At 38.1% G+C, this 144,179-nt stretch overlaps 1 protein-coding gene across 4 annotated transcripts; it reads left to right on the forward strand.

Annotated features, from left to right (window-relative positions):
- Positions 1-5,247: 5,247 nt before the first annotated feature.
- On the forward strand, positions 5,248-114,861 carry AUH (AU RNA binding methylglutaconyl-CoA hydratase). Of its 4 annotated transcripts, XM_065045740.1 has the most exons (10): positions 5,271-6,127; positions 13,011-13,078; positions 13,175-13,262; positions 39,114-39,200; positions 52,639-52,731; positions 53,648-53,704; positions 109,145-109,332; positions 111,021-111,071; positions 112,791-112,838; positions 113,664-114,861. In XM_065045740.1, the coding sequence occupies exons 1-10, from the start codon at positions 5,914-5,916 to the stop codon at positions 113,739-113,741; spliced, it is 972 nt and encodes a 323-aa protein (XP_064901812.1). In that variant the 5' UTR covers positions 5,271-5,913; the 3' UTR covers positions 113,742-114,861. The 4 variants fall into 4 exon arrangements, 3 of the variants coding, with proteins under 3 accessions (XP_064901814.1, XP_064901813.1, XP_064901812.1); XR_010468912.1 differs by lacking the exons at positions 111,021-111,071; positions 112,791-112,838; positions 113,664-114,861 and adding exons at positions 62,506-62,558; positions 63,646-63,735 and having other exon boundaries at positions 5,248-6,127; positions 109,145-109,266; XM_065045741.1 differs by lacking the exon at positions 53,648-53,704 and having other exon boundaries at positions 5,259-6,127; positions 113,664-114,397.
- Positions 114,862-144,179: the final 29,318 nt, after the last annotated feature.

Here is a 144,179-nt window from a genome sequence, read left to right on the forward strand (position 1 = left end):
AACAGCTGCTTACTAGTATTGGTGAATAACTCTGCATTCAGTCTGTGTCTAGGCACATAAAATACTTGCCACGTGGTATATATTTTTCTTTTTTCCACATACCAATCGCTAGGTTTGTTGTTCTTGATCTTAAGGATCTTGCTTTCTTACACAGACCAATGACTTAGGCTGGGGTGTTTAAGTAGAAAAAGAAGTTATGATGAAACCATTTTGACAAAACATGGACTTCTTAGCTTATGTAGAACACAATACACCTATTCTTGTACCCATGAGAGATACAGAGACAGATCATTTAACCTTTTGCTCTGTCCACAAAATTCAGGTTATGAAGTAATTCATATTCTTTGACATAAGAAGAATTCTTATATATGATAGAATAAGCTTTCACTGAAAATTCTTCTTCAGCTTATCAGACTGTCTTAACTGCACTGGTATGTACAGAGTAAAGAATGCAGGAAAATATATTTAAGGTTAGAACATTAAAAGATCACCTGTTCTAATTAAACTGAATAGAAGACCAAAAAAGCATCCAATATTTTCCCCACATGGCATAAATACCAATGTGAGGCATTTCTTAGAAAGAATTAAATATATTCAGTAGATCTCTGTACTACATACTGTTAATCATAAAAGATTAAAAAGGAAAAACAGTGAAGATAAATACGTTTTTCATCATAATAACTTAAAATGTATCTTCAGAGTGATTTTTGCATAATGTGTCATGTTTTTCAAGCAGTAACTATGCAACTGATTTTCTTAAAAAATGCTGCAGCTTTTAGCAAAAAGGTAAACAATATCTTAAATTTCACACATTATCTACAGTACACCCCACTGTAAGCTCAGTTATTGTGTTGAGACATAAACTACCTCAAAAACAGAAACAAAACAAAAAAAAGGAAAAGAAATTAGCTGAAAAGAAGGAATATGCAACCAGAAACATAATATACTTCTTAACTCCTGGCTTGCTCATGCACAATAACAAAGAATTACATCTGACAAAAACAGTCTATGAAGTGCTGTTGATTTTTATATAACATTTTATAACTTGAGCATAAAATACCAGGTTTCTCTTAGCTCTTTTTAGGGAGCTGGATTTCATACCTTTACACAGTGCAGACTTTCTCGGTAGGTCCTTCCCACTAGAAATCACACTGCACCAGGGCAGAAGCATTAAAATATTTTTAATGTCCTGATTGTAATCATGATAGCATTTTTTGTTTCATTGAGAGTTCTGCTGAAATGCCCTTTACTAATTTAAATTAATTCAAAAACTTCTAAACAAAATGTTATTCAGATGAATTACCCCTTTATTTCACCAAATGTTTGTTTGGATGGAAACCCCACTCTCCGCATTTAGATATTGTTTTTATTAAGTTAGTAATTTATTTTTTTTCGAAAAAGCTTCCTTCTCTGGGCTAATACCTACTTCTGTTTCAATCTTCTAGATAGCACAGATTCCACAGGGTTGTTTACTGCCTCTGGAGTAGCAGCCCAGATAGTTTTTTGCCACACATAAAGACACCCTGATAAAACCGGGAAATCAATTTTCTACTAGAATTTCATATCAACTATCTTAAATCTAATGCCAATTACATCAGCAGTGAAAAGGGTACATTCACTGTAAGAAAGGCATTCAATGATGTTGCAGTTTGGTTGCAACTTGCCTGAATGCATAGTTATTTAACGGAGTAGGTGAATGTCTGTTCTGCTCAGGTATTTTGAAAACTAAAGAAAGCTTTTTAAAAGCTTTGGTAAAGGAGACATAACAGCATGCAAAGACTTGGGAGTTGTAATTAGATAGAAATATCTCAAATTTTAGGAATATCCACTCTTGGTCAATTCTTTTTATTGGCTTTATTTCATGAGGTTTTGGGATAAACTGTGTGCCCTGCCCCAGAAGAAAACATTCTGCATATTTTCTTTACTAAATATCTGCCCAGTTCTTGTTACAAGTACCTAAGGCACTTCTTAGGTATTCTGATCTTCCAGTATTACATGGTTGTAGCTCTGTGGCAACCACTGCCAATTTACTCATGCAAAACACCTTGCTCAGCATGTTTATGTTCCTGTAATTGTTCTACCCTTCTGTGTTGTTTGTGACTTGCAGAGAATGAGCAGACAATTTGTTTGCTTCAACCTTCCATGTTTGGGGAGCAGGATTTTAAGAAGTCCCGTGTGTAATTGGCTCACACATGCCAGGTGCTTGTCCACAAAATCAATCCAATACAGTTGTCTCAGTTTTCAAGATGGAAAAGTATGCACGCAAATAAGTAGGGCTGGCATGAATGCAGATACAAAAATCTCTCCCGTGCTCCAAAGCACAAGTGACACACGGGCACATTTTGCAACAACATGTGCTGGAACCAGGTAACAAATGCCACATGAACAAACTTGTAAGCATACCGAAGTAGACTGAGTTTATTAAAAATTATTTCTGAAGATAAAATGTAAGCTGCAAAAGCACCATATATCTTAGCATTATAATCTCAAAGTTGCACTGAGCAGAAAGAAAACAGACAATCTAAGGAAACAGCTGCCTGCAAAACATATTGAATAGGCATGGTGCCAGAAAGGGAACATGCTGTGTGTGTTACATGCTTATTAATAATACATAACAATGAGGGACTTTTCTTAAGCAGTATCAGTGTTGAAAGAAGATCAAAAAGGCTTTAAAAATGTTAAAAATCAAGATTGGAAATGGAAGTGTGCTAACTGGATAACATAACAATCAGTAAAATTCTGCCCCTAATAAAAAAGAAATATGTGAAAATTAGAAGAGACAAAAGCTCTTGGTGGGTGGTGTGTAATTGAAACAACATTTATAAATCAACTTAGAAAACAGATAACTAATGGACCTCACTCTCAAATATCAACATTCACTTTAAGTTAATTTCCAACTTGCAAGAAAGGCAAGTGATTTAAGTCAAGAAGCCAAAATTGAGTGCTCTATTTTTCCCGTAAAACATGTTCCCTTTTCACTTTAGTTTGGCACTGCCACTGACTTGCCTGTCCAGGGAAAAAGAAACTATTACACCTCATCTTCATGCACAATGTAAGAAAATCAAAGCAACTCAGAACTAGGTGAGATTCCTTCTTGTCCTTATTCCCACTTCATCATATATACTGCCTGCACCTTTTCATTGTTACCTGTAAAATTGCACATTGGTGTATATACACATGGAATTATTTTTCTGTCTCACTTAAAATGTTCTATTAGTATTTTTAAATAATACTAGATACCTAACAGAACATCCACACGTACTTTCACACTCCCTGGTTTTAGGCATACAATTCAGATCTTAAGTTGAGAGGCCACGTTCCTCCATTATATTCAATGAAGAGACTGTTCCTCTACAGAACAAACCATGGCAGGTGCACTGCACTGAAGCATGTTGAATATTGTTCTGAAGAAACCTCTCTTCACTAACCATGTAAAAACAAAAAAACCAAAATCTGTGAGCAAAGCTAAAATAGGGGCTGCACATTTCCCTTCTCAGTCTCAGTCCTGTACACTGTGAGAACCTGCAGCCTGATGTGAATGGTCTTTTCAGAGTGATCCCAAATGTAAAATTAATTAGGGTGAAGGACCTTCAAGTTTTTTCACTTGGATTAGATTATGATTGAGTGACCATATTAAAAGTAACAGCTGAGTGCAGAGAATTGCTGAGCTATTCTCTGTCTACACTGATTCTATTTTCATTCACACTAATGGTGCTTCTCGGGGCATAATGGAGGCTGAGTCAAGATTTATACAGTTGTGCTAAATCAATTTATTTTACCCATCACCAAATATCAATATTTGGATTTCTGTGTGCAGGAGTAATCAGGTTACCAAGCAATGTCATATGTTATTTAGGTAGTTACTTAACAGTTTTGTTCCAGTTGCTGCAATTTTTTTGTTGTTAGGATATATGTTTAAATAACAATCTGCATGTCAATATACCTTCTCTCTGTAACTAAATATGTTGACTTAAAAGCTGTGTTGTTAGAACTAAACCACAGTGAAAAAAAAAAAGGGAACAAGAGAATGTGGAAAACTTTGCTTTCATCGAAGAGATCTGATTCGTGTTTGAATACCAGTGCAATGGGAGGAACCGAATATACAGTATTACATAATGCACTGTAGTATTAAATTACCCAAATTAACCACACTTGTATGACAATCATGCAGTTTTAAGGATTAATACAGAGAGACACAGTCCGAAGAACAGAATGACCTAATATAGTAGGCATATTTATTGCAAAAAAACCCCACATTTATTTAAAAACCATTTATTTTGTAGACTGCAAAAAAATCTTCAAGAACTTTAACTTTGTTATGTTACAATGATAGTTATATTACAGCTCTTCACAACCACTCTGTTTTCAAAAAACACTAAGGAGGTCATTTGAAGTTAAACTTTTTATCTGGACGTAAACATGTGTTAGCAATGTAGATGTGGGAAACTGCAGAGTAAATTGCATTGAAATTAAATCTTGTTTTCACATCTTACACTGAGAAAGTAAAATCAAGCAGTCACGGTGTAAAAGAAAATTGTACTTCTAGAATTCTTCCGGCTTTAATCATGTTTGTGGGTGTTTGTACAACAGGTATGAAATTAGCCTTGATTCCATACACTGACCCTGCTCAGGAAGAGTTCGCTAGTCCTTAAGTGTGGGAAACACTGCAAATGACAGCTGCACAGGGGCGACACGGCCGCCCTCAGCTTCAAGGCGACATCAGTGGTACTTCATTGAATTTAGTTTTGCTTTTAATGTATTTTTTTTTATCTTAACCCGTGTCTTTTAGGATAGTGCTGTCTCCCTGTTTCTATAGACATAATTGGGTATGAGCTTTCAAAATCCGTTCTCATAAAATAAAATGTTCTTTGGCTAGGAACAAAGTATCTGGAACACACATTATTTATTCCTTTCTGCTGGAAAAGTATTTAGTGTACTGTGGGCACTGCTGGAACAGGCTGTTAATCAGAAGCTATAGTCCTGTTTAAATAGTAAAACATAACAAATGCAAGGCGATAGTCTGCCAGTTCCTCCCCCCAACATTTGCCCTTCATGGTGCTCTACAAGAACAAATAAGGTGTTATTTTTAGACTTTTACTTCTCCAGAAGGGAGGCAGTGGAGGAGCTCCTGAGCAACTGCGCGAAGGAGACGAATGCAGCGGCTGGTCTTCCTAAATGACAACCAAACCAGCCCCACCTGAGCCTCTGTGCAGAAGGGGTACAGCTCCACCCCTCTCATTAACTCAACACAGAGTTTTGAGAATGTTAGAGGGTGGCTCAAAGGTACGTTTTCAATTCTCACGGCCTAATTCTTCAAAATAAATAAACTCGAAGAAGACAAACTTCACAGCTTTAGGAGCCCATTTAAGCGTCTGGGATTAACCGCAGGTATAGCAACGTTTCTCAAGTCCTATGGGACGACTCAAGTTGTCGTCTTGGTTTGTATCTAATATAAACACACACTCTGGCCCAACGCACAAGCCAGCTCTCAGTATCATAACTTGATCTTCGCTGTCGTGGAGCAGCGGTGCTCCCGGAGCCCCAGAGGAGCGGGCTGGGTGTCGCTTGGCCTTTCCCCGCGGCGCTGCCCGGCTCCCGGCGCTGACGCTGCCCGCTGGGGCCGGCGCTGCTGCCGCCGGTCCCAAGAGGCCGGAGCGGCAGAGGCCGTGCACGTCCGTGCCGGCAGGGCGGGTCCAGGACCCGCGGACCGGCAGCACCGGCAGCCCCGCGGCGCGGCCCCGCACGTCCCGGGGCGGCCCTGCCTCGCCGGGCTCGTCCCCTCGGGGTCCTCGCGCCCCGGCGGCGGCGGCGGCGGCGGGAGGGGGAGGGGGCCGGCGCGCCCCGTGCGTGCCGCAGCCGGTCACGTGGGCGGCGGTAGCGGGGCGGCGAGCGGCGGGGCGGCGCAGCGGCAGCATGGCGGCGGCGCTGGGCGGCCTGGGCCTCCTGCACGGCCGAGTCAGGCTGGCAGCCGCGGCCGCCGCGACCTCCTCCCTTGGCCGGCCCGGCCGCCGGGCGCCCGTGCGAGGAGGCGCCGCCGTCGCTCTCCCCTCGGCCGGGAGGAGCTACGGTTCCGAGGCGAAGGAAGAGGAGGAGCTGCGGGTCCGGTACCTGGATGACGAGCACAAAGGTACCGAGGGAAGGCGGTGGCAGGGCGGCCCTCCCCCGCGGCTCGGGCAGCGCCCGGAGCGGGCTGGCTCAGCCCTGCGCGTCGCTGTGGGGCGGCCGCCGCGGCGGGGCAGGGAGGGGAGGTCCCGGGGGAGCCCCCGGCGGCGAGGGGCGGGCAGAGGCCGCGGCTCCTCCTCCTGCTCGGCACCTCGGCCCGTGGCCTCGCCGCAGGGTGCTGGGCGCTGCCGGCATGGCAGCTGCGGCACCGGGTCAGCTCTCTTGGCTTTTCTTTTTCAGAGCATCGCGCTGAATGTACGAGGTTCACCCTTTTGAGTTGGCACCTGTCGGCCGCTCTAAGGGGAGAAAATGAAATTCGGCAGCAAACTTACACAATTATGCTGCTTCCCACGCATCTTGTGTGCAGGGGCAGACAAGGACACAGAAGTTGTATCGATTTTTTCTCTTCTGGAAAGTGTGGCTTCAGTACTCTTGCTTGTCTCATGCTGCTTTCTTGCTAACCATCTCTCTCTTCCCCTTGCTTTCAGTGCTGTCAACTGCTACTGACTTTGCTCTACTCAACTATACCAAGAGTCTTGTTTCAACCCACCTGGTTAATCAAAAATATAAAATCCATGATCCATAGTGATCTGGAGCTAATGCATCACAACGTGGGTGCTTTGTACTTCCCCTTCTGGTTTGGTGCTCACCAGATTTTGGAGATGTTCTTCCTTTGGAAGTGTTTCACCTCTTTGGTGTTTGTCACCTTCTTCCCAGTGGGGCTGGCTAGGAATAGTGGAGAAACAGTAGATGCAAGCTCTGTTCCTGAGGATTTATTTTTAGACCCTGATGTTATAACCTGATTTTATGGAGAGGGCCATGTTGTGGAGCTCTGTTCTTCTGCAGCGTATGAATCTTTACGTGGATAGTATGTCTTGGGATAACTGTATGTTGAGATGCCCAATTCAGTTTACATCTTTCAGCACATTAGCTCAGTTATTTCATACTTGCTGCTACTTCAGGCAAATGCCTCTCAGTTGAGTATGCTTATATATAGTTTTGAATACATATACAGAGAGGTAACTTTAAAACTTCGAATCTTAGCATGAGATTTAGAAGGTGATTCTTTTGCAGAGGAGAATGGGTTCTTCCAGCAAAGGTCAGGTTTTTCTGTCACTGTTTAGTGTCACTAGAGTTGATGGTGTAATCTGATCCTGAAATCTGCTTCTGTCTTGATGATTGTTCTGTTCCAAACTCTTTCCATTTCCTTTAACACATAATTCTTTAGTACTCAACCAGCTGTGGAACTTGGAATTAATAATCTATTTTAATTTTTTAAGGTTATTTTAAACTGAGGAAGAGGCAAGGCCGAAGCAAAGTAGAGTTCGTAAAATGCTGAAGAAGTGTTTTTGCTTTTTTTGTGGTTTTCCAACAAGTGGTAGAAAATACCCGAGTACTGCTTAAGACTGCTTAAGATCATGATTTTTATTTCTGCTGTTGCAGAACAAGCAGTGGAATTAGGTACTGTGTTCCAGCTGTTGTATCAGCTAGGAATTAACACTTTTGTAATTATACAAAGGTGTTTTGTTCTGTGTATCTATCCTAAGTTCATTGCTGAGTGTTTTTGATGCAGATACTGTGTGTTGGTTTGTGCAGAGAATTGGAGGAGTTTTTTGACAAAAAGGTGCAGAGATGGCTAAAGTTTTGCATGTCACTAGGCCACCTGTTTTCATTTTTTCTGTTGAAAAAATACTTTTGAAGTTTTTTTCTTTCCTCCTCAAAATGTACATTTTTGTTAAATGTGGCATTAAAAATATCCCAAAAGATGGTGATGATATTTGGGGTGTTAAATCAACTATGGCTATCAGTCGTAAGGAAGGATTCAATCAATGTGTTTTTAATTTATTAATTCTTTTCAGGAGAAGGGATTTTCTTTGCCTTTGCCTTTTAGAAGGAGATAGAAACAAATACTGTTTGCTAGTGAAGGATAAGAAGAAGGGTCTAGAAGTAAACCAGGAGACATAAGCTTCATATGCCTCCCTCAGTAGCACGAAGAGCAGATCATGTTTCTGCAAAGGACATACAGCTTTTATGTCTGCTTCCTGTCATCCTGCTACTGCACACCTGCTGCTCACCTTGTGTGTCAAGTTCACCTGTCTGCCTAGAGCATGTAACACCCCTGCTGCATTAGGACGCCAACTCCCTGTGTCCTTTCTTGCTGTTCTCTGACCTACCATTCCTGTTTCCACCAGCTCATCTTTAGACCTTGCCAAGTGGTACCCCCACTGCCATTGCCTCATCATATTCTTCTTCAATTACATACTTGAGCTACACTCAGGGACAGAGCTTGTACCTCTGGCTGCCTTCTATGGCACACACATGCCGGTGTATGCTGTGGTTACGCTTTTGTCCACACCTAGGCTTTCCATGCTATTTGGAGAAGGATGTATTTGTCCCGGAGCTTTTACAGCTGAGGGTGCTGGAGAGGCAAGAAAGCTGCCAGTCACTGCCTCACGTAGAGGCATGTGTCTTGTAGCCCTAGACAAATCTTGCCCCGCAGGCAAAGTATTACAGCAAACTGTCCTGCTTCACAACACTTTCCCGTGACTTGTACACCACAGTTTTGGGGAAGTTGTTAAAAGTAGACTGAAATGAGATTATATTTGAAAGGGCTAGTTATTGAAATTTTAATTCAAGACTTTCCAGCTTCTAAACTTGAACCGAACTAGAATACAGAGGATGTGAGGTTTTTGAAGAATGTGGTTGTAAAATACCTGAACAACATGTTGCAACTTGTGAAACTTTTAGTATCAGTTTTCTATGACTATTGCTGAATGTCAGTGTGCTAGTATTTTTTAATTAAAGACGTATTGTTTGCCTTATCTGAGATTCTGTTTGATTATCACTAGGGCTGAATTATGTTACAACATTTGACATTTCAGAATTTTTAGCCAAATTGCATTAGTGATCTCATTACAAATGTTAATGAGTTTAGGGCTTTGCTCTTTAATTTATAAATGGAATTAGGACAAATATCTCTGAAGTCTTGACTCAAGTGTTGCAGTGTCGCTTGCTGGAATGTGACATAAATACTTGTGAAATTTAGATTTTACACTAGAATGACTCCCTCTGCTTATATTTTCTGGTTGGTTTTAGTTCAGTTAGAGTATGTAAGATAGGTTTTTGTCTTCATCAGTTTGAATTTTAACATACATAGAATGGGGAGAACAAATATGGTCTCAGTTGAAGTTCTTTATTCAGAGGTTGGAAACTGGTAGCTAGTTGATAAATCAGAAAAGCTTTGCCTTCTTTTGCGCTCTTTTTAAATAAAGCAGGGCTGAGCAGATGAGATCTACTAATTGAAGAAGTGCAGGCAAGATTTTTAAGTGGTGCTTAGAGACAAAAAAGGTGCAGATATGGGATTTTGAAAAGCGTTTGGGTGCTTTTTAAAAATACTGCCTAGTACACTTCTATATGATTTTACACTTAAATACTTCTTGATCAATGGAAACCACCAGAATTGTGCATGGTATGCTCACTGTGGATTCTTGTTTTGCATAAGAAACTATTCTAGAGTAAAAAACATCTAAGTCAAATTGTCTACCTTGGTTTATCTGAGTAGTTAGGTGAGACAAGCTTAAAAACTGAGCCCTCTTTGATCATTGCTCATTTCAGTGCATACTTCAGATTTTTTTTTTTTTTTTTTTGATGGTTGTGAAAAAGTACATTTGGGTAAATCGTTTGTGTAAGTGTGGATACTTACAGAAACGAATGTATTACCAGAAGTACTTTTTACACAGATATAGTGAATCTTTCTAACTCAGACAAAATTACTACTATGAGTGTAAAGACAAAATTTATTTGTAAGTAATCACTTAAATGTGTTTCTACCAAACATAGAGGATTAATATTTTTAAAAAACTAAAAAATAGAAGATAAAATAAGTTTTTAAGGTAAGATTTCCTGTATACTGACATAAACTGTAGTTAGACCAGGTCCTCATCACTTCGTTTAAGTTGGTCCACCCTGTTTTGTATTGTTTAGAAAGAAATACGATGTTATCTCTCAGCAGTTTTAAATAATGATGGCATCATATATTTTTGCCATCACTTTTAAAATACAAGAACCTTTCAATATGCGCTACTTACATGCAAATCTCCACTTTAGTGTACACTATGAGATTAGGATGTTTCTGGGAATGTACAGGTATTTTGAAGCTATCTTTTATATATGTATGTATCTTTATCTCACTAGAAGACTTTTTTTTTTTTGCTTTTATTACATATGACTTTCACATAGTTTTCTCTTATGCATTAAGAATTATGTTACAGGCATCTTCCAGGGGTTTAAATCTTGTTGAATGCACACAATAGGAAAGATCTGCCTTAAACAGTTTTTGCTAGGAGATTCTTGGGCTGGGCTGGAGAAGTCTGTTTTTCAACTTCTGTTTTGTGACTTTGGGCAGGTACTTTATCTGTAGTTTGGTAAAAAATTTAGGGAAAGCTTCCAAATCTTACTGCAGTATTAAAAAAACTTAAGAATTTGTTTTGAGGGTGCTCAGGTATTAATAATACGATAGTAATGGCGTGTTAGAACAAAACTGACTCAAATGGGAATTCAAGGAATGTCTTTTTGATGCATCACTGCAATATGTAGTTTTTTTTCTGTAAGCCTTTTATGCTGCTCCTGTTGCAGTTCTTGCTTCATCTTTTTTTTTTTTTCTTTTTCTCCTATTTAAGAAATAGAACAGCTGTGTGGGTGTCATTGCTATTTACCTCTTTCTTTTTCTTTTTTTTTTTTCTTTTCTGGAGAGACAGAAGTGGTAGCTTTATGATTTGATATGACACTGCTAAGAAGAATCAACTTGTATGAGTTGTCTTCGAGAATCACCCCTTCTCAGGAAAAAAATATTAAAAGCGCTCTAATGTTACTTGGCACTTCCTTCTGAATACACTAACATTGGTGGTGGAGCAGCAGTCTTTGGGCTCTGATGGGGAGAAGAATACGAGTGTAATCAAAAAGTGTCATTGGTGTTGACAAGAACAGGCTTCTGAAAAGAACGTTGTTTCCTAACTGAAGAACAGTGTGGGATAACTACATCTTTGATTTATTCGAACATCAGATTTACTGTGTGTCTTAGAGTTTAAAATGAAAGCCAGCTCAAGGGTCGTTTTGTTGCTTTGCTCTTGCCTAATTTACTTGCATTGAACATGTGGAGTATTTGAATTTAGTGTAACTTTATTGAAGAATAAGTTGTGACCATAGAAGAAAAGTGCTACAGTCAGAAGCACTACTTGAATGTTGTCTCATTTGCTTAAAAGAAACCTAACCAGGATCCTTTGCAAGTGCTGAATTAGTACTCTTGCAGGAGGTCCTAGATAAGTACCTCCAACCATGGGGGTGAACAGATGGAAATTTAGGCTTACAGAACAAAGGAGTGAAGGTTATTTGGACTAACCCAGCTCTTCTCCCCTTTTAGAAAGTATCTTTACATAGCAATTGATTGTACCCTGGGGGCAAGCAAGAGGCTTGTATGCTCTGTCACTTGGACTTAACCATTTTTACTTTTGTCTTGAGAGTGGTAGCTGGTGAATGGAGGACTTTGGTTTCAAATTGGTAGCTGCGGAAGGAGCATGAGCTCTTTTTAGTCTTGTGTGTGTGCATGTGCACATACATGCAGGAGGAATAAGAGGAAGGGGAGTGGGCTCAGGCACTGATAGGTCAGTCATTTGAGAGGACAGGTTTCCCTGAAATGAAAGAAATAGTGTGTGCTGAGATGACGAGACAGTCACCCTGTGCAGGCTATGAGAACCAGATTGCATATAGGTGAGTGGTGAAGTAGTAAATACCCAGGCAAATACTGCGTGTCTGGAGTTTCTTTTTTCATCTGGTAGATTGATGGCAATACTGTGGGCATTTTTGTTTGAGATAGAGATCTTCCTTTTTGTCCTTCATTCTTGGTCCCTGTCTTAATCCTTTGTCTTTCTCCCCTTACCACTGCATTCTCCAAGTCATGATAATCTTGATTGGTAAGACCTTACCAGGGCTGAAACAGTTTTACAGTGCTGTGTGCTGGTGTTTAGAACTCAGGGATTATAGTGTGTTCAGGAAGTAATTGTCTAACAGATTGCTGTAAGTTTGGTAGACTTAGACATTACCAAGATAAACTTTTCAGAATTTTCCCCTTTGATAGTTATGACTGTTAAGCTGATGGGGTGTGAAGTAAGGACAAACAAATAGTGTTTCTGCTGCAACATTCAAACCAGTGTGCATGTAGTCAGTCAGTGAGACAACTGATCTCTAAATGGACTAAGGGAGCTGTCAATGTGTGATTGGAGCTGTGCACCAAGAATTTGGCACAGTTTTTGTGTATTGTGGGAGAAATAATTTATGATTTTTTTCTTTTTAAACAGAAGTCCTTGTTTCCCCTTGGTAGCATTCTTTCCATGTTTGTGACTTCCTTTTACCTGTATAAAAATTGCTAGTCTTAGCTGTGGGAGCACTTCTTGCTTTAAGAAGTCTCTGAAGGCAAGCTGTCTAAATATGAAAACATATGCTTTACAATTAAATATGTTTCCTAATTGAATGTCAGCACTTCAACACAAACATGAAATTTGTGCATACAGTTGTGTAATTATATATTCAGCCTTTGTAAGCAATATTTCTGTGTGAAGGTGTTTGGGCCATGTTTTCATTCTTAAGATAAATGTCATTTCTATTTCACGTGGAAATGTTTAATATTGTAAAATGTAAGTAAATTTACTTTTTTTGAAGAACTTAAGTAATTACACTAGCATTTTTGCAGACCTCCATGATGCTTTTCTATAATTTCAAAATAATAATAATTTACACAGATAATATGTATTTTACTACATTGTAACAACGATACCATTTTTCTTCCCCTCTAGGAATTGTGGTGCTTGGATTAAACAGATCTCATGCCAAGAATGCACTTAACAAAAATCTTTTAAAAATGGTAAGTGAAAAGACTTGTTTTTAGTATAAGGTGAAATATTAGAATTAAGCACTTTAAAAAGTGTTTCGTTATTCCCCTTCCTCCTTTTCTCTGTAGATGTCAAAAGCTGTGGATGCTTTGAAATCTGATAAGAAAGTACGAACTGTTATATTCCGGAGTGAAGTCCCAGGGATATTCTGTGCTGGTATGCAAACTTAATTTTCCTGAGAAACTGGAAATCTGTTATCTCATATTGCACAAAAAAAAGCACCCAGATTCCAAGGAAACATGTCTTTTGTATATATTCATCTCAGTAGCAAACAAAACATTTTTTTATGATTTTCCTCAGTTGCTAACAAGAACTGAATATTGGTTATATTCTTTCTGTGTCATAAAGTATTTTAAAAAATCTAATAGATTATTCATGGTAATGGAAAAGAATTTAATTGAGATTCTAGAAAGTCGTGCATGTACTTCAGAATGAGGACCAATAATGCCGTAGGCCGTACAAAGAAGCTGTGTAAAAGGATGTATGAAAACCATACTTTAAAATTGTCAAAATTAACTTTTAATTAAAGAAGCATACTTAAAATGCATTATGAACATGACTGTTACTTCAGACTGAATGTATCCTCAAATTAAAAAGAAACAAAAGTCATGCAGTTCAACCCACAAATCAAGCCATACATGTGTCCTACCAAGTGCTTGGGAAAACAAAAGCTCTCAACTACCAAACACTGGGAAACAGAATTGGTAAACATGTCAAAGTCAGGTAAAGGAACCGTGTCTTTTGTGGGTATCAGTTGAATAATCTCCTTATTTTCAGATGTCCCATCCAGTTTTTACTTGTTAAACTTTAATTTAAATCCATCTGAAACTGAAAACAGACGTCAGTCAGTTTCTTTTTTTCTGATATACAAATAGAACTGTTAGGAAAGAGTAGGAGATCAGTTCTAAAATTTCTCTTTTCTGATCATTTGTGCAGTCATTAAGCTTACTAGCCACACATAGCATAATTCATTCAGTTTTAAATGCAAAACTTTTTTTCCAGTTTCATATGTAGCATACATAAGTACTTTTAGTTAAGTTTGGAATTATTTTTTTCATCCAGATACAGTTTGTCACTTATAAGACTTGTGAAAAGAATTGTCTTGAAAAAAGGGAGTACTCAATTCAGTATTTAGTAATACATATAAATAAGTTAAATCAGTTAAATCACCATATTTATTTTAAAGGTTGTATCTTGTTTTAAAACAATTTTTAAAGATCAATTACTAATATAATATTCAGGAAAAGTTTAAAAGCTGTGTTTTTTGAACTGATGGACAATGCAACATAAGAGCAACACATGAAAATGGGATGTCCAGTTAGGTGTTATGTACTTCTGATGAAAAGATGGCCCTTAGATGAGATTTGTTATCAACTGTGGGTTTTTTCTTTTACTTTTTTCTTTCTTTTTTCTTTATCTTTTTTTGTTTAACATTGATTTATTTTACAGTAGTGCTATATAGGAAATGTGAGAGCAGAAGTACTGTTTTTGAGGCAGAGGATTTCAGGTGTGCTGTTGATATTGTATTTATGTGCTCTGAGTACTTCACCAGTATTCTCTGTTGGTGGACTTTGCAGAGCTGTTTTGGTATTAAGATTTAGTGTGGGCATTGTTGCCTGTTTGTCTGGCTTAAAAAAAGGCACCTTTGAGTATATATGCATGGCTGGCTGTAGACAACATGCAAGAGTGTTTATGTGTGGAGATTACAGAGGGAGATTATACCTGAAAAGAGGAGTGTGAAAGACTAGGGTTGGATAGCTGTATCCAGATCTTAAACCAGGGGGTAGAGATAGGGTGTGGACCAAGTGTCTGTAATTAAAAAAAGAAAATGACAGGTGAAAGGAGGGTCCTAAGAAAGGATGCTCTTGTAGCTGAACCCGTGAAATAAAGGATGTTCCAGCAGTGTTAACTGAAATTCAGGGTGAGGCAGAAGATTTGAGGCAGAGTTTGTCAATGCAAATAGGCAGAAAGAACTCAGTGGCTGGATGGGTTGCTTCTCTACGTGATTTTAACGGGTATCTGTAAGGAGAATGAAACTAGAAGCAGCATAGTGGGGCAGGGACAAAACAGGTAATGGCTTAGGGAAATAGGATGAAGGGGGGGACGTATTGGATGTAAGAAGGCATTTTCTATAGGGGACTTAGAAAATTCAGAAGAACAGAAGAAACGTGTTTTCAAACTCAAAGGACAACGTGTTGTTTCAAGAACACTTTGTCAAAAAATAATCTTGTGAAATATTGTCACATTTTCTTGTGCATTATAGTGCAATTCAATTAGGCTAAGCTTTGAATGTTTGTTGTATTTTTTTGTATTTCCTCAATTAGGCCTTCTTGCTTGCATGTGTGGGAATGTATGTTTTTAAAAGTACATTTTTTGTGATGATTTTTGGACCACCATCTGACATTTTACAGACCACAGATTGAGAAACTTTGTCCTAGAATGTAATTCCATTTTATGTGTGGAATGAAATCCAAGATCCTTAAATCTTGCAATTCCTCAGCTATCAACAAAAATCTGTGAAAGCCACAAGCCAAGTGTCTTGTTTCCTTCTAAGGGCTAGTCCACAAAACATGACATCCAACTGTTTTTCATAAAATGACAGCGTGAGTGATTAAAAGATTTAAGCTCTGTTGATGGCTGATGTAGATTTGAGTATGATTCCAAATTATGGAATTTTTACATGGTGAAATGAGAGAAGGAAAAAAAAGGAATTGTATAAAATAATACAGAGATGTGCCAGCAATTGTATCCTTTCATTTCTCCATGAAGATTTGCTTTGAATCTTTTACTATGGTTTTCTTTCTATCTTCTTTCTTATCCTCGCTACGTGCCTGGGTGCAAGGTGTTCCTCATTGATGTTCTAGTGCTGATCAAAAGGCACACCTAGAAATTAGAGAAGAGCCTGGCTGGTGTTAAGGATGCATTATGTCTTTGAGGCCTTCTTGTGCTTCCATCAAAAGTGCTCTGTCTCTGAGTCACTTCTTGACCCCTTTGTTTCTCTGTCTAAAACATGGCCTTTCTGGAGTGAACGTGTATGGCCAGTCCTGTCACATGTAAGCCTATGCTGTCCTGGCCCCATAATCCATTGATTCAGTTTACAGCTTATACTACTAATAAACCCCCATGCTACTGTTTTACAGTTCAAAGTAATTACAGTTTTATTTTCCTTCCTCTGGTGCCTAGCCAACCAGAACAGTTGCTTAGCCCTGACTGTCCCAATCCAATCAGAGATTGTTTCTTTCCTGAAAGTCCACATGACTTGTTTCCCTGAATCCATCCACCCTCTGTTGATATGCAGAAAAATTCTGCCATTTCATATGGGAGGAGAATGTAATGCTGTGATTCCCTAGAGGAACAGACCACTTTTGGATTTCTTTTTGCATGGGAGAGTTAGAAGGAAATGTTTCAGGGGCAAGAACCTGTAACTTCTCAAGAGTTTTTTGGTGAATATGTTTAGAGTATGATCGTTAAGAGCAGGGTTTTCAGTATTGCTTCTCCAAAGTGAACTACACTAGTTGAAATAGAGGTTTTGAGATTGTGGAGTTCCTTGCTTTGTATATGCGTGCACACGAAGAAAAGAAAGAGAGCTTTGTGGCTATTTTTAGTTGACAGATTTGAAAAAATGTTCTTTGGAGACCTTAATTTGGAAATCTCTGTCATATCAGAATATGGAGAGTTAATTTATTTTTTGTTGTAACTAACTTTCAAGACAATTTGAAAAATGTGGGTATTGATGCTTCTCAACTAAAAGTCACTGCAGCTTGGCCAATAAAGCCCCCACTTGGAAAAGCAGAAGTAATCTTTCTGACAGCAAAAATGCATCGTCTGGATCTGTGGTGCAAGTAAAGCCAACACAAATGCTTTTCCTGTTGGCATAACTTGTCTACATCAGAATTTTGTTTCCAACACAGCTGAACTGGTTGTATGGTGTGTGGTTCCCAGCTGCCATTTCCAGCTGGTGTAGTTTTTCTGTCAGAATTTAACGAAGTAGACAAGCCTGCTGGAGCAGATACTTGAAGACTTCTTTGTTTAGGAGGTTTTGATGTGGAGGAGGAGAGGGGTCCCGTAATAGCTCTCAAATACTTGACCTACTCCTATTTTTGTAGAACTAGCAAGAGTGGTAGGGAAGTATTACTGTGGGTGTAGTCTCTTTTTTCTCTCCAGTTGCTGTTAAGCAAGCAAGGAGAGAGGGTGTATTTTCTCAGGGCATATTTTGATCTTCTAGATTTCAGCTCCTGCACAGGAACAGAGAAGAGAATTCATGTATTACTACACTGTTCCCTTCTGAGGATTCAGATCACACGTGACAATATTTTATTGTCTTCTGAATGTTTTTGTTGCTGTACACACATTCCATTCGCCAAAATGAATACCTTCAGAGGTAGACTGTAGCTGTGTTCTTTTATGTGTTTTTAATTCTGGACTTTCAGGAAGCTTCAGATTCAAACTGATGCTAGCTTTTTGTAGACTACTAGGCTCAATGACAGCTGCATTTCCTCTAGAGCAACATGAATTATGTGAAATCCATCAGGTTGGTCAGCCATGTGATGGCTGTATCTAGTGAGTATGTGTATAGTAACCTGCTGAGCTTGAACTCTGCAGCTTGTATTTGTCTGACATCAGTTATTTTACTTATTAATTTTGTTTCTGGTGGTGTTTTTCTGAAAGAACTAATAAGCTGTTATGGTTCTGTAGAGCATGTGTTGAAAAACTGAGCCAATAAAATGTGCAGTTAGGATTGTGTTTCGATCCCCTAGTCTATACAGAAAAATATCCCAATAAGAAAAACTGGTTTAAATGTCTTTCTTTTGGAGGTACCTCAGTCAAATAACTCCAAATGCTCCTCTACTTTCTGCCTTCAGGAGGCATACTGAATTTCATAAGAAATTGGAATGACTGGATTTTCGAGAGCTAGAAAAGTTCATCCTAAACACAAGTTTGTTCTCAGCCTTAAGTACAGCAGAACTGCTGAGTTCCTGATTGATCACTTACATGATTCTGTGTGGAATGTAGTTCATATTAATTAAGAGTGTTCTTTGATGCATGTTATTCTGCCCGTGTTTACATTAACCTTTTGACCAATTGTAGAAGAAAATACTTGGAAATTGGCAAATATAAATTGCTTGTAGTTAATGCACTACACAATGGCACACTTAGTTTATGCTGCAAAAATAGATAAATATACATACACCTTTTAGCTGCAGAAAAAGTACAAATGAGAGGTTTCCGGTGAGTTTTTCAATAAGAATGTGGGAATAGAACCGTGTTTGTTTTCTGTATCTCCAAAAGAGTGATCTATTTCTTCTGAGGAGGCAGGCACAAAGAATGAGGTAGGAAGTTGGGTGGGACTGTCTACAGCAGTGCAATCTTTAAATGAGCTTTAATCAGGTATGAAACTTTGAGATCACTGGTCTGCCTTCTCATTGGTGATTACAGTGCCTCAGTTCAGAAAATTATGGGAAAGTTGTTTTTTTTTTTTTAAATATATGGGGTGTTTCTAAATGAAGGACCCAATTTGAAATGACTATGTCTCTGCAACTACAAACTATCAGTTACCATCTTGGGGTTGTCTGTACAGCAGGTGGAGGGAACATAGAGCATTTATAAAGAAGTTACTAAAACTTTGTAAGTCATTAAACCTTTTGTAAGTTTTTGTGTAATTTTAACATACTGGGTCCATCTTTTTGAAACACCCTGTGTATTCACCTTCCTTTAAAGTTATTCTGTGACTGGGAATAGAGTTTTTAAAGCAGTGTATTGGGTTTACATGGCAAGGTTTTGGTAGCAGAGAGGTAGCCTCTGCGAGAGGAGACCAGGAGCTGTTCCTGTGTTTGGCACATTGAGCTTCAGCCAGCTCCAAAATGTACCCATGGGTGGCTTCCCGCGGAAGCTGAACACATCAGTGATGCTGCTGGCACCTCTGGGATAATATAGTTAAGAAATGGTAAAAAAAAGCTGCAGCAGCTGTGAGAGGAGTATGAAAAAATGTGAGCGAAACAGCCCTGCAGACATCGAGGTCAGTGAGAAGGAAGAGGAGGTGGTGCTCCAAGTGCCAAAGCAGAAGTTCCCTTGCAGCCTCTGAAGAAGACCATGGCAAGGCAGGCTAACCCCCTGCAGCCCATGGAGAACCACTCTGGAGCAGGTATCCACACTTTAGCTCAAGGAGAACCCCATGCTGGAGCAGGTCGACATGCCCTGTAGGAAGATGCAGCCCATGAAGAGCCCTTTCAGGAGCAGCTTACTGGCAAGAGCCTTTGGAGAACAGCCTGTGCAGGAGCAGGTTTTCTGGCGATGTGGCCTGTGGAGGACCCACACTGGAGCAGTCTTTTTCTGAACAACTGAACCCCATGGGAAGAACCCATGCTGAAGCAGTTCTTGAAGAACTGTTACCCATGGGGAAGATGTTCGAGAACGTCTTGAAGGACTGTCTGCTGTGGGAGGGACCTTATGCTGGAGCAGGGGAAAAGGAGTGGCAGAGATGATGTGCTGTGGTCTTACTGCGACCCCCGTTCCCCATCCCCCCTGCGCTGCAAAGCAGTGGAGAGAGAAAAGTTAGTAATGAAGCTGAGCCAGTAAAGAACGGAGAGTGTGGGGGGGAGATGGTTTTAGTTTTGTTTTGCACAATCTAACCCTATGGTTAATAGGCAATAAATGAAATTGATCTTTCCTAAGTTGAATCGGTTTTGCCCATGATGTTAACTAGTGAGTGATTTCCTTTCCCTTATCTCAATCTGAGCGCTTTTAATTGTATTTTCTCCCCGATCTGACTGAGGAGAAGAAGTGAGAGAGCAGCTTGGTGGGCAGCCAGCCAGAGTGTTAACCCACCACATCTAGATTATCCAAAAAAAGACTGAGGTAAGACCTGTATTCTTGAGGTCCTATGAAACTGGTGATGAACTTGTCATATAAAGCCTCAGAGGAACTTGTATGAAAAATGGGCTAAATAAAGGTAGTCAGGAAACTGTCTCTGCAGTTGACTGAGTAGTGACCAGTGCTGTGTAATGAATACATTACCAAGCTAAATTGGATTAACCTCAACAGAGGAGACTAAACCTGTAGCTGCTTTGTTATTTCTTCAATCCTGTGCTTGAGATGCAAGATTCTTTTTATCAGGCTTGTGTAGGATATCTGTTTAGATGTCACTCTCTTCCTACAATGTGTGCTCTGAACACTTGTCCATAAAATATTGTGCGTCTCTCTCTAGTTTTAAGTTCTCTAATTATGGCTTTAGTTTGGTTACTCCTTGAGTGCTAGCAGCGATTTATAAAAACCATTATATTTGTGTCTAAAAGAAACTATAGTCTTACTCTGATTGAAGGCTATTTGAATTGAAGGTACTTTCAACCACAGTGTACTTTTCTTCTGTATTAAAGTTTATCTTAGGCTCTAGTGGAAGAAGAGACAACTTTATTCATAGCTAATATTGCTACAGCATAAAACTTAAAAATAAAAAAAAGTTTCTGGTAATTGGTTGTATTCAGCCGGGATGCTAGCTGTGGATATTGCCATGCCATTTTTCTTCCTTTTTTGGTCTTGAATGAGCTGTAGACCACAGCTTGCTGTGATTTGTGAGAACAAAGCTGGTGAACAACAAATTTAAGATCAGGCCCTTAGTGAAAGATAAACTATGAAAGCCGGCTAGAGACCCATCTTTTTAGCAGTATTTTTCTGATGTAATTTTGAGATTTGCCTTTTGAAACTCATGAAACAGAACATCTGACCATTCCTCCTCTTGTGTGGTTTGTGACATCTGATTCAAAAATGGAAATGTAAAAAGTAAATTTATCCCAATAATATAAGCATTCTTCTTTCTCCTTCCCTACTAGAATTGAAACCATCTTTGACTTGAGATCCATGCTATTACTTAAGATATACCCCAAAAACCAAATCTGTCTTAATTTGCCCTCTAGTTATGTGGTGATAATGCCAAGCAAAATCAATATTTTCGTGGACAGTGACTTAATAGGCATGATCAAGCTCGTACTTTCTATTGTAAGACTAAGGCTGGACTCTGTAATACAATCACATGGAACTGCAAACCAACACCTACTTCAGTTATTTGGAGTATGGGGTTATTTTATGTCATGGATTTAGAACTAATTTTGAGCAACAGAGGACTATACTATACTTGGTGTAAGTCAGCTGGCTTATGTGTGCTGGAAAGTATAAAGGTGGAATTAAAGTGTATCTTTGGATATTGGAGAACATAGTGAGGTTGTGGTAAGTTTTGATCGTTGATTAAAAAAAAAAAAATTAAATTATTGTGTTTAAGTAGTTCAATGAATTGTCTTAGGCCTGTAACCTTTAGAAGGAATGTACACAACAAACTTGATATTTTTTGGATTTTTTTTTTTTGTGAAAACAACCTAAAAATATTAAATTCTAGGTAAAAGATATATTTCTGAGAGAGTGGAATTTTTTTAGTGCTACAGCTTAACCAGAGTGGGGTGACAGGAGTCAGGAATGACTTTCCCAAAACTCTTAAAAAGATTATTGCAAAAGCATGGGAAATATTGATCAAAATGAATGCCTAAAATAATTAAAGTGAAATATTAGGTACAAAATAATTTGTTTCTGTGTTCTGGAGAAGTACTCACAAAGCATAAATATACTGGTGAAACGAGATTCAGTGTATTCTGTCAGAGTTATTTTTGGGATATCCTCGCTTCTGAGTAGCTGTACAGAAAACCATAAAACAAATATCTGAAGGATACACTTGGTCATTTTGAATTCCCTTCCTACATCTAGTTTGTACTAAGTTGAGTGAAAATTTTGGAAGTGCTGCTTGCTTTTTTTTAAATTGAAAATAAAAGGTTTGAGCCTAACTTTAGAACCAGGAATTTTATAATGAAATGACTGAATGTCATTTCATAAATGAGAATAATTATAGCCCTATGGCTTGCGAACGAGCAAATTAAATAGGATCCTGAACAGCTGGAGAACTTCTGCAGTTTTGTGAGATGTTTGAAACTGACACAATACTCAAGGCCTGTTGGATGGTTACAGAAATGATACAGAAGTGTCCTGAGTAGAATTTTGTGGTGACGTGGTGTGCAAATGTGACATAAGCAGGAGCTGTGGAGAAGCATCTTCAAGTGTGACCTGGAACTTAAGTGAAAGCAACATCTTGTCAAGATGATTATAAAGCAGTGAAAGGCACCTCACTTGAGCACCTAGAGTAGTGAAACATGTATGCAGATCTTACTTAAAGTGCTGTAAAGAATTTTCAAATATTGAAGTCTTTTCTGGAGTGGATTTTACCACAATAGAGTAGATTAAAATGGAAAAAATACCAGGTGAATGCAGAGCATTTTATATTGGGAAAACTGTGCTCTGCAGTGGGTATCCTTAGGTAGCTGGACAGTTTTTTTTCCCAGTTTCTTTTATAAAGAACCTCTGCTTTCTGGGTATAAAATATATCCACATTTGTATTTCACTATCTAGAGAGTAATCAGAAATAGTTTTGCTCTGCATTTGTCATCTTTTTTAGATAACACTTCTCTAAGGTTTAATCCACAGATGACTTTGGTGGTGTAACTGACTTATTTGGGCTTGTATAGGTTGGAAAGGCAAACTACATTATGTATCTACTGCAACTGCAATGCACTGAATTCCGGTTTTAAAAATGTATTCTCTAGCATTTTTACCAGGTTTATACAAACCTACTTTTTCTGTGTTGCTTGTACAGAGGACTTCCGGCATTTCATATGCTTGTTACAGTTGGATTTGACTTTTGGAGTCCTTGTGGCACTGCTTAGGAGCTGTGTTGAACTTAGCGTACAGCTGCTAACTTAAATTTATCGCACCTTTTTTTGCCTTTTTTTTTATCCCGTATTGTCAAAGCTTATAATTAGATGACTATTGGTGTACATGACACCATGTAAGAATTTTTTGTAATGACCTGTGTGTGCAAATGAGATGCCCAGATGAACTTGGCTGTAGTAAAAAGGACTTGATTGGAAACGTGCGTAGCCATCACCAGACCAGTTCTGGTGTGTGTCAGAGTCTGGGGACTGCAAGATTCAGTGCTGCTGAAATCTTTGATTTGTTAGGGTAGACCAGTGGAGGGGATGCTGTGTCTGAATAGTCTTTGTTTTCATGCAAGTGAGCAAAGTCTTGGTATACTCAAGATTCTCCTGTTCAGGAAAATCCTTAATATGGCATAATTTGACATTTTATAAGCTAGCTATAGGCTGGGTAGATACCTGCAGGTGTATGAGAGTTAGATAACTATTGAATTAATATCTAAAGCCACAGGAATATATGTGCAGTCTTTGCTGGTATCTTTAGGCTCTTTGAATTCACAGGACAGTTCTTGTGAATCCGCTGATATTCTTGTATGTATCAGCTTTCTGTCTCTCTTTGTTGGTATTTTGATTGTTTTACCTGTGTCTGACCTATGTGCTAACAAATGCTTAGAGTAGTAGTGGTCTTATTTGATAAGCTGGTACTGGGCATGGCTGGGATGCAGCCAGTTTTCTTTATAGCAGCCATTATGGTGCTGTGTTTTAGATTGGTAACCAAAACAGTGTTGATACCAGTGTTTTAGCTGTCATTGAACAGTGCTTGCCCAGCATCAAGGCCCCCTCTGCTTCTCACTCTGCCAGAGAGTCAGCTGAGGGTGGGCAAGAGGCTGGAAGGGGACAGCAACTGCAACAGCTGACTTGAATTGAGCAAGAGAACATTCCACAACATATGACATCGTGCTCAGCAGTAGAACTAGAGAGTTGTTTTTCCAAAGCAGACCTTGCTTGGGACTGGCAAGGCATTGATCTGCTGGTGGATGTTTGCTTTTGCATTATTTCTGCTGCCCCCCCTGCCTTCCCCTTATTAAACTGCATTTATCTCACTCAACCCATGAGGTGTTTTTTCCTCCCTCGCTTTCTCTCTTCTCCAAGCTGCTGGTGGGGAGTGAGCAAGCATCTGGGTAGGGGCTTAGCTGCCAGCCAGAATCAAACCCAGTACAAAACTATAGTCTTGTATGACAACATGACAACAGCAATGAAATCTGGGGTAGCTCCAAAAATGTCCTGTATGGTAATGAATACCTACATTACTATAAAGTTACCATACTCCTTTTTAACTTTGCTAGTGGGATGCCTGAAGTGACTTTAATCCTGTTCCAACAGGTGTTTCAGCCCTGGAGGGTTATTCTTTCTTCCCATTCTATTTTCAGAGTGCAGTGGTGAACTCTAACCAAGAATTCAGTATGTAGGGAGGTGCTCTTCAGCTATTTTTAATCCTAAAATATCTTCTGTGCTATTGAGGTACAAACCCAGGTTTTGGAAAAAAGATTCTTTCTGTACTTATAGCTCTTCTTGGTTGGCAGTTTGCACAGACTTTGAGAAATGCCTTATGGGGATTGTTATTCTCACTGCTTTACTTATGGACAGTTGCAGTTTTTACTGCAGTATGGAATTGTAGTCTGAGATATATTTCTAAATTACAGAATGTTGTTTGGCTGTCTTCATAGACTTGTATCGGTAATGTGCTTTTGCTTTAAGTTTTTAATTTCACATCTTCGGATGGACAAAAAGTTCTCTATGTAAGAGTGAAAACATTTAATTTTTTTTTTCCAGCTCTCTTGAAAGCTGGGTTAGTATCCTAACCTGCATTAAGAGAATTCAGGAACTTCATCTGTTTCTCAAAGATGCTTGTACATCTCTGTGGTAAATGTATTTTAGATTTCCAAGACAGCTTTGCGTATTTTGAAATGGAATTTTATTTATTGCACAGAAAACATGGAGGATTTTAACAGACTTAAGTCAGTCTTTTAGTAGTATCAAGTTGTTCTTAGCTTGATGATAACAGGTCAGTAAGGGTGTTGAACAATTTGGTTGACTCTGACGTGGTACCAGACCCATTTTAACGTGATTATGATAGAGGGTGGCTGTTTTAGTTCATGTAATTCTCACTCTTTTAATCGTCTGCAAATCATGGTTACAAGAAAGCAATCAAATCTTTATTACGTGTAAATTCCATGTCTGTCATAGTCTCTCCTACATCTTCTCAAAAGCTGCAAAATTAATTCCACTTGTTGGCTAGCTCTTTTGCTGCTTTTTCAGGGCATGCACATGAATCCATTTTTTGTGAGAAGTTACACTCGCTCATCTATGCTCCATATAAAATGGTTGAAACCTGTGTGGCTTTAAAGTGTCTGAAACCAGGTGAAGAATACTTAACAGGAAGATACAGATTATATATTACTTCTACTCGTACTAAGTTGATAAGGGTAACCTTTGGCTTGGCCTCTGCTACCCAGGACACCACTGTTAAATGTGTTTGTGCCTAGGTGAGGAACTTAATTATTTTTAACTGAACATCTGACTTTCCACTATGATGTCTAAGCTCTAGATACCTTGCTTAAGTATTAATATTCAGTCAAGTAGACACCTCAGTTTGAAATACCCATGTCCTGTCTGTCACTATTTGACATCTTGGTTTGCGAAGTCTGCTGTTTTTCTTCATGTTTCTCTGAGGCAGGTTGTCACAGTACACTGTATGAGCTAACTAACCCTTTACCTTGGTGTACTAAGTGCCTATGGCACCTGGTTTCTTTATGGGTGAGGGAACTGAGCCTGCTTTGCCGTTTATATCCTTAGCTGAGAAAACCTGCTTGCAAAAATAATCTGATCTCATGTGCTTGGTGGTAATGTGGGCTGGAAATAGAATACATGGGTGCAACACAGGGCAAAAATAGTCATTGCATGGTAAAGAATTATTTTCTACTTGCCCTTGAAAACAATAAAATGATTGTGTATCAGAGGTATTTAGACATATCTGAGTCTATGACATTTTTATCTTAAGACAATTTACAAGAGTTAGTTTCATATCTGCTTCCATCTATAATGTGGATGAAATAACGCACAATGCAGCTATGTATATGTGTTCTAATTGCCACAAATATGAAGAAAAACTTCCAATAATTAAAATAATTTACTTCATCATCTCTGTTTTTGCCTGGTGCTTACAGTGGTTTCTTATGACAGAGTTGGTCTTCTGTTCACAGCTATAATATGTTCTTGCAGTGACACTGGATAAGGTTGAGACCTGGCCATGGTGAAGATGGTTTGAATCTTGTATGTAGTTCATTTTTTTTCTGTGCAGTCAGTGGACATTTGTTCTGTACCTTTTACAGTGTTTTCCTTTGTAAAAGTAACATAGGAAATATGAAAATGAAGAAATTCTGAAATTTCCCTTATGTTCATTTTTACCTTATAAAATTTTTACTTTTTTCCTATTTAAGTGCTGATCTCATATGCTTTAATAAATAGAAACGTATGTGTGCTTCCATTCATATAGATGAGGCAACTCTTTTATTACCTTACACCAAAATAAATTTAAAAGATAAGTAAAAGAAATGCTGTGTCTCCTGCCTGTTTTACACAAAATACGGTCCTTAAAAAGCTACTTAATGATGAAAGGTGCAGATACAAAGTTGTCTGCGATGTCTCTCTCAGTATTTTCCAACTTCATGTCAGTTTATGTTAATAGTGAAACAGCAGAGTTTTGTAGGATATAAGAAATTTAGGCCTAAAATAATCTCTCATTGATTTTAAGATTTCTTTGTGCATTTTGTGTCACTGGCTGGAACTTACTGACTGTGTGTGGATGGACATGGTTTTTAAGTGATTGAGCTCTGGGATCAAATACCACCAATCTGTATAATTTATTAAGCCCCTCCAGATGGCAAGTAATATTCCAGTGTTGGATCTCCTTTGCTTTGCTTTCTTTCTCTGAAGTAATTTGCTGACACGTCTGTTGGATTTTTTTTTTCAATAGAAGAGATCAAGTGTCTCTGAACTATTTTAAAATAGTCCTTAGAAAATGGAATTGAGTGTTCAACATCAGTGCTAAAAATATATTCAATTGATGGGAAATTTTGCTATTTGCAGGCATTTTCATTTATTTTTCTGAGTCAGTTTGAAGCCTTTGGGGACACTGGGAATACGGGGAAGTATTGCTTGTGAGCTGCTTAACTTGGCGCTCATGAGAAACAGAATTGCAGCTGCTGGTTTTCTGTCCGACTTTTATGTGAACAAAGCATAATTAAAGAGATGTTCCTGCTCACGGCTCAAATGCTTACTAGCCCTTACTTTCACACAGTACTGTGTGGAATGGCAGGACTGTGGCCTTGAGTGCTGGCCCAGTATTAATAGAGCCGGTGATGTTTGTGCAGGAATGCCAGTGATTTTAATGCCGCTTTTTTGGTTTTTTTTCTGAGATCAAGATGTAACTTTCTTAATAGAGTTAAAGTGACCAAGGCTGAGCTCCATATCTTTCACCCAGAAGGCTTTTCTTCTGGTTGAGTTTTCCCACAAAAGTTCTTGTTCTTCTCACCAGCTATAGCCTGAGAAGTCTTGTGGTCAAACTCACTAGTCACCTCATCTGGTCTTTCTAAGGCCGTTACTCCAAATGTTTCCTCACGTTTGTTTCTGGTTTGCTGTATGCAGAGACTGATCATCTTGTAGTTGTGAGGATACAAGTCATGATTATTGCTACAGATATTCTTGACAAAAAATGTCCAGCGGCAGACTATGAAGGTGATTAGGGTTGATAGGCGATCTTATCAATGCTTATAAACATCTCAAGGGTGGGTGTCGAGAGGATGGGACCAGACTCTTTTCAGTGGTGCCCAACAATAGGATGAGGGTAATGGGCACAGACTGAAGCACAGGAGGATCCATCTGAATATGAGGAGAAACTTCTTTACTTTGAGTGTGCCAGAGCACTGGAACAGGCTGCCAAGAGAGGTTGTGGAGTCTCCTTCTCTGGAGACATTCAAGACCCTCCTGGACACATTCCTGTACGATCTGCTCTGGGTGAACCTGCTTTAGCACATGGATTGGACTGGGTGATCTCTAGAGGTCTATTCCAACCCCCAGCATTCCGTGATTCTGTGATATTCTACATGTATTAGTTACCTGCTTCTTTAAGTGTTCCACAAGAAGTATTACTTGCTGTATAGCTGCACAGAATCCAGAGTCATTGAATCTTGGCATGCTGGAAGCTTCCACCTCATATAACAATACGACTAATATTGATAATTGTAAAAAAAGAAAAAAGAAGGCATGTAGAGAGGTACCGAGTGATGCCTTTCAAATCGAGGAATGGGGTAGAGAGTAAAGAAAAAGAAGAAAAACGCTTTCACCAGTGCCTTGATCTACATTCAGGTGATATAACAGTTCAAATGGTGGTTTTTCTCAGGAATAACTCCTTCTTTTTTTAATAGGATTTATGCCTGAGTACTGACTTGGGGACTTCTTCAGAAAAGATTCTGACTTTCTCTTTTTTACCACATAATGCACTTCCTCCTTTTCTCGTTACAGCTCTTAAAACCGGGTGTGCTGTTAGTTAACTATTTTTGTAATTATTACTAATCAAAGCAGATAACCCCAGCAGTATCAATTCCTGTTAACTTTAAAAAACCATGTGCAATGGTTAGATATATAGTATATGCAAAAGATTTGACTCAGTCATGTGTAATAGTGCGATGAAAGTTGTATTTTTTTTATTACTTAATTTACTAGAAATCAAAGTGGAACAAAGAGCAGGTTGCTCAAAATTCTGGCTGTATTCATATTTCTGTAGGTTGAAAGGCTTAGTGCTATTTACCAAGAATGTTCAGTCTGTGTATCATTATTCATTTATGGTTAAAGAAGAAAGATGAAGAATCTTACCACCAGCAAGTTTTAGGAATGCCTGCTTATTAATAGAAAGTAGAAAACTGTGTCACTTATCATTATAGAGATTAAATATTAGGAGACTCACTGAAAAGGTTTTGCGATTGATGAAAATGAAATGCAGTACTACATTAATGCTATTTTTTTCATTAGTGGTGGTGTCAAAATACCCATACACTCTTACTCCACTAAGTAAATTACTTGTAGTTCTTTGTTTAAAAAACAAGAACTCTGGTGCTGATTTCTTCAGAGGATTTTCTTATGGAAGATGTAGAATAAATAAAAATCAGAATTATTCCACTGTTTGTTGGGAACTAAATAGTGGGGTAAAGAAATGCAGCTTTGATGGTTTTCTGATTGGAAATATGTTATTCATTACCAGAAGGTCAGTGCACACCATGTTATGGGCATAATGTAGAAGTTCTGTTAGTGAAGGTTGAATATGAAAATGAAGAGTGTTTTGAGGAAGTTACATGTTTAGACTACCAGAATGACTGGATTAAAGAAGTACCTCTCTAATGGTTATTGTGGAAATAACATAGAAATACAAGTGTTGTAGGAAATAGCTTTACTTTAATTTTTTTTTTTTTTTTTTGGGGGGGTGGAGGGGAGGAAAGCTCTCTGTTGAATGATAATTGCAACATGTATTGGTTTTTATTAAATGCTGATTTTTATCATTAACATGATGTGACATGTAAGCTCATGGCCTTCCCATGTTTAAGTAGCTGGGCTGTTGTATGAGGAATTATATGAAGATTGGGACAAACAGGTTTGTCATGATTTGATCACTCTAGAGGTCTGTATTTGTGGTTCTTAGGCACTTAGTGGGTGACCTTCACTGCTGCCACCAGTGTCTTTTCCTTCTGGCTCTTCTCCAGTAATTCTGTATCTGAGAGTCAGGGATGATGCAGTGTCCCTACCTGTCTTCTGCTAGTCCTGATTTTTTTAGCTTGGCAGAGGTCACTAGAATTAAGGTACAGCACAGCATCAAAGTTAATATTGTGTTAACTTACTGTTTGGAAACAGGTAACTGTCCTGTTCTTGTACCTTTCCACCAGTACTGGTCTCTTTCATGTGCCATGGAGGAAAGTGCAGCAAGTCCTGTTGTGATAGTTATACAATGTTTTGCCTCCATAAGAGTTACTAGAGACTAGGGAGTGACTGAGGGTGTTGTTGGATGGTGGAAGTGTCATGAAGAAAACTGCTCGTTGTTTAGGAAAAAATTTTCTTTGAAGAGGTGAAATGAGGGAAAGGCTGAGGTACTAAATGCCTTCTTTGTCTCAGCCTTTAGCAGTCAGATCAGTTGTGCTCCAGGTTCCCAGCCCCCTAAGCCAGAAAAGAGTGATGGGGAACAGAATGAAGCCCTAATAGTCCAAGGGGAAACAGTGACCTACTACATCACTTGGACACCACAAGTCTATGGGGACAGATGGGATGCACCCAAGGGTTCTGGGGGAGCTGGCAGAGGTGATCACCAAGCCACTTTCAATTATCTGCCAGCAATCCTGGCTAACTGGGAATGTCCTGGTTAACTGGAATTGGCAGATGTGATGACCATCTACAAGAGGGGCTGGAAGGAGGATCGGGGGGACTATAGATCTGTCAGTCTGACCTTGGTGCCAGGGAAGATCATGGAGCAAATCATCCTGAGTGACATCACATGGCACATACAAGACAAACTTATGATCAGGCCCAGGCAGCATGGGTGTATGTATGAAAGGCTTGACCAACCTGATCTCCTTCTATGACAAGGAGAGCCACCTAGTAGATGAGGGAAAGGCTGTGGATGTTGTGTACTTAGACTTCAATAAAGCCTTTGACACTGTATCTCCCAGCATTCTCCTGGAGAAACTGGCTGCTCATGGCCTGGATGGGTGTACTCTTCGATGGGTAAAGAACTGGCTGGAGAGGTGGGCCCAAAGAGCTGTGGTGAATGGAGCCAAATCCAGGTGGCAGCCAGTCACAAGTGGTGACTAGATCGTTGGGCTGAGACCAACTGTATGAGGTTCATCAGGGCCAAGTGCCAGGTCCTACACTTGGGTCACAACAACTCCAGGCAGTACTAGAGGCTTGGGGAAGAGTGGCTGGAAAAGTGCCTGGCAGAGAGGGATCTGGAGGTGTTGATCAACAGTTGGCTGAACATGATCCATCAGTGTGCCCAGGTGGCTAAGAGGGCCAACAGAATCCTGGCTTGTATCAGGAATAGTGTGGCCAGCAGGACTAGAGAAGTGATTGTGTCCCTGTACTCAGTGCTGGTGTAGCCCCACCTCAAATCCTGTGTTCAGTTTTGGGCCACTCACTGCGAGAAAGACATTGAATTGCTGCAGAGGGTTCAGAGAAGGGTGACGAGGCTGGTGAGGGGTCTGGAGCACAAGTCTGAGGGATCTGGGGCTATTTAGCCCGGAGAAAAGGAGGATGAGGGGAGACCTTATTGCTGTCTACAACGACCTGAAAGGAGGTTGTAGCCTGGAGGGTGTTGGTCTCTTCTCCCAAGTAGCAAGTGATAGGACGAGGGGAAATGGGCTCAAATTGCACTAGGGGAGGTTTAGATTGGATATTAGGAAAAAAATCTTCACGCAAAGGGTTGTCAGGCATTGGAACAGGCTGCCCAAGGAAGTGGTGGAGTCACCATCCCTGGAGGTGTTTAAAAGGTGTTTAGACGAAGTTCTTAGGGACATGATTTAGTGCTAGAGTTAGGTTATGGTTGGACTCAATGATTCTGGGGGTCTCTTCCAACTGGAATGATTCTGTGATTAAGATGCTTATAATGATTTTTTTTTTTTTTCTTATGCAAGTGAAGATGAATTCAGGAAAGATGTGAGGTACAAGCTGCCTTTTTTGTGGCAGAAAAGGTTAACAGCAGGAATATTGTTGGGTGCTTCTAAATTTAGAACTGAATAGACAGGATCGAAATAAAGCCAACTGACTTTAATCTATATCTGGTTGAATTCGCATAAGCGTTGTAAAGGGATTGTAGGACTTTTGTATATGAAGTTAGGGCTATTTATATTCACGATTTCTGGATTTGAGGAGGAAACCTGTTTGAATTAGTACCTTGGCCTTTAAGAAAAACTTGTGATTCAAAAGCTTAAAAGAAAAAAGGAAAAGTTAAAAAAACCCAAATGTTATACTTTCTGAAATATCCCATTTATGGGAACTGATTTAGCAGCAAGTGCTTTAAATATGCTGATCTTAATGTAATATATTGCTAGATATGAGATATTCCATATGAGGGGAACTACAAAACTACCATCTTACCAGAGCGAATGCTCAGGACGGGCATCCTGCCAAAGGCTGCAATACAGAAGAGTTACAGGCATTTTGTTTGTTCTTCACAGTTTGATGATTCTCAGGAACCTTTCTGTGACACAGAGGAGATACAGGTGAAAAGATATCCAAGTCATGCTAGTAAATCTTACATGGAAGAATATCAATTTAAGTTTTGACTTCAAAATCAGATATCCACATTTAGAGAACTTCAGGAATATAAAGTCCCGTATAAAAAAGAAATAATTTTACTCCTTGACATTACTTCCTTATGTAGGAAACATACCTATCATCCTTCATGCCAACCTGTTTTTCTCTTGACTAAAATGACTGCAGGCAGCATTCTTCTTATATTGTTTTGAAATTTAGGATACACCTTTTTTTTTTTTGTCGAAGTTACATGTAAATGCATTTTTCTCTGTACTCAGTTCAGCTGGTGTGTGCAAAATTTGTGTCTCTACAGGTGTGCAACAGGATTTGTTGTTGCTGTAAATAAAGCAAATAATTACTAGAGAAAGTAGGTGATTATTCTTAAGTTATGAAAGATGAATTATGAAGTCTGCTGCTTTAAAAAACCTTGTGATAACCATATGTTGTGAACATGTTTCTTACACAAAATGTTATTTAACAGGCAATTATCAAAAATATGTTATAACATCCTTATTATGTTTGTGTAACTGTACCAAAGACTGACCAGTGACTGTTTGATGATAGCTCTTTGGGGTTTCAGAACCAGCTTTTAGGTATATTAATTCACTCTTAAGTTTGGGTCCCATGGAGTATACCGGGTTTCCTTTTTTTGTTAAAATTTCTTCCTAATGATTGTGAGCATATGTACCCTTACTTAGCTAAATTAAAAAAAAAAATATGGATCTTAATAGTGTGCTTTCAAATGATTTTGTGCGTCTGAAAAATAGAATTCCTGATACTTACATGTAACTTTTGGAATTCTTCATTCCATTTTATATGAGATTTTGGACACTGGCTTAATATTTTGTGATATTACTGACTTCTTCATCACTGTGTTTTTTGTTTCCCACCTGATTTGTTTAAATTGCTAAAGTGTGTTTGTTTATTTATTAATTTTTAAAATGCTAGTATGAAGTGCACTAAAATGTAGAGATGCAAGTCATACTTGCCACATGAAAGTGATGATCATGTCTGTTTACTTTCACACATATAAATAAATATCAAGGAAAAATTTAAGTATGAGAAGATGTGAGAGTTTGGGTAAAACTGTGTGGAGACTGAGACTAAATGTCGTGGGATTCCTTCCTCATTGAAAAGTTTTGATGTACTTTGGAGAAAAAGTTGTTGGTAAATCTTTCTGAGTTTGAACTTAGGTTGGCTCTGGTCTTGTCCTCAAATATGCATGTACAGCTCCCTTTTTGCGGTATTCGTAACCTCATAAAAGTTGATTGGGGTTCTGCTAATGATTTCAGCTAAACTTGGATTTTCTGCAGTGACTTCTCTAGGAGATGCACACATTTGTCTTTGAAGAAAGATATTTACATGTATGCTAATGGGTGTTTTTTGTTTGTTTGTTTGTTTGGTTTTTTAACACTAGTTATAGCTTAATCTATAGTGTGTCTCAAAGATGACCATTTGCCTCAGTGTTTTAGTTTGGCATCTTAACTGTCTGTTTTTCTGTGTGGAGAAGGAGGGATATTAACTCACAGACTTCTTAATTACTTTGTGTAGGAGTAAACCCTGGGTGCATAGCAATTCTTAACCTTTTAATTGTTGAGGTAGTGCATGTTTTGCACTCTTAGTTGACAGCATAGTAAGCTTCCTTCATAAATTCCTCAACCTGTCTCATTGCGTTATTAAACATATTATAGGTGGTGCCTCTGTGTTTTGCCGTTTTCAGCGTTCGTAGTTCTTGCCAACAAGATACAGGAAGATTGTACAGAACATGCGAAAGAGTATCTTCTGATGCACACACATGTCACTTCCTGATTCAGATTTTGGTGTGCTGACAGAATTGGTTGATCTGTGTTTATAGCAAGATCAAAGGGCAAGCTCAAAATAACATTGCTGCTGTAAAAATGTAATATAGTATTCTACCTCAAATGCCTGTGCATGTGTCACTTCCTTTCCTCTATTCAGAGAAAAGGCACTGTGGGCGCCTTTCAGCACGTGGTAGAATAACTTCACAGTTTAATTTTTTGTGTGCCAGGTTTCTAAAAGACTTATTTTTAAATAAAATTATTTACCAAGTAAGGTTAACATTTTAAGTATGATGTATAAACCATTAAATTTTATGCCTTTTTAGTTTACAGCTTTTGTGTTGTATTTTGGAAGTACATTTAAAAGCATTGTGTAGAACAGTACTATGCAAGAAAATTTTTGGTATTTATGGTATTTGGAAAGTGAGGCTTATAAAAGATGTTGGAACAGATTTTTTCAAACACACCACTTACCTTTTCAACAGTATATAAATTATATTTAGAAAGTGGGTGAAAATGTCCAAATAAGGCAAGAGGCCTGAAGTCAGAGTAACCACTGTAAAACTTGGGTTGTTTTTGTGTGCTCTCTTGTTAAATAGCCACCGTTGTCATATAGAAGTGTAAGCAGAAAAATTCTGGTGAATAACAGAAATATGCCTATCTTGCTGGACTGCCCTTGATTTCCTCAAACAAACATTGTCTCTGGCGTCATTGTGAAATGCAAGTCAAGCACATGCTGCAAAATCTCTCTAGACTGACAGTGTACAATAGCCGACCATTGAGTAGCCAAATGTTTAAAAGAGTTGGTTACATCAGGGTTTTTATACTTTTTGGAAGTAAGGTAAAAAAATAACTAAGCTTTTTGTGTTCTTCCAGTGTTGGAGTGGGGAAATATGAAAGTGATAGTTTCAAACCAAACAGAGGTTTTCTTTCAGATTGACAAACCTCAGTAGAAGTGTAGGTAGTATTTAAAACAGCATGTATCTTCCTCACAGTAGTTTCACAGGTTGATCTGCAAATACCAGTTTATGTACTTGCTGGTGAGCAGACCTTCAAAAGACTGCCGTTTGTACTGGTGTTTTGCAAACAGGACTGTTCTGCAGGGAATTTCTCTGCTACTGGTTTTCTTTGTAAATTTAGAAGTGATGCTGCTGTGGCTTAAATTGATTCAAGAGGAGTTTGTTTGCAAGTGGAGGAGAGTACCTGTCCTAATCCTAATTAATGTAGCTGTAGGAGGAAGTGGCTGATTGCACTGTCAATGTAGTCTTTCACTGTTTCACTTCTCTCTTGTTCTGTACTAACAGCTGGTAACCTGAAAATGGCATTGCGCAGGCTATAAAAGGGAGTTCATAAAGTGCTGGGAGCAGAGAGGTGAGAATTTGGGAGCATGACCCCTAGAATCACAGCTGGTTTTGGCTAGCTTTTGCTACATTTCTGAGCGGTTGAGAATCAGTTCGTGGGACAAAGCATCAAGACGCCAGAAAGTGTAATGTGGAGAAAAAAATGATTCATGCTTCAGTACAAACAGGATGGATGTGGGGACATAATTACAGTGTAGAAACAAATCTGCAACAGCTAGTTTGCCTGGGCTAGTGTTAGCTCAGGTTCTCCTTCCCTTAGATCTTTGGGAAGAATGGCTTAGAGAGCCCTGTGTCCGGCATGGTGTGGAGTCATGGACCCACAGAACAGCCTCCGGAGTCTGTGGGGAGTGGGTGTGGGGCAGCAGATGGGCCAAATTTGTCTGCAGATTCCAGCTGTGGCCCATGGGAAACTTACAGAGCTTTCTTCTGTTGTAGTTTTTGTGGTTTGAAAAGCTTAGCTACTTTGTTGCTTTCAGCAGTTGAGCAAATAGTATTTTCAGATACTTTGAAGTAGGGAACTTGGGGTGAGAGAAAGGGTCTTTGATTTCAGTAGCTGAGGGAGCAGAAGTCTCTGGTTGAACCTGCGCTCTCCTTCATGGCTGTCTTCAGAAACTTAAACTTTTCTTCTGACCTGAGAACAGATTTTGAAGAAACGTGAATAGTTCTCTGCTATGTGGGTCAAGGGATTCTTCAAGAATTCTTTGATCAGTAGCTGAATCTTGTAACAAGAACAAAAGTATTAAGTTAGTGGCAGTTCCATCTCCTGTGAACCCGGGGATGCCAAGGCATGTGTTCTCTTGGAGTGCACCAAATGGTTTCTGTCTAAAAGTATTTTCCCTGAAAAATCTTCATTTAATACTATTGTGCTTTGGAGGCCTAAAATAAGAAAGGATTAGGAAAAGAACTTTTTCCATTTACTTGGCAGTTACAAGGGAGGTATACTTAAAAAGGGAAATGTAAGATTACAGAAGTTAGTAAGGCACTAAGATCAGCTATTGTACTAGATTTTTTTTTCAGTACTCAAAATCATTCATTTTTAATTGGCAGCTACCTTTTAATCTATTCTCACAAAAGTTTTTGTTGAAAATTTAAATTTCTGTAAATAACTTCAATGACATATTTTAACTGAAGGGAGAAGTTTGCAATCTATATTTTTGTTTTAGATTTTTTAAAATTAAGTCTTTTTTTTTTTTTTTTTTAATGAGTCTGAATATATTAAAACCTAAAAATTTCTTTAGGTTTATTGTTGTCCCAAAACCAGAGTTCTTTACCTGGTATACATACAAATGAGCCAAATTTAACACACAGAGATGAGATATTGTTTGTAACAGAGTTGCGCAAGTCTGGAATAAAGCCAGCATGCCAGCCAGAAAAGTAGAAGGCATTATATAAAAAATCTTATCACTACATTCACACCCTAAAGAGCCAACTGGTTACACATTTGCATGTTGGTTACATAATCCTTTTAGTGTATAATGAGCAATGTTCAGCTAAAGGACACTTTATCCAACAGCCTTGAGATACGTATTAAAGCAAGGCTCAACTGATTGTGTGGGCTTCAAAATGTCTGAAACTGCAAGGCCAGTAGTGTCTGTAGTTTATGACTGGTGTTTTGCAAGTAGTCACTCTTATCTTTGTTGTATAACAGACAGACCTAAAACTGAAAGGATTTACATGTCTTTACGTTAGCAGTTGCAGACAGGATTCATTCTTTTACGAGTTGACAACATTATCTTGACAATGTATTTTCTTAACAGTTATGCTGAAGGTATTTTCTAGGTTCAGTGCCTCTCTTTTGAAGTTTTCTTCGTATACTTTTAAAGTGTATGCCCACTGAGCAGGATTTAAATGTGTGGAAGTTTTGAGTCAGATTGCCCAGCCATACAGTTTTCTTGTTCATAAAACACAGTTTCTTCCTGTTCTTATATAGGCAATGATTTGGGCAGAGTTGTAGAAGCTAGACTCAGACATGAAGTGATAACAGATAAGTGCATTTTTTTCATTTGCACACTTGCTGATACAACTTTTAAAGCAGGTTTTGTCATGAAGTTTCTTCATAGAAAGCTCCTTTTAGCTACACAACTCTATCATAAATGCATTTCTGAAAGTTACCTGCAGTTTTATATGATTTATTATTCTCTCCAGATCAAGGGATGCAAATTTTGTTTGCTTTTCAGGTTACTGGCAAGATTTTCCCATGCATTGATTGTGAACTGCTAAGGGAGCAATTGCAGTTTTGCTGCAGTGCAGACTCAGTTGACCACAGTAAATCATGTTCTATAGTGCCTGCTCAACTGTCCTGTCCCACTGTCTTCAGTTGGGGCATATCCTAGAAGGTTGTTTGGAAGGTTTTGGCAAGGTGTCTGGTAGTATGAATTAAACTTGACCTTATTTAGTGGGAAACATGCAAATGCAGTCCGGACTGTTGTTTCATTGTTTTTATATTGATATGCATAGAAGGAGAACAAAAGTTTTAGTGAAATGAGCAGCTTTGCTATGATGGAAGTAGAAGGGGAGATATAGACCTGCATTATTGGGCATGTTACCTTAACACAGCAGCTGGATGTGTATTAGAAAATGCTGTGACACTGAAGTTGTGAGTTTCAACTGATGCTGTCAACAAAAGTATACCTAAACCTCTGTTTGATGAAGAGTGTCAAGAGGATCTAGCATGAGTTAAGTCCAGAAAGGTAAAAGGGGGAGCCTATGACTGCTTGATTTAAAATTCAGAGTTACAGTCTTAACTTAATCTGAGTCCAATACATTTTCCTGAATGGATAGTATTTTGATTCTTGGGGTGAAGAAACATGAGACTGTTTTTAGCATTGGATATATGCCTTGTTTAGCCTTTTCAGGCATATGCCAAGAAATTAGCTGAATAGGTTCATTTTTACCAAATGGATGACATACACACTAAGTTGAATGGGAGTGTTGCACTTTTTTAGAGAATAAATGTGTATATGCAGATTTTGCCTTTTTCTATAAGAGAAATGGACTTCCTGTCTTAATCTGTATTTAGCTATTATTATTATTATTATTGTTTCTTTCCAGTTCTCCTTTTCTTTACACATTCATAAGATAAAATGTCAGTTTTGCACATCAGTGAATTTTTAAAAACACATTTTGGTAAAAATCTCTACGTACAGTGTGCTTTTAAAACAATTATTTTCATATATTCATGAAGAAATGTATTAAAAATGTCAAGTTTTTGCATGTTTTGGAAGAACAAAAAATATGTAACTTATTAAAAAATATATTTCACTAAAGTGAGTTGAAAAATGGTACTAGGTCCACGGTAGAATTTTTTATTAAGATAAATGTAGTCTGTTAATGTAAAAACATGCACCCTAGGTATTTTATGACCTACCAATCAAAGAATAACAAGAGCACCATATGAAAAACATGTATTTATCAGACTTTGTGACACAGTTAGGAAAATAGAAGTATACGTCAGATAAAATACTCGCGTAAATGCTGTTGTTCATAAATATTTTAATATGAAAGGTCACCAGGAAGAATATACTTGAAAATCTGGTGATGGGAATTTGATTTTTGTGTTTTGTTTTTCCTTGATAAAGAGTCCTTGTTTTCCTTGAAATCTGTGGAAGATGCATGTGACCAGTTTGAACTGTCCTTGTCTCAAAGCAGACTTAATATTTTATTTTGAATACAGGAATATTTTACTTTTGAAAATATATTCACTGTACTATATCCGGCTTGCTAACGTGTGTGAAATGTCACTTACAGGTGCTGACCTTAAAGAAAGAGCAAAAATGCACTCAAGTGAAGTTAGTTCTTTTGTCTCAAAAGCAAGAGCAACTATTAATGAAATGGGTATGTAACCTCTTCCTTTAACAATGCCATTTTATCTGTAACCTGGGAAGGGTTGGATCGGGAGGATGCCATAAATGTGCATGGTTGATTCTTGACAAGTAGTATGATATCCACAACTACTTATGTTGATAAATATGAGTCAAAATCCATTCTTTCTTTTAAAACATCCCTAGTCAAGTTGGACTTTTTTTTAGAATGCTGAGAAAAGCTAAATCTCAACTGAAATAGAGGTGATTTGCTCAGCTGTTTTCATAAAGCCTGGATTATTATGTGACATCCAGGTACTTCAGAATTCAGTTTTTAGTATTACATTCTTGTGGTTGGTATAATTAATGCAGGAAGTTATCTACTAAGGCCTTCCATATTTTTATTTAGTCCGCAGTTGTTCCGGTATAGTAAAACCCGTCAATAATTCAGGATTTTAATTGTACCGATTTTTAAGGATAGTAATTTGTCTGTAAATTTCACATTACTAATTCCCCATCGAATCATTATGTTTTTACGTCTCTGCTGATGAATTTTAATATAATTGTTTCTCAACAGGGCATGCCAATATATTTTGTCAAAAGAGAAGTCAAATGTACCAAGTTTGAAGAAATTGGTTTTATATATTGGATGTTTATATGCAACATGTTTTGTCACTTGAAATTTTGGCATGAAACTCTGAGGAATAAATAATTTCTCAGATCATGTTTTTAGATGCATTTCCTTAATACCGTTGGGTCAGATCTTCATTTGGCAGAATGTTAGGAATGGAAACCAGTATGTTTTTGCAGGTAAATGACAGACTGCTGAAGAATGACTCTTTGATTAGGTATTTATGGAGATACTCATGTCCTTGAATTAATGTCTTGTCTTTGAAGTGAAACATATCCTCAAGGCTCTTTAAATAAATAAAATCAGTAAAATATCTAGAAGTGAATTGATCATTAATTTCCTGCAGCTGATAACTGTATTTCATGCTTGCATTTGTCCTTTTACTGGAAGGCCGTGACAGGCAACAAGTCTTTCCATTTAGTTACTTTGTGAGATTTTTGGTAGGCTTCCTTAGCTCTAAGCATGATAATAATTTTTCAGCCTTTCTGGGACTGAAGTTATTTGAAATACTTTCTGAGCTGCTATTAATATTTAAATAGGAACAGCTGTTTTAAAGGCTTTCCTATCATCAGGAAATATTTTTTAAAAATTTGACTATTTTTATTTTTTTGAGTGGGAGAAATCCTAAAGTCTCAAGAAGTATTTGGATTTGGCATTGTGCACTAATTGACTGGAAAATACATATGGTGGTTGGATGCTTTGTTTTGCTGCAGAGCTGAAAAGACTTTAGACAAATATTTGATTGTCTTCAAGGCCATTAAGGTTCCTACGAGAATGTTTAACTACTGAATATGTAAGCAAAATTTCAGTGTTATCTAAAAGGTTTACAGTGGATCGTGCTTAGACTGAATTACTTGAAGTTTAGGAAATCAGTATGAGTGCTTTCATTCATTGATCTCTCGTTTCTGTCTCAAGAAATAAGCATGAAATTGTAAGTGGAATTAATATGTGAGAATCTAGGTCAGTGAGGTACCTAGATAGGAAGGTTTGTAAGGGGATGTAGTAACAGCAATTAGACGTGCTGCAGGTTGGAAAAGAGGGAGAATTTGAATGTGGCTCTTGCTTGATATTGTAACAAAACTTTTGCTTAGGTTTGGTGAGTCTGTCTCTCCCCTCCTTCTTCTTCCTTTTTATCTCCCCCTTCTGCCTCCTTCCCTCCTTCCCTAGATGCTCCCTTCTATCACTTCTAATGTTATTGGTCAATTTTCATATCAGGTATGTTTGGACACACATGCTATATATAGGTAGCTTTTATTTTTGAGTCACGTGATGTGTTCCAACCATATATATATGTGTATGAGACATTGTTTTTGAGCACATTGTGCAAACAGTAGATGTATTTATAAGATGGATCCAACATTTATCTCAAGGGTCTTTGCAGAGCTATTTAAAATGTGGTTCCCTACATCAGGAACAGGTAGACAATATAAAAAAAGTGGATTGTTAAATGAGGTTAGATTAGATAAGTGCACAAGGCATCATGTTGTGTGATGCCCTTATATGAAGAGAAATGAACATTAACTTTCTAGCAAGTCAGGGGTTCTCAGTTCTTTTTTTTCTTCCGGAGAATTGATTTGGAATTACAGAACTTAATTCATGTAGAACTAGTGGGACATTGTATTTGCATTTGATTACTGCAATCTGTATAATGAATTACTGAGTCTGTATAATGAAAATAATAATGATATTTTTACCACCCAGAAACAACCAGAATGTTGTGAGATGGTTAAAGAGGGGAAACAATTTTCAAATAATTATTTGCAACTACTGAGTGCTAGGTAGCCAGGAAACAATACTTCTAATCTCCCACTTTATTATTTTTCTATCCAAGTTTAATGCTGTAATCTCATTTAAAATGTGTTCTACTTTTTGCTTTGCAGAAATAGGTCATGTTTTGATAATTGCGTTTCTGTTCAGATATGTGACCTAGTAAGGAGTTTCTTTTTCTTAGCAATTTTTTCAGAAAGAAAACCATTAAGTTATCTTAATAGACAAAATACACAAAAGTTTAATTACATCTTGAACAACTGGATTAACTTAGCTTTTTAGAACTGACATGTTTTGGCTTTCTTTAGTTCTTGTCAGTTTTGTTACATTTAAAATTCTTATGCTGGTGGTTTTGTAAAAAGCTGTAGTATCATTTTGGAATACAGCTACAGAAGAGAGTTTTCTGGAAATTAAAAGCATACTGCACTTGTTTTTATGGGATTAATTTATAACTTCTTGCTAAATTTAGGTGAAATATTAAGACTCCAGTAAATGTCACTTGGTATAAAAATAAGCACTCAAAAAAAGAGCTGAAAAAATTGTACTGAGCTGTTAGTTACTGTGCTCAGAACTTTAAGTTGAAGGGGAAAAAAATCAAACCAGCTCTATTTTTAGCAGTGGCTGAGTGTTCTAAAATTATGCCAGAATTGTGGGTATTTTATTTTTTTTTAATAGAAGAAATTATAAGACTAGTTGTCCTTTACTATGTTCTGCCTTGAGTCTCTTCATTACTGATGAAAGGCTGGCTTTACCCTCAAAAAACCAGGAGAGAAGGAGAGAAAAGCATTAATAGATCTCTTGCAACCGTGCACAACAAATCAGCCCTGACTAAACGAAATCAAATGTTCCTGACTCCCAAAAACCTTGGGTTTTGACACTTCGAGAAAATAAAACAAGCAAGCAAACACCACCATCATTGTGGGTCAGATCTTCAGCATATATTTTATGGCATGACTCCCATTAAGTCCAAGGTTTTTCTTTATACTGCCTGTGCGGTCTTTTGGGCTGTGGTATTACCATTGTATACATGTTATCTGTTAGGATTTCAGTTGCAAAACAGAGACTATGTACGGAGCTGAATGCTATAACCACTCATCCTCCAGAAAAACACCTTGTTTAGCAGAAAGAAAAGCCCTGGAGAAAGGATTTGAACTTGGCAAATACTTGTAATTACTCAGAGTGATGTTTGCCCCTGATCTCCAAGAAGTGAGAAACACCTTTGGTTAGCAAAACTCTTCCCAAGAACATAGGCATAAGTACCTAAAGAAGAATTTGTGCTTCTCTCTTGGGGAGGAGCAGAAACAGGCAATAACTTGAAAAATCGTTCTCTGGGAAGCTGAATGAAATATCGTGGGTAGCTATCAGTTTTGAAAAATGACAAATTTACAGCTAGCAGTGCCATGTTTAGCAGCCGTCCTTAGGCATCATAGTCTCCCTAAGTAGCTAACACTGTGAAAGGCAGATTTTGGCACAGTGTTGCTCTTTATGTGTTGTGTTGTTGTCTGTTCAGTTAAACGTGAAGCACAGCTAATACAGTCCAAAACTTCTAGCATTCTGAATGCATTGCTGAGCATTTGGTTGTTTTCCAGTAGTAGATTTACTGCTTCTCTTAATGTTGAATTAATTTAAGATACCCTTTGACTAAGTATTGTCTGTTTCCTAAATAGTACTGTCCTTGCAGAGCTGAAATTACGGACTTTGTCAAGTTGCATCGGATTGTTTTTAATTTAAAAGCATAATGCTAAACTCTGTATCATTATAGAAGCATTGAATGCAACATTAAACTTCTCTACCAAGATGTTTGTTAGTTATTTATGTGACAGCATTGCTTCCACAGTTGCTAATACATGTTTTTCCCCATAATAGTAACTTTCTAAAAACTGTTATAAAAAAGGATTTGGAAACAGACAACCTGACTATTAGGATGACCTGACTGTCCTTCCTTATAGATCTGTAGATCAGGGAAGGTGACGGCTTTGCATTTCTCATTCATTGCTTTGGTGCCTGGCACTGCTGTACAGCCACATTAATGTGGCATCAGCTGTAGTTTAGTGTTCCTTAAATGCTGTTCTATGAGGAAAAAAGACTGTGCTCTGGACATGGCTCTTTAATTTTCCACCCACAGAAAGTAACTGTACTCGAAGGGTGCTGCTTGCTCAAATGGTTTCTGGAGTTTTACACAGCCAGTTTGCACAATGACTCTTAAAACAGGCCCCCAGTGTGACTTGTTGTCCAAGGCTTCTCTTCCCTCTCTGGGGAGCCACATGATGTATGTTTGGTGCATTGGGAAAATACACTTTCCTTTCCCTGTTCAGTTTTGAAATTGCATGTTCCAGTGTCTGAATGAGAAGGAATAGTTTGTTAGGTCTTTTGCTTTGCCCGTCTCAGTCTCTGGCTCTGTTCCTAGAACCAGTTGGTATTCAAGGGGCAGGGATTCTTGGCATGGTACCGAAAGCATTATACTGCAGCCTCATTGCTTGTGCCCAGCATTAGGCTTTGACTTCAGAATAGCATGTTCAAATCTTTAGTGAACATGGCCTTTGCCTAGTTATGTGCTGCTTTGATGATATTACTGAGCTAGTTTATAAGAACATTTTTTTTATGCTTACACTGAAACATAAGGGAATGTTTCCTTTGTAGTGTTCAGTGAATGCACTGACTGAAACTCTTACTTAATATAGTAAGGTAACTTAGAAATAAAGAATCTTTAGCACTAGACTGGGGCATGTAAGTATATGAAATACTGCTGAAAATAGGTGGAGGAGAAAAATTCTAGGAAAGTTCAGCTAAAATGATCACAATTTGTGGGATTTTCTTTGTATTGTGTCAAATAAGAGTGCTACTGGTACTAGAGTATGTGTTATCTTCATACTGTAAATCAAACAACTAGATTGAAAAAAAGAAAAACTTATCCCACTGGCTTCTGTTAGCTATTAGAGAATATAGTTGTGCTGTTGTTTGATTTTTATTTTGTGCGCTCTCTAGGAAAGAAAAGAAGTCAATGTAGCCGAAATAATTTATCCTCTGCATCATCCTTTTGTTTTGTAAATTTAGTGGTTGAATATATGCTGTGCTATTTGTTTGAGTAATAAGTTCTTAAGTGTTCCTTAGTAAGGATAAGATATGTAAGAAATAATTTTCATTTCTCTTGTATCCAAAGCTTTTCTTCATTTGCACAGAAAGGAGATTCTGTCATGTAGGGTTTACTTCATTATTGTTTTACTGAGGGCAGAATAATGCTACAAGAACAAAAAGTAGTAAATATGAAGAAACTGAGCAATATTTATCAAACTGAGGTACATCACTACAGACTAATGAAACATCCAAACTGTTTTATGTAATACAAAAAGTGAACCATTAGGTGAGTTTACTACAGAAGACTGTAGCTAAAGAGTTTGATTAGAGCACCTCCTTCATTCCCCTTGGTTTCCCAGATTTTGTTCCTATTCTCAAGAATATAACATGCTGTCCCTAGTACCTGTCAGTAATAAAGTACCAAGTAGAAAATCTTAAAATTAAGAATATTCCTGTGTTAAAGATATTTTTTCAATTAAAAAAATTTTTTTCTAGGTCATTTGTAACAGTGAGTGATCATTGGAGGAAACCGGGAAATTAGCGAGTTGAAGGAGAGGCCTTAAGAAAACCCTTTAGCTACTGTCATAATAAAGGGAAAATAACCTTTACTAGTATCTTCTTAATAATCAACTGTAAGTAATGTGCAGTAACCATCTTCATTAAAAAGCAAAATTTCTTTACAAGTATTAAAAATTTTTTTTAATGCAGCTCTTTCTTGCTGCTGATTGTCTGCCTGAACTTTGAAGGTATTAAGGCAAAGATAATAATGTTCAAATAAATCTATCAACAGTAACAGCCTATTAAGCTTCTTATCCAAAGCACAGGCATTAGAGGGTAGCTAAAAGCATTTCACAGTTGTAACTAGCAATGTATGGAGAAGAACTGTATGTATCCAAATGCAGACGTAGACAGTTCAGAATTAAAAATGTGATAATGTTTTTGCAGATGGAGATATTTTTAAAACTTATGCAAATGTATGTTACTTTAGGTAACCACTTTTTCATTCTTTTTGCAATTATGACAGGTAAAGCTTTGTGGCATTTCATTACTTGCTTTGCACAAAAATGCTTTGACCATTCTTCTTGGCCTTCAGGTTCATATGGGAAGATCTGGCAGTCTCAGCCACTTTCACATGTTGCTATGTACATTGGTTGGCTTTAACCAACCAGGCTGGATGAAAGTGCTTGTTGAAGCATTTGGTTTCTATCAGCTTTTTTTCCCTATAGAAACGCATTTTTTGATCACAGTGCTTGCAACTGAAAATGGAAGCAAACTGTGGCAGTCACTGACCTGATGACAGATTTCACAAGGCCGGGTAAATGCCAGAAACACAGCTGATGTTGCTAAGTGCGAAGCTTGTATGCCATCTTAATGCTACTATTGTTCTTCAGGAAAAGATCCCAAAAGGTGAAATCAAGATACAGTATTGTGTTACAATTATTTTTCTGATTTCCTATGAGATAAATTAACTTATGTGAAAGTGTAGTTTTGTGAATAAAATATTCCTAATATAAAGAATATTTCAGTTATTGTAATTGCCCAGGGATTGCCTCTACTTGCCACTCAAGGGGCTTAGTTTATGCCTTTTGATTTTCTGGAGGGAAAAATCTTAGTTTTGTGCTCGAGAGAGGAAAAAATCAGGGTAGTGAACAGGTGGAAGAGAAATCTATTCTGAGTTACAAGATATGAATATTCAGCTATAAACTGAGTTATTTTAAAATCAAATTAGAAAAAACCCAAACATTCACAGTTACTACAACAAGCTAGCAGGTAGTTTTAAATAATCACTAATGTTGATTCAAAATTCCTGTTCACATTTGTGGTTTTTGAAAAGTCGTTCCTAGCTTGTGACCAGAAAACTTAGAGTTTTTGGGTTATTAAAGAAACTCTATAAAGTAACAGATCTTGAACCTTTATTTCACCATTGTTGGCTGGAGTATCTCTCCTGTGAGGAAAGGCTGTTCAGCCTGGAAAAGAGAATGCTCAGGAGGTGGTCTTATCAATAGATATAAATACCTAAAGAGGAGGGTGTTAAGAAGGTGAAGCTAGGCTATCTCCAGTGGCAGGACCAGAGGCCGTGGGCATGAACTGGAACACAAAAGGTTCCTCCTGAACGTCAGGAAACACTTATTTGCTGTGAGGGTGATGGAGCATTGGCACAGGTTACCCAAGAAGGTTGTAGAGTCCTTCAAAAGCCGTCTGAACATGGGCTTGAGCAGCTTGCTCCAGGTGACACAGCTTGAGCATGGTGGTTGGATAAGGTGACCTCCATGTGCTGAAAATGTGTGTAGGCAGATATTCGCCACACTTTCTTAATCTGAGTTAAATAATGAATTGTGGAATTCTTTATATATTCCTCAATTTATAGCATCCTTTTCTCCAGTAATCCAAGTAATACTCATGGTATGCAGGATATTTTTAGACTATTAATCCTCCTTGCTTTGTTTTTTATGAAATCCATTATCCAAAAAGAAAAGTGAGCTGCTAGAAATGCCCCTTGAAGTTACGTGTCCTGGTAAGATGTGCACATATCAAGATTATTTGTCAAATAATCAGGAACATACATGTGGGATAAATAACTTGGACAACCTATTTCTCCATTCTGTAGGAACTCAGTTGTGCCATCATGTACACTTGAATTTTCTTGCTACTTCCATGTTAGTTGGAGATTCGCAGTTATTGAAGGAAGCAGAGTACTCTCACTACTTTCTTTTCAGTCAGTGTGGTGAAACAGGAATTCTTCTTAGGCTATTGACTGTTGATAATTAAAGACAAGCTAGGCTTATGAATCCGGTTCAGCAAGTGCTAGAGGTAGTGAAAAGGCACACTTAAAATGGTGCTCCATTTGAATGTTACTAAATGCCAAATTCTGACTGTTGTGGTTGTACTCATCTGTAAATGAGTACTTCAAAAATAGAAGTTAGTTACATCTAAGGGACCATATGACCAATTTGTGCATTGTTAGGGGTTGAATGGGCTTCCATGTAGTTTTCTGATTCATGGGAATCAGGAACTGTAATTGAGTCCTAAGTCTACTGGCCTTCCAGTTTTTTAATAGTTGCTCCTGTATCCTAGCTGTAGGAAGGAATACTAGAGGTGTTCTTCAGGTTGATTGTTTGAAACTGCTGTCAAACTACAAATGTATGGTTCTCACAGAAGGCTCACTGGCAAGTGAACAGCCTATATCTCAAAATTTTGTGCCTAGCTCAAGAATGTTTCTTCCTTTTGTACACATATGTGGTACTGTTGCTAACAGAAAGTACTACACATATAAATTTACTCAGCAAGCAAGAAAGGCATTCTTAAGAGGTTGGTCTCTTTGGATTTGATATGTTGTAAAGCAGTAATTATTGTGTGTGTGTCATGTGATTTAAATTAGTAAATCTAAGCAAGTTGGTGTAGATTGACCAGGAACACAAATCACAAAGTCTGGAATTTTGGATAACCGTATTATTCTTCCTTTGCATGTTTCAGGAACTTGCAGTAAGGGAAAGTGTAGAGTCCTGCATCTGGGCAGGAACAACCCCAGGTTCCAGTATAGGTTGGGAAATTACATATTACAGAGCAGTGTAGGGGAAAGGGACCTGGGGGTCCTGGTGGACAACAGGATGACCATGAGCCAGCACTGTGCCCTTGTGGCCAGGAAGGCCAATGGCATCCTGGGGTGTATTAGAACGGGGGTGGCTAGTAGATCGAGAGAGGTCCTCCTTCCCCTCTACTCCGCCCTGGTGAGACCACATCTGGAATATTGTGTCCAGTTCTGGGCCCCTCAGTTCCAGAAGGACAGGGAACTGCTGGAGAGGGTCCAGCGTAGGGCAACAAAGATGATTAAGGGGGTGGAGCACCTTCCTTATGAAGAAAGGCTGAGGGAGCTGGATCTCTTTAGTTTGGAGAAGAGGAGACTGAGGGGTGACCTTATTAATGCTTATAAATATATAAAGGGTGAGTGCCATGAGGATGGAGCCAGGCTCTTCTCGGTGGCAAACAATGATAGGATAAGGGGTAATGGGATCAAGCTGAAACACAAGAGGTTCCACTTAAATTTGAGAAGAAACTTCTCAGTGAGTGTGACAGAGCACTGGAACAGGCTGCCCAGGGAGGTTGTGGAGTCTCCTTCTCTGGAGACATTCAAAACCCGCCTGGACATGTTCCTGTGTGACCTCACCTAGGCGTTCCTGCTCCAGCAGGGGGATTGGACTAGATGATCTTTTGAGGTCCCTTCCAATCCCAAACATACTGTGATACTTGTAATAGTGATAGGTGTTCCTTTGAGCCCTAAGACACTGTCTGAAGAATGTCTTTATTGCCTGTTATGTAAAATCTACTATATGCAATGTTTCATAAAGGCAAGACTAATGTATAAATTACTGCCAGTTGTTGCTATATCACATTATTAAGTTTAGTTTCTCTGATTGAAGTTTTTTATGTGCCGTTAATTTCTTATTTCTTCAGTTTACCTCTTGGTCACTACAGCTGTATCATGTCTTGAAAGGCCAATAAATGTTTTTTTATACAGGTTGTATCACCTCCTTCTCTAACAGTTTATTTGTCAAATAACTTAATACATTAAAAAAAATATTTTGATCTGCTTTTTCATGTTTCTCTCCTTTTCAGCTAGTCCAGGCTCTGCTTCTACTCATGTGATGTCAAATACAGAAATGCATTTTTGTCTTATATCTGGCTCTGTTGCTGACTTAGGACTAACATATACTGAAACAGGCCCTACTCTACTGTGCCTAGAACCTTCCTTTTCTGTAATATTATTAAACATTGATATTATGTTAGGACATGTGTGTTGGTTTTTTGTTTCGACACTTGTTTGACATGCAGAATGGAAGTGTACATACAGAATGTGCAGCATGTTTTACAATACAATAGATATGTGAAGCAATCCTTCATTAATTCATTGTATGAACTGGCTTATTATTTAATGTCCTTCATATTCCCCACTTCGATATTCTACAGTAGTTCAGTGCAATTCTCTGACTACAGTGTGATGCCGCTTATTACTTAGTTTTTAACTACTTCTAACAACATTAATCTGTGTATATACATGGTCTACTCTTGTCTGTGTGTTGTACACTCTAGTTTAATTATTTCGGTTTTTCATATATATTTCTAATTCTTTTTGTAGACCTTACTATGTAGCTCATGATTGCACATTGATAAACCTGTATTGCATCTAGAATCTAGCACTAATGATTAGCAGTACAACAGTTGCCTGCACTGTGTGTTTGTTATTTACAGCATGAAAAAATCTGGAATGTTAGAGAATAAAATCACTGTGTGTCTTGGCAAAGCTTTAAATAGTTTTTTTATATCACTCATAGCAAATGAGCCTTGCAATGTAGAATCATTGTGTAGGCTGACCTGTCTATTTATGTAATTTATTCTTAAAATCTGAGTGCCTACAACTCAGCTAAATCTACAGGGCATGATTTGTCAAACATTATCTCTGTTTTTGTTATAAGCTGAACAGTTTTGGCAGTTGTGTATTAAAATTATGCAGCTGGGTATAAACAAGTGCCTCTTGTGCTACAAAACACAAATATTCCAAGAAGCTTTACCCTTGGTAGTAAGTTCTAGAGACTTAGAAACTCAGTTTACTGTCCAGAGTAATTGATAATTTATTTCTGTATTGCTTTTTCTGACCCTTCGTTAGAACACATAGTAATGATTAACTTCTTCAGTTCTTTTGATAGATGTGCACACAGCTCTTGTAAAGAATTTGCATTTTGCCTTTCATTCATTGTCAACTTCCATGTCAGGTGATCTTTTAAAATTAATATCCTTGGGAACTGATGAGTTTGACATATGGTATCAAACTGCTTTTTTCTCCCTTTGAATTATGAATTTTAGGTTTTCTTGATAGGAATTCTGGCTGTAATTCTTAAACCAAGCTGTTTTAAATTACTCTTTCTATAAAAAGTTTCCTTTCCATGTGTAACAGTCTACTTGAATTTTACCGTAGCTAAATCTGGAAGTTACTTATAGAGAAAGTAGTCTGCCTTGGAGTACTGCAAAAGTTATGTAAATAGTGCTCCAGAATGCTGTTTGCTAGTCTCTGAGAAATGGAGCATACGTGTGAGTAGTAGCTGGAAACTACAGTTAACAATGACCATACCTTTGTGTTCAGGCAAGTTATTTTTAGTTTACATATGGCGAAGGCCTTTAAGAGAGGTGCTGGCTGTATCAGCATTGAACTTGGATTGCAAGACGATTTGGCAAATTGGTTGTGAGTTTTGGTCAGCATCCTGGACGTGTTGGAAATGAGAGTTGCCTTCTCTTCTTGCCTTCCATATAGCTAAGGAAAACTATATAGAGTAAGAACAGATTTTAGACCTGCTCCTCTGTCTGCTATACCTTCTGTGGTAGATGGCAATTTTAATGGATACCTTGGCCTCTCTTCAGTGATGGCAAGTGCTTGGTATTGCAAACAGGATCAGTAGTCTCTTTAGACTACTCTCTTTTGCCTACACTCTTTTTTGAGTGTTGAGTCAGATAATGACTTTTAATCGTGATTAGACCAGCAACCAAGGGACTTTGGTTTAAAGTACCTGTTATAATATTGAAAAGTATGAGTAAGTTTTTATTCTTTCCTTAAAGACAGTTGGATTTTCATTAGCTGTTAATTATGAAAGGATGTCAGTTTGCAGCTAAAATAGCCTTTCATTTATTTGGATATTTTGTTTTGTTACGTAGAGAGAGACTATCTGTTCATATACAGATGTACTCATGCTGATACAGATTAACTTCATTTTTGTAAAAAAATCAATTAAATATTATCTGAAGTCTATATAAAAGGTAAGCTAAGTAGCACAACTTCTAAATTTAGAACTAACAGGTTCACTAAATAAAGGAAATATTATCCGTAATTAATACATTAAATTAATATTTTGGGGCATGTTACCCTTTTAGATTTTAAAAGGAGAGAACATTCTCTGTCACCTCATTTTCATTTATATTTTGGAAGCAGGTTTTTGCTTTTTCAATTTCCACTTACGACTGAATGAACTGGTCATTGAATTCAAGTAACTGAAACATTAAAACAAAGAAAATATTTTTTTAACATCTACAGAAAAAACTATTGCTGTCAAGAGTTGGTTTAAAACTTTCAACAAGCTGTACACCCAGGTGCTCAGCTAATTAATTGCTTTTGACTATTTTTGAAACTTTAATAGCAAAAATCTACTAAAGTATTGTTTGAATATAGTTTAAAATTATTGGTAGCTTGTGGTAGATGCAATGTTACATTTAATTAAAGCTGTAATATACAAGTCTATTTCTCAAGTAAAAAAGACATTTTTCATCAAACTTATTTGAGTTCGTGAAGAAGGAAGAAGAGGAACTTGTTGGAGTTTAAGAACACTACTTTAAACTGAATGTTTAAATAACTTCCCAATGTCAGAACACTGATAAATTAAATGCAAACGATGCCATGGTCACACAGGCCTCTGGAGCCCTGTGGCTGTCATGTATACTGGCATCTGTTTGTCAGACTGAAAACTCTCCCACATTCCATTAAGCTGTTAGGTGCTCCTTTACAGGAGAAAAGTGGCTGTAGTGGTGGCCACACCATGCCTGGGAATGTTAAGGCACAGAGAGCTTCCAACTGTGCTGGCATCACAAATGATTGTGATAAGACACCTGTATTTCAACTGAGATGTTTTTTGTATGCGTATTCCTGTGTTACTGTTTGCCTAGCTCTGCTATGTATGTTTTTGGAGTTCACTATTCAGATTTTTGTCAAAAGTGAGCAAAAGCTAGAGAAGAAGGCTTACAAACCTATTCAGCCATAGGGTGATGAAAGGAAGAGTATTTTTTGTTTTTTTTTTTTTTTTTTCTGCCAAAGTGATGCTGAACAGGCAATTTTTAGACCCATTTCATTTTATGAAACTTTTTTCCCGTAGTGTGACTGTACTTTGAACAACATGTAATGAAATGGTGTTCCAGAGATGTTCTTTATGAGGCTGGTGTTAATTGGTACTTTCTTTTTCAGCTAATCTGCCGGTACCTACTATTGCTGCAATAGATGGAGCTGCATTAGGTGGTGGCCTAGAACTTGCGTTAGCCTGTGATATAAGAGTGGCAGGTAAGTCTGAGTCCTGTTTATAGAACATAGGATTATTAGTGTTGCAGATGGATTGACTAATCCTTGTTTTGGCAACAGTCTTATAAAACTTATTTTGTATCTGATGTCGTTAATAACCAATTATTTTAAAGGGATTTAGCAGAAACCTGTCTAAGTACTTGCTAATTTTTAATTTCAAACAACTTACCACTGATAGCTGGATTGTTTTTGTTGCATGTTTTGTTTTATTGTTATGGCCTTCATTTTATCAGTATTGCCAGTATGGTTGTTTTGATATTTTATTTAGTGAGTAAATTATTATTCTCTTCTGTATTTGAAGTATTCTAGATGGAAATTTGATTTTATCTGAAAAGATTGCAGTGAAAAAGTAGAAGTTGTTAGTGAGAGCGTTATTATAGAAGCAATTAAGCTGTTATAAAAGAAAAGTGACAACAGCACTTGAAAATAGGAACCTTGACCTGTACAGCTGTCAGAACTTTAAAGCCATTTATCGGAAAGTAAATGGAAACTTGGTCCTGAACAGTTGCCAGTAATTTGGTGTATATAAAGCTGTTTGACCCTTAGAGAATTCATAGTAATCAGATGTGGAATTCTACTCAGTTTTAAGATCTTAAATAATAAGTCTTTTAGTATTTTACATTTTGCAAGAAAGTCTCTGTTACTCACTGTAATTGCTTACTTGCTATGTTAATAAGGTACAGGAGTTCTCTTGCTGGGACTCAATGGATCTTTTACTAAAAGCAGTTCTGTTAAATCACTTTAAAGTTTTTTATAAAGAAATATTTTTTTAAGTGATTTAATCTTCTTTATGAAGGAAATGTAATAAATTAAGAATCTTGTAGGTCATTGTTACATGTTTTGCAAAGTTTCTTTCTCATAGATTACAGTAAGAACTGATTTACATTCTGGTTTTTAGCCTCTTCTGCTAAAATGGGCCTAGTTGAAACAAAGTTGGCCATCATTCCAGGTGCAGGTATGAATGTTTTGCTTCTGTTACCATGGATAACTAAATAATGTATGCTCTTGATATTTGATTTTGGATTGTTGTATATGAATTTCTGCTTTTGTATTCCTAATAAGCATCATGTCATGTTTCAAAGCTTATTGCTCATATTGCTTAGCAAAAATTAATGAAAAAGTGTATTTCTCATTTTTAGGGAATGGCACTTTTATATTATGTTCTTAATCAAAATCTTTGTTATCTAAGTCAGTATTGAGTGAATCTGTAAATGACTTTTGATGCCTTGATCTGAAGGCTGAATTATTTTGCTAAGGGTCAGACTAGGGAAAAAGAGTTAACTATCAGTGTACAAAAATCGTAATTTAAGTACCGCTCCACTTTTAAATAATGTCTGGTACATTAGTATTCAAATTGTGTTTCCATGCTGCTTGTAAGTTGGCTGTAAGGAGTTTAAAAACTGAAAGTATAGCTGTGAGTAGATCTTTTGTCTTACCAACTTATTTTTTTCTATTTGGAAGGCTGGTTGACTGGCTTTTCCTGGATTCAAGGGGAATGAAAATTGTCTAATGAATAATGTTTGAGGTGTCCTTAGTGTTATGAACTCTTTGGTTGTTTTATTTTATTTTTTTTTTTTTTTAATGGATAAATCATTATCACTTGAATTAAGATATTTTATTTTCTGGGGAAAGGGCAAAATGTGAAAGCAGGTGCATCTCTGTGATGCCCACCTAGCTTTGGCCTTGATTTCTGGAAGTTCTGGGGAACTTTATATCCTTTCTTTGCCTGAATTTTCTTTCTCATGGGTGGAACCTATTTTGAAAGCACTGTATCCAATTTTAATGGATACCATTGCAGCTCATACAGAGAGGACAGTAAAAACTACCATAGTGGGATCACTGGTGTGAACTTTATGTAAGAAACTATCCCATCCTATGACTAATCTGGACAATTATTGTACAATTTCAAAATCTCTATTATGGTTATTGTTGAGTTGTGATGTACATCAATACATTCCCTCCATCTGTTTTTCTCTGTGGTCAGAGCTACATTTTACATAAGGAAAACTGAGTTATGGTGGCTGGTCTCTTTTAAGTAGTGACTAAAGATAATAATGTAGATGATTTTGAGGATATATTTCCTTCTGGTAGTGTTGTCGTGATGAAATAATGTGCCTTCACAATAAGTCCTAGTGAAGAAAAAGACAGAAAATTATGCTGTTTATCTTTTGTCCTCCCATTGCATTCTCTCCTAAGGAACTCTACAGTACAGTGTTGGAGACTTACTCTCCAGTTTGAGAAATTCACATAAAGTTTTCCGTATATTCTCAGTATTCAACTTACTTACGTTGTCTCATGTTTTGTTGCCTTCAGTGAATTATAGATGCTTCAAACTTACAACACTTTCACCTTAACATGCTAAGTGACTGACTTACTATGAGTTTCTTTCAGACTATTTTATTGCTGTTCAAATACTGAGGTTTGAATTTTTTATGTTTTTTTTTTTTTTTTCCTATTCTAAAATGATGGTTTGGACATATGTCTTCAGCTCCTTGAAAATATAACAGATTTCACACTGTTACAATGCACTTTAAACTTAAAACATTTTGGAGTATCTTCAGTGATTAATTTTTTCCCTATTCCTATGAGCCTTTCTGAGAACGGTTTTTGCAGAGTGTGTTTGAATTCATCACAACTTCTGATGGACCGGCCTGTACTTGCACCAGTTCTGTTGAGCAATGACAATGTTTCAGCCCTTTTTGGCTCCTGTTTTCCAAATAGTAACTGATCATGCTCTTTCTCATTAGCAAGTGAAGGATGAGTGAAGAAATTTTGCATATAATTTTTGCATAGGTAGAGAAGCCACATGTGCCCATTTGAATGATAGACCTCATGGGTTAATGGAATATTTTCTTACAGTGCTTACTTCAATCTGCATTGATCCAAAGCAGGACCAGGCAGTGGTGCTGAAAGGGAGCTGGAGCCATTAAGAGGCCTCAATAGTTTCTTCTATCTAATACATCTGAAGCACGCTCATGTGTTGCTTCTTTGAAGAAGGTCCCTACAACATGGCAAGCTACTACAGTTTTTATTCTGTTCCGTCAGCTGCCATGTGATTGTTGTGAAGATTTTAACATGGGTGATAATTAATGTGGACATTTGAGGCTGTATGTAAAACCCCAAGAAGTTACACTCAAAGTGCTATGTTAGAAGAATGTTACTAGAATTTAATAGTATTAAAATATAGATTCAGAGCAGATTGGCTATGACGTTTTGGACTTTGCTGTATTTTATTCCATCCTATTTTAAAATGCGGTTATCAAAAGACCCAGTCAGCAGCTGTCTAGTGACCAACGAGTTTCAACGTAAATTTCCCAGGTGTGAGAAATTTTGAGTACACACAGAAGTACTGCAATCTTCTAAAGGCTGAGGTGGAGCAGCAGCTAGCTGAATCCTGGTTAATACACCAAAATGAATTGTTCCTTCTAAGTCTGGTGAGAGTCTCTACTAAGTAGGCATTTGTATACGTTTATTTGCATATGTTATCTGTGGTGTTAGGTTGAGACTCCTCAGAAGGTTCATCATGGCAGACAGCAGAGCAAGACCAAGTGGGGTGACAGTGGTGCCTCCTCTAATTCAATAGCTTTGTGTACAGACCAGCAGCTCAGCTTGTGAGGGAGAAAGATTGATTTTTCTGCGTTTGGAAGTTTAAATAAAGTTCTCCCTGCTATGAAAAAGGCCTTAGCTGCCAGATTGTGAGCTGGAGAAAGTAGACAATTGTTTCATTTTTCCTCTTCAGTACATCCCACTGTCTGTTAAGGAAGTCAAGCTTCAGACAACTAGAGGAAGTGGTAACTTGGTGCTGGGGAAGTTAGCTGAGAGTGAATATTGATGATTTTTGTTTTCTAAAAAAGGTCTGCCAATCACTATTCGTTGCACAGTGGTCTTATGCCACCACAACAGGCATGTATGTCAGGCTGTCTGTTTCTCTCTTCATCCCCTTTCTTCCTCATTTTTCTTCCCTATGAACTTGGAGTCTGTTGGCCAGTTACGGTCTAACTTGACTACAGGGCAGTGGTCGCAAAAAAGACCGTCCCTAGAATTTTATTAAAAGTAGGTAGCCAGGTGAATAGAAAAAATTATGTTCCTTAGAAAGTTTCAACACAAACTAACTTGTTCTTGAGCAGGAAAGAATGGGCACAGGAGAGAGGCGTTGTGCATGTCCTAGTTGTGGGAAATGTTTCAGCCAGAATACTCCTCTCACTGGACAGCAATGATTTCGTATGAGACGGGATTTCATCGGAAACCAGACTATTAACTTTGCGTTTTAAGGAGTTGCTTGTTGTCAGCCAGAGTGGCTTTTCTTAAAGCTATTCATTGCTAAAAGGAGTTCATTTTTTGGATCCCTTAGTCAAAAAGCTGTTCAGACAACTTATTTTCTGTGTAACGCTGTAGTCTGTACAGAATTCGGCATAATCTAGGAAGTCTTTCTTTACAAAAAAATGATGTTTCTCATCTTTGCTGTTATTTCCCAAACTGCAGTAAAAAGAAAAAAACCATGAATGTAGTTTCTGGTGTCTCTCAACTTGGAAAGGAAGTGTTTCACAGTGACAAGTTTCTCCTTAGATGAAAATTGTCTTTTGGAGAATTTTTATCTAAAATCCTTTGTTTTACAGCTTGTTAGCTTTTTAAAGCTGTGTCCATCTATGGTTTATATCTGTTGTATATCTCTAGGCTTTCACTATGTCATACTGGGCCTGCAATTGATAGATGATGCCTTGCTGGCAGATCTGTTTTTATGTGTTAGTATCTTGTTTGTATACCACTCAGTAACAGAACTGTTATGAGAAGATAAAAATGCTTGTAAACAGCATACATAAATTTTCTTACTCTGGTAGTAGAGTATGATTGGTTGGACCAGCAAAGTATTCTGTGATAATAAGAAGTAGGAGAAACAGGTGTATATATAAAACATTCGAGTTTTCTTTATGCAGTTTTTGTGCACGGAAGTGTCATGTGTGTGTTTGTTTTGTTTATGAAGACATTTTTATTAGCAGTTCCTTGTTCAGCTCATCAAGATGAGTTTAGCCATTGTTCCTCCTTGTTCCTCCCCAAGCCCCCATTACTTCGTTACAGAGCTCTCTTCCACTGTTTAAAGGTGAAATAAGCACCCAGTACGTAATCCCTGTGATCATGCTTTCCTTGACAGCATTTAGTTTAATAGCATATTTTACCAAGAAAGCTTTAAAAAAACCCAACCTCTATTAAATCTTTAAAAGACTCTTTGTAAATAAGCTGTGTCTTCTTGAAGTGCGTCTTGAAGTTACTTTGAAACCTTTTTTCCACAGGTGAAACCGAAGCTTTGTTACACAATAGGCTGGACTGTTTTTTTTTCTTTAAAATATATAGCAAGGGCGAGATTTAGCGGCAGCATTTCTATGTTCTTCTCTTTCTACTTTGGTAACGGTATTGTTTTGACTGTTCTTCTAAACTTTAAAATGTGTTTCAGGAAGTTATGGTACTTGTAGATTATAACATTATAAAACATGGCAGGAACACACTGAAAAATTCCTTTTCTTTGCATAGGCAGAAAATGAGCATAAGAATGAAAACTGGATTTAGATAATCATTGTATATTTTCCTTAACTCTTAAAGTATTCGTTGTTCGCTCTCGAAAACAACATGAAGGTCATTCTTACAGCTGAAAAAAAGCTCTATTTTGGATGAGAGATTTGTCAGGGGAATTTCCAAATGTGAAAAACTCATACAGAATGTGATCTTGCTAGCAGCAGTAGTTGTACAATTCAGCCAAGTGTAAAGGTTAAGTAAAATGTCAGACATTTCAAGTTGAAATCTGACGCACCTTACAATGTATTGTCAGCATATTCTTTAGATTTCTTTACTTTAGTATCAATAGTAATAGGAATAAACGCGTTTGACAAATACTGAAAAAATTAAAGTGGCACCATTTGTGGTAGTGTCTGAGGTAGGACTTAAAAGCTTCTGCACATGTCATGTAATCTTTCTGCATGTAGGTGCTATTTGGTAGTACACCTTTAAAGAGGGACTTAGAAATAAAAATCTGCTTGTTTTGTATAACCTTATGCATCTTACCTGAGTAGTCCTATACCTCTCCATCCCATCTTTGTCCCTACCCTCACTAGTCTACTCTCATCTTCTCCTTTACTTTTTCCGTAAAGTCTCCCTAGTTCTTACATGTACTATTTTTTCGTATTACATAAGGACACCAGTTGAGGCCTCTTTCCTTTTTAAAGCTCAACTTTTAATCCTGTGACAAATGACTGACTGGGGAGAAGAAAAAGCAAAGTGAAATAGTTAGCCTTGAGGTTTTTTGTGTCAGATCTGTAATACTGTAAAGTTCAGAATTTAAATACTGGTAGGAGACGGTTTTGAGTAAGGTCCTGAATCACCATCCTACGCACTTCATCAATATTATTCATAAAAATTTATTTGCTGTGTAACTTCTTCTGTTTCCCTTTACAATTAAGAAAAACTATCTTTTAACTGAGGTCCGACAGTGACTGCTGAGCATTTAAGATTTGATACAGTAAAAAGCCTAAATTAGTTACTTTAAGAATATTTTTCTACTTTTTCTTGAATCATACGAAGTCTAGATAGCTTTATTTCCATTTTAGTATTTTGTAATGTTTATTTTATGCATTGTGTTAAATAAATGGCCTGAAGTAAAAAATTGCTAATAGTGTAGAAAACAGATGTTTGAACATCCGCTCTTTTATCAGTGTAATTAAACACAATATATAGGATGTTACTAGAGGGAGGTAAATTGGTTCTGCTTCTGTTAGAGAGAATTGTGGTTCTTACATTTTCCCTTTCTTAAATAAAAAGCTGATTTCCATCAAATGACTGATTTTTTTTCTCTGGTTTTATAATTAGTTGTAATGGTGATGATGTTGAGGCAAAATGTCATGCAATACGAACACTGCAAAAGCTCCATACATAGAACTAATGTTTTGTGAATGTTATTTACAGTCTCTCTGTAGAAACAGAATACTTTGCAAGTAGTGTCAACACAGCAGAAGATGATCTCCCTGTCATCAGAACTGTTCCCTGTGTCTACCTAAAGTATACAGTACTTACCTTTGTAGAGTGACCTACAGAACAGTCTGTGCTTTTCCCATTGTGTGCTATCCACAGAACCCCCACCAAAACCATATTAAAAATACAATTACTACTTCATACAGAAAAAAGAGGTATCCAGGGATATCCTTGATGTCCCATGGAACCGCAATTGTATAGAATGTTATTTGAAATGTCAGGTTCCATGTAAGAAGTTGACCACTTCTGACATTCTATTCATTTCTGTGTGCAGAGATGGCAGGACTTTTCTTTCTGACCTAAATTTGGAGATGGCTAGTTTACAAATCAAAATTAACAGTCAGACATTTGAGAAATTTCAGTATCGTAGGGAGCAGCACTGCACCCCCAATATACTGTGTCCAGTTAGCGTTAGTCCTTTGATGCTGCCGAGGAAGGAGGAAAGAAAACAAGGACAAAAGAAAGGCGCAGAAGCCAAGCTGCACATTAGAGAAGTGTAGGAGGAAAGAAAGAGTATTCTTGGTCTTGGAAGGCAAAGCATGGAAGGTCTGAGATTAGTTTAATATGACTATGGAGAAATCAAACCTTAGCAACAAACAGTGATTGAGTGTTTTGAGACCTTTGTCATGTATTGGGGAGTATAAAAACATTCTTCTTTATGTGAAGATTGAATTTTGGAGTACTGTTTTTGTTAAAATTCATTCTTACAACCTGAGCAATGTTACCAATTGTTTTCTTCATTCTCATAGGTATATAAGTACATTTGCTTTCATCAGTTTGAAAGTTGTTTTGTGAGGTTGATGGATTGCTCATTTTTGAATGACAGCCAGAAAAATGAAAAAAATGTTACAGTTTGCTTTCTTCCATCTTCCTTAAATCATGTAGATATAAGCCCTGTTCAGGTACTGTTTCAGTAAGCATGGGTTTACTATCACATTTGTATCCTTTCTGGACCATTTCTGTGCCACTGGTGACTAAGGAGGGAAGCTTTGAGAAGAAAGCAAACCTGGACTTTGCTTTTGCAATCTGATTTTCTAACCACATATAGAATAGTGTGACACTGAATAGAAACTACGGTTTAGGCAGACTGTGACAGTATGAATAGAATTCACAGTAGGTTTTGTAGCATACCTGTGAAGTTTGATATATTCACGTGGGGTACTCAAGTGAAACGGACAAGGAGAGAATAAAGTAAATGGAGAAAAGAGTGATGTAAAATGCTGCTAGGTAAAGAACCCTGTATTTTTCCAAAGCCAGTAAAAATTTAATATTATCTGTATACACATTTGCAACTAATCAGGTAAATGAGTTTTGTGCTCACTCATAAGGATCCATCAGAATTCATTTATGCCTTTGAAATTATTTTGACTTTGCACAAAGCTTCGAATTAATTTTAAAAGTTGTGGGAAGCCTAATGCGCTTTGTACAAGACCACCCTTTTTTACTTTGTAAAAGGCTGCCATTTTCATCCCTAAACATGTCCTGAAACCAGGACCTGGTGTCTATCTCAAGCTCTCTTGTCCACTCAAGATCATAATAAGAACTTCCAATTGCATACTTACGTGTAAAGTTTTGTATAAAATAATACTTTCAATTTCTCAGTTTTAAGCTTATGCAAAAACAAAAGGAAGACTAAGTAATAATAACTGATGTTTCTGGGGAAAGGTGGGGCATGAGGAAAATAAAAAATTGCTGGATATGGAAAATACAGTTGCATAACATGATCTTTCAAAAATTGCCTTACTGAAGCTTTTTTTGGAAATTAAAAAAGACGTGTTTCGAAAGGAAGTATTAGGCAAATGAAACTCAGTGTCTGCTGACTTGTCTTACCTCTTCTGGTGGACTAGGAGCTAAGAAGAAATCCTGTGCTTCAAAATTCTGGGCTCAGCATCTTCTGTGGTCAGCATCTCTGCATTTTAAGGTTCTCCACCTTCTTGTCTGATTACCTTTCCACATTCCTCTGTTAAGGAGGCTCATTTCTACTTCAGCTCATTGTTGGAGATTAATTATTGTCTCAATAGTGTCCTTTCTTCTTGTAGCTTCACTTATGCTCTCTATCTGGCAAACTAATACAAGTTTTTCTCTACTCTTCTTATCTCTGTGGTAACACAAGTGATAAGGAGAAAGAATTCCTTAGGGAGTGTTAGGAAAGGCAGAGAAAATAGACAGGTGAAAGTAAGAATCTGGTACAGAAAATTATTAACCTTAAAGAGTCAGTGATAAATGAGATGAAAATGTGTGAGCCAGTCAATCTGGGCTGGAAATTTGTTTTCTAATTTTTTTAGGTGTTGAGGGAAAAAAATCAGATTTTGTCTTTTAGTGACGGAATCAAGCAGAAATGTGTCATTACCAACTATCAGTGTGTGTATATGAAAAACATATCAGGGCAGTGGAAGACAGCAATATAAAAGGACTGAAGAAGATTATTCATACTCTATAGGCGATTTTGAAAGTCTTAATTGCTGTGCATCATTCCTGTCTCTCTGCATTGACAGCACAGGAAACACAGACTCCTTATTTTAGTTCTTGATTTGTCCCTAAATGAGATGTGTAAACAGGGTGATGAAAATTTTCCTTGTAGTGTTAAGAAGCTTGCTAATCTGCATAGTGATAGACACAATTTAATACAAGATGGTGAAGATGAGACGTTGGATGTGAGCGTATGTAGCTGATCACATTACATATCACTTGGTAGTTTTTAGTAGTTCTTTAGAAGTGATGATCAAATGTGTTTTTCAGTTGCAGAAGCTGAGATAAAAAGTATGTGTAGAAGACCTGCATGACTCTCACAGGTGAGAAAAGCAACATTCATACACAGGAATCAAGCAGCTCACAAGCCATTCTTTAAGTGGTTTTCAGTGACACAACTTTTGTGGTATATCCCCCCTCCCTAATTCTGCCCTTTATTTTTCACAAGTCTGCAGTTTCACAGAACCTAGCTATGCTACTGCCACAGTCCGTATGTATATTTGGGATGAAGTCTGTGGAAGACCTTAGATCTGTGCAAAGAGGTTGTGCAAAGGAGCAGAGACAGAAGGTGCAAGATTGATCAGGAGGTTACTGTCAGAGAAACAAACAAGATTTGATGTACAATCTTGAAGTTTTTAATAAATGAGAAAGAAATCAGATGCTAAAACTTCCTTGTTGATTCTCTTAAAGAAATGGTTTATTAAGAAGAAATAATCAGTATGGGTTTTAGAAACATATAAATGGATCTAGTTTTTTTGTTCCCCCCCGCCCCCCCCTTTTTTTTTTCCCCCCAGATACTCCCACAGCATTTTTGAAATTTGAATGAGGGTATGTCCTTCCAAAACTTAGTCATAAGTCTTTATGTCATTGTTTGATCACAATTTCCATTGACATCAGTGTTTGCCACAGTAAAGACTGCAAAAGCTCTGATCGTCATTTAGGATTTGTTTCAGTAGTAATGAATCCAAAGGGAATCTGGAGGAAAAGAGAAAACCCCCAAGTTTTGAGGCGGTTAAATGATCAGTATGTTTCTGTCTTCTAAATTCTAGACCTTTTGTGTAAGTCATTGCTCAAGTGACCCTTACTGCACATAGCACAGAGGGAAAAGTTGCAGATTAGTCATCGGCATGTGTTAGTAAGGACTTGTGTAAGCAAGGGTTGATGGGGTGAAATTAATGCATTGTATTAGTTATGTAATGTTCAAGTTGGCCTTATAAAAGAATGTTGTGGGATTTTTAGCAGTGCAAGAATAGTTTCCATGTAGCATTTCAGTTTACCTTCTGCACTTGGTTAGTGAATGAAAAGCAATTTATAGGAAGCAACAGGCTTTGGGAAGATGAAGATGAAATATCTTCTGCTGTGTATTATTATTAAGATTCCCCTCTTCAATATGTCTCCATCTCAATATAGATGTTACTGGGGGCGAAGAATTGGGAGTGGGGCTCTGGAACACCAGCTGGAGTGTATAAATGGGGGCTAGTATAGACGCAACAATGCTTGGTAAGTTCCTAAAAATTATGTCGACAGCTGTTGAGCTCATCCATACTCAGTGTGTTTTTTGAAGAGAAGCCAAGGAATTTTTAATCAAGGAAGATTACTGAGCAGATTACTGTGCGCTGAATATTTAAAAATAGACTTGCTTTTATTAGAAAAAACTCTTTGTTTAAGCCTGAAGTGTTACATTTTTCACTGAAAATGCAAAAGCTGTTTTGATTTAAAACAGTATTAAATTATTATGAATGAGATGGAAAGAGATAATGAGATGGAAAGAAGATAATATTTATTCTGTTTAATCAGAATGTTCTATAGGAAAGCATGAGTAATGTAAGTGCATTTTAACTTTAATGGATCTCACACTGTGGCATTTTTGGGGGACCAAGGATTTTGAGTGACCTGTTAGATTGGAAAATGTCTGATTTAAAGAAAATTCTCCATGGAATGTCTTTGTGTGAAGTTATTTTGGTAATCTGCTCTCATAGGACCAATTGCTAGTCTTTTCCCACCCTAATGAAACTAGGTCACTAGTTTTTGGCACTCATCCAAGTTGTGAGATTTATTTGGTGTTCAGGCACACTGTCTAGAAATAGTGATGCAATGTCAGCAAGGCCACTTTTCATTTCATGAACATAATTTCCAGTGCCCTGGAATTAATTTATTCACTGACCTGTTAATAACTGCAATCTGTCACTGGCTTACAGAGGCAGAGGAAGTGTCTGGAAATGGTCATGGTCACCCTACCAGGTGTTTCGTTACAGGATTTCTGTTGAATGTAACATATTTTGGTTTTCATCATGTAGAAGAGTCTGACTGTTAATGAAAACATGCCAGCAACTTAATCGAAAGGAAAGTACTTGTAATTAGTAAATATTGGAGAGAGAGAAATGATTTGAAGTGATTGTTTTATGTCACATTATACTGTAATACAGCTGAGAAACATTCTGCTTACCTTTGGAAAAAGTATGGGAATTCAGCATTTGTAGATTAAATATAATTGTTTGAAAAAACACATTAAGATACTAGTTATATGTGTTAAATAAAAGGAAAACTTGTAATTCAAATTCGCTAGTGTTCAGGTTTATTCTCACACGCCCCCCGCCCCTCAGTGTTTTTGGTTTATCTTTTGCCACAGGCATGGCAGGCAGTTGCTCAGGGCAGTAGCTTGCTCTGGGTAGCAAAATAGCTGTTAGCCCTTTTCTACTTTGCATGTGCCAGAGCCCTGGAGAGTTGAGCTTGCTGCTGCCATTGAGAGAGAAGAATTCAGGGGTCAGTTCTTACTGCAGTGTCACAGCTGGCTGTTCCTAGCAGTGCTGCTGCTGTTCCTAATATTTCTCTTTCTACTGTAGAACTAGCTCTAAAGGGATCCCTCCCCTGTTCTGCATCCTTGCTCTGAGCCTTTTACCTTACTTTAGATCTGGATGTTTCTTCTTTTCCTCATTTACTATTACCCATGGTACAAGCTGCACAGCATCCTGGCCCTTAATCCACTGTCTAGAAAAATTACATTTGGCCTGTAGCAGTCAGCTGGCTCTGTTTGCAGTATCAGGTACCATCATCACATGTAATAAATCCTACTCTTGTGTGTGTGTATGGGAAAAGGCTTTTCTGGACTTGTACAAAACTGATCTTTGAGCACGGATTAAAGCTGAATAACGAGAAAGAGGGGTTTGTTCTGTTTGGTGGTTTGGGGGTTTTTTGGAGGTCTAATTTAATACAGTTCAGGAGCTTCTGAGTTAGGGTACTTCATGTGGTAGTTGAGCTGACCTACGGTCACTGCCATTGCAATTGTGGAAAGAATTGCCACTTTTTTTGCTCTCAGGTTTCATGATCGGTAGTGTTTTCCTTGGAGCTTTAGTTTAAAAAGATAACTTCTGTCCTGGACTTCCATGGCTGAGCAATGGTATTTGAAAACATGTCCTTTCTTTGTAATGGTTCAGAAAGTCCCTGTAAGTGAATGGCTACGTTTATTTCTAATCTGATTTTTTTGTAGTCTTGCTCAAATGCTTTCCAGTATTTGAGGGTGGAATATTTTTTGAAAATTGCAGCTTCATATGCTGTATCTGAACTCCTTAAAGGGGCCAAAAACTATTTTGAGTTGAGTTGTGATGTCCATAGAAGTACCATCCTTTACTTCTTTAGTGCTACAAGAGAATTTATGAAATTCAATTCTGAGTCTTGTTATTGTTTTAAAATATAGTAGGAAAATGCATTTTTTAATTAAAAATGACAAAATAGGACAGAAAATAGCACCTTTCTCATTGACTTTTGCTAAACCCAGTATTTTCTACTTGTATAAAGGGCAGTAGCTACTGCATACTCCTCTGTTCAGTGATATTTATCTTATGAGACTGTTAGCTATATAATTCTCCTGCATGCCACAAGAAAAGGTCTGGCTGCTTTGTATAATATCCAGTCTTTCAGTGTATGGAATACTAGCAAATTTTGGTGACTTGGCTCATTGCATCTTTTGATGTCTCCTTTGTTTTCAAATTCTTTCAAGTGACACAGTAAATTAAGCTGTTCGTTGTTCACTGCATCTGCTGACTGTCCCCCAAAGTCTTTGTAACAAAAAAAAGAGAATAAAAACAAAGTAAATTCCTGGTGAGTAATTTTCTAATATGTGATAGAACATAAAACCAAAACTGGGGATGAACAATGTAGAATGACATTCTGATCTAGTAAATTACATAGAAGCAGAACATACTTGGTTTTTCATGCCAGGCAAACCAAATGAAAATGATTTGGTTACATCTTCCAGTGTTTTGGACACAAGTGTTTTAACATGTGGACACAAGTGTTTTAAACATGTGTGTTGGACACAAGTGTTTTAAACACAAGTGTTTAAAACATGCTATTCAAGTCTTTTTAGTTGTATTCATTTCTAAATTACTTATAAGGAAATGTCATTATTATTTTATATGTTATTATACTATTGTTAGTAAACAGTGTGATCATGACTCAGATAGTTGTTTTTCGTTAGTTTCTTTTGGTCCTGTTTTTCTGTTTCAGCAGGAAAGAAATATTTTAATATTTGTTTGCCTTCTAAACTCATAGATGTTCTGAAACATGGAAACTGACATGTTTGAAAAACCTCTCACCCTGAATCACTAGCTCACTTGTATTGTAGGAAGTGTAAAAGAGAGCTGTTTTATCATCTGAAGAGTCATGTGAATGTTGTTCTTGAAAATTTCAGTGTTCTAGAAGCCCACTATTTTTTGGCATTAGTGTGGCAGGTATTTTTTTCATTTTGCTGAGCTTCATATCTGCTTTATTGGCTACTCCAAAAGAGTTTCTAAGACACTTTTGTGAAAGATTTGCACTTGCAAGCACATAAGCTAAGTGCAGTTTTCCTCTTCTGTCATTAAGTCACTTTTCCCCTTCCTTTTATTGCAGAATGTTGTTTGGGAAATACCTCTCCTGGCTCTCTGTTTTCTTGTAGAGGGTCGGTAGGTGATACTTCTCCCAGCAGAGCTAGAGTAAAAGTAGGTCTTGTAAAAAGTAGGTGAATGACAACCAATTAAAAATCTTGATATTGTTCATAGCTTTAAGCATTTTATGTGTGCAATTTTCACTGTACACTGTAGGTCTTTATAAGCCTCACCTCCAAAATCATCAAGCCATTCTCAGGTGTCTTACTCTTAAATACAGCTAAAATTTCAGTGAATTTACATGTCTGCTAAACAGAAGGAAAAATTAAAATATGTCAGGTCACTTCTTCTACCTGAGTCAGACGAAAAATTTTCTTTTTAAATTTGTCTTACAGTACAGACTTGCCCATCATTTTTCTTGTAGTGGGAGCCTCAGTGCAGCCATAAATGTGGGAAAAGTTGTTGTGCTCTTAGGAAAGATCAGTGAAGGGGAGGTGCTTTAATTAGAAAGCTGGTATTTTCTGTACATTTTATACCATCCTCTTTCCAGAAGGCTCTTAGAGCCACACCTGGATTCACACATAGGCAAGCTTACACTCCAGCTTCTCTCCGAGTGCTGTGTGAACTGGTAGTGCAATTCTGAATTCAGACATAGAGGCACTATGTATTTGTCATCAAAGCAGGGGCACGGAGTAGCACAAGAACACAGTTGGTTTTGAGTGTTTCTTGAAGAAGAAGCCAGCCTTCCTCTTCATGCAGTTCCTAGAAGGCTGTTCTTGCAAGCAGAAGACAGGGTTCAGGTCCCTAAACGTGGTGTCCTGTGCCCTGCAACGTCTGGCTGGGACTCTGGTTACTTCTGTGTTCTCGCTGTCCGTGGAGGAGTTGCAGATACACCCTGATACCCACAATGCTTTTGATACCTAGCTGTAGTAGGTTGAATCCCATGCATAATGTCGGTGTTACAAGGCTTCAAGCACAGAAGATTTAAGGGCAATTTTTTTGTAAAATACAGAACATAAGAGCATAGAAGTTGTTACTGGTTTTATGTTCTTTCAGACAGATCTGCCTTTTTTTTTTCCTTTGGTTGTCCTGTTGTTGTTTTGAACCAGTAGTTTGTTTTTTTTTACTTAGGAGGGACAGACAATTTACAATTCTGTGCTGTCATTTGTTCTGGTAACAAACTCAAGCAGATGTAGCAAGTGTGGACAAATATAGGAAATTATTTATGTAGTCATTTCTGTAGCCAAAGCCAAAACTTTACAGACTGTCCTAACAGTATGAAACACTGTAATGCTACTGAAATGTACAGAGGTACAACATAGCTCTGTACATAGCCTTTGTAAATATGGCAAAAAACAAAAAAAAGAGATAAAAAGTATGCTTTAGAAATAAAATTTAGTAAGTGTAAGTTGTATGGGCTTAGCCTGTAATTCCTGTTAAATTTTGATATATCACAACTTACATAGAAGATCAGCACAACTCTTGTAAGTCATAAGATCTGAATAAATGTTCATATGTTTATTATTTTGAGTATAAACTTTGCTTTCCAGTTCAGTCTTCATTTTACACACACACACACGCAAAAAAAAGTGAAAGAAAAAAGTTGATATAGAATTGACTGCTGTCAATATGGAAGAGAAATGTCAGTATGGAAGAGAAATTTGAAGACCAAATGTTCTTTGCTATAATAATTCTCCCTGAAAAGTAGCTGGTAACTATTGATCTTTTATAGAAATTCCTGAAATTTGACAGTTGATTCATGTACTAATTGCCATGAGTTGACAATAAGAAGGCAATGTATAGCCTGTACATTAAATTTATTTCAAGTGAAGGAATTAATAGACAGTTTTGACACAGATGTATTGGGCTGTCAGTTCTATGGGACTAAACCCATAGCAGTGAAAGATTTGTCACTGCTTCTCCAAGATTTGATATTAGGAGCAGAAATAGAATGACTGAATTATTACATTTTAGTTGTTCATATGGATGCTATGCCTAGCTGGCTTTATAAATACTGCCAGTGATCAAATGTCTTCATACTGAACGCTTAGGAGTGCCAGCTATCTTTCTGGATATCACCTCTTCAGCAGAGTATGAGGTCACCCAGAGCATAGCACTGTGACCATAACAAACTTTACCTTCTTCAATCTTGAATTGAGAAATAGAGAGGAATAGAATAAAACTAGGAGTACAAAAATAATAGTAGAGGCAGCATTGGAAGCAACTATTGTTGTTCTTGCTCATTGTTCATAAGGAGAAAAATAAGCCCCTGTGAATTAAGAAGCACTTACTGTAGTCTTAGAAGTGACGAAGGTCCCAGTAGCGGAAAAGGCTGATACGTTGTCTATTCTGAGCTTATCACACTTCTCCATTTTAATGTGAGTTAAAACTCAAATTCTTTCCACATTCTGTAGAAGGTGTGTTCTAATTTAGAGTATGGAGTGTAACATATTGTAACTACAGATTTTCTCTTGAACTTCCTGCAATACATATGTAATGTCTCTAGGCAAGATTGTTTTCTTTTGTTCCTGGTGATGTGACTCTACTTCTCTTTGGCCCTCACTGTGACTTTATCCTTACAATACTTTTCTTAATGGAAACCTAAATTTACAGTGTCTGTAAAGACAACATTTTCTATGTTTTTCTCCTCCTAGAGAAGAGGTGATTATAAATAAGGAACCAATGACAGTCACAAAAAATTCTCTATTCTTTCCTTTTTAAAAAAACAACCCTAATGCTCCATGCACCTGCCCTCCAAAAATCCCAGAATATCTTCCCACAGGAAAACACATATTTGTTTAAAAACAAGAGGAAAGCAAGCAAGCAAGATCATTAAAAGTTATGTTTTGCAGTTGAAGATCCATTTCTCTTTCTGTTGGGCAGAATAAAATAGTTGTTAGACTTCTATCTGTTCCAAGTTTTGTTGATTGACATACATTTTAGGAGGTTTGTGAGATGTCCATTCACTCATCCTGTCATCCAGGAGCCAGCTCCTGCATAAGAAAAATCTGGTCTTCAAAACTCCTTGATCTGGACATGGTCCTGGAGAATCTTTTCTAGGTGACCCTTCTTGAGCAGGGATGTTGGATAAGATTATCTCCAGAGGTGCCTTCCAATTTCAAACATTCAGTGATTCTGTGATTTTGGCAGTTGGATGAAGTATAATAAGACAGGGAAAACATGTTTGTTTGTTTGTTTGCTTCTCAGGGTAAAGTGAGATTGCGTGTTGTAAGCTCAAGTACTAGCACAACATAAAGAAACATATTAAATGTGTATCTGAGTCTAACTCTGGTTTCATTTTTTTTCCTTCCCCCTGCATAGAAAAAGGAAGTAGCTCTTTCAAAGTAGACCAAAAAAATGACAGCTGGTTGCATATGATGGGTCAATGGAAAATCGTTTCTGAAAACACAGTAGAACAAGGTATTATTGCAGTCTCATGCTATTTTTTGAATTGGTTATCTTTTTCAGTCTCTTGTTTCCTGATTTTATAGGACTTCAGGTTATCACCTCTGGCAAAGCCTCTACTTCGCAGGTTTCATTACATGGATGAGTTGTAGTTTATTCTTTTAAAGAAAGGTGGTTTAATCTTTTAAACAAGAGTGCTTTATGATTGCTACCTTCTTTCCTCTTTGTGTGGTGTGGATAGTCACTTTCATATTCTTTTATTGATGGTAGTAGGTTTGGTTCAAAACTTTAGTTGTACTACTTAACCAAATGTAAGGTGTGTGAGGTAAGTGCACAGTTAGTGTCTTGGTACCAAAAGGGGGTTTGCCTTAGGCTGTCACATCAGTAAACCAACTTGACTAGCAGAAAGGAAAGTGGTGCTATCGTTACAAATAAGTGTAGAATAATAGTGAAATGATAGTACTGCCATAGTTGAGGTTGACATTAATTTGCCTGCTCAGTTGCAGATTTTTTCTGTGCTCTACAAGCAAAATGTGTTCTGAGATTATCTTAAAAGTGGCTGTTTCTTATTGAAAACAGGATTATTGTGAACAGTCACATTTAGGGAGCAAGAGATTTGCAAGGTACCGTGCTTCTGTAATTTCCGGGGCAAAGCTGAGATGATATTGATTTTACTTTCTGATACTTCCCTACTTTTAGAGATTTTAGTAGGCGAACATAGTATCTTTGAAGGATTTCAGCCACAAGAAGTCAGCTTTAGCAAAGTATAGTGACAGTTATTTTACAAAATAATTACAGGTTATGAAAAGTGCATTGTATTGTTAAAGAATGTGAATATTTTTTTCTGCATAAAAGGTGTTATTGTTTTATTTTCAATCTTCAGATAAGCATGAAGTGTAGTGTAAGGGTATTTTTGCCTATTTTGCAAATATATAAAATAACTCCAGACTAATCTGCACTATTGCAGAAGTAGAATATTGGGACATAAACTATCCACAGTGTAGCTCATTGATTTTGGGTGTCTGATTAAAGTAAATTACATCAATCACTGGGGTGGCAATGTAGAAATATGGAAGTGGTGTAATAGTAGTAATCATTTCCATAATGAAAAAGTCAGCTTTAAGAATGTGTGTAGGAGGAAAATGTTTTCCAAGAACTAACTACGTTTGAATATAATTTCTTCTAAATAGAACACACCTCCATATGACTGATATTTTCATTTTTAGTAATCACTGACATTCGTTGTCGGAAGATACTTATGATTCTGTCTTTTGAACATTGGCCTGCTAGGAATTATTTCTTTACACAAAAACATTAAAAATAATATGCTGTATTCAGCTCTTCATTATATCCTATGATGAGTCAAATATTCAGAGCACTTGCTTGTCAGTTATTTTCATGGTCTGGCAATTATCTCTACGTCATCTATCACTGTGATCTAGTACATTCTTTTAATGATGGGTAGGGCTGGTTTGTGCATTACCTCCCAAACAAGTATGTGCCTGATTTAATATAGCTAAGTCAAAAAGCAAAACCTTAAAATCTACTGCTTTTAAACACAAATCAGAAGTAAGCAAGGTACTCATTTCTACAAAGTAATTTTCTTAAGGTGTTAAAAAGATTTTTTAAAATGACTTGATTTATTGTATTAAAGACTTGGGATAATTTAGAAAATATGCACACCTTTTTACTTAAGTAAGTCGATCTTTACAACGTATGGTTAAGGAAAAGCCAGATTGACTCAATAATGCATCACATTCTCCTCTGTTTATCTTTTGTGAGGAAGTAAGATGTTGAATATGAAACTAGGTAGAATCTGTCTTGATACAGTTGGTAAATTTAATGTAGTATTGTTTCAAGGGCTATTTTGTAATGCCCTGCCATCGTACCTCTAGTTTAATGGCACAGAAACAGAAAGTAACCAACAAAATAGTACATCAGTTTGAAAATCCTACACCTTGGGGAAAATACAGAAGCTTGTTAGAAGTCCTCTGCTTATTTCCATTATTATAGCTCAAATTAATGTTTGCAATATTAAAAAATAGATAACAGAAGTGTACTTTTAGTCCATTACTTTGTCTTCTTAGAAAGCGGACCTCTTAAGCTTCGTTATCAATTGTCAATACAACTTTGCAGATAAGATAATCAAGCATAAATATAAATAATATAAAGTCCATATTGTTTATCTGTGCTTGGTATCACTGAAATTTTGATTGCTTAAACTTGGCCTGTGATGGAAGCAATATGAATGACTCCAAATAATTAGAATGGAATTTCACACAACTCAGAACTCTGTTGTTTACCTGGAACTGAGATTTCAATGAACTATGTAACCTAAGTTGGATTTGTAGAAGCCTATACCATAGTTACTGTGGATATTTTAATGAATCCAACAAAATTGAGCCTTAGGAGATAACTTAATAAAGAAAGCACATAGTATTATGGTGAATCCAAATAATTTTAACCGCTTGATACTGATGTCTACTGTAACTTCAACTGTTTCCTAACTTAGTGTCATGCCCTAAGATGCATCGCTGTTGCTTACTACGCTTGCTCTTTTGAATTACTGTAAGTAGAGATGATAAACATTAGTTCAGTGAATGCACAGTGAAAGCATAAGAGAGAGAGAATTACTTGAACTCTATATTGTTTTGTGCAGAAAAGAAAATGTAACATATTGTGATTTGGTTAGAGATAATAATCACTTTGAAGGACAGATAATTGGAGTATATTGCAAAATCTTGGAAATTTTTCTTTGATATGTGAAAGTTTAAATTTCTAATGCCTCGATAAAATTAGATCTTGCTACTCCCTTGGATTTGGTATTCTGCAACAGCTTATCTAATATTCTAAGTGAGGAAAAAGGATGGGGTTAAAGGGATTGGTACTGTGCCCAAAGCATTTTAATTAATTACAAATGTAAGAATTAACACTTTACAATAACTTTTATTTCCAGCTTGTGCAGACTGTTTTATATGTGTGCATGCATGCATACACTCATGTTTTTGGGTGAATGGTAATTCCATGGGTGCTTTAAGAGTGATTTTGTTTTTCTATTTTATTTTTAACGTGTATTTTTCTGGATGAATTTTTTATTTTAGAAACATTTTGTGAAGCTGCATTTTGAAAAATCTAGAAGCTGATGACACCAAAATTCTTACTAAGTGTTTTGGAAAACAGTAAATTACATGAAGTATCTAGTTGCTAAGAAATAAAGTATAATTTAGTCAAAAAAAGATCTGTAGCCACCAAAACCGGCTTCTATTGATGAGGAAGTTGAAATAATGATTTTTTTTTTTTTTTAATTCTTGACAATCAAACTTTCTAAAAGATTAGCAAAGTGTCTATGTTTTGTCTGGTGCTGAGTGATATTTGTGTTTCTTTAAATGTTTACCTGTTAGAATTTCAAAACAAAAATAGATGCAAAAATGTTACTGATGCTTGTTAAATATCCTTCTTTATCTTTTTTCTTTTTCCTTTTTTAGGACTACCAATTACAGTAGAAGTGTTTGCTTTCGTTGCATGCAGGATGTTAGTAATGGTATTTCCCATTGGTATGACATGCAAGTTGATAGTTTACATTTGAGCTATAGTAAATGTCCATGCTGCTGATCACTACTCTAAGCCAGTGGTGTTACTGTTACACACTAACTTCAGGACTGAGAAGTTTTATGCAGTGTTTGAGGATATGAGGGAGAGACAGTTGACTCGTCTCAACAAATTCACCACAGTTTGCTTAAAACAGTTATCACACTGAAAAGAGAAAACGTGTATTCTTGAAGACCATAATCGAGGAAGCTCAGAGGGATTTATAGTCATCTCAGAAACAACAGAAAGTGTTTTCTCACTTTCCAGAAAATCTAGCAAGTGAAACCGTGTTTATTGAAATGGAGGAGCTGAAAAATGACTGTAAATCTTCTGAATAATGAAACATTTTCAGTATTGTGGTAATCAGTGGAACATAGCTGATGTTGATTACTTCAGGCCAAGTTTCTTTTTATCTTTGCATTCAAAAAAAGGCAAAGGTCTTTTAGTGACTGTAGCAGATCAAGAAGTGAAATAACAAACTATAGCTCATAAGAGAAACCTCCTATAATAGTGAGATGGTTTTCATCATTGTATGTCCTAAATCAGTATGAAGATGCGATTAATTACCCTGCCGGGATGTCCTTTCAGGTACATTTGGTTTTGTTCATATGGGCTTATTAACCCAGAAATAAAGAACTGTAGGAAAGATCAAGAAAAAAGCACCATGGACATGGGTTGTGCTGGATTGCTTGCAAATGTCAAGCCTTAGAAAATTACAGAATCACAGAATGGTTGGGGTTGGAAGGGACCTCTGGAGATTATCTAATCCAACCCACCTGCTAAAGCAGGTTCACCTAGGGGACACAGGAATGTGTCCAGGCGGGTTTTGAATATCTCCACAGAAGGAGACTCCACAATCTTTCTGGGCAGCCTGTTCCAGTGCTCCATCACCCTCAAAGTAAAGCAGCTTCTCCTCATATTCAGATGGAACCTCCTATGCTTCAGTCTGTGCCCATCGCCCCTCATCCTTTCATTTAGCACCACTGACAGGAGTCTGGTCCCATCCCAACCCACCCTTGGGATATCTATAAACATTGATGAGATTCCCCTCTCAGCCTTCTCCAGGCTGAACAGACCCAGCTCCCTCAGTCTCTCCTCATAAGAAAGGTGCTCCAGACCCCATATCATCTTCATAGCCCACCACTGGACTCCTTCCAGTAATTCCTTGTCCTTCTTAAACTGGGGAGCCCAGAACTGGGCACAGTTCTCCAGGTGCGGCCTCACCAGGGCAGAGTAGAGGGAGAGGATAACCTCCCTCGATCTGATGGTCACACTCTTCTTAATGCACCTCAGGATACCACTGGCTGCCTTCGCCACAAGGACACGTTGTTAACTCATGGTGAATGTGTTGTGGACCAGAACTCTCTGCAGTGCTGCTTTCCAGCAGGTCCACCCCTAACCTGTACTGGCGCCTTGGGTTGTTCCTCCCCAGGTGCCGGACCCTACACTTGCCCTTGTTGAATTTCATCAGGTTCTTCTCTGCCCAGTCCTCCAGCCTGTTCAGGTCTCACTGAATGACAGCACACCCTTTTGGTGTGTCAGCCCTTCCTCCCAGTATGGTATCATCAGCAAAGTTGCTGAGGGTGCACTTAGTCTCTTCATCCAGGTCATTGATGAACAGGTTGAACAGGACTGGACCTAATACCGACCCCTGAGGAACCCCACTAGCTACATGGCTCCAACCAGACTGCACCATTGATCACAACCCTTTGAGCTATGCCATCCAGCCAGTTCTTGATCCACCTCACTGTGCATTCATCCAACTCACACCCCCTGAACTTGCCTATGAGGATATTGTGAGACAAGGTGTCAAAAGCTTTGTTGAACTCAAGGTAGACAACATCCACTGCTCTCCCATCATCTACCCAGCCAGTCATACCATCATAGAAGGCTATCAGGTTGGTCAAATGTGATTTCCCCTAGGTGAATCCATCCTGACTACTTCTTTTAACCTTCTTTACCTCCACATGCTTGGAGATGACATTCAGAAAAAGTTGTTCTATCACCTTTCCAGGGATGGAGGTGAGGCTGATGGGCCTGTAGTTTCCTGGGTTGTCCTTGCCATTTTGAAGACTGAGTGGCACTGGTTTTCTTCCAGTCTTTGGGCACCTCTCCTGTTCTCCACGACCTTTCAAAGATGATGGAGAGCAGCTTAACAATAACATCTGCCAACTCTCTCAGCACTCATGGGTGCATCCCATTGGTGTCCATGGATTTGTGGATGTCCGGTTTCCCTAAATGATCTCTAGCCGGATCCTCCTTGACCAAGGGAAAGCGTTCCTTTTTCCAGACTTTCTCTCCTACCTCTGGGGTCTGGGATTCCTGAGGACCAGCCTTAGCAGTAAAGATGGAAGTGAAGAAGGCATTCAGTAACTCCGCCTTCTCTGTGTCATCCCTCACCAGGGCACACTCCTCATTCAGCAGTTGACTTATGCTTTCCCTGATCTTCCTTTTGCTGTTGATGTACTTGAAGAAGCCCTTCTTGTTGTCCTTGACATCCCTGGCCAGATTTAATTCCAAGTGGAACCTGGCCTTCCTCACTTCATCCCTGCATACATACAGCCTCCTTGTATTCCTCCCAGGTGTTCTGTCCCTTTTTCCACATTACATAAACATCCTTCTTCAACCTGAGTTTTGACAGGAGCTCCTTACTCATCCATGCTGGCCTCTTACTCCCTTTACTTGGTTTCTTCCTCGTAGGGATTCATCAGTCTTGAGTGTGGAGGAAGTGATGTTTGAATATTAGCCAGCTCTCTTGGACCTCCCTGCCTTCTAGAGCCCTAACCCATGGGACTCTTCCAGTCAGGACCTTGAAGAGGCCAAAGTTTGCCCTGCTGAAGTCCATGGTTTTAGTCCTACTTATTGTCCTGCTTCCTCCACACAGGATCCTGAACTCCACCATCTCATGGTCACTGCAGCTGAGGCCGTCCTCAGCCCTCACGTCTCCAGCCAGTTCTTCTTGGTTTGTTAGGACATAGTCCAGCAGCACGCCTCTCCTTGTTGACTCCTCCACCAACTGTGTCAAGAAATTGTCATCACTGCTCTGTAGGAGCCTCCTGGACTGTGTGTTTCTAGCTGTGTTGTCTTCCCAGCACATGTCAGGGTGATTGAAGTCTCCCATGAGAACCAGGACATGTCATTGTGAGGCTACTTCCAGCTTTCCATAGAAAGTCTCATTAACTTCTCCCTCCTGATCAGGTGGCCTGTAGTAAACACGCATGACATGGTTCCCCTTGCTGGCTTGTCCCTTAATTTTTACCCATAAGGACTCGACTCATTCATTGTGCCCTGCTAGGGAGAATTCAACACATTTGAGTTGGTTTCTCACAGAAAAGTGCAACCTTGCTTTGCTGGCCTGTCTTTCCTAAAAAATATATGGCCACCTTTGACAACGTTCCAGTCACGTAAGCTGTCCCACCACACCTCCGTAATAGCAATGAGATCGTGGCCCTGTGACCACAAATAGATCCCTAATTCTTCCTGTTTATTCCCCATGCTATGTGCGTTGGTGTACAGACACTTCAGAGAAATAATCGAGCCTGTGGATTTCTTATGAGGGGTTCTGAATGATCCAGTGCAGCCATATGTACTCTTGAGGTGGTTTGCCTTCTGCTTCTCATCTTGGGAGGCAGCTAAGGAATATTTATCACTGCTCTGGTTGGCATGGCTTATTCCTCAGTTGGACATGATTGTGTGACCATCACCACTTCGGACCCAACACCCCAAGCTCATCAGTTTAAAGCCTTTTTCACCTCATTCCTCTGTGCTTGGTGTCTCATCCCACAGCTTGTCACGGGCGAGTCTGATATCATCGCCTTCCCCCGTCGTATCTAGTTTAAGTCTCTGTCAATGAGCCCTGCTAGCTTGTGTTTATAGACCCTTTCCCCTGTGAGAAAGGTGAACTCCATCCAGTGCCAGCAAACCCGGTGCCATGTAGGCCATCCCATTATCAAAAAAGCAAAAATTGTGGTGGTGACAGCAGACACGGAGCCATGTATTAATAGAGTGCACCTGTCTACTTCTTCTTATGTCACTGCCTGGAACTGGAAGGAGAGATGAGAAAATAACCTGTACACATGATTCCCTTACCAGCCTTCCAAAGGCCCTGAAGTCTCTTTTGATTGCCCTTGGACTATGGCTCATGACCTTATTGCCACCCACATGGAGGACCAGTACAGGTAGTAGTCCAAAGGTTGTACCAGTCTAGGGAGTTTCCTGAAAAGTAAATCCCTGAGAATGATTAACTGTTATTATAATACAAATAATTAAGAATTAGAGATAAGATAGATAGATAGATAAATAGATATATAAGAGATATATAAATCAGAAAATATAGTTGTTAAAATACTTTAAATGTTGCAATTAGGTTTGCGTTCGCTTATATACGACATTACTCAACCATGGCATGAGTTTTGTCTGCAGAAGAGGCTAGACTATGTCATCAGAAGCCATGTGCACACAAATGTGAAGAGACAAATGTGAAAGGAACCTTTTATCTTTTGGGTTTGGTGTCTCCGTGTAGGATCCAGCATTTCCAGCAGCCTTCCATCTAGTCCAGGGGTTACACACAGCAATGTATAATTTTTAGCTTGTGAGGGATGACATGTTAATTTTGAACACCTCACACTCCTTAGGATGACAAGAAACACTTTAAAGACGAAGGAGGGTAGAAATAGCCAAATTGGTTTTGTTTTGCACTGTGAAATGTAGAATTTAAACAGAAACTCAGAGGTAAAATGACTGTGGCTGGAAAACAGCTTAATTAATAAATAAACAGTGAAATGACAATGTATCATACCAGTATAATATATCAAAATAGCACATCTTTTAGGAAACTGCTTCAGCACTTATGTGTACAAATAAGGTGGTAATTTCAGGATTTCTGGTTAGCTTTCTGCTGAATACCTTTTGTGTTAGAGCACTTCTTCTCTGGCCCTAATGTTCCTTTGTATGTCAAGTCTTCTCGCCAGCTAAGGATTTGTATCATACTTTAATCCTTATTTTATGGGGGAGTTCATGTGGAATCATTTGTCAGATGTTTAGAAATTGTCTATTACATGAATCACATTGTCTCAGTGGAAGAAAAATGGTTGAACTATGGTCCACGTCAGCCTCTTGTTTTATAGTCATATGAATCAGTGTTGGAGTGTTATATGATGAAGCTAGTGCAGTAGAATTAGGCTGTTATATATTAGAAAAAAGTTACGTGTTTGTACCTGGAGAAGAGGAGGCTCTGTGGAGACCTTATTGCAGCTTCTCACTACTTAAAAGGGCCCTATAAGAAAGATGAGGACACACATTTTAGCAGGCACTTTTGCAACAGGACAAGGGGTAATGGTTTTAAACTAAAAGAGGGGAGACATGAGGAAGAAATTTTTTACAATAAGGGTGGCGAAACACTGGCCCAGGTTCCCCAGAGAGGTGGTAGATGCCCCATCCCTGGAAACATTCAAGACCAGGCTGGCCAGGGCTCTGAGCAGCCTGATCCAGTTGAAGATGTCTCTGCTCATGGCGGGGGTTGGTCTAGATGAACCACCCCAGCCCAAACTGTTCTATAATTCCATGATTCTGCCTGGACAATTGGTCTGCAATGATGGAATGGAAGGCAGTTTGTTAATTTGCCATTTACTTTAAAGTTCATTAGCTCGATTTGTATGTGATTTTCAAAACATGTGCTAACACCCCAAACTCAAATTATTTTGTCCTACTTTATCTCTGTAGTATTTAAAGAAGTGATTTCAAGGAAGTTTTCAATTATTTTTGAATTTTTGAATAAGACAGGTTTTCTTCTGTAACTGAAAAGCTAGCACACTAAGAATAGAACTGAGTACTTGAGAAGATTTGCTAGAATCTGTAATAACAAAATGATCCTTTTAAAAACATTTGATGTCATTCATTTCTACTGTTGTAGCACGTAAATACTCTGGTAAGGACAAGAAGCCTGGTGTTGGAGGCAAGGTGCAAATAGGAGCAAAGTAGCTGTCCCTGATTGAAAATACTTACAATATAAGTGCAAGTATAAATGTTAAAAGATGTGATATGTGGTTTCAAAGTATAAGGAACCCATGAGCCCACCTTATTTGGTATGATAAGTGATGGTTTTGGTATACTCGTGATGTAGTCTTTTCACTTTTCCTTAGATGTCAGAGTAAAGGAACATTTAAGGCCCGATTTGAAGAATTTAGTGAATGTCTCTAGAAGATTGCTTTCCAGCATGAGGTGTATCAGAGAAGAGGACACAAAGGCGCTCATTTCACAACACGAGAGGCTGGCATTGCTGCTCTAGTTCAAAGACCAGATTCAGTCTTTCAGTATTGAGTGAGACTGCGTGGACAGGATGAAATGAAAAACTAAAAGCATTACACTGATATTTTTACTAAATGGAAGCAGAGTGGAATTAACAAAAGATGCAGAGAGAGGGACAGCAAATCAGAAACGTGGAGTAGAAACATTGTCTTTGACATTTAGACAATGAAGTCTTTTCTTGAAGTGTCATCCTTATACTCTCATCAACAAAGGTGTGAAGGCTGATCATATACACTATAATCTAAACCCATTGTATCTTTCCTCAGGACAAACAAAGGCTGCCATTGTCATTCCCAACGTATTCTAGGTGGAGAAAAAATAACATTTTTCAATACTCTCACTCTTCTGATCTTTATAACAAACATTATTTGATTTGAAGAATAGTTGAATGATGCTTCAAATGAAGCTGAGTTTTGATACACTATGGAAATAAACAAGGTTTTGAACTGGCAAAGGAATTGCAGGAAGCTCCTAGAGGAAATAAGAGTACTCCTGATTGAGTAAATGCAGCTTGAATTGTGGATCTCTCATGTATAGTTTCTACTGGTTGATGGTTGTACAAACCATTTCATGGTCTCCTTGTTTTTCTCTCTGATCCCTTAATGATTCCCAAAGCCACAGATGTGGATGTTATTAGAAGTCTGTTCCTGACACAGTCTTAGGTTCACAATTTTATAGGCCAGTCTTGTTTTCTTCAGAGTGAAACAAGAAGACAATTTTACATCAAACAAAAGAAAAATACTTTCTTATTGAATCTGAAATTGACTAAACTTTGTGAGTTTGTTAATTATTTCATCTCCTGATGTTCACACAGTCTAAATATCCTCAACAGTTGTTTGAACCACAGACAAGTTTAATAATTGGTTGAAGTCCATAGACTCAAATTTAAACTTTTAAGTACAGGAGTGGATAGAGGCTATGGTTTTCCATCTGATTCTCCTGCTTAAAGGTGAGGCTTATTTGAGTAAGTGAGCCTTTAGAACCAAAGAGCTTGTATTGTCTGCCTCAAAGGTCTGTCTAGTCTTGAGTCTTGTCTCCCACAGGGCAAATGTATATAAATTATACCTCACTTTATTATTTTCCTAGTCTGTTTTTTGGATTAGGGATTTTCTGAGCTGGATGTGGTTTATATATTTTTAATAACTCTTGGTGGATTTTCCTTTTATGAATATGTGTGATCTTTCCTCCCTTTAAGCCCCTGCTTTGTTACAATCTTTGTTCAGTACTTGTAGCACTGAGTTGATTTTGCACAGAGGGATGTGTAGATTCTAATGTAACAGTGACCTGATGGTTACGTGTTGTTCACATGATCTAAGTACCATTTTTCAAAAATGACCATTACATCGTTACCAGTGTCTGCGATTGTGGATTTTCTAAGCAGTAGGGGAAGTGGAAGCGCTGACAAAACTCATGTATTTTCTTGATTTTTCTGCTCCCTCAGTCCGTGCTCCTTACCTCACTCGCACTAGCTAATTTGAGTCTCTTGTGTTACCTGACAAATAACAGTTGCTTCATTGAATGCAAGTTCTGGTGACTGAGCCGTGATGCACTTTTTCCTGATGTGGTTGGTTAAACCATTTAAATAGTTACTTGGAAGGGTGTCAGCGTATTACAAGCAGCTGTGCTGAGAGAAGAGATTACTGCTTACTATCCTGCCCTCAGCTGCCTGTCTTGCCCTCCTGCCAGAAGTCATCACTCATTTAGATCTGCTTGCAGAACAGCTTGTGCAAACTCTTCTTTATTTTAGTCAAAACAAAAGGACTAGCAAAGACCTACAATTTGAACCATCTAGGCTGGTTTTGACTAAAGCAGACTCAGAATCTGAGTCCAGGAATCAGTTGTAGAAGCAAACTCACTAATGTTTAAAGAGAAGCAAAACCCTCTTATTGAAACAGCTGGACCTGTCTGATTGACTGAAGGTAATATCATACAAGATGAACTTCCCTTGTGTATTCTAGAATGACAGAATAACTTAGGTTGGACAAGTCCTTTCGAGGTCATATGCTCCAATCGCCTGCTGAAGATCAGGTTGCTCAGGGCCTTATGTTGCCAGGTTTTCTACCTTTTCAAGGTTAGTTATTCCTCAGCTTCTCCGACCAACCAGTTCTATAGTTTGACCACCCTTCTCATGAAGGTATTTCATTAGTTCCAGTTGCTGCAACTTAGTCTTTTGCTTCTGAGTCTTCTTCTGTGCATCTCTGAGACAAGTTGTTCTCTGTTTTTCCTGCGACTACTCTTTAACTAGTTGAGGATAACAACAAGGACATTGTGGTAGGCTGTCAAAAACTTCCTAAATTTGTGGTAGATTACAGTCTTTGCTCTCCACTCATTTACTGAGTCAACTATTTGTCCATCAGGTTGGTTAGGCACTACCTCTCATGTGAATACAAAAGACTTCCAGAATGACTTGCACTGTAGTCTTCCCATAGACTGGATGGCTTGTAGTTCCCTGGATCCTCTTTCTTGAAGAGGGTTGTGACATTTGCCTTTTTCTAGTCTTCATGTCAGGTACTTTACTTGGTTGCTGTGACCTTCCAAAGAAGAGACTTGTATCACAGTGATTCGTTAGCATGCTTGGATACATCCTGTCTTGTCCTTTGAGACTTGCCAAAGTCTGGTTTGCTAATTTGGTCTCTCACCCTGTCATCCTCCACTGTGGGCAGTGATTCAGTCCCACAGACCCTACCAGGAACCATGGTGGGCCTGAGAACAGACCTTGGCAATAAAGGCAAAGAAGGCACTGAATAATATTTCCGCCTTTCTGTGTCCTTTGTTGTACCTTTTCCGTGTCAGTTACTGGTTGGTCTCGTGCCTTATTCACCAGGAACTCACACACTTACTTTGGTTGATTTTTGATGCTACCATGCTTACAGAAGCTCTTCTTGTTACCCTGCGACTCCAGCTCTGACTTCCATTTGTGCTCATGTGGGTGATGTTTCATGCATTCCTCTTAAGTAGCCTGTCTCAACTTCCACCTTACATAGAATTTCTGATATTCTGTATTTTTTTCTCATTTTCCTTTGAGATGTTGTATTTAGTGCCTTCATATTTGCAGAGGGAATTTATCATGAGGCTTTCTGCATGCACAGTGTTTTTCCTGGATGACTGCTGCTGGAATTTCATCTACTTTCAGATGGAGAAATACCTGACTTCAAACAAATAGTTCTATAACCTGGTGTCTCTTGCTCATGAGTAATTCCATAATTGCAGCTCTTACTATTGCAAGCGGTAATGTGGTACCGGAAGTGTATTTTACCTGTTACGCTGTAAATACTAGAGCTAGACTACAGTCCAAAACCTTATAATAATTATTATTTTATATAGAAGGATGTATAGTAAAATGAGATTAACTTTTTTCTGGTTTTAGATTGATTATTTCTGTTTAGTCTGTTCATAAAATGCACAAATGTAATTGTTAAGGCAAGTCGCATTGTTCAAACATTGAGTGACATTCAGGTGTTTCAAGTGTGTATTCAAGCAGTTTTCCTTCTCATTTGAGATATTCCATTAAAATTAGGCAGCTCTGAGTACCTGGTTTACAGCTAACTTAAAAAAAATCAGTCAGTCATTCTGTGATGAGTAAATTTACTTTAAACAGCAATTAAGGAATTTTAAAGGTTGTGGCTAATATCCTTGTTATAGTGGCTTTATTAGAAAATGTATATTTAATTTTATTTCATTGAAAGAAATTTGTAAAATGTTGCACTGTTCATGAAGAGTTATTTTATGGCAATAAAATGCAGAAAGCTTAATTACAGCAGTCTGTAGATGTAATGGATATGTGTTTAACACAGTTCAGGCCTCACTAACCAGTTTAATGGGCTGATCAAAATTCTCTAGTAATGTTATAGTGTTTGCAGCACTTATCATCTATGATAATTCTGCATTTTTCATTTTGTATGGTATATGAAAAAGTACAGAAGTTTTCTTTTTTACCACTGTCTTAAATTAGGCAAATCTAGTGGTTTTTAAATCAGGCATTTAGCTGCATCCAAAGCCATTTAATCATACCCTTCCTAAAAAGAACTCTTTGTGTAATATTGTCTTATGAGATGATGACTTGTCTGAAAAGGCAAATTACTCTTTTGGTGTAAAGCAGTTTAGAAGGCACAGATATTAGCTTTCAAAGGATTTTATATAATAGTTTGCAGACATGTAAGGTGTTCAGTGACAGTTCCAGGTTTTATGTGATGAAGTCAGATGGGTTTTAAACTCTGATGACTTCATGTTGAACAAAGTGAAATTTTAGCTTTGATCTTCAGGAATGGAACTGAAGACGTGCATGATGACTCAGTTGTGGTTCAGACTATGACGGTTTTAGTAATTTGTTGGACGATGCTACATGTTGAGAAGTCTGTAGGAATAAGTGAAACAACTTTTGTGTTGTAGCTGCAGTTCAGCTAATTAATGTCTTAATTACTATGCTTACCCTTCTAATCAGACAAAAGTGACAAATATTATGTTTTTTTATTATTAAAAGCAACTGCGTTACATTTTGAGACTTCTAAAATGTACATTCTTTCAGTAATCTTGTTAAAGCATATGTGTGTTTGACTAATTATTGAAATCCCTTCCCAATGATCTTTAGGTGGTAAAGGAACAGAACATAGTTGCATTATAATTATTATAGCAAATTGCATTTGACATGTAACAAGAAAAGAAGAACCACCTCAGTATGCTGTTGTCATTCTGCGGCTTCTGGTTGAACCTAAGATGTAATTATTCATATGCCAATGAAAAGCCTCTTTTTTTTTTTTTTTTCCAGTATTGCAACAGTCTCTTTTTGGCAAGTTAGCCTTAGAGAGGAAATAACAAAGAGACTGATGGCCAAGATTTTACTGTTCAGTTACCCTGTCACTGACTTCTGAATTAGGAGGTAAATGAATGGTAAAATACTGACATCTGCCTCTGTGACATTCCAATTGGTGTTTCAGCATTGTCAGTCCTGAAAACCTATCCATTTTTAATTGAGTTTCATCTGTGAGTTATAAGAATAATTTTAGAAGTCACATTCAGAGATATAAAATATACTGAAGTAAGGACTGAAATGACCAGGAGAAAAATCTTGGACAGGTAGAGGGTGCAAATAATATACAGCTATCTAAAAGATGCTCCTATTTGTTGATTTTTCTATAGAAACTACTTTTACATATGTAGTAGATGGATATATGCAGAATGTCTATTATGAATCTTAGAGCTGTGTGCAGTATCTCTGATGAAATTGATACTGTTGTTATTTAAAAGAAGTAATTGCAGCTCTATAATATAAATTATTGCAAGTTCTTAAATAAGTTTGATGTATTTTAATTAAAATTACTTAATTGGATATACTGTGAGATGGCATTATCAAAAGTAGAGAGTGCTATATAAACAACTAGTAGGAAAAGTTATTTCTTAAGCAGCAGAAGTCAAAAGAGTATTACTCCAGTGAAAGAATTTCAAAGTTGGGTGATTGTGGGGAGAGTCATGATGTTTCAGAATGAAAATCAGGATTTCAGAAGTTATCTATGGGAATGGAAAAACCGCAGCAAGTTTTTCAGAGGATTCAAAACTGGTACTGGGTCAGATGCCTCAAGCTTTTAGGCTCCTCAGCATGACTCTGAGCTCTGGATCCTCAAGGCTCCTGACCCAGACATCAGCCCAAACAGGCCCTCAGTAGCATGGCTGGAGCATCCTGACCTACGCTGTGCGGCAACCAGCACCCAGGGGGGCAATGACATGCAAGGCTGCTGTGGATAAAAGTAATGATTTCCTAAGAAGAACTGGACTGAAATGTAGCATACCACTTGTCTTGGGATGGGGTTTTTTTTTTCCTTTTTTTTTTTTCTTCTTCTGCTGTTTCTTCACTAAGAGTTTTTATTCTGAAGTCTACATGCTTCTTAAATTAATAGTAGAGCCTGTAAGATTTCTTAGCTCTGCAGCAGGAAGTTTGGATGAATTTGGCACTTCAGCCACAACAAGCCTAAGCATTTCATGCCAAGGTTTTGGAGGGGAATGGATTTTGGAGGCCTTGAAGTCCTTATTTCAACCTTGTCATCAACATATGACACGATAGGGGACTAGGGAGGTTCCAGAATGCTCACTGTTTCTCATGGGGGCTTTTGTGTTACTTGGGTGTACGAAACTAGACTTAGAAGATGCAAGATAAGCTTCATATCCAAAACCAAGAGAGAATTGCAAAAAGTGTTCCAGACACTCTGTCTTTCAAAATGCATGTATTTCAAAACAGAGGAATTTTCAAAATGTTCTCTAATGAAGTGTCAACAGAAGCTAAAAGTTTGAAGGGAAGGTGTTTGACATGCAGGAGGGTATTGGAGCATTTAGAAACATGCAGATGGATGACATTTTATCATCAAACTGTGTTACTGCAGATTGTACTGAATAGGAAAATGCACTTTCTATAGCTTGTTCTGGAAGATATTTAGATCTCCTGTTAGCATGTATCACTATGCCCAAAGTTATCTTGAGCTTGCCCTTTTAAGTTTCCGTTTCCATTAACTTTAGTATTAAATTAAGTGGAAAGCCCCCAGTGCTGACAAATTCTGTGACACATACAGAATTTAAGCGTGAAAGGTCATCATAACCAGTAGATACATGTTTTTAACATAAATTTGTTAAACCAAGATTGTACTAGTGGCTTGATATATTTAAGTGTGATGTTAGCATATGTTATTTTTGTCTGAAATCGAAGTGCGAAGTTTCAGAGCATATTGTTACATCTCAGCTAGAGAAATGAAAGTGAAACACTTAGATGGACACAAATCTATGTATTGTAACGTGCAAACCTTTCTACGTTAAGGTTTTTGAGGAAACTCTTTAAGGGACAACTCTGCTCAGGAGAAGAGGTTGCCTGTTACAGTCAGGATTTGTTGACTTATTTTCAGTGTTCTGTCTGGAGTTTTCCTGTTTTTCCATTTGAGGACTTTTATGTTGTTTGTGGTCTGTGAAATTCACATTTTTAAGCAGGCTTGGTGTTCTTTGCAGAAGACCCAAGGTGCTGTCAGGGGGAGGACATGATGAAAAGTTGCTCTTCATTGTTGTAATGTAAAGCTTCAATTCAGTGAATTGCTAAAGCAAATGATTGTTTGGAGTATAAGGTACCAACTGGTTTCCTTGAGATGTTGATCCATGTATCTCTTACATCTTGTGTCATAAACGGATGTACTTTACAGATTCAAGGGCTAATAGTCCTTAACAAGTACAAACCTATGTTACATTTCTCTGTGTAGTGTTCACTTATTTATTTCAAACATAAGCCATTGTTTGTGTATAAATAACAACAAAAATCTTAATTTCCTCTTGGTGCGAAGAACTTCAGAAAGACAGAAATAGCTCTTTACAAATCTGGTTTCTAATGCTAAGATAAGGTTCCTTAAATGTGTGTATATGCGTGTATATATTGTATATTTGTTGCAGCTGTGTTTTTCTAAATTTGGAAATGTAAATCTCATAAAGTTGAAAAACAAAGTAGGTTTTCTAATGTTTAGATTGCCCTGGTGTTTCAAAATACATTTTGAAATGTAAACTTCAAGAGAAATAATATTCTGTTTCACTTTTAATGAATTGAACAAATAGTTTTTATTCGTTCTATTTTAACTTTTTCCGTCGGAAAGTATTAAAATGATCTAATAAAATACTTATATTTGAGTTGAGGTGTTTCACAGAATAGTTCATGACCCTGGTTCTGGTGGCAGTGCTGTGTGTGATGAAAAGAGAGTGGTGTGGTGTGGTGTGGTTTCCCCTCTAGGAAAAAGAAGGCAGATTACGGCAAGAAGGACCACAGTATAGGGAAGGAAAAACACAAAGAGCAGTTTGAGTGGACGTTGTCTCTCTGGGTGCTTTAAGATAGTCAGAGGAGGACATGAGATTCCTTGGGAAACTTTGCACTTGCTTGCCTTCAACTGAAAGGTAATGGTGTTCAGAGCCTTCTGTGTCACTTCCTGTCCTTCAGAATTTTGCCATCCTGCAGTTTATTTTCCTCAAGGAGAAGAGGCCTGAATTTTTCCCAGAAAAATCTTAAATGTGACGGAGCATGTTATTGACTGGTTACTTGTCAGGTTTCGTTTTTGAGAAATAAGTTGGAATATCTTTTGTTCCAATGTATATCGAGAAAAATAGCTGTATTAATAAAAAAATCTGCAGTAGACTTAGAAAATAGTTTGGAGGTTTTACGTCAAAATGTAGTGTGAGTAAATGTTTAGTGCTTATTTCTTATACACTTGGAGCCACCAAATTGTAATGGAAATTATGGCAAAACTTCTTCCAGATAATGAGGCAGATAACATCACTAGAGAGGCTTTTTATCAATGTAAGCCCATCTACTGGGATTCAATGTAATTTTTAAACATTTTTAATATAGCTTCCTTTATGAACTAAGCATGTGTAGGTGAGAGTTTCTGCCTAAGCACTTTTTAAAAACTAAAGTATGAAATAATCTTGTTATAAATCTGTGATCGATGCAAATAAAACTTAGCAGCTAGATTAAAAAGTTCCAGAAGAGAACAGCAACCTGATAGATAGTATGTTTTGAGAATTTGGATAGTATGCTTAAAAAAAAAGTCTTCAGGCAAGACTCATTCAAAATTATATCCTGCCATATAATAACATGACAAAAATAAGCTAACAAGCAAACAAGCAAAAAAACAAACAATCACAGAAGAAGGAAAATAAAAAAGCAATAACCAAGAAACCAGAATAGAACTCTGAGAAGAATCTCTAAGTTTCAGCAGAAGGCCTGGGTTAATAAGCTCTCAGTTCATTTCGTCTAGATTTTATTATTGTGGTTTCATTGAAATGAAGTCTCTTTTTTGGTATCTGTCTTGAGATGCAAGATACAAGAGATAAGGGCATTGTTTTACTGGTTACTCTTTTAAAAAGTAATGTCATTATCTCTTTAGGAGTAAAAACATTTGGGAGCTATTCTCAGAAGGAAAACTATATGATCATATTTCGCACACCATTTAATATAAACATTATATTTCTTTCATGCAGTTTGGAGTTTATGTTCTAACATTTCAAATAGGTTTTAGTTAAGTAAAAATAAACTCAAGCACAAAATGTGATTTTCAAGGTAAACTTACACTGGAGTTCATACAATGCAGTAATCGATGTGAGTGTAAAGATCTTCACTTTTGAACATCCTCTTTTGTTTTTGTTTGTGTCAGATTTCTTTTATGTTGTGTTTTGTGTATCTGTGGCCTTATGGGTTAGCATGTTTAAGATGATTTAAAGAAAAAAGAATACAGTCTATGCAGGAAAATGGGGTGTTCTGAATACCTCTTTGACTAACAGGTGTACTGAAGTTCAGCTGGAGTGAGCTTCACTTCAGCACGGACAATGGTATGTTTCAGCATTGCCTGAAGCTGTGGAGATGCTTTCATAGTAGCACAGGTATGTATAGGTAATGTGTATTACAGGGTGTAGAACCTGACCTTACAGAAAAGCTTATGGAGCATGGATTTATTTTATTTTGGTTTTGTTTTTTTTTTTTCCCCCTGGCATCTGGATAGTTTTCAGAGGCTTGATAACTCAGATTGTTCAACTTCTAGAGAAATGTCTGCGGAGCACACGTGGCTAAGTTGTACGTGGATATTTGATCCAGGACCAGCTGTGCTGGATTCATTACACGTGACCAAACTAACTCCTCTGTGAATGTGGCTTTGCTGCGTGTGTGCAAAACCATACATGTATGGTTCATCTGACCAGCGGAGTTGTTCATTTCAGCACTTAAAGTCTTCCAGGGCTGCAGGTATCTGGGGCTTCATTGAATATAGTATTTAAAAATGGCTTAAATGCAGTTTAACAGGAGAAGAATCCCTGCAGCAGGTCCTCCACAGTGAGACAGGTTTCATGTTGCCTACTGAACTGCTAGGTAGATGCTTTTTATTCTTAAGGAAAGATGTGCTCTTAAATCTTCATCTGTTTCTACCCCTTCTGTTCATCTGAAATTTATACCTGTGTGCCATGTTTATAACATCTATTGAACAGTATTAAAGAAAGAAGTTGTGCTGAATCAGTCATCTTCAGTCACTTTAACACTTTTAAACACATGAAGAGACATTCCTAAGTAGCCTCTGTGCAGACTGTCATATGTTCAGGTCTGGAAATATGTAAATATTAGGTTGGTGCAAAATCCATTGCAGTTTTGGACTGTGAATTTTAAATAATTAAATAATGCCTAGGGTCAAACACATCTTTATTAGCCACAATAGGAACCATTAAAATCAACACAGCTTTGCCAATGAGAAATAAGTTTGTTTATTCTGTAGCATAAAAACTGGTGCTTTGGGGTTCGACGAACTCTTGGAAACCATTTTCTGCATCCTGCTTGGTTGTGGAAGCGTTTTCCCTGCAAAAAGTGGTCAAAATGCTTAAAGAAGTGGTAGTCAGTTGGTCAGGTGAATATGGCAGATGAAGCAAAACTTCCTAGACCAATTTGTTAACTTGTGAAGTATTGGTTGTGCAATGTGTGTCATGGAGAACAATTGGGCCCCTTCTGTTGACCAATGCCAGCTCAGGTGTTGCAGTTTTTGGTGCATCTCATCAATTTGCTGAGCAGACTTCTCAGAGGTAATGGTTTCACTGGGATTCTGAAAGCTGTAGTGGGTCAGACTGGCAGCAGACCATTGACCAGTGACCATGACCTTTTTTTGATGCGAGTTTGGCTTTGGGGAGTGCTTTGGAGGTTCCTATCCGTCAAACAACTGAGCTGCTCATCACCGGTTGTTGTATAAAATCCACTTTTTGTCCGATGTCGCAATACGATTGAGAAATGGTTAATTGCTGTTGCACAGAATAAGAGAAGATTACACTTTGAAATGATTTTTTTCATTTTTGGTCAGTTCAGGAGGCACCCACTCATCGAGCTTTTTCACTTTTCCAGTTTGCTTCAAATGCCAAATGACTGTATAACGATTGACGTCGAGTTCTTTGGCGACATCTCATGTAGCTGTAAGAGGATCAGCTTCCATGATTGCTCTCAATTGGTCGTTGTCAACTTCCACTGGCTGCCACTATGCTCCTCATCTTCAAGGCTCTCGTCCCCTTTGCAAAACTTTTAGAATCACCACTGCACTGTGTGTTCGTCAGCAGTTCCTGGGCCAAATGCTTTGCTGATGTTGTGAGTTTTCCCTGCAGCTTTACAGCCTATTTTAAACTCCAGTGCGAAAATCGCTCAAATTGGCTTTTTGTCCAACATGATATCCATAGTCTAAAATAAATATAAAATCAACAAGTAAAAGTCAGTAGCAAAAAAACTTAAAGTGAGAAAACCGCATTAAAATTATGTATAACGTGACCACATTTATTTAATAATGTATTCCGGTATCAAATGGCACATTTCAACAATGCAAAAACTGTAATTCCTTTTGTATTAACCTAATAACATTATGGTAAAATTGTGATGATTAGTATTTCTACTAAGTGAACATAGGAGAGCCCATGCTGTGAGTGATTGTCGATACATACCCATATATCTCTATATGTACACACACACACATATATGTATATATATATACACACATATATAGCTATAACTATCATCTCCATTCAGTGCATAGTGCCAGTGTCTGCTTGTGAAAGTTCTTGTTTCTCTGAGGTTTTCCAAGAAGATGCACATTGTGTAAGAATTCCTTGGTCAAGGGTCTCAGGAGAGGGGCGTATACAACTGAGAAGTTCCAGACATTTGGGCTGAAATTTTTGATGCTAAGTGACTTTCTCAGGATAATTTTAGTGGGAATTTCAGTGGAAATGTAGGCTATTAAAAACAAACAAACATACAAACCGCAAACCAAACAAATAAAAAACCACAACTCACCAACTCTTATGTCTGGGAACGTTGCAGGACTTTACAGAGGACTCTATGTTTATGTTTATCTTTTGTTATTCAAAATTTGACTAAGCATTATCCTTGGAATCATAGAATCTTAAAATAGTTTGGGCTGGAAGGGACCCTTAATGGTCATCTAGTCCAATCCCCCTGCAATGAGCAGGGATGTCTTCAACTAGATCAGGTTGATCTGAGGCCTGTCCAGTCTGACCTTGAACACTTCCAATGATGGGGCATTGACAACTTCTCAGGGTAACTTTTTCCAGTGCCTCACCACCCTTACTCTAAAAAATTTCTTCCTTATATCTAATCTAAATCTCCCCTCTTTTAGTTTAAAATCATTACCCCTTGTCCTATTGCAAAGTCTGTCCCCATCTTTCTTATAGGCCCCATTTAGATACTGAAAGGCTACAATAAGGTCTCCCCAGAGCCTTCTCTTCTCCAGGCTGAACAACCCCAACTCTCTCAGCCTGTCCTCACAGGAGAGCTGTTCCATCCCTCTGATCATCTTGATGGCCTCCTATAGACCCTCTCCAACAGGTCCATATCTTTCTGTGCTGAGGGCTCCGGAGCTGAACACAGGACTCCAGGTGGAATCTCACCAGAGCGGAGTAGAGAGGCAGAATTACCTCCCTTGACGTTCTGGCCATGCTCCTTTTGATTGGCTCAAGATACAATTGGCCTTGTGGGCTGCAGGTGCATATTGGCAGCTCCTGTCAAATCTTTCATCCTCTAGTACCCCCAGGTCCTTCTCTGCAGGACTGCTCTCAACCTCTTCATCCTCCAACCTGTATTGGTACCGGGGATTACCCAAACCCACGGGCAGGACCTTGCATTTGGCCTTACTGAACCTCGTGAGATTCACATGGGCCCATTTCTCGAGTTGTCCAAGTCGCCCAGGCATGTCAGCTGCACCACTCAGCTTGGTGTTATCTGCAGACTTGCTGAGGGTGCACTCGATCCCAATGTCTATGTCATTGATGAAGATGTTAAACAGTACTGGTCCCAGTACAGAACCATGAGGGACACCACTTGTTACTGGTGTCCATTCAGACGTTGAGTCATTTACCACCACTCTCTGGGTGCCACCATCCACCCAATTCCAAACCAAACAGTCCACCCATCAAACCCATACCTCTTCAATTTAGGGAGAAGGATGTTGTGGGAGATTGTGTCAAAGGCTTTACAGAAGTCCAGACAGGTGACATCCGTAACCCTTCTTTTGTCCACTGATGTAGTTACTCCATCACAGGTTGGTCAGGCAGGACTTGCCCTTGGTGAAGCCATGCTGGCTGTCTTGAATCACCTCCCTGTCTTCCTTGCCTTAGCATAGATTCCGGGAGGATCTGTTCCATGATCTTTCCAGGCACAGAGGTGGGGCTGGCAGCTGTAACTTGCAAAGATTTAAGCCAGCTCTTTATGCATTCTTCTGTGTATTTTTTCATTTCATGGGCATGTATACTGGTGCTGTTCATGAGAATTTTTCTAAGAGTGAAGCTTGCCCAAATATGTGGATTGCAAATCACGTCATCTGCAGACATTGCTACCAATATCAAGCCAAATTTAATTCTGTATTCCAAAACAGAGGTGTTAAAGCAGCTCAGAATAAGGCTATTTTTTAAATTTTATTTTTTAAATATATGAGCAAAACACGGTTTTCCACAAATTTCATTCTCAGATATAGCTGAACTGTTCTGGCTGAATTAAAAAAAAACCACCACATGAACAGCCTAGCAATATGAACTGGTAGCTGGGCAATACTTTTAAAGGGATGAGCAATTAAAACCTTGAGTGATTATACTCAATTAAAAATAACATTTCATATGGGAGATTTTATGTGATATTAGTCAAGGTGATGGTAACAGCACTACCTGTAAATAGAAATACAAATGCATCATATTGCTGTGATTTTTTAAATGAAGGATTAATTTTCAGATGGATTTTAACTTTTTAGCATTTGATTTAAGAAGAAACAGGCCTGTGATAATCTGCTTACCCTGCTATATCATATAAAGGAAAATAATGTGGATGTGAAGTCAAAACTGATTATGCAGTCGTATGAAGTACAGGATCATCAGATGATGAAATAGAAAATGAAAGATATAACACCATAATTCAGAGGACTCACAAAATTCCATATTTGTTTTTGAATCGCTAGTGTGTGTTAAAGAGATTACTTTGTACTTGAAGTAGCTAAATTAGATGAATAGTCCATTTTATCTTCTTGACCAGAGGAGTGTGAGTGGTCAGGATAACCTGATATGGATACGAGAAAGCATGAAAACAGGGAAGACTATTAAATAGAATCCCAACAATAATAGTAGGCACTATGGTAATGTGAATAAGATACTATCATTTCCTGAAATTGAGGAGATGGGTGAAATACAGTCAGAACTCCCTTTGGTATTTTCTTCACACAGAAGCTTAGAAATATTTTATTAAATATTAATAACAACATAAAAGACCTTTGGTCTTGTTTTCATTTTAATTAGGCAGGATATATATGCCATTCACTTTGAAGGCAAATGCTACTCCTTTATATTAACCTGTGGGGGGTACTGGAAAATTGAACCTAAATTGAACCTAGCAACATTTATGTATTTCTTCTCTTGCCATGAGATAATTAACATCTACTCCTTTGCAGGCTCTCTTAGTGTTACCTGATCCCCGTATACAGGTTTCATGTTGACTTCCAGAGCTTGAGCAGTATGGTGTGAAATGCTACCTCATCCCATTTCTTCTAAGTAGCCACAACTCAGGGAATTTATTTACCTCGGCCTATTTCTTCTAAATAGCCAGAACTCAGGAAATTTGTTAACCTTCAACTTAAACTGTTGAACCTACAAGGGAAGCTTAATCTCATAATTAAATCAGATTGGAGACACAGAACGGACAATCACTTCAGGAGGGAAACAGAGCTGTATATAATATACTGAGCCCATTTTGTTTTGCGATGAACAATAAAGGCAACTGAAAAACTTAAGAACTTAATGGTAGCTGCTATGACTAAAAAGAATAGGAAGATTTTTGACACATAAAGCCAAGGCAGGAATTAGTAAGAAGCAAATGAAGAAAAAATAAATAGATTGTATGCAGTCTGTGGATTCCTAGACTCTTGGCCAGTTGTTTACTGAACCTGCCTACCTCTTACACAGGTTTCCCACTCCACATCTGAAGTCTAAGGATCATCTTAAATGAGGCCTTGGAGTTTCTGATCTAGCAGCCAGGGATCCTGGGGCCTCTGATGAGAGAACCTTGAAGAGCTGCCAGGCTTGTTGGCCAGCTTTTTCCTCTTGCTAATGGCCGTGGGCATACACTTTGGCCACAGCTTGGTATACTTTAGCCAACTGGCCAGGTAGCCTAGTGCTTCTTAAGTCTTGACCTAATATATTTTGCTTGGTCAGTCTACCACAGAGCTATTGATATAAGCTTGCCAGTCCTGCGGAACTGGACACTCCTCATGGCTAAGCCCCCTCGGACTGAAGGGTCTAGTGGACTTAGGCACGTTAACCAACAGAGCTGCTGTCAGAGGAAACCCACCTGTGTTCCACTCCATAAAAGACAAGTATGTTTGTACTGAATACTTCACTGACTTATGAATTTGCGTTTTCCAATGATTATCAGAAAAATTGTAACACATTTGACTGTCACTGTAGTGCCCCATGACTGAAATTATCTCCTCTGTACATATGTGTTATGAAACATGATAGATCGCATCATCACATTTTTCATGGATACCCTCCTTCATAGAACAGATGGTTCTTCTTTAATTCGCTACTAAATATTTTTTGTATTGTGTTTCCCTGTTGTGTAAAATAAATATCATTCCCTATTTCCTGTACATTTTTCAGCCTTGTTCTGGGGACATGATTATTCATTTTGCCATATAAAAGTACATTAAGGTGATAGTATTTAATCTTTCGGGAATGTTACAGAAAGTTTAGTGGTGTCTGTGAGACACCCATACCATGGTGAGGTTAAAAGTTATTTTTTTCCAAAGCTTCTCTGAAGTGAATGAGCATAGGTGGCTTTGTTTTATCAACAAGGTAAAAGTCCAGCAAACAACCGCTTCTTTCATCTCCTGACTATCCTTCATTTTTAGAGAAAATGTTAAGTGGTTAACAGAAATATTAATCTATACCTTTCCCTTTTTCCCCTTTTTAAACAAAATCATATTAGCCCAGTTGTGATACACTGAGATACTTTTCTGTGCAATTTGTAAATTGTAAGAGGTGTAATCAAGTTTGTAAATCTAGAAACTTCCACATCTGCTGCAACACATCATCTTAGATTTCACCCCTCTGCTATTAAAGAAGCCAATTTATACTGTTACATAGTGGTTGCCAGACTTGGACTAATCAGGATGACAGAAGCTGCAAAACAGCTTCTGATACATCTCCCTTCCCTTGTTCTGAGATAATGCATGTAAGGTGTTAGAGCTAAGTGAAACTATTAAACCTCTTTGGTGCTGCTGGAGCAGTTGGTTTGAATGTGCAAATAATGCTCAATAAAAACAAATCCCTGTCTTTGCATGTGGGAAGCTGTAGGAGTATTAGCTTTTACTAGGAGTGAGGAAACAGGTAGAAGGAATGCTTTTGTTAGTGCATACAAGTTTTCGCCTTTTCTGTGTTAATAAATAAATTAAAACAGCAACCTACGACAACAACTACTCAGTTACTAGAAATGGACAATTTCTGTGTTTAGTAAGTGTTATTGCTCAAGAGTTTGGAGGCAAAGAAGATCAAAAGCATTAGACTTAGTTTTTGTTTCTACTAAATAATGAAATATAATTACTCGAGGGTTTTGAAGCACAGAAGATAAAAAATACTAGTCTTTAGTTTCCAGTAAAAAGAATAAGCAAAACCAATTGATTATGTCAAAATATAGTCAAACTTATTTCTTGCAGAGGTTCAGTAACGTAATTTAGGATACTATTGTAAAATACAGTAATGGATCATTTATACAGTCATGAATAGAGGGCAAACTTTGATATTTGAATTACATTGTGTGGTTGCCATCATGGCACTGTCAAACACTGATGGGTTTCTTGGAAAACACAACTAACCCAACTCCAGAACTCTTAAGTATAGTGTAAAAGATGAATGAAACTTCTGACACTTCTCTGAAGTTGAAGCACAGCTTTCTAATTTACTGTGGCCCCATTTTCAACTGCTACAGGGTTGAAGACCTTGAAGTAAGTAGGATCTGTCTATATAGGCCAAGGTAACATGAGGAGAAACTTCTTTGCTTTGAGAGTGCCGGAACACTGGAACAGGCTGCCCAGAGAGGTTGTGGAGTCTCCTTCTCTGGAGACATTCAAGACCTGCCTGGACACCTTCCTGTGTGATCTGCTCTGGGTGAACCTGCTCTAGCAGGTGGATTGGACTAGATGATCTCCAGAGGTCACTTCCAACCCCTACCATTCTGTGATTCTGCAGTACAAAAAACTAATTCCGTTCTACTTACAGTCAACATTAAAGTTGAAGCAAATGAAAAACATATCCTTCGTAGGGGTATGAATAGTGTAATTCAGTTTTATATCAAATAGTTTACCTATTGTGATATCCATCACTACAGAGTCTAATTGTTTCCATTTCACATTCATTTTTGACTATATTATGTAAGAGAGAAAAATAGCTTCTAAACTCATAATGAATTCATTGTATGTCTGGTATTTTTCTTCAATTTCCAGAAAATTCAACAAATGAAATGGTAATTGTGTAGCGTGCCTTAAAAGAACAGCTGCACAAGTTAGTTCACCACAAAACAAGTTGGACAAAGTGATTTATGAAGTACTGTTTCCTTAATTATTTCGCAGAACCTCTCTGACTCTGGAGACTTATTTGAGCCAACTATTACAAATCTCTGAATTTCAGAAATAATAGATTCCTGTCTTTCCTTCTTTACCTTCATTTTTTATCACGTATTTTCAATTTATGACCAAGAATGACTTTTTTTTCCCTGATTCTCAGACTCAACTGAAAACAAGCTTATAGGAAAAACTGCCCCGAGAGCTATTAATCCTTTGTAGCCTTATACTAACAACTCTGTATTAATGATCTTTATATTTTAATACGATTTTGAGATCTGAGAAGGCAGTGTTAATCAGATGACTGTGTTAATCTCAGTTTTCTCTTGACAGCTAATTCTTACTGTAAGATTCTGAATTTTGTGAACTTGTAAAGAAACTAGGAACACAGGGGGCAATGAACTTGACATAGGTGTGTTTTAAGGAAAAAAAACCCCACAGAGTCAGCCTCTCAGAGGCCTACCCTGATGCACTTTTTTAACCTTATTTTGCATCTGGGCATCCAGAAAGATGAGTGACTATGCTGAAATTTAAATTAACCAAACTAAAAGAGGATTAAGTAAGCTAGTTTAATTTTGACCTTTTAATTCAATATGCTAATATCATTAATACCTGCCAGAAGGAGTAACTGTTGTTAGTTCATTGTGAATGGAGTGAAATTATCATTTTAGCTTGGGACTATGAGGTCCTCATTATAAGCCCTCTTGGTTCTTGATTATGCAGAATGATAAAACATATTTGCTGGCTTGACAGAATTTGGATAGTCCTAAGAATGTTTTCTAGGTCTTTCTAGAAAAGAACCAAGCTAAAGGAAGCCTTCGTTTGCCCTGTTTCTAGGAAATACAGCGATAATCTTTCTTCAAGAAGAAATTCTGGAGCTTTTCACAGGGCCATGGGAAACTCTGCTTCCAGTTACAGTCATCTGTTCCAGCTCCCTGTAAGGTTTACTCCCTGCACTCGATGTCACAGTGTTTTTTCCTTAGAAGAGTTCTCTCTCTGCACACCCCTGTTCCCCATCCAGCGTGTTTGCATGAAGCCACCATTGCTCTCACATTTAGGGAGCTAAAATGATCTGACACAGAGTATTGTGGGGAATCATGAGTGGGGTCTAGTCTAACGAGCAGGGGGTGGTTGTGTGTGGGATTTGAGCCTGCCAGCTTGAGCTCACTGGCGTGCACTTCACCTTCTGTCCCATTACACACCAGTAAGGAGAGGATGTGTGTGTTACCAGGCATGGGGGATTATCAGTGCAAAGCTATTAAAATAACTGCTGCTCAAGGATATTCTGCATGTACTGTGCAACTAGCATCTAAGATCACAATCACATGTATTTTCTTTTTATGTCAGTTCTAACAATCATAGGTTTATTTGCCACAAATTCTCCCTGGTATGAAATAGTAGATGGCTTGAATACAAGGAGCAGACTGGAGAACAAAGATAAACTATTTTCTTTAGTAACACTTTTTAGTGTAGGTAGGATGGTTAAAAAAACCTGAAGGTTCAGCTCAGTGGCTGGACTAAGTGATCAATCAAAATCAAGTGGTAAAACCAAAATACTTTGTTTCAGATTAAATACAGTGTTTTGTTTCACCAGAAGTGACAGTTTAGGCTCTTAAAAAAGCCCAAGGAAATAGAGATGCATGAACAATCAACGAGGTGAGAGAAACAGACTGCAATGTAGACTGTCTCAAATCATATTTATGTTTTTTTATAACATAAAAAACATACAGGCCATGCTAACACATTGCAAGCTTAACCTGCTTTTGGTATTCCATTGGATCTCTCCACAGAACACCTAGAGCTTGCTGTGTGGCCTTAAATTATAGATGCACAGTAAGACACAGCCCTGTTTGGTTAGGATTAACAACAAAGGAGTGATGAAGTTTTTTAATTTCTGAGCTGTTTCTATGTTCCACTTGCAAGAAGAATAAATGTTACAGCCGAGGGTGGCTGGGGAAGAGGGCTGCCAGTCCTTAGAGTGAAACACATCTCAAACTTCACATGTAAGACAGATGGGAATTCTGTTAAAAAATACATTTTTTTTCTGAGAAAGAAAGACTGAGGCCAAGGAGGTGATGTGGGTTTATACTTGCTCATCAAATTCCTAGCCTTGCAGGCAAATGGAGTCTACAAGGGTTTTCATTCACCATGTCTACTCTTTTTCTAAGGAATCCATGATTCTGTTCTGATTTCAAGGGTAAAGTGTCCTTTATTAAAGAAAAAATTCTTTTTTTTTTTTTTTTTTTTTTTAAGTTTGTTGCTCATGTGCTACATATTCTCTGCAGGGCTCTGAAATAGAACTTTTGATGTCTCCACGCTCTAGTAAATTGTTCATAAACTACTATGGATTTGGGATAGCTCTACAAGTGTAATCAAGCAGGTGAATTGCTGCCAGAGAAGGGTCAAAGGATCTGCATGTAGGAGTGCCCAGAGGGATCCAGAACTAGGAGCACAGGGGGGCTGCAGCCACACCTGGAAGCACAAGGGATTCAACAGCTGGGTCTGCTCACATCAGAGTGGTCCTGCCTGAAGGGCAGGGTGAGGCCAGCTAGGGAGCAGTGAGTGATGCTCCCTATCTTGTTGATCCTCAGCATTTGTTATAAACTATTATTAATGACTCGTGTTAATGAAAAGATACTTATAATTTATTTTTTTTTTTAAATAAGTGCAGTGTTTCTGGCAACTATCCTAGCTCTTGCTGTTGATGGATTCATTTCTTCATTACCTCCTGCATATGTAGCCCAAATTGTCTCTCTTCCTGGAATTTAGATGTGGACGTAAAGAAAATAAAATTACTATGTAATTTCTTTGATCCTTAAAACTGTAAAGGTCCATGAAAGCCAACTCATCTGTGTGTGATTAGGTGACAGAAGAATCTAATTAGCACTAGCTTCTCCATCTATATGGAAAGACTTGTCATTGCATTCAGCCGTTTTGCATTGTATGCTATAAACAATGATTTTTCTTCTGTATTACTATGTCACAGTAGCAGACGAGAGGAATATAAAAGGTGTTTTCTTAATGTAATTCCTTTCCTTAGTGTTTTAAGAGTCTGACAGCTACAGCCTAGGAATAATTACTTATTTAATCTCTGTCTTCGTTGATTTCCTGTCACATATTGGGTTTTGATTTCTTTGAGGAATTACGCATTGACTAGAAGGTGATGGAAGAGCTATGTTTTTCTGTTAAGGAAAAGCATCTGAGTAATCTCAAACAATAAAATGTTACAGTACCAGTTTGTACTTATTGGGGTTGGTCCACTGTTGCACAGGAACCACTCTGGTAGAAGATCTATCCATATGTGTTTAAGGTTGTTATATATCTTTACACAAAACTATATACAAATGAAAGTGATTTTTTAAATTAATTTGGGCTGTAGCGTCTCTTAAAGCTCTGATTCTCAGAATTTTACAATGTGAATTAAATGAAATAGTGTTTATCAGCAAGGGAAGAAGAGTAGTTTCAAATGTACCATCTGTTGTCTGTTAATAGTAGTGTAACTCAAAACAGTGTGCTAGTCCTACCTGCCCTCTCTCAGCTGAACCTGAACAGCAATATAGGGAACCAAGGGTCGGTCAAAAGTAGTAGAAAGTAGTAAAAAGGTGTGATTTTCTGGTAAGGACATGAATAAATGAGCAGTTTGGATGTTCTTCCAATTGCTTTAGTTTATGTTTAACTTGTAACCTTTCAGTCTTTGAATAGCTGGTCTTTTGTATAGTCTGGAGGGTATCTGCTGCTCTCCAGTATAGCTGAGTAGTGACTGAAGCATATTTGTACAGTGAATAAGAAGTTTTCTGTCGAGCCTGTAAAGGATGATCCTGCTTTTGTAAAAGTCGTTTGTCTCCCAGCCTATGTCATAGGCTTCTAAGCTGGTGTGTTCAGTCACTTAAACTGCAGCTTCTTAGACATCAGTTCACTGATTTTAGTATTTTGATAGGCAGTTTGGAAGTATTGAGCATGAAAACCTGACACCAAAGTCACTGACACCGCTTGTGTCTCTGAATAAAATGAGTCTTTCATTGTCTCAGGCTAGGCATGCAAATATCCATGTGATCATAATTAGTGCATGGAGAATGTCGTATAACATAAACTGAATGCACATTTATATGTAATTCAACTTGAGTTAAATTTATTCTATGTATTAATTTCTAATATAAGTTTTGATTATTCTTGTAGGTACATAATATACTTACAAGGAATAGCAAGTACTGTAACATTCAGAATGCAAATTAAGATGCACAGATAGCGTTTCAATTATTTATGTCACGTACAGAATTTTTAAGAACAGCAGTGATTATTTCTCGCATATCAACTATTACTGTAAAATAACAAATAGAAGGATCAATCTGGGAAGTAAAAAGACGAGAATGCCATTCTGCCACTCCTAGACAGTGCTACAAAATCCAACAGATCAAGCTGAAAAAGTTTGGAGTATTTCTGAGTATCAGATTTGGTGTCTCAAAATTAAGTTCCAGTTTACTGAAGAGGTTGCTTTTTGCATTGCAGATCATTAGATTAATGCATGCCAGCTTTGAATGATTTGGCCATTTTTTTGGTAGAGTCTGTGTCTTCAAATCACTGTAAAATGTTATAAACATTGTGTTATAGCCTAGGTACCTGGCTAGGTGCAGTGTAGCTGTAGTGTGTGGCTGCCTCATCTGGGAGAACATCCTTCTCAAGCTGAAAAATACAGTTCGCCAGGTATAAGTTCATTTTATATGTGTTTATGAGTAGGGAGAGCGCTGTGGCTTCCTGGGATTCGACAGCTGAACCAGGCGGGACTGTGTACTCCTGCAATCTTGTTGGCTTTTCTCTGGGCTCTCATTCTGTTAACCACCGATTCTCCTTTCTTTAGAGCTGCTCAAGTCAGGGAATTTCAGGGATAAATAATTTCAGGGGTAAATTCTTAAAGACCCATTTATTTGGAAGACTCGAAAGCAGATTGATTTGATAGTAGTCAGGATGGGAGAAAGAAAGGAATAGGAACCTGTTTGGAGGGTTAGCAGAGTGATGGTTTTGGGGTGACAAGAGTGATTAATTTAATTGTTGTGTGGAAGAACAAAATAGTAGATTTCCATAAGGAGAGCAATGAAGTCAGGAAAACATTCAAGTTGCTTCCTCATAAGCAGTGAAGACTTCAGATTTAGTAATCTGGTCTTTGGTTTGCTTGTATTTCTTTAGTTCATTTCTATTAGTTAAAAACTAAAGCAGTTGTCCCAGTTGGGGACTGTGATCTCATTCAAAATGTAAATAAAAATAGGATACCACTGTGGTAATTATTTTTTTCTGCATTTCACATGCCCTAGGTAATGATAATAGTTTTTCTCATGCCTTTTTTTTTTTTTGTCCAGTTTTTCACATGAATTTTAGCTGTCATACTAAATCCAAAAATGTAAGAACATGGACTATAAAATTATTTATTTAAAATACAGGGTTGTTTTTTGTTTTTTTTTTTTTACTAATATTACTCATAAACCTCACATGATTTGTAAAGTATAATCATACAGAGCAGCACTGGTCTAAACCTCCTACCTCTTGTTACAGCTGAGTAATGACTTCATGAATGTGTGGGTGTAATTTTGAAGCTAAAAAATGCCTCGTCTTGGGCCATTAATTTCTATCTACAGCAAGATGACTTACGTTTTAATGTGCATGTACTTTAGAATTTTGTTTAAATTCACTTTCTGTCATTGCATTCCCAAAAGACGGTAAGACCAGGGCCCTACCTGGAGTAAAAGAAGGGCATGTGGCCTTACTGAATGTCTGTGTGTGATCATACTTGTTGCATTTGTTTACGTTTAAATGAAAGTTAATAAGTAGATTAATGACATTTCTCTCTTCTTCCTCAAACAATGTCAGTTTAAAAAGATAAGGCAGATTGTCAGCATGCTAATACACTGCTAATACAGTGAGTCCGGGGAGCCCAAGGGTGGTAACGCATATCTGTGCTTGTCAAGTGGTGTTTAGTCTGACGATGGAGTCTGTGCCTTGGTTGTACCATGCTTGTCAGGGAAATGTGGAGTAAGCTCCTTACACCAGGTACGGATTCCTTCTTGAGGTGTAGTCCATTTTATAGAAATAAGGTTCCAGATGCATTTTTTGGTTCCATTAATTTCATGTATGCAGCTGTCTGCTGGGAAACCATCTTCTCTCTTTTGCAATCTACAAAAGGATTACTTATTTTGAAAATAAATTAGTTTTTCTAAATTACCTGACGATTTCATCTTTCTGTACAAAAGCTGTGATTATTTAACTGCTAGTGAATTCTGAAAGTGTATTTACACTTTCCTTCGTGCATTGTGAGGGTTCATGTATCTTCAAGCCAAGTAGAACATTCTTCTGATTCAAGCTGCCACCTTCAAGCCACCTATGCGTGGTGGTTTGGTATATTCTAGGCATTTTTCAGGTAGTTTTTTAAATAAACCAATCCACAGGCACAGGTGAATAAAACAGATCATGAAAATTAAGGACTGATTTGCAACTTAAGTCGTTAGTTTTGGAGCTGGGGCTTGCTGCTGCCGGGCTGGCATAGGTCATGGGTCATCCTGCCTCTTCCACCTTCAATAGGATCGTGTTGGACGTTCCTGCAGGGCTTTCTTCAGCTTGACTGAAGGCAGACTTCCATGAGCCCTTTTGGCAGCCTATTATGAAATCTTGCTCAAACAACTTCTCTTCTCAGTCATCATGGACCCCAGGGCAACCTCTGAGCCAGCCCTTGGGCTGCTGTCGCAGGCTTTGCTCAGGTCTCCAGGCTTCTTCCAAACAAAGACTTACGTGGCCAGACATGAGAGCAGCCTTGGCTGCCACCTGGTCCTCATCAGCACTGCGCTTTTTCCCCCTTGCTAAGATAATATTTTGTTTCTTTTCTTCTCTTCTCCATCCTGTTTTTACACCATCACTAGCACATTTGTTTGTGTCTTGCCTGGTCTAAGTTGTTTGCCCATGAAGGGCCCTTCATGTTTTCTTCCATGAAAGGATTTGGGGTGCCTGAGCCCATGAAGAGTTATACCTGGACTAAAGTTGGCTAAAGCACGTACAAATTTGCAGGATCAAGGCCTCATCTGGGAAACAGTCTGATGGAAACTTGGTGTTAAATATAGTCTTGCTAGAGTGTTTAGGCTCTTAGAGTGTTTAATGTTTTGAAAATTGCTTAACTTATCAGTGGATGTCAGGTACTTTAAAAGTGGAAAATATGCTTGTTACAATGGCTTTTAAAGTACAACTTACATGACTGAAAAGTATTACATTAAAATAATAATTTTAGCCATCTTAGTGTATTTATGGTCTCATATTGTTAAGGATTTGGTGTTACGCACAGCAGGTTTTTGCATTCCATATTTTTGTGAGTTTCAATGGAAAGGAGAAAAATCTACTCCTTGCAGCTTATTGCAAAAGAATCACAAGGATACATTTGAGCCATTTCTTGACTGACTGGAATAATTAGGATGTTGTGGCTGACAGAATTTGGTTTCACCATAGATTATTAATAAAACATTAGAAATGCACAGTAGTCTTTAAAAAAAAGAAATCTAGAAACCTGTCAGTTAAATCAGTCTAACTCAAATCAAACAAAGCTTGTGATAGAGACGATAGGATAGAAAGACTCATTTTTACTTGACTTAATAAACAGGTTTATTACTGAATTAAAATTTGGATTTTTTGTCAGAATAGGATTTTTTCCAGTATGTTTTGACAGAGCCTTCAGCTATGAGAAACTACTGACTGTAGATATTCTCTGCCAGAATGATGAATCTATTTCCAGTAAGCGAGTTGCTTCATCTTGTTGGATATACTCTTGGGAATTTATCACGTAATTCCCTTAATCCAAACCAGTTGTGTACATATTTTGTAATTGATTAATTACTGACAGTAAATAAATATTCATACAAAATCAACTGTTTATTAAAGAAAAAAAATACTGTTTAACAATTTTCATACAAGAACTTAGCGGCCTTGTATTTACTGTGTCTTTTCACATGAACTAGAGTGTCATCTAAAACTGCTGTTTATGATTATTACAGCGTTGAATATATACCATCTCAGATAAGAACACATTGACATTGTAACTGTGTGTCAAATACTTTTATCAGCATACTGAGTAATACTAGATCACTAGTCCCTGAAATAACATGTCATTAAATTTGTGAAGATGAAACAACTATTCTTCCATCAAATTCTGCTCTACATTCATATGAAATGTCTTGGTTAAGTAATATCTTTGAAGACTGGGTGTTACTTCCTTTAGCTCTGATTGTACTTGGCAGGAATTGTATGTTCTTTGTGTATTACCAAAACAGAACATCTATCTACAGCACACTCTGTCTTTTCTTCATAAATGAATGTAACTTTAGTGTGTTGAGTGTATTTTGGTGTGTTGTTTGCATTTGATTAATTGGGTCTTACTGCTTTTGTGGGTGCATATATCTTATTCCTACTACCGAATATATTGATTGATGCACAGAACTGCTGGCTTCTGTTTTGTGAATATTAATCAAACAATATATTCCTGCTTAATGGCTTTGCAGTGTAGGAGGCAGCCAAACAATGTAGACCATAGTCTGCTTTTTTTGCTCTTTAATCATTATTGTGTAAGACACTGGCAAGAACACTTTTTTTTTTCCCCCCCCCATCTATAAACACTATTTCATGCTTAAACATATCCATTGTTTGGTCAAAGTTATGAAATATTGTTGCTCAATTAAATATTGTTTTCAACATTTCCTGGTAAAAGCAGTAATAGAAGAGATAAAGCAGTAAAGGAAGGAGAGATAATTAAGTAGAAAAAAAGCCCAAAAAACAAAAAACGAAACACTAGGCATAGCAAGCAAGCAAGAAACAGAAGATGTGAGGTCAGTAAATTCAGTGTCATATGGTTTCAGGTCTTGTGATTTGGATAAGTGGTTTTCTTTAATCAAAAGCCAAACCTGATGCTTTTCTAGATTCCAGTACTATGCTGAAGGGGATAATTTCTGACTAAACTATTCTTAAAGAGAATCAGTGTGGACATCTGCTGTGTTCTGATGTGCACTTAAAATGGGTACAAGGATAGAGACTGATTAAGGTGTGGCAGCTTCCTTGGGTGAGAAATTAGATATATTCTTATTCAATATTTAAAACAAAAAAGCCAGCAAATGATTGTTTGTGGTGACAGTATCAGAAGCAGCAAGCTTCTCGAAAACACAGCTCACGTTTTATGGTATGTAGGTATAAAGGTTAGTAGCTACAGCTTTGGTCATCCTCTGTGATTGTCACCAGACAGGCAGCCAAGCCTAAACATGAAAGCTTAGGCTTCAGGTTTTGTAGTATTTTACAAGGGGGTTTGTTTTAGTCTCCCCTTCCTATACCTGAATCCTTTCATAAAAATGCTCTAGAGAAGGAGCTTTCTCTAAATAATGCTGCTGGTAAGATTGCCGTCCTAGAACTGTCACTGGCTTAGCTGGACAACTAGTAGAATTAATGGCATTTATTGAACAGGAGTTCCTCTTGGTGTTGTCTGTTGCCCTTGAGCATTAGGACGGTCAGCATAGACAGACACTCTCAGAGTGTTAGGACCACAGAGAATATCACATTGTTTGTATTTACTAGTGTTATTGTCCTACAAATTTTATTTTAATTGTTATGTGTGCAAGCATTTTATTAATTCCTCCAGTCTCAGCCCACAAAATAGATCTCCATTTTCATTCTGGATCATGACTTTGTAATATTCTAGAAAGGCATAAGGCAGAAATCCCCTAAACTTTCTGCATTTTTTACAGTGTAATATGTTCAAAGGCAGGTCTATTTCTATGGAAAGGAATACAGTAGTAATGAAGCTCGTGATTCATAAAAAACAATAGCTGAAAGCTGAATCATTGAATCACAAAAAAAATGTGTTTGTTTCCAGACAGTCTGTCTTAAATATATACTTAAACTAAGGAAACATCAGTAGGAGAACTGAATGGCTTCAGTAAAATACTGGCTTAGTCCGCAGTGTCTAGTAGAAATTAAACTATTTTATATTAGTTGAAAACACATTTATCCAGTGTTGTACCACCTTCCTTTGAACACCTATAAATATTCCTCTTGCATACAGACATATATTTTTATATATTAGCATGCTCTTGCAGGAATAGCTATTTGGAAATAAATTTTTACTTACAGACTGTCTATATAAATTGGATATTTGTTTCAGATCCATGTCAAAATGGTAGACCTTGTATATTTTCAAAATCCTTTCTCCTCGATGAAGGTCATTTCCACTGTTTTAATTCATACAAGCATCTGCTTCTGTGATTTAAGTCTACTTCTTTGGTTTTGATAATGATTATTCCCCCATTCTTGTTGTGTGTCAGTTCTGGAAAGTTAATTGTTATCCAGCTAGGCAATCTTCACGTGTCTGGTTAATGTAGTTACTGCTTATTGACCTTCTGAAAATACTGATCTGCCAAAGAAGTTTTTAACACAGTATGAAAAGCTGACTTAAAGTTACGTGGCTTTCTCTGCTGATCCACATCTGCCATTGTCTTTCTTTAGTTCTTGTAATCAGGGTTTAAGATTTCAACAATAATATGGAAGTAAGAAGAGACAAAACCATGGCATTTAAAGACATTGTCTAGTGGTTTGGGTTTAGTTTACGTGTACATTTTTATTGTCCCTTATATATGTGAACTTTAGCATGGAGTACAGTCATGTTAGAATATATATTATTTTTTAACATAATTCTTCAAAAGTGTTCATATTATGGTGATTGTTATTATAAAAATCTACAGGTTGTTTAAAAGAAGCAGCGTTTTTGGATATGGTAATTACTGGCAAGTAGTTTTCCTTCAGCTTTTGGCTGATTTGAATAGGGTAACTTGTCTGTAATCAAACATAATCTTTATTAGTATTACTTCTTTTCAGTTATTTATCTGTCTTTCTAAGAAACAGAACAATTGATTTCGTTTTAGATGTAGTTTCAAAATGGAAGAAGGCATTTAGGCGTGCCTTTGTATGACAGTTTAATTTCTGTACGTTCATATAATTGTTGGAGCTAAACGTGAAAATATTTGAACTGAACAAGGCATCTACATTTGTGGTATAAATAGATGGGAAACTAATCCTTGCGTTTTCTCTTTTTCTGAACTTTAGGAGGGACACAGAGATTACCTCGCACAATTGGAGTGTCTTTGGCAAAAGAACTCATCTTCTCTGCACGTATTGTAGATGGCAAGGAAGCAAAATCAATAGGATTGATTAGCCATGTGGTAGAACAGAATGAAGCAGGGGATGCTGCATACAGAAGAGCATTAGCTCTGGCAAGAGAATTTTTACCTCAGGTAAAACAAATTCTGTTGATTTTAGTTTTTACCAGACATTAAGACTGAAAAACAGCCACCTGTATTAAGAAAAAACATCATGGAGTTGTGTGTTGAAAAGCTATTCTAGTTATGTGGAGAGCAGTTGCAAGTTTTTTCTCTCATCTATCGAGTGGTGTTATTTAGTTATTATTTCATAGTGAAGAAAAAAAACTCTTTTCCATCCTGTATTGTCATGATACAGTCTGTGTTTGTGTAATGTATTTTGGCTTTCAAGCTTTAAACAGAAAAATATTGTAAGGGTTTTTTTTGGTAATGCAATTATCCCAGTAGGTTATTCTGTTGCTGTTGAACACTTTTGAAGAGAGGCAAAAACGTCCACATGAGAGTGGACCTATCTCAGTGTCACTTCTGTTTTGAAAACAGAAAGCTAAATGCTAGTTCAATATTAAAGCAAAACTCATTTGCTAGGGGAAATTTTGCTTTCTGTCCTTTGTATATAAGCTTGATGAAAGAATCATGCTCTTACTATCATTTATGCAAAGTGACTTCCTATCTCTGGCTTTCATAAGAGAAGTGAAATGGGATTTGCTGAATCCCTGTGCTTTAAAACTTGAAAATATTAGGAAGAATTTTAAGTGTGACCTTCACAGGAGTCTTTGTGTTGGTTGATTGCTACCTATTCCCCTCTTGCCATAGACTGCAAGCTGTTTGTTCAAACTAGGAACTAAGTTTGGAGCTTTTGATAAACCTGCTTTTCAAGTGAAGGGTCCCAGGTAGCAAATTCGTAGGAGGCAGAAGAAGAAAATAATGAGTAAACCACTTTATTGGATCATAATTGTAAGCACCAAAATTTTTAACTGAAAATGGAAAATGTTACAAATTAAATATGTGATTTAACATTGGTTATTTGTGTGTCGAACACCGCCATGGAAAGACAAACATGAAAAATACAGTAGAAATTTTAACACACAGTGATTCTTGAAGGTCGATTTATAGTTATCATTCCACATTGGAAACAGCTTGAAAGCCTTTGGCTTTTCCCAGAGCAGCAGGCTGCTTCTCTAAAGCCGTGTCTGAACCTTCGGAAGCTGATGCGGGTGGATAGGCACAGGACCGAGTCGATTCCCAAAGATGTCTCGCTGTTCTATGGCACGTTGGAGGAGAAGGGTGGAAATCTCTATGCTCCCTGAGGACCTCAGTTGCTTACAGAAGAGCATCAGTTGACCAGTGCAGGCTTTACAGTAGTGTGGTTTAGGTTTGAAGCTGCATCGGTTCGTTTTATTTCATTATCACATCTTTTCATCTCTCTACATTTTGTGATAATAGGGACATGAGGTTGATGTTGTGAAGGCCTATAATGGTGTTTCTTAAGGTGGTTGTTCTGAGCCTTGTTTTGGAGAGAGTTGAGCAGTCTTGACAAGAGTAGACATGGTTAGCACCTTTGAAACACAGAATGAACACACTGCTTTAGTTAGGTTCTTCTGAAGACAGTACACTTACACTTTTTCTCAGTACTGGAACTGTCAGTTTGGAAGCAAATGCCTACTGTAGTGGTGTAATTTAGGATACTTGATCTATTTACTATAAATTTCATAAAAGTTCAAACTCTATAAGGTCCTAATATAAGAACATTGGTATGCAGACCCTTCACTGCATAATCTTGTAGATTTTGATGATATGTAAATAAGCTTTTTCTTTTATTTTAGGGACCAGTGGCAATGAGAGTTGCAAAACTGGCCATCAATCAGGGAATGGAGGTGAGAGTCTATACTTTTTTTAAGAGTAAGCAGCAGTCAGGCTGGCAATAAGTTTACCGTGGTGATTTTTTTTCTAGAACTGTTTTCAGTTTCTCATTGTGTAGTCTTTCAAAATCTATTTTGTCAAAACTTTTTAAAGATCAAATGTACGGGTTTTTTGTGTCAGACTCCTAGGCTAGAGTTGATGCAGATTTCTGTAACAGGGCTTAGTAACCTCATGTCTGTCCAAGAGTAATGCGCTTTGCTAATTATTAATACTAGAAAGTAAACATAAACTCCTATGAACAAGTTGTATTTCAAATGCTGGGTAGAACAAAACTTCAGAGTCATAGTCTGTCAAGTCTGCCAGTTCTCTCAGTGTTTAGTAACTAATAAAGTTAATGAGCAAAAGGCGCAGTGTTTAATAGTTTAGTAGAGGTTAGTTTTAAAACTATATGTGGAGTCTGATTTCATATTTGATTCTGATTGCCACTCCTTCTTGAACACTATTGACCTAACTGTAAAGCTCATTAAAATCTAGCCTTGAACACATCTGGACGTGTGTTTTACTTTGAACTTGTAAATTTAAACTTAGAGCACATGCATAAGTGCTGCACCAGTACACCTTATAGCTCAGCCTGGGACAACAGAAACAGGATCTCACCACATGCAACATCTGATTCCAAGAAGACAAATTTACGAATGGTCTTCTTTTTCTTAAAGTTACATAACTGAGTTCAACCAATACGACCAGTAAATTTTGGCCTGAGAACCAAACTCAGGTGCTGTTGTGCAAAGAGTATGTTTGTTAGGTTTCCACAGCAAGTGATGATGGAATTCAAGATTTAATTCAGTGGTTCAGAATGCTACAGGCTGAATTGTTTAGCTACCAGGTATGGTGGACTGAAAGGTCAGAATCATGGTTTTTATAGAATTATGGACAATAGGGTTAAAAGGAGGCCCCAAGACAAGATGTACTGTATGAAAACCCCTCAAGCCCAATGTCCATTCAAGCTATTGTTACAAACCCTCCATGGCAGAGATTTCATGGCTTCCTTTGATAAACTGTCCTGTAGCTGACCTCCTCTTGACAACTTGCTTGTGGTGCATTGTCGTTTTCCTTTCAGTGGCCCTGTGGTGAGCTGGTAAGTTCTGCGGCAGCCAATGCTTAAGACAGGTGGAGTAGTAGTGAGGGGAAAACTCAACCTTTTCAGCTGTTCTGACCAGCTCACAAAGTAAAAAATGTTCTAGAAACTAGGTGATGATGTAGGATGGCCATTGACCTATTTTTTAATTTTAAATCCTTTTAAACTTGAATTTATGTTTACTTTATGGCATGGCATCATGTTTTCATATGACATTTTGAAGATAACTTATTTCAGAACAAATTTTAAATTATCATGCAGTACATTACATCTTTTTCCTTGTAGTAAATGGAATTATTATAAATGTGCAAGTAGCTAATGGTTTTTAGTGCAGATGATTTGTAGTGAAGGGCATGCATTGTTTTCACAGTGTATTACGTACTAATTGTATCGCCAAATAAGGAAACTGTTACCCAAATACTAACCACTCCCACCACATGGCAGTGTAGCATTTCCATGTTAAAGTAATGAAGAACTTTGCAGAAATATTTTAGTATGTGGCATAGAAACACGGTATTTAAGTCAGCTGTCAGGAAATGATATAAAATAAATATACAAAAATATGCTTTTAAAAACATTGTATTCTTTCCCTCAGGTCGACTTAGTAACAGGTTTGGCAATTGAAGAAGCTTGTTACGCTCAGGTATGTAACTAGGATTACATGAAGAAAAAAAAAACAAGCTTTGTTGGTACCTGTTATGAAACACGCAGAAATTCAACTAGATATTGCTTTATGATTTCTTCTGCAAATATTTTGGCATTCTGTTTAGACCTTCCTTCTGCTTACTTTGGTTTTATAAGGAGTTTAAGGAAGGAAGTGTAGTTTAGGACAAAATCTTAGGGTGAAGATGGCGAAGCACCACCAGCCGCATCCCTGGCCACTCGTGCTCTGCTGTGCATGTCGTCCAAGAACTGCTGTGCCCTTGCTTTGTTTCGGTTTAACGTGAAATAACATGAAGGACGCTTCACTGTGCCACTAATGGCGTATGTGCTAGCCAACAGAAAATTGGGGCAAACCTCTTTGCAAGCATAACATGGGAATCATGTATTTAAGTTGGTACGTTCTTGGGCTTTGAGACAAGTGTTTTGATCATGGAAATAGAAGCTTCAGCACTAAATGCTTATTTAAAACATATGATGATCTGATTAATAACCTATTTCTCTTCACCTCACTTCCCCACCACCCTCCCAAAAAAAAACCCACAACACCAAAAACTCAAAAACCAACCCTAAAGAGTTTCTCACAGTCATCCATTTAGAGAAAAGATAATCCTCCCAAATTATTTCTTAGCCTTCTGTTGCCCCTTTGAAGTGTCTGGTACTTCCCTGTATCAGACTAGACACTACCGTTTTCACTTTTCTGTTGTATAATGTGTTGCATGCTGGATGTCTTGCAGAATTGGGATTTGTGTGATTTTTTATTATTGTTGTTGGCTTCAATAATGAATTGTTACTCCAATCATTGCAGACTATTCCAACAAAAGATAGAATTGAAGGTCTTCTTGCATTTAAGGAAAAGAGACCTCCTCGCTACAAGGGAGAATAAAAGAAGCTGATGCCTTTTAAAATACAAGGGGATAATACTGCTATGAGGACCATTAAGGTGCACTTTGCATCCACACCTGGAATATCACAGCCACCAAAGTCACAGCAAATCATACTGATGTTACAGCGTTTTGAGTGTGTCCATGCTTGTTCTGGACCCAGATAGAAATGTGTTTCAACTCATGCTATTTACAATTTCTGAAGGTTCTTCTGTGTATTGGCAAGATCACAGGTTCATGCAGCATTTTTAAAATTTCATATGTATGAAACATAGCATTCCACAGTTGAAAAAGCTCTGTAAATTCTTTATATAGACAAAACCTATATGTAATGTTAAGTATAAATCTGCTGTATCATTTTATCAAAAGAAAAGTGACTACTGAACACCTAAAATAAGAACTTGTACCAAATATGCATTAAAATGATTCTGTATATCAGTAAAAATTATATTTGAGTAGTCTACCTGAATATGTACATTATTAATAAAGCTAAGGGAAATGAAAAGGATTATTGTTTGGAAAATATTAAGCTTTATTTATCTGACTTACACTATTCTCAGTAAAACAAAATTAACTTTAGCACATAAAACCATCCTTTTATGAAGTCATTGCCATTATATTCATTTAATTGTATTAAATGAAGACATTTTCGAGGCCAGCCTTTAATTGTGCATTCTTGTATGTTAAACCTGGCTTTGTCTTGCATTCTTTCAACATATCATCTGATCAGCGCTGTCTGCTATGAAGGAACTTTACTTCACTTGCCCCAGTTATTTTAAATTTTCCATGATTGTATTAAAGATTGTTGAGCAGGGATGTGACTAATGCACTGTTAAAGACACTAGAATTCTCTTAATTTCCAGAATATTCCTTTTGCAGGTCCTAATAACATATATTTATATACAACAGGGATGATATTGAAATGTTCTTTATTCGGTGGTGGCCTCAGGGTTCTTTTCATACATTGAAAGAGAAATCCAGTAGGTTGCGAGGTGAGAAAACTGTTGTGATTCGTACTGTATATTTGCTGTGGACATGGCATATACAGCAAATGTCTGGAAATAACCTCTTAGAAAGTATTTTTGTTAACTTGACTGGAAAATAAACATGCTTTAGCAGTCAGAGGGTGTCTTTTTCTATGGAAACAAATTTCTTCCTGTTTGTTTACCATTGGCTCACGAAACTTGTGCATGCTCTGCTGTTTCTGCAACATTAACTGTGGTCACTGTCTATACCTATGATGATAGAGTAGCTGATCAACATGAAATGACAAGAACTCATTTAAATTCGTATTTAGACATATCATTACATGTAAATTGATTATAACTGGTAGAGCACACACTTTGTTGACTGGTAAACTTGCTGAGTCGATCATTTCATGCTCGATAATTTGCAAATAAAGTACTGGTGCTTGTTTTGATAGTCGTATAAAGCCTAGAGGGTCATTTTCTTGTGTTTTTGAAGTGCTAACATGTCATTTTCATTTTTACTGAGTAAGAAATAATTATGTTAATAGGAGAAAAAGTATTAAGTCTATGCTGATGGTTTTCTGTTTCGTAACTTTGATATACAGTCTGGTTATTGAGCTGCCTCTGTTTTTCTAACAAGCACTGATTAAGTAGCTTCTGTGAATGTCTGTTAAAAAATGTAATAACTTTTAATACTGTGGCATAAGACTGCATAGATTTGTGCCTTTAACTAGTAGTTTTGATCTCATAAAATAATTTTACTGTCACAATGGTCTCTCCATTCCTTTTCTCAGGAGAAGATACTGTCATCGTAGCAATTTGAGTCCCTTCCTTGAAGTCAACATTTTGAATATTTTTACAAAGTGAGTGCCAGTAGGACCATTTTTAAAGGTACTTTCTAGTGGTGTTGAACTAGTTGTAAAGGAAAAATGTTTCAGCAAAATATGTGTTAAACACTTACTGTCTCTTTTATTAAGTCACACATTGTGATGGCTCTAGTGCTTGTGATTAATAGAGTATTAGAATTCTGCTTCCACAAGAGGATGATTTGTAAGAGAAATGCTCTTATAGTATAGGCTTACTTTTCCTTAGGAAAGTTGTGATGTGGAAAATCCTTCTTCAAGTGCTTAGGCTCAGCTGTTTCAGTCTTGGAAAAGCCGTGCTTTGCTCCACAATACCTCATGGGTGAGTGAGCCTGGTCCCTGCTGGTTTCCTGAAGGGTTATCTCCTGGGCCCTTGGCATAAGCAGCTTTTTCTCCTGCTCTTCCTGAGCTCAAGTGGATAGTGAGCTCTTCTGCACTTCTCCACTGAGCTGGATATTGGAAAGTTATAATACGGGTAGGTCTGTTACCTTCAGTTGATCACCTCTCCATGCTGTAAGTGCAAATTCAACTTAACTGAATTGCCTAGAAATTCTCACTTCCATGCAGAAATTAATATGTGACTTTATGTAACACTTATAACTTTAATATATGAAAGCATTTGTGTTTTCAGTGTCATTGAAGTAACTCACATTCTTACCTAGTTTTATTAAATTTCTATATAGAGTTTCTAGAATTCTCTGAATGGCTTAAGTCTGTTCAGTGCTTTTCAGTATCTCGCCTGCTATGAAGAAATATGGTGTTTTATTTATTCTGAGGTTGTGTAATGATGCAGTTAAGAGCACTTGGAGAATATTATTCCACGGAACTTTTCTGTGAGATTTGCAGAGCCATTTGTGCCAAATTGTTGTTGAAACTCTGTCAGTCTACGTGCAGTTACTTGTAGTCCTAAACCAAGGTTCATATCAACGCTTTTCTAGAACTGCTTTTAGCCAGCTACATTCAGAATAGTGAACATCAGGATATATCACTTGCAGCTGTTTCATATTTTCATCTTCGATGCACTTAACCATAATCAGATTTGTTAAACAGAACAAAAAATAATGGGTCTCTCCAACAGAGGACATGGCAGAATATCATGCTACTTGGAATTTTGGGAGACTTAGGGCGTGAAGTAAGGGTTTGTTACATGTGTCACTTCACATACCAAAGCCAAATCATGCAAAGTGAAAAGAGTAATTGGAACATCTTGATCTATCACCAACTTAGTTTTTGTTTCATCACTTTTCCATGCAGGCATATCCCTGAGATCTACTGAGATCAGAGAGAGGATTTACAATTGAAGAAAACAAAAACCATAATTGAAAACTATTGGTATTTTGTGTGATATACATTGAACTAGATGTGCTTTCATGTCTCATTTGTGGGATTTTAGCATTGTTCTTGCACCTAACAACACTGCTGAAAACCCATAGGGCTTCATTGTCTAGTGAGGCTGATACAGTCATTGTACTCAAGGTGTGATAATGATCATGATGGCATTACTATTTTAAGATGTTCTTTTTCTGCACACTTTTAGAAAGACAACTGTCTCCAAAAATGAGAAAAAAGAGGATGATTGCAAACAGATAAACCAAAAGGAGAGATGTATTCAGCTAAAGGTAATGGAATTCTTCTTGTGTATTTTGAGGTCTCACAGAAATTAGTTTTTCTGTTTGTGCCAGCATTGATATTTTATAAGCAAAGTTAGGAGAGTTTGGAAAATTTTCTGAAAAAGTTTTTGAAAGGTGTAATCAAAAATGATCATGTTATCACCAAAGATTAGGTAAGATACCTCTTTTAGTATAGATTTTAATCATGTTCGGTTTAACCTTGAACAGAGTTAAAGTTTCCTTTGTTGTGCAGAATGTACTGTGTTTATGCAGTGTATTCATTACGCTTTATAATATATACCTGTGTATACTGGCATGTCATATGCATGTGTATGTGCATATGCATATATGTACATATAAATAAAACTCTTCCGACTGCCAGATGAGACCACATTCCCCTTGGGAAGGGAGAGCACTATTCTACTCCAGGAAGTTTTGAATTTGTTTGTGGAAGAGCCGTACCAGCAAGAACACTGCACCCCCCTCAGCATGTACTGTGACAGCTACAGGTGTCCCCACACTTGGTGTGGAAGTTCTGAAACACACAAGTTCTGCCGTAGAAACAGCAGTCGAGTAGAGAGGGGGTTCGTGTGTGTTGCCATGTGTCTGGTCAGGCACGTCTGATAGCTCTTGGCCAGAACAAACGTAGCAGAGGTCGAAGTGAGTTCTAAGTTTCAACAAAGGTGTGGCATCCAGATAGTGCATTCCTCCCAGTCCTATAGTATTGTTTGCTTTTGCAGTTTGAACAGGCCTACAGCAATCATGAGTAGCTCATTAATCAACAACTGTCGTAGATTATAAGATCAATCTCCACCCCCCTTAAATAAGATTTCATAAGATTTCATCTTCAAATTTTATCTAGTAGATAATTCTTCCAAGGACACTCATTCACATGGGAAGAAATATGAAGTATGTTAAAAGAATTTATTACAGAGGGTGTGAACCTTCTGTGTCAAAGCTAAGTCCTATTGCAATACTTGAGTTCAAAACAGTACATTAACCCTCTAAGGCATAGTCTGTACATGTATGTTTATAAACTCTTCAAAGTCCTGGCTTGTGACTGCTGCTCTTTGATTATAATTTCTGAAGCATATGCTAATAAAGCTTTTGTAACATTAAAGACATGAGAATATGTTGCAGTTTTGTTGCATAATATAACCACTTTCAGAAGAACATGAAAAGTTTGGTATTTTTTTAAGGAACTGATACATCAAATTGTTGCCTCTTTATTCTAACAACTGCTAATTGATTTAACATTTTCCCTTAAGCATAAGGGACTTTGTGATATCATCTTTGGCTCAGTTCTTTCTAGCATGTTAAAAAATCTGATGCCAGTTGTACCAGTTTTTAAAAAATATGTTTCTTTCAATGCAGTTTAGAAAGACTAATTTTAAATTTTACTTTTAAGGACAGAGTTGTGAAGGTTGTGTATAAATGTTAATAATACGTCTGTGTGCTTGTGTGGATGGAGTTTGACCATGCATCTTTTGTGTAGTAAGTCTCTGCCTCTGGGACTGTTGTGTTCAAAGGTGGTCTGTAGCTGAACTGTTTTTGTAAATACATGTAAGTTTCCCCAGCTAGTGACCACTCAGAGTTCAGTCTGTGATTCATCTTGTCCTGTAGTTGTCATCTTTTGGCCAGCCTCCTCTTCCAAGTAGTGGTGAAAGGAGAGAGCCAGGGGGCATGCATCTAAGAAACAGTGGGTCTAGGAAGGATGGAGAGAGGGATGTTTTTATAGGGTGTGTTCAAGCTACTTGTTTAAGTCACAGTTCACTTCAGCACTGTCATTTCTCGTATCTTCATGAGCAGCTCCACAATGTAGGTTTTTCTGTATCAGCTGGTTACAGCACCCGAGTTCTATACCCTAAAGACTAGTAGAGATCATGGCATCCAAATGTGATTCCTAGACTAGCCATATAACATATGTAAGGAGGTAGGAGCCACAAAAAGAGGCATAATGTGAGGGCTTCTGCCTAAGTTACCAGTTTGTAACTTAACACATGGACATGTCGGGTTTTTTTCCACTTGGCACAAACTGAAATTCCTTTCTTCATTTTGGATTCTTACCTTTGTTCCCAGTCTTAGCTGAAATTGGTCCTTTTTTTGAAAAAGCAAAGAGGATATGCTGCAGCCCCTTGATTTATCTAGTAGCTCAGTAGTTAAAGGGCTCAAGAAACACTAGCACAACTCAGTTTCTGCTCCCTCCTTTCACTTAATTGACCTGAACTGAACCCTCCCACAGTAGTGACCTGGTCAGTGGGTGCTCTCAGTCACTTCTGATGAAACTTTTCTGCTTAATTTCTTATTTTACAAATTAATTTATTGAGATGAGATAGAGATAGAGACCACTCACCTGTTAGAGAGGGAAGGCCTGTCTTGCAGTCCCTCATGAAGCAAGTATCACACTGTTTTTTTAATAGATGCTGCACAAGGATAAAAATCCTGCTTGTTTTCCTCTCATCCCCAAAATCTCCGTTGTACTGTGTGGACTCCTGTCTGCCAAGAGTGAAGATGCCTGCTCGGTCGGACCCCTTAGGTTGTGAAAGGTTTCATTCTTAAATCCTGGAAGGCTTTAAATACAGCACCATCCAATTGCCATTCCCTAATATCATTAGGACCGTGACTTCCTGAGGCAAAATCTCAGCAGAAATTTTGAGAATCTAAATTGTGGACTTGGGCACCTAATTCCCTGCATAGATGTAGTCTTAGTTATGTGTATTTTGATTGTGCTTCTAGGCTGCTTTACTTTTTAGGATTGCTAGTTAAGCTTGCAAACACTTCCTTAAAGTAAGGGAGGGATATCAGAAAGAACTTTAGATCACATGAAGGAACCGAGTTAACAGGTGGTAATGCTTCTGGAGCTTGGCTTCCCCTTTCTGTACCAGCTCCCCAAAGCAGTCAGGCTGTCACCAGTGAGGCAGAAGGAAACCCTAGCAAGTCAGGGAGCAGGTGATGTAGGAGAAGCAGTGTCATTAACTATGCCACCAGGATGGCTGGCTGTGCTAAAGCAGTTTTATGAAGCTGGTTCTTCCAGATCTGCAGCCCCATTCTGCCAATAGAAAAGCACAAAGTAGCTGGGGACAGGATGAACTTTTGATCATGCTCTGTGTGTGTGTATGCATAGCATATAAAAGATATGTCCAGATGTCCACTCTGCTTCCAGCACATAGTTTTAAGGTTGTTCAGAGAAGCTTTTAAATAATTGTTTCCATTGTTAAAATAGCTCATTAAAACCACATCTCCACAGGTATGTGTGTTCAGAGTTACAAAAACATTTTGTCCTATACGTGTTTTTATATTTCATATAATTACAGCGTATTTATCTGAAGTATTTCGCAAGTATACTTTTGTGTAATACTGGTAGGAGATTAAGTAATAGCTGCTTACTTGCACTATTGCACAAGAACATCAAATGTTATTGTGATGTTATGAGATGCATGCTTTTGGCTGCTTTGTTCCTGTGACCTTTATGCTCTTCTGGATAATACAGAAGTCCTGTTACAATGCACATGTTTTCCTTTACACAAATGCCAGTAACCACTTGAGCAGGGCACTTGATTCTGGTTTTGATGGGCGGTGCCTATAATGGACGATAGTGTACCGAAGCCAAGTTGGCCATCTTTGTGCTTCGCAGTGCCAAAAACTTCAAAGCTTCTTCCTTTTAGAACTCTAGAGCAATACAAGTTTGTGTTTCTTCATATCATCAAACTTAATTATTGGCAATAAGCAACTGCTGGCAGGAGCGGCGCATCACATGGCTCCGTTTCTGCTTTAGAAAAGGTCAGCATATGGCATAAACACTTTGCTGTATTATGCAGCCTTGTACTCTGATCACATAACACATGCTTCAGAAAGCATTATGCAATGTTATACTCACTGATTAATGACTGCTTGCACAAGAAGTTTTTCATTACCCTGAATGCTAGCATCCTGGGAATGATTAACTTTGTGACATAACTCTCATCACATAAATATGGAAGATTCAAATATAGCCTCAAAATAACGTGTTTCAGAAATAACTGAACACTTTCCCGCTTAGTACTGTGTACAGTACATGATTAACAACTGCTTTAAACCTTCAGAGTTGAATAGAAAAGCCTATTTGTGTGAACTGAAAACAAGATTTATTTTTAGGTTTTAAAGTTTTACCCAAGATGAATTTTTGCACACAGCAGCATCTCATTTGCAGTGTTTTTCCTCTGCTTGTGTAAGTTTGAATTTCCTGAGAAAAGTCTGTGCCAACTATTTTCAGTGTTCAGCCAGTGAGTTAAACAGAACAAGTCAAATCTAGCCCTTATTTAGACCAGCATCTGCATGTGTGTAAAATGACTCAGTCCAGTGTGTTCAGTATTATAGTGCCTACAGCTGTGTGCTTAAATCAGCGTGGCTATAGCAGAGTAAATTCCCAATAATTGATGATTTTTCTGCAGGCAGGCTAAGAAAGTGATCCCAAATGAAGAGGCTTGCAAACTTACATTCTGAACGTTGCTACACATTCACATTTAACATTTTAATGTTGTGTGGATTGATCATTCTGAGTTCAAAGTTTGCAGATTCTCATGTTAAAAAGCATGATGACAGTGCATCACAGATGTTACCATCTTAAGGATGTACGAAAGAGGAGAAGCCTATAAAAAGAAACATTTCTCAAAATGTTCCTCCACATATGAAGATTCATCCTTGGTTTTGAAGTAATGTCAATTGCTACCCAGCTATGTCTATGTTTTAACAGCTTTGTAAGAGAAAGTTAGTTTGACTGTTAGGAAGTTAAACATCAGTTTTCAGAAGGAAGAAACTGTATTAAACTTCTGCTTACTAATTTGCCTTTAAATGTCAGACCAAAAAAAAAAAATGACATCTGCTTTTTATGATTCTCTCTCCTGTAAGTAATCCTGCTCATGAACAGGCACATTAAATAAACCTACTTAAAAACTGGAGGGATGGTTTAGGGTGTCACCATGTTAATGCCTCTGTGCCATTTCTTCTGAAATAAACTTCATTGAGAACAGCTAGAGAAGGTAAACATTGGCCTTCTTTATGTTCTCTTTAATTTTTGCCTTTTCCTGCATTCCAACTCCTACAAGCAGTAGCAAAGGCTAAAGGAAACAGCCTCTGACTAAGCATTAGCTACCAGCCTGCCCTCATTATAGCTGAGGGCTCTTATTCTCGCCGAGCCTACGTGCAGAGCCAGCTAGTCTTTCAGCTGTGATGACGAAATGCCATGCATTTCTTCCTGGAATAGTACGCAGATAAGAGGCCACTTGTTATGCTGAGGTTTCAGATGAACTCCACGAAGGGTTTCAAAACACTCTGGCACAATTATATCAGGTTTCTTTAGCAACCAATTCATTTCAAACACTTTTAAGATAAAAAGGGAAGAGATGTTAGTTTATTTTCCCTTGTGGTTTCACTGCTTAAAGCTTTGCAGGATGTGACTGGATAGTTTATACCTTGCCTGAATTTATTAATTTTAAATAAAACTAGCAGATCAAAATGGATCTGTTCCTCTCTTGAAATTCACATTATTTGTAGTCTCCTTTGTGTACCTGTAGCTTGAGAGAAGAAACAAAAATCTTCTGTTTGTGATATGCTGCTAGAAAGGTCCTGCTGTGCAAACTCAGTTGCCAAGTGCTTTGAACTCATTCTGGGTCTAGCAAAAGCAGTGCTGGGACATGTGCACACAGTACAAGCCCAGTTGACCTAAGTATTGCTTAGCAGCAGTGTGGGGGCCTGTTCGTGAGACCGTTTTGCAGATTTGGGGCCTGCTTAGGTGACTCTGCGCTAGCAAAAGCAACTTTAGATGAGATCGAACAAATCTATGAAATGTTTCAAACCAAGCAATATCCTTAGTAACAGCAATAACCATACATTGTCATGAAGAAAGGAGTATATTGCCTGGAATAACAAATGGATCATGTGCAGGTTACATGGCTCACTTTGCTCGCTCCAAGACACTAATTACACGTTTAGAATCTGTGATATGCCCCATTTCTGTTCATTCGTTAAGGATGGCATTAAGTCAGTTGCAACTTGCCTTTCCTTTGGATCTGAATGCCACTTTATATAGATGTAGTCAGTAGAATGGAGAGTCTTACTACAACAAATCTGAGTAAATTGCAGCCTAGGCAAGTATTTTATATGAAAAGCAAATAAACAAACAAAAACCTAACCCAAAATAACATCTCTCCTAGATCACTTCCCCTGCAGTTCGCTACATTTACAAGTATCTCATTAACTGGGAACTAAAGGCTAAATTCAGTTTCCTTTTAAGACAACAAAGTTATCTTTTTCCATTTACATAATGGAATTTGGATCAGGTCTTAAGTCTGTAACCTTATTCCTTTAATGCCTTCCAAATAAATGTGTAATTCCCAGTGAGATCACTAGGAATCTTTGCTATTCATAGTCTGTTCTCTCTTTTTTGCTGCAACTGTTCTTCAGTGAAGAGGGTCCCCTTGGATAAGGTCCAGAGAACACTTAGAATTGTCAAACCCACCACTTCCCTTAATTACTTTTTTTTTTTTTTTTTTCCCTTTCTTGGGCTAGTTATTGACTACTGACTCAGAAAATTTATTAACAACTTTCCCTCATGAATAAATTATTTCATAATTGTTTACTAGAGGTAGGTCATTCTTGCACATGACTATGAAGAAGTCCTGTCCTTGCCAGAACAGGGTAGACCAACAAGCCTGTATTTCTTCAGGATTTTTCTGCTCTCTTTTTTTTTTTTTGGTCAAAATGTGAAAGCCTAAATACTGTTGCTGAAGTGCTCACTAGCAGGTCTTTTAAATGTTATACAATTAATTTTCACAAAAATTCTAACCCACTGGGTATGAATATGAAATCAGAGTCACTCCTTTTCTGAACTGCTGCTGTTAGGAGCTTTGATTTTAATTAAATACCATGACGATGATTTTGTTAGAAATGGTACTTGTGAAATACTACTACTTCCAAATCTGCTCTGCTTTGTCATATTGATTGTCTGTAAGTCGTCCTACGTGTTGTTTGAAGCATCGTGCTGTGGTATATTTTATTCTTTATCTAAGGAAGATTTTATCTTAATACCTTAAAAGTATTTTTTTTTTTTTCCTGGAGTATCATGGGGCAAAAATTCCACAGTGTCCTTCTTGCAAATTATACTAAAAAGATAACTGCTGTTCTGTGGGTCAAAACCTTGAACTGTTTTGAACTGAAATTACTACAATTCAAAATTTTCCACCTTTACTGAAATCCCTGAACCAGCAAACACAGTTCCACTAGCATTCATACTAGTGGAGCCCGTTTTCTCCCCCTCTTTGTCCTTTGCCACCTTCTACCCCTCCTTCCATGCAACCCCTGCTCCTGCTGCCCGCCACCTCCCCTGCTGAGGAGAAGATGGGGTGTGCACCGTCTCACTATGGGTACCTGCTGTCTCTGGCCGGAGCCCTCCAAGAGAAGGTGTGATGACCCAGTTACGCAATTTTTTCTCTAGGAGGGGGGTGGGAAGGGTCTGTGATCTCGAGCCTTTGTCTTCTATGATCCCATTTGTAGAAAACCAATGGATCCTCCTCCTCTGCCTCTTTCAAGTGTGATTTATGTTGTGCAAGGGTTCAAAAGATAACAGGGTGAGGACTGACTGATAATAATACTGCTTTGTTTCCTAAGGCTACTGATGCATGGGTAGAGCATAGGGGATATCTGCGGGGCCGGGTTTTGTCTTCTTGTGGAGTCAGTCATTCTTTCTAGCTGTCAGAGGCATAAACTCTGCTGAGGATTGGGAAACTGTGGTGACAGGCATCAGCCAACGAGCAGACATCCAGGTCCTGGGCCGTCTTGCACTGACATAGTGATTCATTGTTATCAGTATCCAAACTAGCTGGACGCGAACCAGCTCAGATTTCTTGACATGCATTTGCAAATCCTAGTTGCAGAATAGCTGTAATGACCATTTAAAAAAAAAAAAAAAAATCATTCCCTACAAATAAATTCTTTCCCACCTTAACTAAACCCAGGTTAAAGTAAGAAAGGGTGGGAGCCTGCATTGTGGTCTAAATGTCAGCAGCCTTGGGTATTCTAAGTCATAAAAGCAATAGTGATAGCACTTGCCGGTTAGTTATTCTTGGCTGAAATGTAAACAGTTTATGCTGGTGAATTAATAACTGATAAATAGGTGTATTGAACACTTACAGGGGTGTTATAATCCTGCAGTATTGTTATATAAAATAAACAGTGCTTACAAGAAATGCATAATTGTGACTTTCAGTCTTGCTGTGGAGAATCACAGAATGTAAGACTTGGGGGTGGTCTTTTTTTGTGCCTATTATCTGTTCTTCAAATAATTATTTCATTGCTAGAAGCAGATGCTGATTTTTAAGCCCACTACTATTTTTGAGTACTTAAAAAAAAATCCTAAAAATAGACCCAAGTTACCATATCCAGCAAAAATATGTTGTCAGCTCTTTACTCTGCTGGGCTGAAAACAAATCTGTCAGCAATTTCTTTGGGTTAAAGTATCTGAACACTTGTGTGGGTTTTTTTTTTTGTTGGTTGGTTGTTTTTTTCTTTTTTTAAAGAAAGCATTTTAAGTGGTTCTGTAACAGAGTCCATTTAGAGCTTTAAGTATCAACAAATTACCATCTGTTGTTATAAAGACACTTTATCAAATTGATGAGACCTGCACTCCAGTTAATGTTGTGGATCAACTGCATGAATTAGGCTTTAAAGTCTGAATGAGTCTGAAATCAACATCTTCAGCTCTGCTGGAAGAGACATTAAAAACCAGCCTGTTTTCTGTAATTATGAAAAAGAAAATGAGAGTTATTCACATGGAAAGAAAGAAAAGCACTGGTAAGGCATCTTAGTGAAATAGGGTTCTTATGTTTGCTTTAAAATAATTTCTTGGATTAAAAGTATGGTTTGACAGTTACTGAAAGAGAAAGGAAAAAGTCATTTGGATTCCCTGTGCACCTACAGGTGATTGACATAACAACAAACTGATAGTATAGTATTTTCAGTATAAGATCATTTTGTCATAACTGTTGGCATAAGGATTAAATGTAAGGGTTCAGGTGAAAGAAGGTGGTGAAGGTGGTATTTGTTACCTCTATAGCATCTGGCTATACCCTGGAATGATGGGTGCAGAAAGCTGAATGTAAAAGCAATCTTGATGGTAGGGATTTCATTTTAATGATCTCAGTGCAAAATTTTTGTCTGGCAGCATTTGTGTATCTGAGGCACAGCTCCTTAGGGTCTAATCCTGTGAAGCATTAAGAATCTTCATTGTTTATTGGAGATTGGCAAGGTGGAGTAGATGCGTCCTATCTGGGGGTGCCCAGATAGATGTAAGTGTTCTAAATCATGCCTGCTGGCACCATCAATCCCTTTTCCTTGACTCTACAGGTAACTTTAGGCTCACACATAAGTTACACGCTTGCAGCAAGCAGCATAACACTTCTCATCAAAGAGTTCAGTATATGCTCCATAGCAGACCTCCCTTTAGACCCCCTGAACTTCACTTGTAATGCTCAGTCTGAAAATGTCTCTCTGTAAATACATTGTCAGTAGCATTGACAGCCGTTGTGCCGATAGGTAGAATCAGTTGGGCTTGAAACCAAATTGACACCTGGAGACAAGCTCTAGAGCATGCAAGCTGTCATGGAAAGGAAAGGTGGGAGGGGAAACTCAGATACATCTTCCGTTGTAGTGTTCTGAAGAGTACACTTACCTCCTGTGAGCCAAAGACCCTGAGCTCTGTGCCTAGTCCTGCAGTTTCAGCTGTCAGATCCATCTCATGGTGACCACCACTGATTGTACAATGTGGTGTGAGATCCCTCCTACAGGATCCTGATGTTGCTTGCTACAAGGACAGGTAGATCTTACACACATTGTATGGGTAAAGTGTGCTGGAGTCATGCAAGTGCTGTAGATGACAGACCATCTCCAGGAATGGTCAAAAGTGGTATGGTATACATATAGATGTTTTGATGACAATTTGTCATTCTGTGTTTCAGATGTAAAACTGCACTGGTCAGTGCCAGCCACATCTGTGTGTTTGGTCACGCAATGGAACTGCACTGTAGCCTGTCCCTTCTCACACCAGCCTTTTGGTGAGTATTAAAAGCCCACCTTTCCTACACAGATATTTATTACACAATCCCAAGATGAAAGAATCTGTGAGACAATGGGAAATGTGAAAAAAATGCTTGTTCTGCCAGGACAGGCGTGTGATTTACTGTGATGCTTGTGCTGAGGCAGCCAGCAGTCTGATGTATAACTCCGCTGATGGTTAACTTCTCTAGGCACAACCGCATCGTCCTGGCTGATTTTGAGATAAACTTCTGGTTATGCAAAGTCAGCCACTGTCTTTGTTGGAATTAAAGAAAGAGGAAGATGAAATGAGAAACTGTTTTTCATGCGAATGTTATTTCATTCACATCACCTTAACCCAATGATGACCTTAGAGGAGAATAAGGAAAAAAAGTCTAACTAAACAAATAAATTCTCATGATGTTGGCAGTAGAACTTGCTTTCTGAACTTGAACATTTGGCATGTTTCTACATTTCCCTCATCAAAACTAAATTGAAAGCTGACAAGAAACAAAATTAAAGTTGAGGATATTGAGTTGCACCGTCACAAACGCACACCAGCTGAAGTCCACAGGGTTTACATGTCTTAGCAGAAGAGAAGGCAAGAGGTCACCTCTACCTCCCTAAAAAGGAGGCACACATTTTCATTTTCAAGGTTTACAAAGGGATCTTCATTTGAAGAGGAAATGAGCAAAAATTAAACTACACAGACTTTATTTTGCTTGGTATTTTTTTTTTAAAGTATGCAGGCAGATTATGAGTATGTAATTTTGTTTGTGTATTTATGCACGTGTATATATACATGCATAGGGATGTGTAACTGTTCTTCAACAGCTCTAAGTCTCCAGCATGTGTCAGTATCTCCAGGTGCATCTGAACCCTGCAGCCTTAATTGCATAACACAGCCATATTACAAAATATTACCACACCAAGATCGTTTACATTATTTCATAACAAAAAGAAATACTATTACAGAACATTTTTACCCTTAAGGGAAAATTACTAATTATTTAAAACATCGTCTGTGTGTGTGTTTGTATATGGTGTAAAGGAGTATATGAACCTCATTATGGAAAAATGCAGGGGTGGATTAAAGCAGGATCCGTGGGATACAGCCCCAAGGTCAGAGGAGTTTCAACAGACAAGAATGTCAGAAGCTAAGCAGAAAATACCAGCACGCTTGATTATAATGAGCTTATTGGGGTGATGTGGACCACTTAGCTTGAGGGGAAAGCGACTCTTTTGAAGGGGAAACAGCTGTGTGAAAGGCTGTCGCAGGCCTGGTCAGAGAGCAGGTCACATCCAGGAGACAGTGTTGGTAGACAGCAAATGTTTGGGTTTCTGAGTAGAATCCAGACACTGGCATTGAAACTTCTGCATTCTCTAGACAGCAAGTGGATTGCTGACTTCTGAGACAAATTAATTCAAATTAATCTGTCTCCTCTGTTCAAATCCGCATTTGTTCCTTGCTGCGAGGCAATAGTACAATTGCTGGGCTACTACTGCCTTTGCCCTTCTGCCTTAGAGATTTTTTTCAGTGTGTAAACTTTTGTTTTGTTTTGCGTTTCATGACTGGCAAGGAAAAGGCCTGGGTTCTTGTTCCTGCTCATATGACTGCTTCCTTACTTCATCTGGTGACCAGAATGGAGGTCTCCTCACCCTTGGGTGAGTGGCCCTGTTTCCTACCCATGGAGTCTCATTCATTCTGTATGCTTTCATGCGCACCCTACGTCCATGTCAGTAATTTGCTGGTCAATAGTGCAATTCCAGTAGTTTTGAACACTCTACTCTTTAGGCTGAGGCACCCACAGTGCTTTGATGTGGAATTAACAGTTGCATCTCTTCAGGAAAAGAGGTCATGACGTCTGATTGTCCCACATCCAGGGTAGAGTACGTATCAGCTCCACTATGCTGAAAAGTAAAGTGGTGGCTATTATTTTTTATATCAGCCTGTCCCAATGAGCAAAATACACTGGCGTACGTGTGTTAGACTTAGCCCCTTCAAGGGTAGACAGAAGAAACACCTGGTTTCTGTATTCTGAGACTGAGGTCTGGGCCTGAATGAGGTCTGTAATCAGCTAGACCAAGGAAGTTTTATGTTATTCTGCAGTGCAGCATTCAACACAATCCTGTAAGGGCTCGAATGGCTTCATGGACAGACAAGGGCTGTGTGTGTTTTTGTTCTGAGGATTGTAATGTGGGTACGTACTTATTTTTTTTTTTTGTCTCTGAGTCAGAATTTCTTTCAGTTTAGGATTTGCAGCATACTGGATTTGATACAAATGAAGGCCTAATTCTTCTATAGAATAGGGCTTATTTCTCAGTATTCTAATGGGTGATGAAACATGAGGTACAAAAGGCTGTCTGCAAAGCACATGGAATGCAGCTAGAAGACAACGATGATGTCTGGTGTAATGGTGGGAGACATAGCACATTGTGGCAACGGGCCCCCAAGACTTTTAAGTTAAAACACGCATCTGGTGTGAAATACAAATTTTGAAAGTGCATTATAGGACTTTTTATTCATCTCTCCAGAATTCTAATTAATACAGTGAACCTAAAAAAAAAAAAAACCCCACACCAAAAAAACCCCAAAACCACCCTACAAGTGGTACCTGGGACCACAACACCTTCTTTCCCTCTCGTGGAGCACCACCAGGAAGAAGACTTCTCAGATGGCAAAGCAGGCTCTGGGCAATGGGTGAGGGGAGACTGTCCACAGTCTCTTTCTCATGGTTCCACTGTCCTAAATTCTTGCCTGCTGAGCTGGAACGGGGATGTTAACTTGGTGGAGTGGAAATTTCAGTATTAGTTAGAAGAACTCCCTGCACAGGACAGGAAATCCCTTCTTGGGCAGGTGTAGTGAGGGGGCTTGGGAGCAAACGCGTGCTCTGCTGCCATCTTTCTCCTCCAGCTGAACTATGTCTCTTGAGAAAGGGATCTTTATGATATGTAGATGTGGCCTGGAGCCTAGCGAGTGAAACTAGCAATCAGGATACACAAGGTGCTTCTGAGCTTGCTGTTGTGTTGCATTTGCAAAGAAGGCTAATACTTTACCCCAGAGGGACGACAAGACTTAATTCCTGTATGTCATCTTGAGGCTTTCTAATGCAAAGAAGAGCAGTAAATACTGCTTTTGTAGGGCAGTGCTGGGAAATAGTCTGTGCTTGTGCTCATTCACCTGTTTCCACATAATAGAGGCTTCTTGTGAAATACATCAGAAGACATGTTATTATAGAAGTACACAACTGAAATTTTTCCATGATTTTGACAGACTTAAATTTCGTGGCAGCTAACACCACCCAAATATTTCTCACGTCTCTAATCCCGCTCCTGCAACTGTTGCTGGCTTGTGAGTCCCCACGCTCCCTTCTTCTTGCAGTAGCTCAGCTACCTGTAAAATAATATATGACTGACCCCTCAGAAGACAGGGGACTCCAACTGTCTGGCCATGCAGGACATCTTTCCATTTGGCATTGGTGGATCAAAATGGTAACTTGGTGTGTCATGCCTGACCTGTTTGTTTTTCAGGACCGGTGTACCACATCTTTGTTTATTTATTCTCTTCCCCCAAACACAAGTATACTTCTGCAGGTAGGGAAGAAGGCAGAGCTCCAAGGTCGGTCAGGTTACCCATAGCTACTAATGGAGAAGTTTTTATAAAGAACTTGCAATTGCAATTGAGAATCAGCTGGACTGGAAGGTGTTAGAGATGCAGCAGCTGAGAGAGGTCTTGCTTTTACAGAACCTATGATGTACCAGCATATCCTCCCTTCATTACCATTTTTCTGAGTAGGCTTCTCTTACAGTATTCTTTGACCTGACTGCACTGTCCCTTTTTTCAATAGTAAATACATAAGACCTTCTGCTACCACCTATTTATGTTATCAGAGTCTTTATCCTTGAAAATGAGAATAAAAGAGGTATGTATACTAAAAATGATCACATAATTGCATATATGAGATATCTGCAGAGGCAATGCACATATGCCTATGACTATTTAGTAAGTATGTAAAGCAGAAAATTGCACAGACTGTTGCTGTTCTCTTGTTCTCCAAGTCATTTTGTATTGGAATTATAATGAACTCACAGCTAAAGTTGAATCTGAAGATTACGAAATAGGTCAAATTGCTCATGTGCCAGTTTGTAGCTGTATGCTACTAGATTTCTAGTACTGGTTTAGGTTACAGCAGCAAAACGTATACCCATCTGTGCTCCTGCTGTATGCTAAAATTAACAAATGCTTGTTTTCGGAGTACAAGGAGGGCAAACAACGTTTCATAGAAAAGTTTTATTAAACTACAGATCAGTTCCCTGTTGTCATCGGTGCTCCAGTTGTCGTGGTTGAGAAGGACAAACGACATGGACCAGGTTCTTCCAGGATGAAAGTAGTGGATACCATTTATTGCCACAAGTGCATTTTTATACAGTTCTACCAATTCATGTGTCTCTTCACTATTGGTTACAAGTTACAGCAGTAACATCTCTTTGGCTAATTTTGTTATCATCAGTGTTATTCTTCTATTCCCTTCTCTCTCACGGGTACGACTTTATATCTCCGGATACTCCTTTACTCCCATCCTTCTCAAGGGTAAACCTCAATATCTTCAAGGCTGATCTCTGTTCCCATACTCTCTGTCAAGGATTCCACAGAGCCACTGTAGTTTCCCACATCCAGTAATCATGCAGCCTCTGCCCATCAGAAGCAACTGCAGGTGGCAAAGCATTACTTGAGCTCTTAGCAATACTCTGAAGAAGAATATCCTGAGCAGAGTGCTTGGGCCTCGTTTATACCTCTTCCCAGTTAGATAAAGGGTCTGTTTAAACAGTAAATCCTGGGTTGGACATGGTGTTTGGTAGTTTTAGCAGATATTGGTGGATTTAATGTCTGAAATGGCATAATTAACATTAAAAATGCAGTATACCTTAAATCTAGTACAAATATCTTTGAAGTAAATTTAGAAGAACTGGTACAAGTATTCTCAGGTGAGCAGTAACTCTGTGTGTAGCTAAAGTGATGGTTCCAGGAAGGAATGATGTGTAATTCTGTGAAAAACACATGAGTATACTACATATATTTATGTATTATATCTTTAATATGTCTTTATTAAATGTAGACACCGATATATTCAATAATATGTAATCAATATAGTCACACTGGTACCAGCAGGATCATCATACCCTCATACATGAAACATATTTTAAACAATCTTTATGGAAATAAAACAGCCCCTATATCTGGCTCTTCAGCAATCTTCTCAGGACCAGGGAGTGAATTTGGACGTCACATGTGACTTGTGTAGTGTAATCACAGAGCCTAACATCCTACATCAACGCCAAGGCAGACAACACAGCAATTGTTCCAGCTTTCCTGAGCAGCCCTGCCAGTGTGGCACAGCCCTGCCTCTGGGGGTGAAAGAACAGTTTAATTCCCATCATTATCCTCTTGGGCTTGTCTGCTGGGGAAGGGTGCCCAGCAGTGATGCTTTTTGGTCAGGAAGTGATTTGCCTAATCCCGGTGGATTAGAGCAGCAGTGTGTTACATGTGGTTAGCACACAGGTTCTTGGTCAGAAACCTTCTGTGTGTTATTTACAAAGTCACAACTATCCAGATTCACTCAGTCAGACTGGTGTTTTGCAGGGCTAGGGTATCTGTCTTCTGGTTTCAGCCAGCCAGTTGACATCTAGCACTTGTAAATGCTGTGTCAACCTATAAAATTACAAATTATGGCCTCAGCAAAACCCAGTACATAATCTGTCAACTGGACTATCATTTTCAGACAAAGCATGCTTTTGTCTGCTGTAAATACCTAACACAAAGTTTCTGAGTCATTCTCATTTTCCTTTTTCAATCAGCATTTATTCTTTGCACTCGTGTAATCTCACAAGAGTACCACCATGTAATCTTCTCCATCTCCAGTGAAATTCAGAGCTCCTTGTCATTGATCAGGATGAGGCCATGAAAAACCAGTAGATATTTTTGGCAGCTTTCAGTAAAATGAATTCTTGTCAAACTGAAGTTTTGCACCATCTGACCCAACATTTTCCCTTTGTCCCCTGTCATGTTGTTTGAAGGACAGAATGCAGGAAATAAACTGGTTTGTTTGTCTGGGGCTGAAATAGTATTAATTGTACATGCAGAATATACTGGCTTGTATTAGTCATTCAAGATAATTCCTCTTCTGAAAATGCTGACAAGGAAAAGTTGACATTATATGCAGACTTGTGCATGGTGTGACTTTTAAGTCACTTGACTAACTGAGGAAATAAAATTAACTACCCACATAAAACTTGGTAGGACTGAGACTTTCTTATGTTTTATTCTTCAGAATAAAAAAGCATCTTCACATCTCGAAGTTAATATATATTGCTATACATAACAGGACAGAGTTGACAGAATTAAAGGACAGGTCTTAGATTCACGTCACATTTTCTTTCAACTCTTCCTGTGTCATTCTCAACCACCATATTGTTCATACCAGTCAAACTGCATTTATTTGTGATTACACATGTAAGTTTCATTAATGCACAGATATTTTTTGTTTGTGTCAGCTGACAACGTTATATCATTTCTGGACTCAGTCTCTGTGGCACAGTGCCCCACAAATGACCCACGCAAAGCTCTGTGTTGTGGTGCTACATGTTTCTGGTACCTGCAGCAACTTAGCTTTGAAGCATGTTAGAGCAGTCAGCTGTACAAAATATCCTTTGTTGGGTGTCCCAGAAGGGAACTTTTTGTTGTGGTTTTATTATTGAAATTTCTGTTTCATTAGTGTTTTACTGACTGGGCTTTAGCAAATACGTCATCTCGGCCTTGCTGCTGTCTAGCCTGGTGTGCTTTCCCCCAGCTCAGCCCTGTCTCCTGCACTGACCTGAGGTGTCCTGAAGTGGAGAGGAGGTCCATGCAGTAGCTGACTGTGTGTGGTACCTGGACGTCTTTTCTGAAACCAAACCTCTGGTAGTTTTAGTTTTGAAGGGCTTTCCATTCTAATACCAGAAGCATCTTAGGGAAAGTGCGGACTGTTGCCTGGAGTGCTTAGAGCCCATGAATGTAGCTCCTCTCAGCATCATTCCTGTTAGCCGAGATTCACTTTTGAAGGTGGCAGGACTGCAGATTTTGCCTTGGGCTGTCTGCAGAGCAGAGCTGGTTCCTGAATGCTGTCTGTCCCTGTGTCTGAGGCAGGACCACAGGCAGATTGTTGGGTTACCACTGTGCTCTGAACCTATACTGCAAACCTGCTGTACTGGCAAAAGCTTGAAACTGAAGTCTGGTTGTCCCTGAGGTCTCTGAAAATGACCACCTCTTTGCTCTTGTGACGAAGAGCAAGAATTTTTTTATCACCTGTAGGACCAACTCTGTAGCTCAAAAATCAATATTTTATTCAAACAGAAAATGTTTTTTACCACATCACAGAAAATGGTATTTTTCTAAAGATATCTTACAGAACCATCAGGCTGTGGCTTGTGGCCATAAAGTCTCGGCTTTTATTTCCTCTAAATATACTCTATTCTATTTTCTGTGTGTCTGTCATATTGAATAAGTAACAGGCAGCGGGCACAGGACGCGAACTCGTGACCCATGTATCACGTAAAACCAAACAGGCAGCTCTTAGAGTTGTGAGGCTAGAATGCCATCAGGGGCTTCTTCTGCAGCCACAAAGCTGGAATGAAGGTGCCAGAATGCAGTGTCTGACTCAAAATATGCTCAGGGTTTTCTTTTTACATATAATATGTCCTGTTCTAATGACTACTTGGTGTCATCTGTAAAACAGCCTCGCCTTTCAGATTTCTGTTGCCTTGCCTCAAGTTCCTTCTGACCTAGCCTCCCTCCTCCGTTCCTGTCCCTGCTGTCCTTTACCAGTGCAGCTCTCTGCCCTTCTCCACCCCGTCGTGGCCAGGGTCCTCCTGTCCGCCCTGGCATTATCACCCTGCTCAGCCTCAGAGACGTGGGCAGTGACACACTCAGGTCTTGCCACCTTTGCTCTCACGAGTGGTGCTTCAGCCTGTCGGTAGTGCCCTGGACTTGACATTTGGGCTCTTGTAGGTTGCAGTTGCTCATCAATCTCATGCTGCTTACATGCTGCCTGCCTGTGTGCTGTGAATGAGAGAGGGAGAACAGGATTCTCTGAGAGTGGGTTAGCTGACTCACATAATTTTCTGGCCTGATGCTATCTCATCAGCAGTAAATTTGAATAATTCACCAGAGTAATGCTACTACTGCAATTAAGAGAAGGATTATTTGCAAACTCTCCCTTAAATTATTGTGGATCACACTTCTGAGAAGATACGAGAAGGTTCATTTTGTGTTAACACCTTCCCTAGTTCAGGTTTTAATCTATCTAAATTTTGTGGCCTGTTTAAAAGCATGGTTTGGCAGATCTCAAGACTGGCGTGCCAAAGTGTTGATGTCTTTTCCAAATCCAAAGTTGAGCAGATATTGCTGGTTGGCTGATCAGTGATGTCTTGCACCTGGGACAGATAATGGTTCTTGAACCCCCAAATGGTGATGTATGGAGTTCCCCATCTGCTCATGTCCCACCTCTAGCTTTCGTGCTGACTCTGACAGATAAGAAAACACCCCTGGCCTTTAGCAAGAAAGGTGGATTTTGTCCATGTCTAAAGAAGCCAACTCCTCTGATGTCATCTGCCAACAACTAATGTCAAGAATGTAATTATTTAGAGGAAATTCCACAATATTAAAAAAAAAAAAAAAAAGAAAATTAAATTGAAGTTGCATTGTTAGGTTAACTACCTGTTCAGTTAAAGAAGTATAGGTGATTATTTTCTTTCTAGCCTGCCCTTGCTAAGTACCTAGAGGGTAGTATTTCAGTGAGGATTAACTAAATTCTCTTCAAAACATAGCTGTTGATCTCTCTGTTTTCAGGGTTACTTTGTCTGAAGTCAGTTCCACTTCTCTGATGTTTTCTGTTTTGATTCTTGAATGCTGTGATAAATGTTAGGGTCTATTAAGTTTCAACTTTCTATTTTTATCAATTGGTAAACACTATACCAGATGTGGGCGTGAAGGACTCCGAGAAGCTGAGGGAGTTCTGCTTTTAATCAACAATTTTAACTTTCATAACTGAGAATTTCAGCTCATTTTTTAGGGTGGTGGATGTGCTGGTTGTTTTTTTTGTTTTTTTTTTTTTTTTCAAGAACTGAGAAAAACAGGCTTATGCAACTTAGTTTGCATAAATGCAGTGAGTCATTCACATTTCTTTTTTGTGTGTCTGAGTATGTGTGTTGTATCGCTTTATATAACCTTTCTTTGAAAAAGTACTACTGTGAATGCTGAGAATATATTTTTGCTATAAAACAAAAAAGAAATGTGCCTATTAGGCAGATAGCTGCGTCTTGGTTATGTCTCCTCATAAATGCCCTTCTCTGGGTAGGCGTTTTAGTGATTCTTCTTAAAGCTCTGGTTCTTCAGTGGCAGAGCTTATGCTGGTATATGAAAGTGTAAGGGGAAGGCAAGGTAGCTCTATCCTTTCCCCTTCATAGGCAGAGGTGTGGGTAACTCCACATGATAATGCCAATGATATATAGTAATATATTTACATATTTATATAGGAGTTTCAAATGTGTGTAGTCCTTTCAACATACTGCAGATTCTCCTGTGTTGTTGGAAGAAATTCGGGGCTTAAATCCTTCACATAGGTATCAGGCACAGGTGGCAAGCATCCACCATCAGGCACACTTACAAAGAAGTCCACTGGAAGGCCTCTTATTTGTTGACACTGCTTCATAACTCTCTGTGATCAAATGCACTGTGAATGTCTGGCTGCTTGTAGTTATTGTTTTGAATGCAATTACAGGTATGAAGTGTCAGTACAGTTCAAGTACTAGGATTGCTGTTTTGTTTTATATGTTTCAGATGTGTTTTCCTTGACACCTGATGGATGGTGCTTTGTAACTGTCGGTTTTCTCACAAAGGGGGAGTGTGGTTCATGGTGCAGAGATGTGTGCACATCTCTTCTTGCTCCTGTGACTGTTCTGAGGCTTGACAACTTCATTTCTCTCCAGCCCTCTGCTGTATCATCATGTTTTCTCATCTGCTGTACATATTTTCTGGCCGGGCCACAAATCCCTCCTAGCATGGAAAGTTCCCCACAACAGTTTAGTACCAATTACTTTTGTGCACGCTCCAAAATCCCTCCACTCTGCTCTACAGCCCTGTGTTTTACCAAACCAGATTCAGGGCCTCATCCGTTCCATAACCCAGTTTTTATATCCATTAAGGTACACAATTTTCATTTTATTGCAGTGGCACAGAAGATGTTTTACAGAAGTAGCATTGTCTGTCCTTTTCCTTATTCATTCTTGTGGCAACATTTTGCCGACTGCAGTAATCACTAAAATAAAGATACTGTGTTTTCTGTCCAATGCAGAGCAGGTGTTTGCAGTCACAAGATAAGGCAATGTTCATCTCCTGCCTAGGTGGCACTATCTGGTGTCTACAGAAGTGCCATGAAATGTTCAGGTACTGTTTTTAATTGTCTGTGGTAGTGTACTCAAATGGGCATTAGACATGAGAATAAGACTTTAATTCATCATTAAAAAATCGGATTCACATAAGGAGTTGTAGCACCTGTCTAGCTTCAAAAATACAAGCAATTTTCGTGAATGTACCTGCATGTGCAAAACGATGCATACACTTAGATTATTTGCTGGACTGATGTTCAGAAAAGCAGCTCTACTGCTTTGGGCTCTAAATGCAATTAACAGACCCAGACACAAAAGTACTGAGTAGGAGTCACATAGTTATAACCATTTCCTCCATCAACTGTTGACAATAAGGCACCTCCTTCACTCAGCAGATAATAATTTACACGACATCTGGAGATAAGAAAGATCTCTGAACTGGTAGAACTCTGTACGAATCAAAAAACATTCCTACTAACACACAGAAAAGGTGCAATTGAGACTAACTCTTCATATTTAATCCCCTTAAAGAGGTGTTTTGCCTTTGCGTATAGTTGTGGACAATACCTGCATGGGCATAGTAGTTATTCTCATGGCTGTTTGGTTGTGTCAAATGGTCCCTTGTATGAGTGGGCAAGTAACTATCTACACCTTTATATTACTCTAGACCTCAAATGTGGGATGTGATAAATGGGACCATCTTAACAATAAGATCACAGAGCGAATTTTTTAACATTCATTCATTTTGGTGCTTTGAATACAATGACTTAAATTTGCTGGTCCTCAAGGCAGCCCTTGAAGCCCTCTGTTTCCAATCAGTCCTCTGTCCCTACTGGGCATTATCCTTGTGTCTGTTTCCATGCCTGTGCTGCAGAAGTCCATGACATATGTTGTCCATAGAAGTAAAAAATACAAGCCAGCTGCCTCAATATACCATGTACTGTAAGGGTATCAGGAGTTTTAAAAGCCTAACTAGAGGTGAATGTCCACTTACTTCAAAGAATGGCCCTGTGATGGTGCACCTGTGTGCACTCCAGACACAAAGATGAGAGTCTGCAGAAATGGGATAGACTGAGGACATAAGAGATTATGTTTTATTCAGGGAAATATGCCCTCTGTTCTTAAAAGTTGTTGAAGTGAAAGTTTCTCTTTCTACTATTGCCATTTTTCAGATTTTTTTTCATAATTTATAGCAGAATCAAAGATTTTACTACTTACAGGAAGAAAGAAGTAATTAACAGGCAGGGCATTAAAGGAAATAATTTGTTCACAAGGCTCAAATTAATCTTTCTGGTTTTCTATTGCATCCTAATCTGAGTGTTTGAGAACAAGTCACTGGAGCTAAATTTTTAGCAATTTGGTTTTAGAAATTTCACAGTAGTTCAGCACAAAGCAAGTTAGCTTTCTATAACAATGATAAAGTAGGAATAATTACACTTTAAGTGACCCTTATGAGATGTTTCCAGATGCCTGGAGTAGAAATCTGGGTCACTAGTCCACTAAGCCATGATAATCTAAGACATCAGGACACTGCTGTATTCCAGATGAAGTAAATTGCCCTCTTCCTACTGAAGTCAAAGGCGTGATCCTGCTCATGGCCACAAGTTTGTTCTGAGCTTGTCTGAACTCTGTCAGTAATATGTTTTCTATGCATAAATTAGAAGGCTTGTTAAGCTTTACACTTTAATATATTCTTTGCTTACTGACTTGCTTTTGCCTCCTGTTAATGAAATTTTTTAAAGATTGTCTTCTATGTTCCAGGAAAACTGACTCAATCTATTTATATATATCAGTGAGCTGAAATTTATATGAAACACAGTATAACCTTCATATTAACCAAGTAGCCTCAGCAAGTCACTGCTACTATTACTTAAAGTGTATGGGCAACAGTTTAGCTCAGTAGTAGAATAGATACCTCATTTCTAAACTATACCTATAAACCTTCTTCTGAAAATTCCAGAGTGCCATGAAGAATTTCCTATCAGAAGGTATCAAGGAGAAGAGCATTGTTTGACCTCAGGCATATTCTTTGTGTGGATTTTTGGCACAGATTTAGCCAAGGGTGTAGAAGCTGCCCCATGCTAGGCTCCTGCAAGGGTATTGGGTTACATTAAGAACCTATTGGGAAGCACGTATTCAACATTATCAGCCTTGGTCTGGGTCACAGGAGGAGGCTTGAAATAACACATATGACAAATCCTTCTTAGAGCTACATGGGAGGGGAAAAATAAGCTTCAGCAGCTTATTATGGGAGACTTTTTCTTGAACCATTTTTTATTTGTGAGCCAAATACTGCAGTAATTAAGCTGCAAAATTAAGGGAATGTGCTTTGCTTTTAGTGGAAATTAACATTGGTTTTCTCCAGGCATTCAATCACTTAACTCAGTTGTCTTTTTATATTATTCAAATGTGATACACATTAGTCAAACGTAAGTGGTTGAAGAATCATGTTGCAGAATGCCTCTTGAGAGAAAAGTATGTTATAAACATTTCTACTAATGGAATATTTATGTTAATGTAAATTAACTCCATAAGGGTGGCAAATCCTTTGAAAGGTGAACATGAAATTCCTGCTGCACAGTGGATGCTTTTATTATTTTATTACTTGTACAGCACAAAGAGTGGTGTACAGACTTCTGCTGTAGCCAACAAGGACTTTGTAAATATGGTTTGGTGACCCTTAAGAATCAAGGCCTGTCACACACTGAAAATATAATGCAGATTTGTATGATGCTGAAGGCATCAAGGACATTTTTGAGAAATAATTGTAAGAACTGTGATCTGAGAAAAAAAGATGAAATGAACTGAATCTGTAGGGCAGTAGAACAAAATGAAGTAGAACAAAATGAATCTGCTACAGCTAGCTGGTAGCAGATTCAATTAAACTGATAGACATAGTGATCTTTTTGGAGTGAGTGATCAGTTGCCAAGAACACTAGGGATAGGGACCTTAAAATGGCTAGAAAAACTGTCACTATTGTTGTCTCTGTTTCCTGTAATCCAACCTATGAGCATTTGCTTAGAGCACAAGATCTGACAAATGTTGGAGTGATGCAGATCTTGTCTGGAAAGCGTTTTCGTAGTTACAGCTGAATTCAAGCACTTTCCAGAGGGTGGTCTAATGCAGGCTTTCCCATTGGAAGCAACTGCTTTGTAATCCCCTGCAGATAACATGTCTGCGAACTCTGAACTTTTGTGTATGGATATATACATATATGCATACATATATTGTACACACCGGAATCCTGCCATGAAGAAGAAGTTGGGCATGGCAGCTTCAGGGATGGCAAAATGGAAGATATGGTTGTGCCATCCTTTGGAAGACAGTGCAGCAGCCAGCACAGCCACGTCTGTTGTAATAGTCTTCAGATCTCTCTCTGTGCTCTTGTGCACAAAGGGAAACAGAAGCCCTGGAGGTTAGGGAAGGGTGAAGTCCAGTGAAGTTGTGCCCAGGGTTTCTGAGCAGGTGGCGATTTACCCAGCTGCCTGTTTTGAAGTCCCTTACCAAATTTAAGAGCAGCCTGCTAAAAAACCTTCATATCTTCTGGGGTTTTGTTTGCATGTTTGTTTTTGCAGCATGTAAATTTGTTATCAAAATTATTTACATTGCACAAAGAGCTCTTTCAACTGTGTGTTATTAATTTGGGAACAGCAATGATAAGATCTAGTTCTTTCCAAAGAATTTGGTATGCTGCATCTCCCAAATGGGATCAGGTTACAAAGACAGTTCAGCTCCCAGTTAGGCTCTTCAGTGAAGTGGTTAGATTTTTGACAGCACTCAGCATCCAGTGGGTCTGGTGTTCATTTTCAGGAATGGGAGCTGGTGAGCACTTCTGAAAATGTAACCTTTTGTACTTAAATATTTGTGTGTCTTCTCCCAAACCCATTTTCCATGAAGTTATGTGATATTTTTTGTTGTTATTTTCAGAGTTTGCTCCCTTGCTTAATAAAACAAAACTGAATAGTTCTGCAACAGTTCCACTGCATTTCTGTGCAGTGGGATTTTCGTAGTTTTGTCATTAGCTTTTCATATTTTTGTGATATTTAAAACTCAAGTGTTCATAAATATGTGCACAAATGTAACCGCAAATACCATACAGTAGTGATAACTCCAAGTACAAATACTAAATTTAAAATGTAAGCTGTTATTTGTATAGCCAATTAACATGAATGTCTGATGAATCACAGTAAATCCACAAACACACGCTGAACTGGGATTTTTGCACATGTAAAATCCATTTGTCTTAATGCCTTGTTCCTTGGATAAATATGACAGTTTTATGTGGCTTATATCTTTTCACAAACTACAGATGACTCTCTTCCAATGGAAATCAGCATGGTGGCCTAACTCACCTTAAATATTCCTCTCTTCCAGTTTATTTTTTAGTTGTTTAGTTATCTTTTCTCTTGAAAGATCCTCCCATTTTCAGGTGTCGTGGAAATTGTTAGGTTCTAATCCCTGATGGTTACCTGTGAGTACTTTAAAAATATACATAGTGTAGCCAGACTTGCTATGCTGATGATGCCAGGTGAGTCCAACATGCCTCTAAATCATTGTTGCCACTGTCACATGAAACATTTTTACCTGCAAGGAACACCTTACTTATCAAATGGTCTCTGTTATTGTCTTTACCCGCAACTCTATCTTCATCTTGACAGCTCTGTTGACAGTCTTTGTGGTGTACTCAATGCTGTTGGCATTGACCCTGAGCATCACTCCCAGCTTCTCCATGCACGTTGATCCTATTTGTGAGCTTCTCATTCCACTGCTTCCCAAAGACCTGCTCTCTTTTCTGTGCCAAAAAGACACTTATCTATGCATTAAATATCCTCAGTAACAAAAGCCAGCTTCATTCATGATTTCTTTTGTTCCATTCTCCTTCCTCTCATCAGCTGTCTGACTTTTATCACATTACCTTTGTCCTCCCTCTGTTCGTCAAGTCAACTTCTGTAGTTTGGATGTGTTCCTGGAACTCTTTTGCTTGCCACTGTATCATGTCTGGCACATACTGGAGTGTTAGTTCAGTGTATTAAGAAATTTATTTTGATACAGGTAGTGATTAGTAGTTGCAACAATTCATGAACTGTTGCCTGTCTGTGTCAAATGTCTTAGTGACCTCTGTTGCTTGCTTACAAATCACTGCCTGGGCAATAACCATGACAAAACTGCAAGTCAAAGTAAAGGCAAGCAATAAGCTATGACTTCTGCTTTTCACTAAATTCTCTCTAAGTTTTACCTTATCTTCCCATGCCACCACCACACCCTTCATTTGTTCATATGCTTGTTGCCTTCTTGGACTAACTCTGAGCAACGTGGGTCAGGGACTCTACGCCGGTGCTTATTGCTACACCACATAGAATGGTGGTCCATATCTTGCCTCCTCCCAGAGCTCTTGAATGTGATATTAGTGCTTTGCTATTTAGCAGATGGTAACAGCAAAGGTGGTGTAAGGTGGAGAGGCATGGAAACGTCACACTGATCTTTGTTCCCCAGAAGTGGTCTCTGGTGCAATGGATGGAAAGAGATGGGTGGGATGGGAGTTTTCAGTTCCCCCCACTTCAGCTCAGCTCTGCCTGTTTCACGGCCATTCGAAGGATTTTGTTCCTCGGGGCAGGCTGTCTGGCCCCTTTCACAAACTCTCAGATCAGTTTCAGCACATGAAAAAAGAAAAGGTCTGCTTGCATGGAGCTGGCAGAGAGGCAGCATTGAATAGCTTCATCAGAAAGCTAACCTTTCCTTCCACCATTCTTCTGCTCTTCCCCTCCTCCCACTGAGCCTTGCAGAGAGAGATTAGCGATCAGACTGTAAATCCCCCAAGTACAGAAAGTAGTAAACCTCCCATCCCGTCCCAAAGAGGACATGTATGCTGACAACAGCCTCATTCAATCTGACACCTGTTTCACTTTAAAACGGGCCCCTATAAATAGAGTGAATGTAACCCTAGGTGGCATTGCAAAATATTATGGAAAATGCGGCTTACAACCCTGTGAAGAAGGGGGAGTAGAAAGAGTGGGGGTGGGCAAAAAGACACTATTTACCATAAAAACCTGGCAGCTTCATGCAAGGGCTGTTGCTTTTAATTTAAATGCTCATTTCTTATTCTATTTTCAGATCCTCTCTGGGATTTTAGGAATGTTGAGACGTGCTGGTTATAAAGCCCTAAGTACAAAATGGTCACGGATGGCTGGAATGAGGCATGTTCTAATGGAAACAAATCACTTGTCAGTAAGCAGCCTTCAAACTTTTGAACAAAAGCTCAAAAGGGTCAGGGAAAAGACATGTTTGTTGACTTAAAATGGCTGGATGCAGGTCGTCAGAAAGGCATAGGCTTCAATATTGTAGAGCGAGCTTTTCAGTTCTGTGTAAAATTGGGGTTTTAAACCAGGCTAAGTACTTTGATGGCAACCACAAATGAAATGAGCAACTTACATTAAACAGAAAGCTTACACATGTATAAACTGAAGTGTGCTTGCTACCAAAATATAACGCACGTACACCACTGCAGAACAAC

Source organism: Columba livia, chromosome Z, assembly GCF_036013475.1.
Source record: "Columba livia isolate bColLiv1 breed racing homer chromosome Z, bColLiv1.pat.W.v2, whole genome shotgun sequence".
NCBI lineage: Eukaryota > Metazoa > Chordata > Aves > Columbiformes > Columbidae > Columba > Columba livia.

What these genes read in the sequence shown, in the direction of transcription:
- AUH (XM_065045740.1), top strand. Translation starts at nt 5,914, where the DNA reads ATGGCGGCGGCGCTGGGCGGCCTGGGCCTCCTGCACGGCCGAGTCAGG. An exon ending in CCATCAATCAGGGAATGGAG is followed by an intron (nt 111,072 to 112,790) that starts GTGAGAGTCTAT and finishes TCTTTCCCTCAG; the next exon opens with GTCGACTTAGTAACAGGTTT. An exon ending in AAGAAGCTTGTTACGCTCAG is followed by an intron (nt 112,839 to 113,663) that starts GTATGTAACTAG and finishes CAATCATTGCAG; the next exon opens with ACTATTCCAACAAAAGATAG.